Below are 144,179 nucleotides of genomic sequence, written 5' to 3'. Positions count from 1 at the left end.
TCAGCTAGCGAGAAGTTTTTTCTTTAATCGCGTCAGATTTTATCTTAAAATACAAGAACTTTTCGTGGTTCTTGTCAATTTTTGTTGGTTTTCATCCAATGAACTTATTTCAGTCAGCTGGATCTTTCTTCTTCAAAGCAAAAAGATTTTATCTTCAAATACAAGAACTTTTCATGGTTTTGTTGATTTTCAGCAAATGAACATATTTCAGCGAGCTGGAAGTTTTTTCTTCAATAGCGTAAGATTTTATCTTAAAATACAAGAACTTTTCGTGGTTCTTGTCAATTTTTGTTAGTTTTCATCTTATGAACTGATTTCCGTCAGCTAGAACTTTCTTCTTCAAAGCAAAAAGATTTTATCTTCAAATACAAGAACTTTTCGTGGTTCTTGTCAATTTTTGTTGGTTTTCAACCAATGAACTTATTTCAGTCAGCTGGATCTTTCTTCTTCAAAGCAAAAAGATTTTATCTTCAAATGCAAGAACTTTTCGTGATTTTGTTGATTTTCAGCAAATGAACATATTTCAGCGAGGGAGAAGTTTTTTCTTTAATAGCGTCAGATTTTATCTTAAAATACAAGAACTTTTCGTGGTTCTTGTCAATTTTTGTTGGTTTTCATCCAATGAACTTATTTCAGTCAGCTCGATCTTTCTTCTTCAAAGCAAAAAGATTTTATCTTCAAATACAAGAACTTTTCGTGGTTTTGTTGATTTTCAGCAAATGAACATATTTCAGCGAGCTGGAAGTTTTTTCTTTAATAGCGTCAGATTTTATCTTAAAATACAAGAACTTTTCGTGGTTCTTGTCAATTTTTGTTGGTTTTCATCTGATGAACTTATTTCATTCAGCTAGATCTTTCTTCTTCAAAGCAAAAAGATTTTATCTTCAAATGCAAGAACTTTTCGTGATTTTGTTGATTTTCAGCAAATGAACATATTTCAGCGAGGGAGAAGTTTTTTCATTAATAGCGTCAGATTTTATTAAAAATACAATAACTTTTCGTGGTTCTTGTCAATTTTTGTTGGTTTTCATCCAATGAACTTATTTCAGTCAGCTAGATCTTTCTTCTTCAAAGCAAAAAGATTTTATCTTGAAATACAAGAACTTTTCGTGGTTTTGTTGATTTTCAGCAAATGAACATATTTCAGCGAGCGAGAAGTTTTTTCTTTAATAGCGTCAGATTTTATCTTAAAATACAAAAACTTTTCGTGGTTCTTGTCAATTTTTGTTGATTTTCATCAAATGAACTTATTTCAGTCAGCTAGATCTTTCTTGAAAGCAAAAAGATTTTATCTTCAAATACAAGAACTTTTCGTGGTTTTGTTGATTTTCAGCAAATGAACATATTTCAGCGAGCTGGAAGTTTTTTCTTTAATAGCGTCAGATTTTATCTTAAAATACAAGAACTTTTCGTGGTTCTTGTCAATTTTTGTTGGTTTTCATCTGATGAACTTATTTCATTCAGCTGGATCTTTCTTCTTCAAAGCAAAAAGATTTTATCTTCAAATACAAGAACTTTTCGTGGTTTTGTTGATTTTCAGCAAATGAACATGTTTCAGCGAGGGAGAAGTTTTTTCTTTAATAGCGTCAGATTTTATCTTAAAATACAAAAACTTTTCGTGGTTCTTGTCAATTTTTGTTGATTTTCATCTTATGAACTTATTTCAGTCAGCTAGATCTTTCTTCTTTAAAGCAAAAAGATTTTATCTTCACATACAAGAACTTTTCGTGGTTTTGTTGATTTTCAGCAAATGAACATATTTCAGCGAGGGAGAAGTTTTTTCTTTAATCGCGTCAGATTTTATCTTAAAATACAAGAACTTTTCGTGGTTCTTGTCAATTTTTGTTGGTTTTCATCCAATAAACTTATTTCAGTCAGCGAGATCTTTCTTCTTCAAAGCAAAAAGATTTTATCTTCAAATACAAGAACTTTTCGTGGTTTTGTTGATTTTCAGCAAATGAACATATTTCAGCCAGCGAGAAGTCTTTTCTTTCATCGCGTCAGATTTTATCTTAAAATACAAGAACTTTTCGTGGTTCTTGTCAATTTTTGTTGGTTTTCATCCAATGAACTTATTTCAGTCAGCTGGATCTTTCTTCTTCAAAGCAAAAAGATTTTATCTTCAAATACAAGAACTTTTCATGGTTTTGTTGATTTTCAGCAAATGAACATATTTCAGCGAGCTGGAAGTTTTTTCTTCAATAGCGCAAGATTTTATCTTAAAATACAAGAACTTTTCGTGGTTCTTGTCAATTTTTGTTAGTTTTCATCTTATGAACTGATTTCCGTCAGCTAGAACTTTCTTCTTCAAAGCAAAAAGATTTTATCTTCAAATACAAGAACTTTTCGTGGTTCTTGTCAATTTTTGTTGGTTTTCAACCAATGAACTTATTTCAGTCAGCTGGATCTTTCTTCTTCAAAGCAAAAAGATTTTATCTTCAAATGCAAGAACTTTTCGTGATTTTGTTGATTTTCAGCAAATGAACATATTTCAGCGAGGGAGAAGTTTTTTCTTTAATAGCGTCAGATTTTATCTTAAAATACAAGAACTTTTCGTGGTTCTTGTCAATTTTTGTTGGTTTTCATCCAATGAACTTATTTCAGTCAGCTCGATCTTTCTTCTTCAAAGCAAAAAGATTTTATCTTCAAATACAAGAACTTTTCGTGGTTTTGTTGATTTTCAGCAAATGAACATATTTCAGCGAGCTGGAAGTTTTTTCTTTAATAGCGTCAGATTTTATCTTAAAATACAAGAACTTTTCGTGGTTCTTGTCAATTTTTGTTGGTTTTCATCTGATGAACTTATTTCATTCAGCTAGATCTTTCTTCTTCAAAGCAAAAAGATTTTATCTTCAAATGCAAGAACTTTTCGTGATTTTGTTGATTTTCAGCAAATGAACATATTTCAGCGAGGGAGAAGTTTTTTCATTAATAGCGTCAGATTTTATTAAAAATACAATAACTTTTCGTGGTTCTTGTCAATTTTTGTTGGTTTTCATCCAATGAACTTATTTCAGTCAGCTAGATCTTTCTTCTTCAAAGCAAAAAGATTTTATCTTGAAATACAAGAACTTTTCGTGGTTTTGTTGATTTTCAGCAAATGAACATATTTCAGCGAGCGAGAAGTTTTTTCTTTAATAGCGTCAGATTTTATCTTAAAATACAAAAACTTTTCGTGGTTCTTGTCAATTTTTGTTGATTTTCATCAAATGAACTTATTTCAGTCAGCTAGATCTTTCTTGAAAGCAAAAAGATTTTATCTTCAAATACAAGAACTTTTCGTGGTTTTGTTGATTTTCAGCAAATGAACATATTTCAGCGAGCTGGAAGTTTTTTCTTTAATAGCGTCAGATTTTATCTTAAAATACAAGAACTTTTCGTGGTTCTTGTCAATTTTTGTTGGTTTTCATCTGATGAACTTATTTCATTCAGCTGGATCTTTCTTCTTCAAAGCAAAAAGATTTTATCTTCAAATACAAGAACTTTTCGTGGTTTTGTTGATTTTCAGCAAATGAACATGTTTCAGCGAGGGAGAAGTTTTTTCTTTAATAGCGTCAGATTTTATCTTAAAATACAAAAACTTTTCGTGGTTCTTGTCAATTTTTGTTGATTTTCATCTTATGAACTTATTTCAGTCAGCTAGATCTTTCTTCTTTAAAGCAAAAAGATTTTATCTTCACATACAAGAACTTTTCGTGGTTTTGTTGATTTTCAGCAAATGAACATATTTCAGCGAGGGAGAAGTTTTTTCTTTAATCGCGTCAGATTTTATCTTAAAATACAAGAACTTTTCGTGGTTCTTGTCAATTTTTGTTGGTTTTCATCCAATAAACTTATTTCAGTCAGCGAGATCTTTCTTCTTCAAAGCAAAAAGATTTTATCTTCAAATACAAGAACTTTTCGTGGTTTTGTTGATTTTCAGCAAATGAACATATTTCAGCCAGCGAGAAGTCTTTTCTTTCATCGCGTCAGATTTTATCTTAAAATACAAGAACTTTTCGTGGTTCTTGTCAATTTTTGTTGGTTTTCATCCAATGAACTTATTTCAGTCAGCTAGATCTTTCTTCTTTAAAGCAAAAAGATTTTATCTTGAAATACAAGAACTTTTCGTGGTTTTGTTGATTTTCAGCAAATGAACATATTTCAGCGAGCTAGAAGTTTTTTCTTCAATAGCGTAAGATTTTATCTTAAAATACAAGAACTTTTCGTGGTTCTTGTCAATTTTTGTTAGTTTTCATCTTATGAACTGATTTCAGTCAGCTCGATCTTTCTTCTTCAAAGCAAAAAGATTTGATCTTCAAATACAAGAACTTTTCGTGATTTTGTTGATTTTCATCAAATGAACTTATTTCAGTCAGCTAGATCTTTCTTCTTGAAAGCAAAAAGATTTTATCTTCAAATCCAAGAACTTTTCGTGGTTTTGTTGATTTTCAGCAAATGAACATATTTCAGTGAGCTGGAAGTTTTTTCTTTCATAGCGTAAGATTTTATCTTAAAATACAAGAACTTTTCGTGGTTCTTGTCAATTTTTGTTGGTTTTCATCTGATGAACTTATTTCATTCAGCTAGATCTTTCTTCTTCAAAGCAAAAAGATTTTATCTTCAAATACAAGAACTTTTCGTGGTTTTGTTGATTTTCAGCAAATGAACATATTTCAGCGAGGGAGAAGTTTTTTCTTTAATAGCGTCAGATTTTATCTTAAAACACAAAAACTTTTCGTGGTTCTTGTCAATTTTTGTTGGTTTTCATCCAATAAACTTATTTCAGTCAGCGAGATCTTTCTTCTTCAAAGCAAAAAGATTTTATCTTCAAATACAAGAACTTTTCGTGGTTTTGTTGATTTTCAGCAAATGAACATATTTCAGCTGGCGAGAAGTTTTTTCTTCAATCGCGTCAGATTTTATCTTCAAATACAAGAACTTTTAGTGGTTTTGTTGATTTTCAGCAAATGAACATATTTCAGCGAGCGAGAAGTTTTTTCTTCAATAGCGTCAGATTTTATCTTAAAATACAGGAACTTTTCGTGGTTCTTGTCAATTTTTATTAGTTTTCATCTTATGAACTGATTTCAGTCAGCTAGATCTTTCTTCTTCAAAGCAAAAAGATTTTATCTTCAAATACAAGAACTTTTCGTGGTTCTTGTCAATTTTTGTTGGTTTTCAACCAATGAACTTATTTCAGTCAGCTTGATCTTTCTTCTTGAAAGCAAAAAGATTTTATCTTCAAATACAAGAACTTTTCGTGGTTTTGTTGATTTTCAGCAAATGAACATATTTCAGCGAGCTGGAAGTTTTTTCTTTAATAGCGTAAGATTTTATCTTAAAATACAAGAACTTTTCGTGGTTCTTGTCACTTTTTGTTGGTTTTCATCTGATGAACTTATTTCATTCAGCTAGATCTTTCTTCTTCAAAGCAAAAAGATTTTATCTTCAAATACAAGAACTTTTCGTGATTTTGTTGATTTTCAGCAAATGAATATATTTCAGCAAGCGGGAAGTTTTTTCTTTAATAGCGTCAGATTTTATCTTAAAATACAAAAACGTTTCGTGGTTCTAGTCAATTTTTGTTGATTTTCATCAAATGAACTTATTTCAGTCAGCTCGATCTTTCTTCTTCACAGCAAAAAGATTTTATATTCAAATACAAGAACTTTTCGTGGTTTTGTTGATTTTCAGCAAATGAACATATTTCAGCGAGGGAGAAGTTTTTTTCTTTAATAGCGTCAGATTTTATCTTAAAATACAAGAACTTTTCGTGGTTCTTGTCAATTTTTGTTGGTTTTCATCCAAAAAACTTATTTCAGTCAGCTAGATCTTTCTTCTTCAAAGCAAAAAGATTTTATCTTCAAATACAAGAACTTTTCGTGGTTTTGTTGATTTTCAGCAAATTAACATATTTCAGCGAGCGAGAAGTTTTTTCTTTAATCGCGTCAGATTTTATCTTAAAATACAAGTACTTTTCGTGGTTCTTGTCAATTTTTGTTGGTTTTCATCCAATGAACTTATTTCAGTCAGCGAGATCTTTCTTCTTCAAAGCAAAAAGATTTTATCTTCAAATACAGGAACTTTTCGTGGTTTTGTTGATTTTCAGTAAATGAACATATTTCAGCGAGCTAGAAGTTTTTTCTTCAATAGCGTAAGATTTTATCTTAAAATACAAGAACTTTTCGTGGTTCTTGTCAATTTTGTTAGTTTTCATCTTATGAACTTATTTCAGTCAGCTAGATCTTTCTTCTTCAAAGCAAAAAGATTTTATCTTCAAATACAAGAACTTTTCGTGGTTTTGTTGATTTTCAGCAAATGAACATATTTCAGCGAGCTGGAAGTTTTTTCTTTAATAGCGTAAGATTTTATCTTAAAATACAAGAACTTTTCGTGGTTCTTGTCAATTTTTGTTGGTTTTCATCTGATGAACTTATTTCATTCAGCTAGATCTTTCTTCTTCAAAGCAAAAAGATTTTATCTTCAAATACAAGAACTTTTCGTGATTTTGTTGATTTTCAGCAAATGAACATATTTCAGTGAGCGAGAAGTTTTTTCTTTAATAGCGTCAGATTTTATCTTAAAACACAAAAACTTTTCGTGGTTCTTGTCAATTTTTGTTGATTTTCATCAAATGAACTTATTTCAGTCAGCTGGATCTTTCTTCTTTAAAGCAAAAAGATTTTATCTTCAAATACAAGAACTTTTCGTGGTTTTGTTGATTTTCAGCAAATGAACATATTTCAGCGAGCTGGAAGTTTTTTCTGTAATAGCGTAAGATTTTATCTTAAAATACAAGAACTTTTCGTGATTTCGTTGATTTTCAGCAAATGAACATATTTCAGCGAGGGAGAAGTTTTTTCTTTAATAGCGTCAGATTTTATCTTAAAATACAAGAACTTTTCGTGGTTCTTGTCAATTTTTGTTGGTTTTCATCCAATGAACTTATTTCAGTCAGCTAGATCTTTCTTCTTGAAAGCAAAAAGATTTTATCTTCAAATACAAGAACATTTCGTGGTTTTGTTGATTTTCAGTAAATGATCATATTTCAGCGAGGGAGAAGTTTTTTCTTTAATCGCGTCAGATTTTATCTTAAAATACAAGAACCTTTCGTGGTTCTTGTCAATTTTTGTTGGTTTTCATCCAATGAACTTATTTCAGTCAGCTGGATCTTTCTTCTTCAAAGCAAAAAGATTTTATCTTCAAATACAAGAACTTTTCGTGGTTTTGTTGATTTTCAGCAAATGAACATATTTCAGCGACCTGGAAGTTTTTTCTTCAATAGCGTAAGATTTTATCTTAAAATTCAAGAACTTTTCGTGGTTCTTGTCAATTTTTGTTGGTTTTCAACCAATGAACTTATTTCAGTCAGCTCGATCTTTCTTCTTCAAAGCAAAAAGATTTTATCTTCAAATGCAAGAACTTTTCGTGGTTTTGTTGATTTTCAGCAAATGAACATCTATCAGCGAGGGAGAAGTTTTTTCTTTAATAGCGTCAGATTTTATCTTAAAATACAAGAACTTTTCGTGGTTCTTGTCAATTTTTGTTGGTTTTCATCCAATGAACTTATTTCAGTCAGCTGGATCTTTCTTCTTGAAAGCAAAAAGATTTTATCTTCAAATACAAGAACTTTTCGTGGTTTTGTTGATTTTCAGCAAATGAACATATTTCAGCGACCTGGAAGTTTTTTCTTCAATAGCGTAAGATTTTATCTTAAAATTCAAGAACTTTTCGTGGTTCTTGTCAATTTTTGTTGGTTTTCAACCAATGAACTTATTTCAGTCAGCTCGATCTTTCTTCTTCAAAGCAAAAAGATTTTATCTTCAAATGCAAGAACTTTTCGTGGTTTTGTTGATTTTCAGCAAATGAACATCTATCAGCGAGGGAGAAGTTTTTTCTTTAATAGCGTCAGATTTTATCTTAAAATACAAGAACTTTTCGTGGTTCTTGTCAATTTTTGTTGGTTTTCATCCAATGAACTTATTTCAGTCAGCTACATCTTTCTTCTTGAAAGCAAAAAGATTTTATCTTCAAATACAAGAACTTTTCGTGGTTTTGTTGATTTTCAGCAAATGAACATATTTCAGCGAGCTGGAAGTTTTTTCTGTAATAGCGTAAGATTTTATCTTAAAATTCAAGAACTTTTCGTGGTTCTTGTCAATTTTTGTTGGTTTTCAACCAATGAACTTATTTCAGTCAGCTCGATCTTTCTTCTTCAAAGCAAAAAGATTTTATCTTCAAATGCAAGAACTTTTCGTGGTTTTGTTGATTTTCAGCAAATGAATATATTTCAGCGAGCGGGAAGTTTTTTCTTTAATAGCGTCAGATTTTATCTTAAAATACAAAAACATTTCGTGGTTCTTGTCAATTTTTGTTCATTTTCATCAAATGAACTTATTTCAGTCAGCTAGATCTTTCTTCTTCAAAGCAAAAAGATTTTATCTTCAAATACAAGAACTTTTCGTGGTTCTTGTCAATTTTTGTTGGTTTTCATCCAATGAACTTATTTCAGTCAGCTGGATCTTTCTTCTTCAAAGCAAAAAGATTTTATCTTCAAATACAAGAACTTTTCGTGGTTTTGTTGATTTTCAGCAAATGAACATATTTCAGCGAGCTAGAAGTTTTTTCTTCAATAGCGTAAGATTTTATCTTAAAATACAAGAACTTTTCGTGGTTCTTGTCAATTTTTGTTAGTTTTCATCTTATGAACTGATTTCAGTCAGCTCGATCTTTCTTCTTCAAAGCAAAAAGATTTTATCTTCAAATACAAGAACTTTTCGTGGTTCTTGTCAATTTTTGTTGGTTTTCATCCAATGAACTTATTTCAGTGAGCTCGATCTTTCTTCTTCAAAGCAAAATGATTTTATCTTCAAATACAAGAACTTTTCGTGGTTTCGTTGATTTTCAGCAAATGAACATATTTCAGCGAGCGAGAAGTTTTTTCTTTAATAGCGTCAGATTTTATCTTAAAATACAAGAACTTTTCGTGGTTCTTGTCAATTTTTGTTGGTTTTCATCTGATGAACTTATTTCATTCAGCTAGATCTTTCTTCTTCAAAGCAAAAAGATTTTATCTTCAAATACAAGAACTTTTCGTGGTTTTGTTGATTTTCAGCAAATGAACATATTTCAGCGAGCTGGAAGTTTTTTCTTTAATAGCGTAAGATTTTATCTTAAAATACAAGAACTTTTCGTGGTTCTTGTCAATTTTTGTTGGTTTTCATCTGATGAACTTATTTCATTCAGCTAGATCTTTCTTCTTCAAAGCAAAAAGATTTTATCTTCAAATACAAGAACTTTTCGTGATTTTGTTGATTTTCAGCAAATGAATATATTTCAGCAAGCGGGAAGTTTTTTCTTTAATAGCGTCAGATTTTATCTTAAAATACAAAAACGTTTCGTGGTTCTAGTCAATTTTTGTTGATTTTCATCAAATGAACTTATTTCAGTCAGCTAGATCTTTCTTCTTCAAAGCAAAAAGATTTTATCTTCAAATGCAAGAACTTTTCGTGGTTTTGTTGATTTTCAGCAAATGAACATATTTCAGCGAGGGAGAAGTTTTTTTCTTTAATCGCGTCAGATTTTATCTTAAAATACAAGAACTTTTCGTGGTTCTTGTCAATTTTTGTTGGTTTTCATCCAAAAAACTTATTTCAGTCAGCTAAATCTTTCTTCTTCCAAGCAAAAAGATTTTATCTTCAAATACAAGAACTTTTCGTGGTTTTGTTGATTTTCAGCAAATTAACATATTTCAGCGAGCGAGAAGTTTTTTCTTTAATCGCGTCAGATTTTATCTTAAAATACAAGTACTTTTCGTGGTTCTTGTCAATTTTTGTTGGTTTTCATCCAATGAACTTATTTCAGTCAGCGAGATCTTTCTTCTTCAAAGCAAAAAGATTTTATCTTCAAATACAGGAACTTTTCGTGGTTTTGTTGATTTTCAGTAAATGAACATATTTCAGCGAGCAGGAAGTTTTTTCTTCAATAGCGTAAGATTTTATCTTAAAATACAAGAACTTTTCGTGGTTCTTGTCAATTTTGTTAGTTTTCATCTTATGAACTTATTTCAGTCAGCTAGATCTTTCTTCTTCAAAGCAAAAAGATTTTATCTTCAAATACAAGAACTTTTCGTGGTTTTGTTGATTTTCAGCAAATGAACATATTTCAGCGAGCTGGAAGTTTTTTCTTTAATAGCGTAAGATTTTATCTTAAAATACAAGAACTTTTCGTGGTTCTTGTCAATTTTTGTTGGTTTTCATCTGATGAACTTATTTCATTCAGCCAGATCTTTCTTCTTCAAAGCAAAAAGATTTTATCTTCAAATACAAGAACTTTTCGTGATTTTGTTGATTTTCAGCAAATGAACATATTTCAGCGAGCGAGAAGTTTTTTCTTTAATAGCGTCAGATTTTATCTTAAAATACAAAAACTTTTCGTGGTTCTTGTCAATTTTTGTTGATTTTCATCAAATGAACTTATTTCAGTCAGCTAGATCTTTCTTCTTTAAAGCAAAAAGATTTTATCTTCAAATACAAGAACTTTTCGTGGTTTTGTTGATTTTCAGCAAATGAACATATTTCAGCGAGCTGGAAGTTTTTTCTTGAATGGCGTAAGATTTTATCTTAAAATTCAAGAACTTTTCGTGGTTCTTGTCAATTTTTGTTGGTTTTCAACCAATGAACTTATTTCAGTCAGCTCGATCTTTCTTCTTCAAAGCAAAAAGATTTTATCTTCAAATGCAAGAACTTTTCGTGGTTTTGTTGATTTTCAGCAAATGAACATATTTCAGCGAGGGAGAAGTTTTTTTCTTTAATAGCGTCAGATTTTATCTTAAAATACAAGAACTTTTCGTGGTTCTTGTCAATTTTTGTTGGTTTTCATCCAATGAACTTATTTCAGTCAGCTAGATCTTTCTTCTTGAAAGCAAAAAGATTTTATCTTCAAATACAAGAACTTTTCGTGGTTTTGTTGATTTTCAGCAAATGAACATATTTCAGCGAGCTGGAAGTTTTTTCTGTAACAGCGTAAGATTTTATCTTCAAATACAAGAACTTTTCGTGGTTCTTGTCAATTTTTGTTGGTTTTCATCTGATGAACTTATTTCATTCAGCTAGATCTTTCTTCTTCAAAGCAAAAAGATTTTATCTTCAAATACAAGAACTTTTCGTGATTTTGTTGATTTTCAGCAAATGAATATATTTCAGCGAGCGGGAAGTTTTTTCTTTAATAGCGTCAGATTTTATCTTAAAATACAAAAACATTTCGTGGTTCTTGTCAATTTTTGTTGATTTTCATCAAATGAACTTATTTCAGTCAGCTAGATCTTTCTTCTTCAAAGCAAAAAGATTTTATCTTCAAATACAAGAACTTTTCGTGGTTTTGTTGATTTTCAGCAAATGAACATATTTCAGCGAGCTGGAAGTTTTTTCTTCAATAGCGTAAGATTTTATCTTAAAATACAAAAACATTTCGTGGTTCTTGTCAATTTTTGTTGATTTTCATCAAATGAACTTATTTCAGTCAGCTAGATCTTTCTTCTTCAAAGCAAAAAGATTTTATCTTCAAATACAAGAACTTTTCGTGGTTTTGTTGATTTTCAGCAAATGAACATATTTCAGCGAGCTGTAAGTTTTTTCTTTAATCGCGTCAGATTTTATCTTAAAATACAAGAACTTTTCGTGGTTCTTATCAATTTTTGTTAGTTTTCATCTGATGAACTTATTTCATTCAGCTAGATCTTTCTTCTTCAAAGCAAAAAGATTTTAACATCAAATACAAGAACTTTTCGTGATTTAGTTGATTTTCAGCAAATGAACATATTTCAGCGCGCGAGAAGTTTTTTCTTTAATAGCGTCAGATTTTATCTTAAAATACAAGAACTTTTCGTGGTTCTTGTCAATTTTTGTTGGTTTTCATCTGATGAACTTATTTCAGTCAGCTGGATCTTTCTTCTTGAAAGCAAAAAGATTTTATCTTCAAATACAAGAACTTTTCGTGGTTTTGTTGATTTTCAGCAAATGAACATATTTCAGCGAGCGAGAAGTTTTTTCTTTAAAAGCGTAAGATTTTATCTTAAAATACAAGAACTTTTCGTGGTTGTTGTCAATTTTTGTTGGTTTTCATCCAATGAACTTATTTCAGTCAGCCAGATCTTTCTTCTTCAAAGCAAAAAGATTTTATCTTCAAATACAAGAACTTTTCGTGGTTTTGTTGATTTTCAGCAAATGAACATATTTCAGCGAGCGAGAAGTTTTTTCTTTCAAAGCGTCAGATTTTAGCATAAAGGACAAGAACTTTTCGTGGTTCTTGTCAATTTTTGTTGGTTTTCATCTGATGAACTTATTTCAGTCAGCTAGATCTTTCTTCTTCAAAGCAATAAGATTTTATCTTCAAATACAAGAACTTTTCGTGGTTTTGTTGATTTTCAGCAAATGAACATATTTCAGCGAGCGAGAAGTTTTTTCTTTAATAGCGTCAGATTTTATCTTAAAATACAAGAACTTTTCGTGGTTCTTGTCAATTTTTGTTGGTTTTCATCTTATGAACTTATTTCAGTCAGCTAGATCTTTCTTCTTCAAAGCAAAAAGATTTTATCTTCAAATACAAGAACTTTTCGTGGTTTTGTTGATTTTCAGCAAATGAACATATTTCAGCGAGGGAGAAGTTTTTTCTTTAATCGCGTCAGATTTTATCTTAAAATACAAGAACTTTTTGTGGTTCTTGTCAATTTTTGTTGGCTTTCATCCAATGAACTTATTTCAGTCAGCCAGATCTTTCTTCTTCAAAGCAAAAAAATTTGATCTTCAAATACAAGAACTTTTCGTGCTTTTGTTGATTTTCAGCAAATGAACATATTTCGGCGAGGGAGAAGTTTTTTCTTTAATAGCGTCAGATTTTATCTTAAAATACAAGAACTTTTCGTGGTTCTTATCAATTTTTGTTGGTTTTCATCCAATAAACTTATTTCAGTCAGCTAGATCTTTCTTCTTCAAAGCAAAAAGATTTTATCTTCAAATACAAGAACTTTTCGTGGTTTTGTTGATTTTCAGCAAATGAACATATTTCAGCGAGGGAGAAGTTATTTCTTTAATCGCATCAGATTTTATCTTAAAATACAAGACCTTTTCGAGGTTCTTGTCAATTTTTGTTGGTTTTCATCCAATGAACTTATTTCAGTCAGCGAGATCTTTCTTCTTCAAAGCAAAAAGATTTTATCTTCAAATCCAAGAACTTTTCGTGGTTTTGTTGATTTTCAGCAACTGAACATATTTCAGCGAACGAGAAGTTTTTTCTTCAATAGCGTCAGATTTTATCTTAAAATACAAGAACTTTTCGTGGTTCTTGTCAATTTTTGTTCGTTTTCATCTTATGAACTTATTTCAGTCAGCTAGATCTTTCTTCTGCAAAGCAAAAAGATTTTATCTTCAAATACAAGAACTTTTCGTGGTTTTGTTGATTTTCAGCAAATGAACATATTTCAGCGAGCTGGAAGTTTTTTCTTCAATAGCGTAAGATTTTATCTTAAAATACAAGAACTTTTCGTGGTTGTTGTCAATTTTTGTTGGTTTTCATCCAATGAACTTATTTCAGTCAGCTGGATCTTTCTTCTTCAAAGCAAAAAGATTTTATCTTCAAATACAAGAACTTTTCGTGGTTTTGTTGATTTTCAGCAAATGAACATATTTCAGCGAGCTGGAAGTTTTTTCTTTAATAGCGTAAGATTTTATTTTCAAATACAAGAACTTTTCGTGATTTTGTTGATTTTCAGCAAATGAACATATTTCAGCGAGGGAGAAGTTTTTTCTTCAATAGCGTCAGATTTTATCTTAAACTACAAGAACTTTTCGTGGTTCTTGTCAATTTTTGTTGGTTTTCATCTGCTGAACTTATTTCATTCAGCTAGATCTTTCTTCTTCAAAGCAAAAAGATTTTATCTTCAAATACAAGAACTTTTCGTGATTTTGTTGATTTTCAGCAAATGAACATATTTCAGCGAGCGAGAAGTTTTTTCTTTAATAGCGTCAGATTTTATCGTAAAATACAAAAACTTTTCGTGGTTCTTGTCAATTTTTGTTGATTTTCATCAAATGAACTTATTTCAGTCAGCGAGATCTTTCTTCTTTAAAGCAAAAAGATTTTATCTTGAAATACAAGAACTTTTCGTGGTTTTGTTGATTTTCAGCAAATGAACATATTTCAGCGAGGGAGAAGTTTTTTCTTTAATAGCGTCAGATTTTATCTTAAAATACAAGAACTTTTCGTGGTTCTGATCAAGTTTTGTTGGTTTTCATCCAATGAACTTATTTCAGTCAGCGAGATCTTTCTTCTTCAAAGCAAAAATATTTTATCTTCAAATACAAGAACTTTTCGTGGTTTTGTTGATTTTCAGCAAATGAACATATTTCAGCGAGCTAGAAGTTTTTTCTTCAATAGCTTAAGATTTTATCTTAAAATACAAGAACTTTTCGTGGTTCTTGTCAATTTTTGTTGGTTTTCATCCAATAAACTTATTTCAGTCAGCTAGATCTTTCTTCTTGAAAGCAAAAAGATTTTATCTTGAAATACAAGAACTTTTCGTGGTTTTGTTGATTTTCAGCAAATGAACATATTTCAGCGAGGGAGAAGTTTTTTCTTTAATAGCGTCAGATTTTGTCTTAAAATAGAAAAACATTTCGTGGTTCTTGTCAATTTTTGTTAATTTTCATCCAATGAACTTATTTCAGTCAGCGAGATCTTTCTTCTTCAAAGCAAAAAGATTTTATCTTCAAATACAAGAACTTTTCGTGGTTTTGTTGATTTTCAGCAAATGAACATATTTCAGCGAGCTGGAAGTTTTTTCTTTAATAGCGTAAGATTTTATCTTAAAATACAAGAACTTTTCGTGGTTCTTGTCAATTTTTGTTGGTTTTCATCTGATGAACTTATTTCATTCAGCTAGATCTTTCTTCTTCAAAGCAAAAAGATTTTGACTTCAAATACAAGAACTTTTCGTGATTTTGTTGATTTTCAGCAAATGAACATATTTCAGCGAGCGAGAAGTTTTTTCTTTAATAGCGTCAGATTTTATCTTAAAATACAAGAACTTTTCGTGGTTCTTGTCAATTTTTGTTGGTTTTCATCAAATGAACTTATTTCAGTCAGCTAGATCTTTCTTCTTCAAAGCAAAAAGATTTTATCTTCAAATACAAGAACTTTTCGTGGTTTTGTTGATTTTCAGCAAATGAACATATTTCAGCGAGCGAGAAGTTTTTTCTTTAAAAGCGTAAGATTTTATCTTAAAATACAAGAACTTTTCGTGGTTCTTGTCAATTTTTGTTGGTTTTCATCCAATGAACTTATTTCAGTCAGCCAGATCTTTCTTGTTCAAAGCAAAAAGATTTTATCTTCAAATACAAGAACTTTTCGTGGTTTTGTTGATTTTCAGCAAATGAACATATTTCAGCGAGCGAGAAGTTTTTTCTTTAAAAGCGTCAGATTTTCGCATAAAATACAAGAACTTTTCGTGGTTCTTGTCAATTTTTGTTGGTTTTCATCTGATGAACTTATTTCAGTCAGCTAGATCTTTCTTCTTCAAAGCAAAAAGATTTTATCTTCAAATGCAAGAACTTTTCGTGGTTTTGTTGATTTTCAGCAAATGAACATCTATCAGCGAGGGAGAAGTTTTTTCTTTAATAGCGTCAGATTTTATCTTAAAATACAAGAACTTTTCGTGGTTCTTGTCAATTTTTGTTGGTTTTCATCCAATGAACTTATTTCAGTCAGCTACATCTTTCTTCTTGAAAGCAAAAAGATTTTATCTTCAAATACAAGAACTTTTCGTGGTTTTGTTGATTTTCAGCAAATGAACATATTTCAGCGAGCTGGAAGTTTTTTCTGTAATAGCGTAAGATTTTATCTTAAAATTCAAGAACTTTTCGTGGTTCTTGTCAATTTTTGTTGGTTTTCAACCAATGAACTTATTTCAGTCAGCTCGATCTTTCTTCTTCAAAGCAAAAAGATTTTATCTTCAAATGCAAGAACTTTTCGTGGTTTTGTTGATTTTCAGCAAATGAATATATTTCAGCGAGCGGGAAGTTTTTTCTTTAATAGCGTCAGATTTTATCTTAAAATACAAAAACATTTCGTGGTTCTTGTCAATTTTTGTTCATTTTCATCAAATGAACTTATTTCAGTCAGCTAGATCTTTCTTCTTCAAAGCAAAAAGATTTTATCTTCAAATACAAGAACTTTTCGTGGTTCTTGTCAATTTTTGTTGGTTTTCATCCAATGAACTTATTTCAGTCAGCTGGATCTTTCTTCTTCAAAGCAAAAAGATTTTATCTTCAAATACAAGAACTTTTCGTGGTTTTGTTGATTTTCAGCAAATGAACATATTTCAGCGAGCTAGAAGTTTTTTCTTCAATAGCGTAAGATTTTATCTTAAAATACAAGAACTTTTCGTGGTTCTTGTCAATTTTTGTTAGTTTTCATCTTATGAACTGATTTCAGTCAGCTCGATCTTTCTTCTTCAAAGCAAAAAGATTTTATCTTCAAATACAAGAACTTTTCGTGGTTCTTGTCAATTTTTGTTGGTTTTCATCCAATGAACTTATTTCAGTGAGCTCGATCTTTCTTCTTCAAAGCAAAATGATTTTATCTTCAAATACAAGAACTTTTCGTGGTTTCGTTGATTTTCAGCAAATGAACATATTTCAGCGAGCGAGAAGTTTTTTCTTTAATAGCGTCAGATTTTATCTTAAAATACAAGAACTTTTCGTGGTTCTTGTCAATTTTTGTTGGTTTTCATCTGATGAACTTATTTCATTCAGCTAGATCTTTCTTCTTCAAAGCAAAAAGATTTTATCTTCAAATACAAGAACTTTTCGTGGTTTTGTTGATTTTCAGCAAATGAACATATTTCAGCGAGCTGGAAGTTTTTTCTTTAATAGCGTAAGATTTTATCTTAAAATACAAGAACTTTTCGTGGTTCTTGTCAATTTTTGTTGGTTTTCATCTGATGAACTTATTTCATTCAGCTAGATCTTTCTTCTTCAAAGCAAAAAGATTTTATCTTCAAATACAAGAACTTTTCGTGATTTTGTTGATTTTCAGCAAATGAATATATTTCAGCAAGCGGGAAGTTTTTTCTTTAATAGCGTCAGATTTTATCTTAAAATACAAAAACGTTTCGTGGTTCTAGTCAATTTTTGTTGATTTTCATCAAATGAACTTATTTCAGTCAGCTAGATCTTTCTTCTTCAAAGCAAAAAGATTTTATCTTCAAATGCAAGAACTTTTCGTGGTTTTGTTGATTTTCAGCAAATGAACATATTTCAGCGAGGGAGAAGTTTTTTTCTTTAATCGCGTCAGATTTTATCTTAAAATACAAGAACTTTTCGTGGTTCTTGTCAATTTTTGTTGGTTTTCATCCAAAAAACTTATTTCAGTCAGCTAAATCTTTCTTCTTCCAAGCAAAAAGATTTTATCTTCAAATACAAGAACTTTTCGTGATTTTGTTGATTTTCAGCAAATGAACATATTTCAGCGAGCGAGAAGTTTTTTCTTTAATAGCGTCAGATTTTATCTTAAAATACAAAAACTTTTCGTGGTTCTTGTCAATTTTTGTTGATTTTCATCAAATGAACTTATTTCAGTCAGCTAGATCTTTCTTCTTTAAAGCAAAAAGATTTTATCTTCAAATACAAGAACTTTTCGTGGTTTTGTTGATTTTCAGCAAATGAACATATTTCAGCGAGCTGGAAGTTTTTTCTTGAATGGCGTAAGATTTTATCTTAAAATTCAAGAACTTTTCGTGGTTCTTGTCAATTTTTGTTGGTTTTCAACCAATGAACTTATTTCAGTCAGCTCGATCTTTCTTCTTCAAAGCAAAAAGATTTTATCTTCAAATGCAAGAACTTTTCGTGGTTTTGTTGATTTTCAGCAAATGAACATATTTCAGCGAGGGAGAAGTTTTTTTCTTTAATAGCGTCAGATTTTATCTTAAAATACAAGAACTTTTCGTGGTTCTTGTCAATTTTTGTTGGTTTTCATCCAATGAACTTATTTCAGTCAGCTAGATCTTTCTTCTTGAAAGCAAAAAGATTTTATCTTCAAATACAAGAACTTTTCGTGGTTTTGTTGATTTTCAGCAAATGAACATATTTCAGCGAGCTGGAAGTTTTTTCTGTAACAGCGTAAGATTTTATCTTCAAATACAAGAACTTTTCGTGGTTCTTGTCAATTTTTGTTGGTTTTCATCTGATGAACTTATTTCATTCAGCTAGATCTTTCTTCTTCAAAGCAAAAAGATTTTATCTTCAAATACAAGAACTTTTCGTGATTTTGTTGATTTTCAGCAAATGAATATATTTCAGCGAGCGGGAAGTTTTTTCTTTAATAGCGTCAGATTTTATCTTAAAATACAAAAACATTTCGTGGTTCTTGTCAATTTTTGTTGATTTTCATCAAATGAACTTATTTCAGTCAGCTAGATCTTTCTTCTTCAAAGCAAAAAGATTTTATCTTCAAATACAAGAACTTTTCGTGGTTTTGTTGATTTTCAGCAAATGAACATATTTCAGCGAGCTGGAAGTTTTTTCTTCAATAGCGTAAGATTTTATCTTAAAATACAAAAACATTTCGTGGTTCTTGTCAATTTTTGTTGATTTTCATCAAATGAACTTATTTCAGTCAGCTAGATCTTTCTTCTTCAAAGCAAAAAGATTTTATCTTCAAATACAAGAACTTTTCGTGGTTTTGTTGATTTTCAGCAAATGAACATATTTCAGCGAGCTGTAAGTTTTTTCTTTAATCGCGTCAGATTTTATCTTAAAATACAAGAACTTTTCGTGGTTCTTATCAATTTTTGTTAGTTTTCATCTGATGAACTTATTTCATTCAGCTAGATCTTTCTTCTTCAAAGCAAAAAGATTTTAACATCAAATACAAGAACTTTTCGTGATTTAGTTGATTTTCAGCAAATGAACATATTTCAGCGCGCGAGAAGTTTTTTCTTTAATAGCGTCAGATTTTATCTTAAAATACAAGAACTTTTCGTGGTTCTTGTCAATTTTTGTTGGTTTTCATCTGATGAACTTATTTCAGTCAGCTGGATCTTTCTTCTTGAAAGCAAAAAGATTTTATCTTCAAATACAAGAACTTTTCGTGGTTTTGTTGATTTTCAGCAAATGAACATATTTCAGCGAGCGAGAAGTTTTTTCTTTAAAAGCGTAAGATTTTATCTTAAAATACAAGAACTTTTCGTGGTTGTTGTCAATTTTTGTTGGTTTTCATCCAATGAACTTATTTCAGTCAGCCAGATCTTTCTTCTTCAAAGCAAAAAGATTTTATCTTCAAATACAAGAACTTTTCGTGGTTTTGTTGATTTTCAGCAAATGAACATATTTCAGCGAGCGAGAAGTTTTTTCTTTCAAAGCGTCAGATTTTAGCATAAAGGACAAGAACTTTTCGTGGTTCTTGTCAATTTTTGTTGGTTTTCATCTGATGAACATATTTCAGTCAGCTAGATCTTTCTTCTTCAAAGCAATAAGATTTTATCTTCAAATACAAGAACTTTTCGTGGTTTTGTTGATTTTCAGCAAATGAACATATTTCAGCGAGCGAGAAGTTTTTTCTTTAATAGCGTCAGATTTTATCTTAAAATACAAGAACTTTTCGTGGTTCTTGTCAATTTTTGTTGGTTTTCATCTTATGAACTTATTTCAGTCAGCTAGATCTTTCTTCTTCAAAGCAAAAAGATTTTATCTTCAAATACAAGAACTTTTCGTGGTTTTGTTGATTTTCAGCAAATGAACATATTTCAGCGAGGGAGAAGTTTTTTCTTTAATCGCGTCAGATTTTATCTTAAAATACAAGAACTTTTTGTGGTTCTTGTCAATTTTTGTTGGCTTTCATCCAATGAACTTATTTCAGTCAGCCAGATCTTTCTTCTTCAAAGCAAAAAAATTTGATCTTCAAATACAAGAACTTTTCGTGCTTTTGTTGATTTTCAGCAAATGAACATATTTCGGCGAGGGAGAAGTTTTTTCTTTAATAGCGTCAGATTTTATCTTAAAATACAAGAACTTTTCGTGGTTCTTATCAATTTTTGTTGGTTATCATCCAATAAACTTATTTCAGTCAGCTAGATCTTTCTTCTTCAAAGCAAAAAGATTTTATCTTCAAATACAAGAACTTTTCGTGGTTTTGTTGATTTTCAGCAAATGAACATATTTCAGCGAGGGAGAAGTTATTTCTTTAATCGCATCAGATTTTATCTTAAAATACAAGACCTTTTCGAGGTTCTTGTCAATTTTTGTTGGTTTTCATCCAATGAACTTATTTCAGTCAGCGAGATCTTTCTTCTTCAAAGCAAAAAGATTTTATCTTCAAATCCAAGAACTTTTCGTGGTTTTGTTGATTTTCAGCAACTGAACATATTTCAGCGAACGAGAAGTTTTTTCTTCAATAGCGTCAGATTTTATCTTAAAATACAAGAACTTTTCGTGGTTCTTGTCAATTTTTGTTCGTTTTCATCTTATGAACTTATTTCAGTCAGCTAGATCTTTCTTCTGCAAAGCAAAAAGATTTTATCTTCAAATACAAGAACTTTTCGTGGTTTTGTTGATTTTCAGCAAATGAACATATTTCAGCGAGCTGGAAGTTTTTTCTTCAATAGCGTAAGATTTTATCTTAAAATACAAGAACTTTTCGTGGTTGTTGTCAATTTTTGTTGGTTTTCATCCAATGAACTTATTTCAGTCAGCTGGATCTTTCTTCTTCAAAGCAAAAAGATTTTATCTTCAAATACAAGAACTTTTCGTGGTTTTGTTGATTTTCAGCAAATGAACATATTTCAGCGAGCTGGAAGTTTTTTCTTTAATAGCGTAAGATTTTATCTTCAAATACAAGAACTTTTCGTGATTTTGTTGATTTTCAGCAAATGAACATATTTCAGCGAGCGAGAAGTTTTTTCTTTAATAGCGTCAGATTTTATCGTAAAATACAAAAACTTTTCGTGGTTCTTGTCAATTTTTGTTGATTTTCATCAAATGAACTTATTTCAGTCAGCGAGATCTTTCTTCTTTAAAGCAAAAAGATTTTATCTTGAAATACAAGAACTTTTCGTGGTTTTGTTGATTTTCAGCAAATGAACATATTTCAGCGAGGGAGAAGTTTTTTCTTTAATAGCGTCAGATTTTATCTTAAAATACAAGAACTTTTCGTGGTTCTGATCAAGTTTTGTTGGTTTTCATCCAATGAACTTATTTCAGTCAGCGAGATCTTTCTTCTTCAAAGCAAAAAGATTTTATCTTCAAATACAAGAACTTTTCGTGGTTTTGTTGATTTTCAGCAAATGAACATATTTCAGCGAGCTAGAAGTTTTTTCTTCAATAGCTTAAGATTTTATCTTAAAATACAAGAACTTTTCGTGGTTCTTGTCAATTTTTGTTGGTTTTCATCCAATAAACTTATTTCAGTCAGCTAGATCTTTCTTCTTGAAAGCAAAAAGATTTTATCTTGAAATACAAGAACTTTTCGTGGTTTTGTTGATTTTCAGCAAATGAACATATTTCAGCGAGGGAGAAGTTTTTTCTTTAATAGCGTCAGATTTTGTCTTAAAATAGAAAAACATTTCGTGGTTCTTGTCAATTTTTGTTAATTTTCATCCAATGAACTTATTTCAGTCAGCGAGATCTTTCTTCTTCAAAGCAAAAAGATTTTATCTTCAAATACAAGAACTTTTCGTGGTTTTGTTGATTTTCAGCAAATGAACATATTTCAGCGAGCTGGAAGTTTTTTCTTTAATAGCGTAAGATTTTATCTTAAAATACAAGAACTTTTCGTGGTTCTTGTCAATTTTTGTTGGTTTTCATCTGATGAACTTATTTCATTCAGCTAGATCTTTCTTCTTCAAAGCAAAAAGATTTTGACTTCAAATACAAGAACTTTTCGTGATTTTGTTGATTTTCAGCAAATGAACATATTTCAGCGAGCGAGAAGTTTTTTCTTTAATAGCGTCAGATTTTATCTTAAAATACAAGAACTTTTCGTGGTTCTTGTCAATTTTTGTTGGTTTTCATCAAATGAACTTATTTCAGTCAGCTAGATCTTTCTTCTTCAAAGCAAAAAGATTTTATCTTCAAATACAAGAACTTTTCGTGGTTTTGTTGATTTTCAGCAAATGAACATATTTCAGCGAGCGAGAAGTTTTTTCTTTAAAAGCGTAAGATTTTATCTTAAAATACAAGAACTTTTCGTGGTTCTTGTCAATTTTTGTTGGTTTTCATCCAATGAACTTATTTCAGTCAGCCAGATCTTTCTTGTTCAAAGCAAAAAGATTTTATCTTCAAATACAAGAACTTTTCGTGGTTTTGTTGATTTTCAGCAAATGAACATATTTCAGCGAGCGAGAAGTTTTTTCTTTAAAAGCGTCAGATTTTCGCATAAAATACAAGAACTTTTCGTGGTTCTTGTCAATTTTTGTTGGTTTTCATCTGATGAACTTATTTCAGTCAGCTAGATCTTTCTTCTTCAAAGCAATAAAATTTTATCTTCAAATTCAAGAACTTTTCGTGGTTTTGTTGATTTTCAGCAAATGAACATATTTCAGCGAGCGAGAAGTTTTTTCTTCAATAGCGTCAGATTTTATCTTAAAATACAAGATCTTTTCGTGGTTCTTCTCAATTTTTGTTGGTTTTCATCTTATGAACTTATTTCAGTCAGCTGGATCTTTCTTCTTCAAAGCAAAAAGATTTTATCTTCAAATACAAGAACTTTTCGTGGTTTTGTTGATTTTCAGCAAATGAACATATTTCAGCGAGGGAGAAGTTTTTTCTTGAATCGCGTCCGATTTCATCTTAAAATACAAGAACTTTTCGTGGTTCTTGTCAATTTTTGTTGGTTTTCATCCAATGAACTTATTTCAGTCAGCAAGATCTTTCTTCTTCAAAGCAAAAAGATTTTATCTTCAAATGCAAGAACTTTTCGTGGTTTTGTTGATTTTCAGCAAATGAACATATTTCAGCGAGCTGGAAGTTTTTTCTTTAATAGCGTCAGATTTTATCTTAAATTACAAAAACTTTTCATGGTTGTTGTCAATTTTTGTTGGTTTTCATCCAATGAACTTATTTCATTCAGCTAGATCTTTCTTCTTCAAAGCAAAAAGATTTTATCTTCAAATACAAGAACTTTTCGTGATTTTGTTGATTTTCAGCAAATGAACATATTTCAGCGAGCGAGAAGTTTTTTCTTTAATAGCGTCAGATTTTATCTTAAAATACAAGAACTTTTCGTGGTTCTTGTCAATTTTTGTTGGTTTTCATCTTATGAACTTATTTCAGTCAGCTAGATCTTTCTTCTTCAAAGCAAAAAGATTTTATCTTCAAATACAAGAACTTTTCGTGGTTTTGTTGATTTTCAGCAAATGAACATATTTCAGCGAGGGAGAAGTTTTTTCTTTAAAAGCCTAAGATTTTATCTTAAAATACAAGAGCTTTTCGTGGTTCTTGTCAATTTTTGTTGGTTTTCATCTTATGAACTTATTTCAGTCAGCTCGATCTTTCTTCTTCAAAGCAAAAAGATTTTATCTTCAAATACAAGAACTTTTCGTGGTTTTGTTGATTTTCAGCAAATGAACATATTTCAGCGAGGGAGAAGTTTTTTCTTTAATAGCGTCAGATTTTATCTTAAAATACAAGAACTTTTCGTGGTTCTTGTCAATATTTGTTGGTTTTCACCTTATGAACTTATTTCAGTCAGCTAGATCTTTCTTCTTCAAAGCAAAAAGATTTTATCTTCAAATACAAGAACTTTTCGTGGTTTTGTTGATTTTCAGCAAATGAACATATTTCAGCGAGCGAGAAGTTTTTTCTTTAAAAGCGTAAGATTTTATCTTAAAATACAAGAACTTTTCGTGGTTCTTGTCAATTTTTGTTGGTTTTCATCCAATGAACTTATTTCAGTCAGCCAGATCTTTCTTCTTCAAAGCAAAAAGATTTTATCTTCAAATACAAGAACTTTTCGTGGTTTTGTTGATTTTCAGCAAATGAACATATTTCAGCGAGCGAGAAGTTTTTTCTTTAAAAGCGTCAGATTTTAGCATAAAATACAAGAACTTTTCGTGGTTCTTGTCAATTTTTGTTGGTTTTCATCTGATGAACTTATTTCAGTCAGCTGGATCTTTCTTCTTCAAAGCAATAAGATTTTATCTTCAAATACAAGAACTTTTCGTGATTTCGTTGATTTTCAGCAAATGAACATATTTCAGCGAGGGAGAAGTTTTTTCTTTAATAGCGTCAGATTTTATCTTAAAATACAAGAACTTTTCGTGGTTCTTGTCAATTTTTGTTGGTTTTCATCCAATGAACTTATTTCAGTCAGCTAGATCTTTCTTCTTGAAAGCAAAAAGATTTTATCTTCAAATACAAGAACATTTCGTGGTTTTGTTGATTTTCAGTAAATGATCATATTTCAGCGAGGGAGAAGTTTTTTCTTTAATCGCGTCAGATTTTATCTTAAAATACAAGAACCTTTCGTGGTTCTTGTCAATTTTTGTTGGTTTTCATCCAATGAACTTATTTCAGTCAGCTGGATCTTTCTTCTTCAAAGCAAAAAGATTTTATCTTCAAATACAAGAACTTTTCGTGGTTTTGTTGATTTTCAGCAAATGAACATATTTCAGCGACCTGGAAGTTTTTTCTTCAATAGCGTAAGATTTTATCTTAAAATTCAAGAACTTTTCGTGGTTCTTGTCAATTTTTGTTGGTTTTCAACCAATGAACTTATTTCAGTCAGCTCGATCTTTCTTCTTCAAAGCAAAAAGATTTTATCTTCAAATGCAAGAACTTTTCGTGGTTTTGTTGATTTTCAGCAAATGAACATCTATCAGCGAGGGAGAAGTTTTTTCTTTAATAGCGTCAGATTTTATCGTAAAATACAAAAACTTTTCGTGGTTCTTGTCAATTTTTGTTGATTTTCATCAAATGAACTTATTTCAGTCAGCGAGATCTTTCTTCTTTAAAGCAAAAAGATTTTATCTTGAAATACAAGAACTTTTCGTGGTTTTGTTGATTTTCAGCAAATGAACATATTTCAGCGAGGGAGAAGTTTTTTCTTTAATAGCGTCAGATTTTATCTTAAAATACAAGAACTTTTCGTGGTTCTGATCAAGTTTTGTTGGTTTTCATCCAATGAACTTATTTCAGTCAGCGAGATCTTTCTTCTTCAAAGCAAAAAGATTTTATCTTCAAATACAAGAACTTTTCGTGGTTTTGTTGATTTTCAGCAAATGAACATATTTCAGCGAGCTAGAAGTTTTTTCTTCAATAGCTTAAGATTTTATCTTAAAATACAAGAACTTTTCGTGGTTCTTGTCAATTTTTGTTGGTTTTCATCCAATAAACTTATTTCAGTCAGCGAGATCTTTCTTCTTGAAAGCAAAAAGATTTTATCTTGAAATACAAGAACTTTTCGTGGTTTTGTTGATTTTCAGCAAATGAACATATTTCAGCGAGGGAGAAGTTTTTTCTTTAATAGCGTCAGATTTTGTCTTAAAATAGAAAAACATTTCGTGGTTCTTGTCAATTTTTGTTAATTTTCATCCAATGAACTTATTTCAGTCAGCGAGATCTTTCTTCTTCAAAGCAAAAAGATTTTATCTTCAAATACAAGAACTTTTCGTGGTTTTGTTGATTTTCAGCAAATGAACATATTTCAGCGAGCTGGAAGTTTTTTCTTTAATAGCGTAAGATTTTATCTTAAAATACAAGAACTTTTCGTGGTTCTTGTCAATTTTTGTTGGTTTTCATCTGATGAACTTATTTCATTCAGCTAGATCTTTCTTCTTCAAAGCAAAAAGATTTTGACTTCAAATACAAGAACTTTTCGTGATTTTGTTGATTTTCAGCAAATGAACATATTTCAGCGAGCGAGAAGTTTTTTCTTTAATAGCGTCAGATTTTATCTTAAAATACAAGAACTTTTCGTGGTTCTTGTCAATTTTTGTTGGTTTTCATCAAATGAACTTATTTCAGTCAGCTAGATCTTTCTTCTTCAAAGCAAAAAGATTTTATCTTCAAATACAAGAACTTTTCGTGGTTTTGTTGATTTTCAGCAAATGAACATATTTCAGCGAGCGAGAAGTTTTTTCTTTAAAAGCGTAAGATTTTATCTTAAAATACAAGAACTTTTCGTGGTTCTTGTCAATTTTTGTTGGTTTTCATCCAATGAACTTATTTCAGTCAGCCAGATCTTTCTTGTTCAAAGCAAAAAGATTTTATCTTCAAATACAAGAACTTTTCGTGGTTTTGTTGATTTTCAGCAAATGAACATATTTCAGCGAGCGAGAAGTTTTTTCTTTAAAAGCGTCAGATTTTCGCATAAAATACAAGAACTTTTCGTGGTTCTTGTCAATTTTTGTTGGTTTTCATCTGATGAACTTATTTCAGTCAGCTAGATCTTTCTTCTTCAAAGCAATAAAATTTTATCTTCAAATTCAAGAACTTTTCGTGGTTTTGTTGATTTTCAGCAAATGAACATATTTCAGCGAGCGAGAAGTTTTTTCTTCAATAGCGTCAGATTTTATCTTAAAATACAAGATCTTTTCGTGGTTCTTCTCAATTTTTGTTGGTTTTCATCTTATGAACTTATTTCAGTCAGCTGGATCTTTCTTCTTCAAAGCAAAAAGATTTTATCTTCAAATACAAGAACTTTTCGTGGTTTTGTTGATTTTCAGCAAATGAACATATTTCAGCGAGGGAGAAGTTTTTTCTTGAATCGCGTCCGATTTCATCTTAAAATACAAGAACTTTTCGTGGTTCTTGTCAATTTTTGTTGGTTTTCATCCAATGAACTTATTTCAGTCAGCAAGATCTTTCTTCTTCAAAGCAAAAAGATTTTATCTTCAAATGCAAGAACTTTTCGTGGTTTTGTTGATTTTCAGCAAATGAACATATTTCAGCGAGCTGGAAGTTTTTTCTTTAATAGCGTCAGATTTTATCTTAAATTACAAAAACTTTTCATGGTTGTTGTCAATTTTTGTTGGTTTTCATCCAATGAACTTATTTCATTCAGCTAGATCTTTCTTCTTCAAAGCAAAAAGATTTTATCTTCAAATACAAGAACTTTTCGTGATTTTGTTGATTTTCAGCAAATGAACATATTTCAGCGAGCGAGAAGTTTTTTCTTTAATAGCGTCAGATTTTATCTTAAAATACAAGAACTTTTCGTGGTTCTTGTCAATTTTTGTTGGTTTTCATCTTATGAACTTATTTCAGTCAGCTAGATCTTTCTTCTTCAAAGCAAAAAGATTTTATCTTCAAATACAAGAACTTTTCGTGGTTTTGTTGATTTTCAGCAAATGAACATATTTCAGCGAGGGAGAAGTTTTTTCTTTAAAAGCCTAAGATTTTATCTTAAAATACAAGAGCTTTTCGTGGTTCTTGTCAATTTTTGTTGGTTTTCATCTTATGAACTTATTTCAGTCAGCTCGATCTTTCTTCTTCAAAGCAAAAAGATTTTATCTTCAAATACAAGAACTTTTCGTGGTTTTGTTGATTTTCAGCAAATGAACATATTTCAGCGAGGGAGAAGTTTTTTCTTTAATAGCGTCAGATTTTATCTTAAAATACAAGAACTTTTCGTGGTTCTTGTCAATATTTGTTGGTTTTCACCTTATGAACTTATTTCAGTCAGCTAGATCTTTCTTCTTCAAAGCAAAAAGATTTTATCTTCAAATACAAGAACTTTTCGTGGTTTTGTTGATTTTCAGCAAATGAACATATTTCAGCGAGCGAGAAGTTTTTTCTTTAAAAGCGTAAGATTTTATCTTAAAATACAAGAACTTTTCGTGGTTCTTGTCAATTTTTGTTGGTTTTCATCCAATGAACTTATTTCAGTCAGCCAGATCTTTCTTCTTCAAAGCAAAAAGATTTTATCTTCAAATACAAGAACTTTTCGTGGTTTTGTTGATTTTCAGCAAATGAACATATTTCAGCGAGCGAGAAGTTTTTTCTTTAAAAGCGTCAGATTTTAGCATAAAATACAAGAACTTTTCGTGGTTCTTGTCAATTTTTGTTGGTTTTCATCTGATGAACTTATTTCAGTCAGCTGGATCTTTCTTCTTCAAAGCAATAAGATTTTATCTTCAAATACAAGAACTTTTCGTGATTTCGTTGATTTTCAGCAAATGAACATATTTCAGCGAGGGAGAAGTTTTTTCTTTAATAGCGTCAGATTTTATCTTAAAATACAAGAACTTTTCGTGGTTCTTGTCAATTTTTGTTGGTTTTCATCCAATGAACTTATTACAGTCAGCTAGATCTTTCTTCTTGAAAGCAAAAAGATTTTATCTTCAAATACAAGAACATTTCGTGGTTTTGTTGATTTTCAGTAAATGATCATATTTCAGCGAGGGAGAAGTTTTTTCTTTAATCGCGTCAGATTTTATCTTAAAATACAAGAACCTTTCGTGGTTCTTGTCAATTTTTGTTGGTTTTCATCCAATGAACTTATTTCAGTCAGCTGGATCTTTCTTCTTCAAAGCAAAAAGATTTTATCTTCAAATACAAGAACTTTTCGTGGTTTTGTTGATTTTCAGCAAATGAACATATTTCAGCGACCTGGAAGTTTTTTCTTCAATAGCGTAAGATTTTATCTTAAAATTCAAGAACTTTTCGTGGTTCTTGTCAATTTTTGTTGGTTTTCAACCAATGAACTTATTTCAGTCAGCTCGATCTTTCTTCTTCAAAGCAAAAAGATTTTATCTTCAAATGCAAGAACTTTTCGTGGTTTTGTTGATTTTCAGCAAATGAACATCTATCAGCGAGGGAGAAGTTTTTTCTTTAATAGCGTCAGATTTTATCTTAAAATACAAGAACTTTTCGTGGTTCTTGTCAATTTTTGTTGGTTTTCATCCAATGAACTTATTTCAGTCAGCTGGATCTTTCTTCTTGAAAGCAAAAAGATTTTATCTTCAAATACAAGAACTTTTCGTGGTTTTGTTGATTTTCAGCAAATGAACATATTTCAGCGACCTGGAAGTTTTTTCTTCAATAGCGTAAGATTTTATCTTAAAATTCAAGAACTTTTCGTGGTTCTTGTCAATTTTTGTTGGTTTTCAACCAATGAACTTATTTCAGTCAGCTCGATCTTTCTTCTTCAAAGCAAAAAGATTTTATCTTCAAATGCAAGAACTTTTCGTGGTTTTGTTGATTTTCAGCAAATGAACATCTATCAGCGAGGGAGAAGTTTTTTCTTTAATAGCGTCAGATTTTATCTTAAAATACAAGAACTTTTCGTGGTTCTTGTCAATTTTTGTTGGTTTTCATCCAATGAACTTATTTCAGTCAGCTACATCTTTCTTCTTGAAAGCAAAAAGATTTTATCTTCAAATACAAGAACTTTTCGTGGTTTTGTTGATTTTCAGCAAATGAACATATTTCAGCGAGCTGGAAGTTTTTTCTGTAATAGCGTAAGATTTTATCTTAAAATTCAAGAACTTTTCGTGGTTCTTGTCAATTTTTGTTGGTTTTCAACCAATGAACTTATTTCAGTCAGCTCGATCTTTCTTCTTCAAAGCAAAAAGATTTTATCTTCAAATGCAAGAACTTTTCGTGGTTTTGTTGATTTTCAGCAAATGAATATATTTCAGCGAGCGGGAAGTTTTTTCTTTAATAGCGTCAGATTTTATCTTAAAATACAAAAACATTTCGTGGTTCTTGTCAATTTTTGTTCATTTTCATCAAATGAACTTATTTCAGTCAGCTAGATCTTTCTTCTTCAAAGCAAAAAGATTTTATCTTCAAATACAAGAACTTTTCGTGGTTCTTGTCAATTTTTGTTGGTTTTCATCCAATGAACTTATTTCAGTCAGCTGGATCTTTCTTCTTCAAAGCAAAAAGATTTTATCTTCAAATACAAGAACTTTTCGTGGTTTTGTTGATTTTCAGCAAATGAACATATTTCAGCGAGCTAGAAGTTTTTTCTTCAATAGCGTAAGATTTTATCTTAAAATACAAGAACTTTTCGTGGTTCTTGTCAATTTTTGTTAGTTTTCATCTTATGAACTGATTTCAGTCAGCTCGATCTTTCTTCTTCAAAGCAAAAAGATTTTATCTTCAAATACAAGAACTTTTCGTGGTTCTTGTCAATTTTTGTTGGTTTTCATCCAATGAACTTATTTCAGTGAGCTCGATCTTTCTTCTTCAAAGCAAAATGATTTTATCTTCAAATACAAGAACTTTTCGTGGTTTCGTTGATTTTCAGCAAATGAACATATTTCAGCGAGCGAGAAGTTTTTTCTTTAATAGCGTCAGATTTTATCTTAAAATACAAGAACTTTTCGTGGTTCTTGTCAATTTTTGTTGGTTTTCATCTGATGAACTTATTTCATTCAGCTAGATCTTTCTTCTTCAAAGCAAAAAGATTTTATCTTCAAATACAAGAACTTTTCGTGGTTTTGTTGATTTTCAGCAAATGAACATATTTCAGCGAGCTGGAAGTTTTTTCTTTCATCGCGTAAGATTTTATCTTAAAATACAAGAACTTTTCGTGGTTCTTGTCAATTTTTGTTGGTTTTCATCTGATGAACTTATTTCATTCAGCTAGATCTTTCTTCTTCAAAGCAAAAAGATTTTATCTTCAAATACAAGAACTTTTCGTGATTTTGTTGATTTTCAGCAAATGAATATATTTCAGCAAGCGGGAAGTTTTTTCTTTAATAGCGTCAGATTTTATCTTAAAATACAAAAACGTTTCGTGGTTCTAGTCAATTTTTGTTGATTTTCATCAAATGAACTTATTTCAGTCAGCTAGATCTTTCTTCTTCAAAGCAAAAAGATTTTATCTTCAAATGCAAGAACTTTTCGTGGTTTTGTTGATTTTCAGCAAATGAACATATTTCAGCGAGGGAGAAGTTTTTTTCTTTAATCGCGTCAGATTTTATCTTAAAATACAAGTACTTTTCGTGGTTCTTGTCAATTTTTGTTGGTTTTCATCCAATGAACTTATTTCAGTCAGCGAGATCTTTCTTCTTCAAAGCAAAAAGATTTTATCTTCAAATACAGGAACTTTTCGTGGTTTTGTTGATTTTCAGTAAATGAACATATTTCAGCGAGCAGGAAGTTTTTTCTTCAATAGCGTAAGATTTTATCTTAAAATACAAGAACTTTTCGTGGTTCTTGTCAATTTTGTTAGTTTTCATCTTATGAACTTATTTCAGTCAGCTAGATCTTTCTTCTTCAAAGCAAAAAGATTTTATCTTCAAATACAAGAACTTTTCGTGGTTTTGTTGATTTTCAGCAAATGAACATATTTCAGCGAGCTGGAAGTTTTTTCTTTAATAGCGTAAGATTTTATCTTAAAATACAAGAACTTTTCGTGGTTCTTGTCAATTTTTGTTGGTTTTCATCTGATGAACTTATTTCATTCAGCCAGATCTTTCTTCTTTGAAGCAAAAAGATTTCATCTTCAAATACAAGAACTTTTCGTGGTTTTGTTGATTTTCAGCAAATGAACATATTTCAGCGAGCTGGAAGTTTTTTCTTGAATGGCGTAAGATTTTATCTTAAAATTCAAGAACTTTTCGTGGTTCTTGTCAATTTTTGTTGGTTTTCAACCAATGAACTTATTTCAGTCAGCTCGATCTTTCTTCTTCAAAGCAAAAAGATTTTATCTTCAAATGCAAGAACTTTTCGTGGTTTTGTTGATTTTCAGCAAATGAACATATTTCAGCGAGGGAGAAGTTTTTTTCTTTAATAGCGTCAGATTTTATCTTAAAATACAAGAACTTTTCGTGGTTCTTGTCAATTTTTGTTGGTTTTCATCCAATGAGCTTATTTCAGTCAGCTAGATCTTTCTTCTTGAAAGCAAAAAGATTTTATCTTCAAATACAAGAACTTTTCGTGGTTTTGTTGATTTTCAGCAAATGAACATATTTCAGCGAGCTGGAAGTTTTTTCTGTAACAGCGTAAGATTTTATCTTCAAATACAAGAACTTTTCGTGGTTCTTGTCAATTTTTGTTGGTTTTCATCTGATGAACTTATTTCATTCAGCTAGATCTTTCTTCTTCAAAGCAAAAAGATTTTATCTTCAAATACAAGAACTTTTCGTGATTTTGTTGATTTTCAGCAAATGAATATATTTCAGCGAGCGGGAAGTTTTTTCTTTAATAGCGTCAGATTTTATCTTAAAATACAAAAACATTTCGTGGTTCTTGTCAATTTTTGTTGATTTTCATCAAATGAACTTATTTCAGTCAGCTAGATCTTTCTTCTTCAAAGCAAAAAGATTTTATCTTCAAATACAAGAACTTTTCGTGGTTTTGTTGATTTTCAGCAAATGAACATATTTCAGCGAGCTGGAAGTTTTTTCTTCAATAGCGTAAGATTTTATCTTAAAATACAAAAACATTTCGTGGTTCTTGTCAATTTTTGTTGATTTTCATCAAATGAACTTATTTCAGTCAGCTAGATCTTTCTTCTTCAAAGCAAAAAGATTTTATCTTCAAATACAAGAACTTTTCGTGGTTTTGTTGATTTTCAGCAAATGAACATATTTCAGCGAGCTGTAAGTTTTTTCTTTAATCGCGTCAGATTTTATCTTAAAATACAAGAACTTTTCGTGGTTCTTATCAATTTTTGTTAGTTTTCATCTGATGAACTTATTTCATTCAGCTAGATCTTTCTTCTTCAAAGCAAAAAGATTTTAACATCAAATACAAGAACTTTTCGTGATTTAGTTGATTTTCAGCAAATGAACATATTTCAGCGCGCGAGAAGTTTTTTCTTTAATAGCGTCAGATTTTATCTTAAAATACAAGAACTTTTCGTGGTTCTTGTCAATTTTTGTTGGTTTTCATCTGATGAACTTATTTCAGTCAGCTGGATCTTTCTTCTTGAAAGCAAAAAGATTTTATCTTCAAATACAAGAACTTTTCGTGGTTTTGTTGATTTTCAGCAAATGAACATATTTCAGCGAGCGAGAAGTTTTTTCTTTAAAAGCGTAAGATTTTATCTTAAAATACAAGAACTTTTCGTGGTTGTTGTCAATTTTTGTTGGTTTTCATCCAATGAACTTATTTCAGTCAGCCAGATCTTTCTTCTTCAAAGCAAAAAGATTTTATCTTCAAATACAAGAACTTTTCGTGGTTTTGTTGATTTTCAGCAAATGAACATATTTCAGCGAGCGAGAAGTTTTTTCTTTCAAAGCGTCAGAATTTAGCATAAAGGACAAGAACTTTTCGTGGTTCTTGTCAATTTTTGTTGGTTTTCATCTGATGAACTTATTTCAGTCAGCTAGATCTTTCTTCTTCAAAGCAATAAGATTTTATCTTCAAATACAAGAACTTTTCGTGGTTTTGTTGATTTTCAGCAAATGAACATATTTCAGCGAGCGAGAAGTTTTTTCTTTAATAGCGTCAGATTTTATCTTAAAATACAAGAACTTTTCGTGGTTCTTGTCAATTTTTGTTGGTTTTCATCTTATGAACTTATTTCAGTCAGCTAGATCTTTCTTCTTCAAAGCAAAAAGATTTTATCTTCAAATACAAGAACTTTTCGTGGTTTTGTTGATTTTCAGCAAATGAACATATTTCAGCGAGGGAGAAGTTTTTTCTTTAATCGCGTCAGATTTTATCTTAAAATACAAGAACTTTTTGTGGTTCTTGTCAATTTTTGTTGGCTTTCATCCAATGAACTTATTTCAGTCAGCCAGATCTTTCTTCTTCAAAGCAAAAAAATTTGATCTTCAAATACAAGAACTTTTCGTGCTTTTGTTGATTTTCAGCAAATGAACATATTTCGGCGAGGGAGAAGTTTTTTCTTTAATAGCGTCAGATTTTATCTTAAAATACAAGAACTTTTCGTGGTTCTTATCAATTTTTGTTGGTTTTCATCCAATAAACTTATTTCAGTCAGCTAGATCTTTCTTCTTCAAAGCAAAAAGATTTTATCTTCAAATACAAGAACTTTTCGTGGTTTTGTTGATTTTCAGCAAATGAACATATTTCAGCGAGGGAGAAGTTATTTCTTTAATCGCATCAGATTTTATCTTAAAATACAAGACCTTTTCGAGGTTCTTGTCAATTTTTGTTGGTTTTCATCCAATGAACTTATTTCAGTCAGCGAGATCTTTCTTCTTCAAAGCAAAAAGATTTTATCTTCAAATCCAAGAACTTTTCGTGGTTTTGTTGATTTTCAGCAACTGAACATATTTCAGCGAACGAGAAGTTTTTTCTTCAATAGCGTCAGATTTTATCTTAAAATACAAGAAGTTTTCGTGGTTCTTGTCAATTTTTGTTCGTTTTCATCTTATGAACTTATTTCAGTCAGCTAGATCTTTCTTCTGCAAAGCAAAAAGATTTTATCTTCAAATACAAGAACTTTTCGTGGTTTTGTTGATTTTCAGCAAATGAACATATTTCAGCGAGCTGGAAGTTTTTTCTTCAATAGCGTAAGATTTTATCTTAAAATACAAGAACTTTTCGTGGTTGTTGTCAATTTTTGTTGGTTTTCATCCAATGAACTTATTTCAGTCAGCTGGATCTTTCTTCTTCAAAGCAAAAAGATTTTATCTTCAAATACAAGAACTTTTCGTGGTTTTGTTGATTTTCAGCAAATGAACATATTTCAGCGAGCTGGAAGTTTTTTCTTTAATAGCGTAAGATTTTATCTTCAAATACAAGAACTTTTCGTGATTTTGTTGATTTTCAGCAAATGAACATATTTCAGCGAGGGAGAAGTTTTTTCTTCAATAGCGTCAGATTTTATCTTAAACTACAAGAACTTTTCGTGGTTCTTGTCAATTTTTGTTGGTTTTCATCTGCTGAACTTATTTCATTCAGCTAGATCTTTCTTCTTCAAAGCAAAAAGATTTTATCTTCAAATACAAGAACTTTTCGTGATTTTGTTGATTTTCAGCAAATGAACATATTTCAGCGAGCGAGAAGTTTTTTCTTTAATAGCGTCAGATTTTATCGTAAAATACAAGAACTTTTCGTGGTTCTGATCAAGTTTTGTTGGTTTTCATCCAATGAACTTATTTCAGTCAGCGAGATCTTTCTTCTTCAAAGCAAAAAGATTTTATCTTCAAATACAAGAACTTTTCGTGGTTTTGTTGATTTTCAGCAAATGAACATATTTCAGCGAGCTAGAAGTTTTTTCTTCAATAGCTTAAGATTTTATCTTAAAATACAAGAACTTTTCGTGGTTCTTGTCAATTTTTGTTGGTTTTCATCCAATAAACTTATTTCAGTCAGCTAGATCTTTCTTCTTGAAAGCAAAAAGATTTTATCTTGAAATACAAGAACTTTTCGTGGTTTTGTTGATTTTCAGCAAATGAACATATTTCAGCGAGGGAGAAGTTTTTTCTTTAATAGCGTCAGATTTTGTCTTAAAATAGAAAAACATTTCGTGGTTCTTGTCAATTTTTGTTAATTTTCATCCAATGAACTTATTTCAGTCAGCGAGATCTTTCTTCTTCAAAGCAAAAAGATTTTATCTTCAAATACAAGAACTTTTCGTGGTTTTGTTGATTTTCAGCAAATGAACATATTTCAGCGAGGTGGAAGTTTTTTCTTTAATAGCGTAAGATTTTATCTTAAAATACAAGAACTTTTCGTGGTTCTTGTCAATTTTTGTTGGTTTTCATCTGATGAACTTATTTCATTCAGCTAGATCTTTCTTCTTCAAAGCAAAAAGATTTTGACTTCAAATACAAGAACTTTTCGTGATTTTGTTGATTTTCAGCAAATGAACATATTTCAGCGAGCGAGAAGTTTTTTCTTTAATAGCGTCAGATTTTATCTTAAAATACAAGAACTTTTCGTGGTTCTTGTCAATTTTTGTTGGTTTTCATCAAATGAACTTATTTCAGTCAGCTAGATCTTTCTTCTTCAAAGCAAAAAGATTTTATCTTCAAATACAAGAACTTTTCGTGGTTTTGTTGATTTTCAGCAAATGAACATATTTCAGCGAGCGAGAAGTTTTTTCTTTAAAAGCGTAAGATTTTATCTTAAAATACAAGAACTTTTCGTGGTTCTTGTCAATTTTTGTTGGTTTTCATCCAATGAACTTATTTCAGTCAGCCAGATCTTTCTTGTTCAAAGCAAAAAGATTTTATCTTCAAATACAAGAACTTTTCGTGGTTTTGTTGATTTTCAGCAAATGAACATATTTCAGCGAGCGAGAAGTTTTTTCTTTAAAAGCGTCAGATTTTCGCATAAAATACAAGAACTTTTCGTGGTTCTTGTCAATTTTTGTTGGTTTTCATCTGATGAACTTATTTCAGTCAGCTAGATCTTTCTTCTTCAAAGCAATAAAATTTTATCTTCAAATACAAGAACTTTTCGTGGTTTTGTTGATTTTCAGCAAATGAACATATTTCAGCGAGCGAGAAGTTTTTTCTTCAATAGCGTCAGATTTTATCTTAAAATACAAGATCTTTTCGTGGTTCTTCTCAATTTTTGTTGGTTTTCATCTTATGAACTTATTTCAGTCAGCTGGATCTTTCTTCTTCAAAGCAAAAAGATTTTATCTTCAAATACAAGAACTTTTCGTGGTTTTGTTGATTTTCAGCAAATGAACATATTTCAGCGAGGGAGAAGTTTTTTCTTGAATCGCGTCCGATTTCATCTTAAAATACAAGAACTTTTCGTGGTTCTTGTCAATTTTTGTTGGTTTTCATCTTATCAACTTATTTCAGTCAGCAAGATCTTTCTTCTTCAAAGCAAAAAGATTTTATCTTCAAATGCAAGAACTTTTCGTGGTTTTGTTGATTTTCAGCAAATGAACATATTTCAGCGAGCTGGAAGATTTTTCTTTAATAGCGTCAGATTTTATCTTAAAATACAAAAACTTTTCATGGTTGTTGTCAATTTTTGTTGGTTTTCATCCAATGAACTTATTTCATTCAGCTAGATCTTTCTTCTTCAAAGCAAAAAGATTTTATCTTCAAATACAAGAACTTTTCGTGATTTTGTTGATTTTCAGCAAATGAACATATTTCAGCGAGCGAGAAGTTTTTTCTTTAATAGCGTCAGATTTTGTCTTAAAATACAAGAATTTTTCGTGGTTCTTGTCAATTTTTGTTGGTTTTCATCTTATGAACTTATTTCAGTCAGCTAGATCTTTCTTCTTCAAAGCAAAAAGATTTTATCTTCAAATACAAGAACTTTTCGTGGTTTTGTTGATTTTCAGCAAATGAACATATTTCAGCGAGGGAGAAGTTTTTTCTTTAAAAGCCTAAGATTTTATCTTAAAATACAAGAGCTTTTCGTGGTTCTTGTCAATTTTTGTTGGTTTTCATCTTATGAACTTATTTCAGTCAGCTCGATCTTTCTTCTTCAAAGCAAAAAGATTTTATCTTCAAATACAAGAACTTTTCGTGGTTTTGTTGATTTTCAGCAAATGAACATATTTCAGCGAGGGAGAAGTTTTTTCTTTAATAGCGTCAGATTTTATCTTAAAATACAAGAACTTTTCGTGGTTCTTGTCAATATTTGTTGGTTTTCACCTTATGAACTTATTTCAGTCAGCTAGATCTTTCTTCTTCAAAGCAAAAAGATTTTATCTTCAAATACAAGAACTTTTCGTGGTTTTGTTGATTTTCAGCAAATGAACATATTTCAGCGAGCGAGAAGTTTTTTCTTTAAAAGCGTAAGATTTTATCTTAAAATACAAGAACTTTTCGTGGTTCTTGTCAATTTTTGTTGGTTTTCATCCAATGAACTTATTTCAGTCAGCCAGATCTTTCTTCTTCAAAGCAAAAAGATTTTATCTTCAAATACAAGAACTTTTCGTGGTTTTGTTGATTTTCAGCAAATGAACATATTTCAGCGAGCGAGAAGTTTTTTCTTTAATAGCGTCAGATTTTATCTTAAAATACAAGAACTTTTCGTGGTTCTTGTCAATTTTTGTTGGTTTTCATCTTATGAACTTATTTCAGTCAGCTCGATCTTTCTTCTTCAAAGCAAATAGATTTTATCTTCAAATACAAGAACTTTTCGTGGTTTTGTTGATTTTCAGCAAATGAACATATTTCAGCGAGGGAGAAGTTTTTTCTTTGATAGCGTCAGATTTTATCTTAAAATACAAGAACTTTTCGTGGTTCTTGTCAATTTTTGTTGGTTTTCATCTTATGAACTTATTTCAGTCAGCAAGATCTTTCTTCTTCAAAGCAAAAAGATTTTATCTTCAAATACAAGAACTTTTCGTGGTTTTGTTGATTTTCAGCAAATGAACATATTTCAGCGAGGGAGAAGTTTTTTCTTTAAAAGCGTAAGATTTTATCTTAAAATACAAGAGCTTTTCGTGGTTCTTGTCAATTTTTGTTGGTTTTCATCTTATGAACTTATTTCAGTCAGCTCGATCTTTCTTCTTCAAAGCAAATAGATTTTATCTTCAAATACAAGAACTTTTCGTGGTTTTGTTGATTTTCAGCAAATGAACATATTTCAGCGAGGGAGAAGTTTTTTCTTTAATAGCGTCAGATTTTATCTTAAAATACAAGAACTTTTCGTGGTTCTTGTCAATATTTGTTGGTTTTCACCTTATGAACTTATTTCAGTCAGCTAGATCTTTCTTCTTCAAAGCAAAAAGATTTTATCTTCAAATACAAGAACTTTTCGTGGTTTTGTTGATTTTCAGCAAATGAACATATTTCAGCGAGCGAGAAGTTTTTTCTTTAAAAGCGTAAGATTTTATCTTAAAATACAAGAACTTTTCGTGGTTCTTGTCAATTTTTGTTGGTTTTCATCCAATGAACTTATTTCAGTCAGCCAGATCTTTCTTCTTCAAAGCAAAAAGATTTTATCTTCAAATACAAGAACTTTTCGTGGTTTTGTTGATTTTCAGCAAATGAACATATTTCAGCGAGCGAGAAGTTTTTTCTTTAAAAGCGTCAGATTTTAGCATAAAATACAAGAACTTTTCGTGGTTCTTGTCAATTTTTGTTGGTTTTCATCTGATGAACTTATTTCAGTCAGCTCGATCTTTCTTCTTCAAAGCAAATAGATTTTATCTTCAAATACAAGAACTTTTCGTGGTTTTGTTGATTTTCAGCAAATGAACATATTTCAGCGAGGGAGAAGTTTTTTCTTTAATCGCATCCGATTTTATCTTAAAATACAAGAACTTTTCGTGGTTCTTGTCAATTTTTGTTGGCTTTCATCCAATGAACTTATTTCAGTCAGCTCGATCTTTCTTCTTGAAAGCAAAAAGATTTTATCTTCAAATACAAGAACTTTTCGTGGTTTTGTTGATTTTCAGCAAATTAACATATTTCCGCGAGCGAGAAGTTTTTTCTTTAAAAGCGTCAGATTTTAGCTTAAAATACAAGAACTTTTCGTGGTTCTTGTCAATTTTTGTTGGTTTTCATCCAATGAACTTATTTCAGTCAGCAAGATCTTTCTTCTTCAAAGCAAAAAGATTTTATCTTCAAATGCAAGAACTTTTCGTGGTTTTGTTGATTTTCAGCAAATGAACATATTTCAGCGAGCGAGAAGTTTTTTCTTCATTAGCGTCAGATTTTATCTTAAAATACAAGAACTTTTCGTGGTTCTTGTCAATTTTTGTTGGTTTTCATCCAATGAACTTATTTCAGTCAGCAAGATCTTTCTTCTTCAAAGCAAAAAGATTTTATCTTCAAATACAAGAACTTTTCGTGATTTTGTTGATTTTCAGCAAATGAACATATTTCAGCGAGGGAGAAGTTTTTTCTTTAATAGCGTCAGATTTTATCTTAAATACAAGAACTTTTCATGGTTGTTGTCAATTTTTGTTGGTTTTCATCCAATGAACTTATTTCATTCAGCTAGATCTTTCTTCTTCAAAGCAAAAAGATTTTATCTTCAAATACAAGAACTTTTCGTGGTTTTGTTGATTTTCAGCAAATGAACATATTTCAGCGAACGAGAAGTTTTTTCTTTAAAAGCGTAAGATTTTATCTTAAAATACAAGAGCTTTTCGTGGTTCTTGTCAATTTTTGTTGGTTTTCATCTTATGAACTTATTTCAGTCAGCTCGATCTTTCTTCTTCAAAGCAAAAAGATTTTATCTTCAAATACAAGAACTTTTCGTGGTTTTGTTGATTTTCAGCAAATGAACATATTTCAGCGAGGGAGAAGTTTTTTCTTTAATAGCGTCAGATTTTATCTTAAAATACAAGAACTTTTCGTGGTTCTTGTCAATATTTGTTGGTTTTCACCTTATGAACTTATTTCAGTCAGCTGGATCTTTCTTCTTCAAAGCAAAAAGATTTTATCTTCAAATACAAGAACTTTTCGTGGTTTTGTTGATTTTCAGCAAATGAACATATTTCAGCGAGCGAGAAGTTTTTTCTTTAAAAGCGTAAGATTTTATCTTAAAATACAAGAACTTTTCGTGGTTCTTGTCAATTTTTGTTGGTTTTCATCCAATGAACTTATTTCAGTCAGCCAGATCTTTCTTCTTCAAAGCAAAAAGATTTTATCTTCAAATATAAGAACTTTTCGTGGTTTTGTTGATTTTCAGCAAATGAACATATTTCAGCGAGCGAGAAGTTTTTTCTTTAATAGCGTCAGATTTTATCTTAAAATACAAGAACTTTTCGTGGTTCTTGTCAATTTTTGTTGGTTTTCATCTTATGAACTTATTTCAGTCAGCTCGATCTTTCTTCTTCAAAGCAAATAGATTTTATCTTCAAATACAAGAACTTTTCGTGGTTTTGTTGATTTTCAGCAAATGAACATATTTCAGCGAGGGAGAAGTTTTTTCTTTAATCGCGTCCGATTTTATCTTAAACTACAAGAACTTTTCGTGGTTCTTGTCAATTTTTGTTGGTTTTCATCCAATGAACTTATTTCAGTCAGCAAGATCTTTCTTCTTCAAAGCAAAAAGATTTTATCTTCAAATGCAAGAACTTTTCGTGGTTTTGTTGATTTTCAGCAAATGAACATATTTCAGTGAGCTGGAAGTTTTTTCTTTAATAGCGTCAGATTTTATCTTAAAATACAAAAACTTTTCGTGGTTCTTGTCAATTTTTGTTGATTTTCATCAAATGAACTTATTTCATTCAGCTCGATCTTTCTTCTTCAAAGCAAAAAGATTTTAACTTCAAATACAAGAACTTTTCGTGATTTTGTTGATTTTCAGCAAATGAACATATTTCAGCGAGCGAGAAGTTTTTTCTTTAATAGCGTCAGATTTTATCTTAAAATACAAGAACTTTTCGTGGTTCTTGTCAATTTTTGTTGGTTTTCACCTTATGAACTTATTTCAGTCAGCTAGATCTTTCTTCTTCAAAGCAAAAAGATTTTATCTTCAAATACAAGAACTTTTCGTGGTTTTGTTGATTTTCAGCAAATGAACATATTTCAGCGAGCTGGAAGTTTTTTCTTTAATAGCGTCAGATTTTATCTTAAAATACAAGAACTTTTCGTGGTTCTTGTCAATTTTTGTTGGTTTTCATCCAATGAACTTATTTCAGTCAGCTCGATCTTTCTTCTTCAAAGCAAAAAGATTTTATCTTCAAATACAAGAACTTTTCGTGGTTTTGTTGATTTTCAGCAAATGAACATATTTCAGCGAGCGAGAAGTTTTTTCTTTAATAGCGTCAGATTTTATCTTAAAATACAAGAACTTTTCGTGGTTCTTGTCAATTTTTGTTGGTTTTCATCTTATCAACTTATTTCAGTCAGCTCGATCTTTCTTCTTCAAAGCAAAAAGATTTTATCTTCAAATACAAGAACTTTTCGTGGTTTTGTTGATTTTCAGCAAATGAACATCTTTCAGCGAGCGAGAAGTTTTTTCTTTAATAGCGTCAGATTTTATCTTAAAATACAAGAACTTTTCGTGGTTCTTGTCAATTTTTGTTGGTTTTCATCTTATCAACTTATTTCAGTCAGCTCGATCTTTCTTCTTCAAAGCAAAAAGATTTTATCTTCAAATACAAGAACTTTTCGTGGTTTTGTTGATTTTCAGCAAATGAACATCTTTCAGCGAGCGAGAAGTATTTTCTTTAATAGCGTCAGATTTTATCTTAAAATACAAGAACTTTTCGTGGTTCTTGTCAATTTTTGTTGGTTTTCATCCAATGAACTTATTTCAGTGAGCTCGATCTTTCTTCTTGAATGCAAAAAGATTTTATCTTCAAATAAAAGAACTTTTCGTGGTTTTGTTGATTTTCAGCAAATGAACATATTTCAGCGAGGGAGAAGTTTTTTCTTTAATAGCGTCAGATTTTATCTTAAAATACAAGAACTTTTCGTGGTTCTTGTCAATATTTGTTGGTTTTCACCTTATGAACTTATTTCAGTCAGCTAGATCTTTCTTCTTCAAAGCAAAAAGATTTTATCTTCAAATACAAGAACTTTTCGTGGTTTTGTTGATTTTCAGCAAATGAACATATTTCAGCGAGCGAGAAGTTTTTTCTTTAAAAGCGTAAGATTTTATCTTAAAATACAAGAACTTTTCGTGGTTCTTGTCAATTTTTGTTGGTTTTCATCCAATGAACTTATTTCAGTCAGCCAGATCTTTCTTCTTCAAAGCAAAAAGATTTTATCTTCAAATACAAGAACTTTTCGTGGTTTTGTTGATTTTCAGCAAATGAACATATTTCAGCGAGCGAGAAGTTTTTTCTTTAAAAGCGTCAGATTTTAGCATAAAATACAAGAACTTTTCGTGGTTCTTGTCAATTTTTGTTGGTTTTCATCTGATGAACTTATTTCAGTCAGCTCGATCTTTCTTCTTCAAAGCAAATAGATTTTATCTTCAAATACAAGAACTTTTCGTGGTTTTGTTGATTTTCAGCAAATGAACATATTTCAGCGAGGGAGAAGTTTTTTCTTTAATCGCATCCGATTTTATCTTAAAATACAAGAACTTTTCGTGGTTCTTGTCAATTTTTGTTGGCTTTCATCCAATGAACTTATTTCAGTCAGCTCGATCTTTCTTCTTGAAAGCAAAAAGATTTTATCTTCAAATACAAGAACTTTTCGTGGTTTTGTTGATTTTCAGCAAATTAACATATTTCCGCGAGCGAGAAGTTTTTTCTTTAAAAGCGTCAGATTTTAGCTTAAAATACAAGAACTTTTCGTGGTTCTTGTCAATTTTTGTTGGTTTTCATCCAATGAACTTATTTCAGTCAGCAAGATCTTTCTTCTTCAAAGCAAAAAGATTTTATCTTCAAATGCAAGAACTTTTCGTGGTTTTGTTGATTTTCAGCAAATGAACATATTTCAGCGAGCGAGAAGTTTTTTCTTCATTAGCGTCAGATTTTATCTTAAAATACAAGAACTTTTCGTGGTTCTTGTCAATTTTTGTTGGTTTTCATCCAATGAACTTATTTCAGTCAGCAAGATCTTTCTTCTTCAAAGCAAAAAGATTTTATCTTCAAATACAAGAACTTTTCGTGATTTTGTTGATTTTCAGCAAATGAACATATTTCAGCGAGGGAGAAGTTTTTTCTTTAATAGCGTCAGATTTTATCTTAAATACAAGAACTTTTCATGGTTGTTGTCAATTTTTGTTGGTTTTCATCCAATGAACTTATTTCATTCAGCTAGATCTTTCTTCTTCAAAGCAAAAAGATTTTATCTTCAAATACAAGAACTTTTCGTGGTTTTGTTGATTTTCAGCAAATGAACATATTTCAGCGAACGAGAAGTTTTTTCTTTAAAAGCGTAAGATTTTATCTTAAAATACAAGAGCTTTTCGTGGTTCTTGTCAATTTTTGTTGGTTTTCATCTTATGAACTTATTTCAGTCAGCTCGATCTTTCTTCTTCAAAGCAAAAAGATTTTATCTTCAAATACAAGAACTTTTCGTGGTTTTGTTGATTTTCAGCAAATGAACATATTTCAGCGAGGGAGAAGTTTTTTCTTTAATAGCGTCAGATTTTATCTTAAAATACAAGAACTTTTCGTGGTTCTTGTCAATATTTGTTGGTTTTCACCTTATGAACTTATTTCAGTCAGCTAGATCTTTCTTCTTCAAAGCAAAAAGATTTTATCTTCAAATACAAGAACTTTTCGTGGTTTTGTTGATTTTCAGCAAATGAACATATTTCAGCGAGCGAGAAGTTTTTTCTTTAAAAGCGTAAGATTTTATCTTAAAATACAAGAACTTTTCGTGGTTCTTGTCAATTTTTGTTGGTTTTCATCCAATGAACTTATTTCAGTCAGCCAGATCTTTCTTCTTCAAAGCAAAAAGATTTTATCTTCAAATATAAGAACTTTTCGTGGTTTTGTTGATTTTCAGCAAATGAACATATTTCAGCGAGCGAGAAGTTTTTTCTTTAATAGCGTCAGATTTTATCTTAAAATACAAGAACTTTTCGTGGTTCTTGTCAATTTTTGTTGGTTTTCATCTTATGAACTTATTTCAGTCAGCTCGATCTTTCTTCTTCAAAGCAAATAGATTTTATCTTCAAATACAAGAACTTTTCGTGGTTTTGTTGATTTTCAGCAAATGAACATATTTCAGCGAGGGAGAAGTTTTTTCTTTAATCGCGTCCGATTTTATCTTAAACTACAAGAACTTTTCGTGGTTCTTGGCAATTTTTGTTGGTTTTCATCCAATGAACTTATTTCAGTCAGCAAGATCTTTCTTCTTCAAAGCAAAAAGATTTTATCTTCAAATGCAAGAACTTTTCGTGGTTTTGTTGATTTTCAGCAAATGAACATATTTCAGTGAGCTGGAAGTTTTTTCTTTAATAGCGTCAGATTTTATCTTAAAATACAAAAACTTTTCGTGGTTCTTGTCAATTTTTGTTGATTTTCATCAAATGAACTTATTTCATTCAGCTCGATCTTTCTTCTTCAAAGCAAAAAGATTTTAACTTCAAATACAAGAACTTTTCGTGATTTTGTTGATTTTCAGCAAATGAACATATTTCAGCGAGCGAGAAGTTTTTTCTTTAATAGCGTCAGATTTTATCTTAAAATACAAGAACTTTTCGTGGTTCTTGTCAATTTTTGTTGGTTTTCACCTTATGAACTTATTTCAGTCAGCTAGATCTTTCTTCTTCAAAGCAAAAAGATTTTATCTTCAAATACAAGAACTTTTCGTGGTTTTGTTGATTTTCAGCAAATGAACATATTTCAGCGAGCTGGAAGTTTTTTCTTTAATAGCGTCAGATTTTATCTTAAAATACAAGAACTTTTCGTGGTTCTTGTCAATTTTTGTTGGTTTTCATCCAATGAACTTATTTCAGTCAGCTCGATCTTTCTTCTTCAAAGCAAAAAGATTTTATCTTCAAATACAAGAACTTTTCGTGGTTTTGTTGATTTTCAGCAAATGAACATATTTCAGCGAGCGAGAAGTTTTTTCTTTAATAGCGTCAGATTTTATCTTAAAATACAAGAACTTTTCGTGGTTCTTGTCAATTTTTGTTGGTTTTCATCTTATCAACTTATTTCAGTCAGCTCGATCTTTCTTCTTCAAAGCAAAAAGATTTTATCTTCAAATACAAGAACTTTTCGTGGTTTTGTTGATTTTCAGCAAATGAACATCTTTCAGCGAGCGAGAAGTATTTTCTTTAAAAGCGTAAGATTTTATCTTAAAATACAAGAACTTTTCGTGGTTCTTGTCAATTTTTGTTGATTTTCATCAAATGAACTTATTTCAGTCAGCTCGATCTTTCTTCTTCAAAGCAAAAAGATTTTATCTTCAAATACAAGAACTTCTCGTGGTTTTGTTGATTTTCAGCAAATGAACATATTTCAGCGAGGGAGAAGTTTTTTCTTTAATAGCGTCAGATTTTATCGTAAAATACAAAAACTTTTCGTGGTTCTTGTCAATTTTTGTTGATTTTCATCAAATGAACTTATTTCAGTCAGCTCGATCTTTCTTCTTGAAAGCAAAAAGATTTTATCTTCAAATACAAGAAATTTTCGTGGTTTTGTTGATTTTCAGCAAATGAACATATTTCAGCGAGGGAGAAGTTTTTTCTTTAATAGCGTCAGATTTTATCTTAAAATACAAGAACTTTTCGTGGTTCTTGTCAATTTTTGTTGGTTTTCATCCAATGAACTTATTTCAGTCAGCTCGATCTTTCTTCTTGAAAGCAAAAAGATTTTATCTTCAAATACAAGAACTTTTCGTGAGTTTGTTGATTTTCAGCAAATGAACATATTTCAGCGAGCGAGAAGTTTTTTCTTTAATAGCGTCAGATTTTATCTTAAAATACAAGAACTTTTCGTGGTTCTTGTCAATTTTTGTTGGTTTTCATCCAATGAACTTATTTCAGTGAGCTCGATCTTTCTTCTTGAATGCAAAAAGATTTTATCTTCAAATAAAAGAACTTTTCGTGGTTTTGTTGATTTTCAGCAAATGAACATATTTCAGCGAGCGAGAAGTTTTTTCTTTAATAGCGTAAGATTTTATCTTAAAATACAAGAACTTTTCGTGGTTCTTGTCAATTTTTGTTGGTTTTCTCCTGATGAACTTATTTCATTCAGCTAGATCTTTCTTCTTCAAAGCAAAAAGATTTTATCTTCAAACACAAGAACTTTTCGTGGGTTTGTTGATTTTCAGCAAATGAACATATTTCAGCGAGCGAGAAGTTTTTTCTTTAATAGCGTCAGATTTTATCCTAAAATACAAAAACATTTCGTGGTTCTTGTCAATTTTTGTTGATTTTCATCAAATGAACTTATTTCAGTCAGCTAGATCTTTCTTCTTCAAAGGAAAAAGATTTTATCTTCAAATACAAGAACTTTTCGTGGTTTTGTTGATTTTCAGCAAATGAACATATTTCAGCGAGGGAGAAGATTTTTGTTTAATAGCGTCAGATTTTATCTTAAAATACAAGAGCTTTTCGTGGTTCTTGTCAATTTTTGTGGGTTTTAATCCAATGAACTTATTTCAGTCAGCCAGATCTTTCTTCTTCAAAGCAAAAAGATTTTATCTTCAAATACAAGAACTTTTCGTGGTTTTGTTGATTTTCAGCAAATGAACATATTTCAGTGAGCGAGAAGTTTTTTCTTTAAAAGCGTCAGATTTTAGCTTAAAATACAAGAACTTTTCGTTGTTCTTGTCAATTTTTGTTGGTTTTCATCCAATGAACTTATTTCAGTCAGCAAGATCTTTCTTCTTCAAAGCAAAAAGATTTTATCTTCAAATGCAAGAACTTTTCGTGGTTTTGTTGATTTTCAGCAAATGAACATATTTCAGCGAGCGAGAAGTTTTTTCTTCATTAGCGTCAGATTTTATCTTAAAATACAAGAACTTTTCGTGGTTCTTGTCAATTTTTGTTGGTTTTCATCAAATGAACTTATTTCAGTCAGCTCGATCTTTCTTCTTTAAAGCAAAAAGATTTTATCTTCAAATACAAGAACTTTTCGTGGTTTTGTTGATTTTCAGCAAATCAACATATTTCAGCGAGGGAGAAGTTTTTTCTTTAATAGCGTCAGATTTTATCTTAAAATACAAGAACTTTTCATGGTTCTTGTCGATTTTTGTTGGTTTTCATCCAATGAACTTATTTCATTCAGCTAGATCTTTCTTCTTCAAAGCAAAAAGATTTTATCTTCAAATGCAAGAACTTTTCGTGATTTTGTTGATTTTCAGCAAATGAACATATTTCAGCGAGCGAGAAGTTTTTTCTTTAATAGCGTCAGATTTTATCTTAAAATACAAGAACTTTTCGTGGTTCTTGTCAATTTTTGTTGGTTTTCATCTTATGAACTTATTTCAGTCAGCTCGATCTTTCTTCTTCAAAGCAAAAAGATTTTATCTTCAAATACAAGAACTTTTCGTGGTTTTGTTGATTTTCAGCAAATGAACATATTTCAGCGAGCGAGACGTTTTTTCTTTAATAGCGTCAGATTTTATCTTAAAATACAAGAACTTTTCGTGGTTCTTGTCAATTTTTGTTGGTTTTCATCTTATGAACTTATTTCAGTCAGCAAGATCTTTCTTCTTCAAAGCAAAAAGATTTTATCTTCAAATACAAGAACTTTACGTGGTTTTGTTGATTTTCAGCAAATGAACATCTTTCAGCGAGCGAGAAGTATTTTCTTTAAAAGCGTAAGATTTTATCTTAAAATACAAGAACTTTTCGTGGTTCTTGTCAATTTTTGTTGATTTTCATCAAATGAACTTATTTCAGTCAGCTCGATCTTTCTTCTTCAAAGCAAAAAGATTTTATCTTCAAATACAAGAACTTTTCGTGGTTTTGTTGATTTTCAGCAAATGAACATATTTCAGCGAGGGAGAAGTTTTTTCTTTAATAGCGTCAGATTTTATCGTAAAATACAAAAACTTTTCGTGGTTCTTGTCAATTTTTGTTGATTTTCATCAAATGAACTTATTTCAGTCAGCTAGATCTTTCTTCTTGAAAGCAAAAAGATTTTATCTTCAAATACAAGAAATTTTCGTGGTTTTGTTGATTTTCAGCAAATGAACATATTTCAGCGAGGGAGAAGTTTTTTCTTTAATAGCGTCAGATTTTATCTTAAAATACAAGAACTTTTCGTGGTTCTTGTCAATTTTTGTTGGTTTTCATCCAATGAACTTATTTCAGTCAGCTCGATCTTTCTTCTTGAAAGCAAAAAGATTTTATCTTCAAATACAAGAACTTTTCGTGAGTTTGTTGATTTTCAGCAAATGAACATATTTCAGCGAGCGAGAAGTTTTTTCTTTAATAGCGTAAGATTTTATCTTAAAATACAAGAACTTTTCGTGGTTCTTGTCAATTTTTGTTGGTTTTCTTCTGATGAACTTATTTCATTCAGCTAGATCTTTCTTCTTCAAAGCAAAAAGATTTTATCTTCAAATACAAGAACTTTTCGTGAGTTTGTTGATTTTCAGCAAATGAACATATTTCAGCGAGCGAGAAGTTTTTTCTTTAATAGCGTCAGATTTTATCCTAAAATACAAAAACATTTCGTGGTTCTTGTCAATTTTTGTTGATTTTCATCAAATGAACTTATTTCAGTCAGCTAGATCTTTCTTCTTCAAAGGAAAAAGATTTTATCTTCAAATACAAGAACTTTTCGTGGTTTTGTTGATTTTCAGCAAATGAACATATTTCAGCGAGGGAGAAGATTTTTGTTTAATAGCGTCAGATTTTATCTTAAAATACAAGAGCTTTTCGTGGTTCTTGTCAATTTTTGTGGGTTTTAATCCAATGAACTTATTTCAGTCAGCCAGATCTTTCTTCTTCAAAGCAAAAAGATTTTATCTTCAAATACAAGAACTTTTCGTGGTTTTGTTGATTTTCAGCAAATGAACATATTTCAGTGAGCGAGAAGTTTTTTCTTTAAAAGCGTCAGATTTTAGCTTAAAATACAAGAACTTTTCGTTGTTCTTGTCAATTTTTGTTGGTTTTCATCCAATGAACTTATTTCAGTCAGCAAGATCTTTCTTCTTCAAAGCAAAAAGATTTTATCTTCAAATACAAGAACTTTTCGTGATTTTGTTGATTTTCAGCAAATGAACATATTTCAGCGAGCGAGAAGTTTTTTCTTCATTAGCGTCAGATTTTATCTTAAAATACAAGAACTTTTCGTGGTTCTTGTCAATTTTTGTTGGTTTTCATCAAATGAACTTATTTCAGTCAGCTCGATCTTTCTTCTTTAAAGCAAAAAGATTTTATCTTCAAATACAAGAACTTTTCGTGGTTTTGTTGATTTTCAGCAAATCAACATATTTCAGCGAGGGAGAAGTTTTTTCTTTAATAGCGTCAGATTTTATCTTAAAATACAAGAACTTTTCATGGTTCTTGTCGATTTTTGTTGGTTTTCATCCAATGAACTTATTTCATTCAGCTAGATCTTTCTTCTTCAAAGCAAAAAGATTTTATCTTCAAATACAAGAACTTTTCGTGATTTTGTTGATTTTCAGCAAATGAACATATTTCAGCGAGCGAGAAGTTTTTTCTTTAATAGCGTCAGATTTTATCTTAAAATACAAGAACTTTTCGTGGTTCTTGTCAATTTTTGTTGGTTTTCATCTTATGAACTTATTTCAGTCAGCTCGATCTTTCTTCTTCAAAGCAAAAAGATTTTATCTTCAAATACAAGAACTTTTCGTGGTTTTGTTGATTTTCAGCAAATGAACATATTTCAGCGAGCGAGACGTTTTTTCTTTAATAGCGTCAGATTTTATCTTAAAATACAAGAACTTTTCGTGGTTCTTGTCAATTTTTGTTGGTTTTCATCTTATGAACTTATTTCAGTCAGCTAGATCTTTCTTCTTCAAAGCAAAAAGATTTTATCTTCAAATACAAGAACTTTACGTGGTTTTGTTGATTTTCAGCAAATGAACATCTTTCAGCGAGCGAGAAGTATTTTCTTTAAAAGCGTAAGATTTTATCTTAAAATACAAGAACTTTTCGTGGTTCTTGTCAATTTTTGTTGATTTTCATCAAATGAACTTATTTCAGTCAGCTCGATCTTTCTTCTTCAAAGCAAAAAGATTTTATCTTCAAATACAAGAACTTTTCGTGGTTTTGTTGATTTTCAGCAAATGAACATATTTCAGCGAGGGAGAAGTTTTTTCTTTAATAGCGTCAGATTTTATCGTAAAATACAAAAACTTTTCGTGGTTCTTGTCAATTTTTGTTGATTTTCATCAAATGAACTTATTTCAGTCAGCTAGATCTTTCTTCTTGAAAGCAAAAAGATTTTATCTTCAAATACAAGAAATTTTCGTGGTTTTGTTGATTTTCAGCAAATGAACATATTTCAGCGAGGGAGAAGTTTTTTCTTTAATAGCGTCAGATTTTATCTTAAAATACAAGAACTTTTCGTGGTTCTTGTCAATTTTTGTTGGTTTTCATCCAATGAACTTATTTCAGTCAGCTCGATCTTTCTTCTTGAAAGCAAAAAGATTTTATCTTCAAATACAAGAACTTTTCGTGAGTTTGTTGATTTTCAGCAAATGAACATATTTCAGCGAGCGAGAAGTTTTTTCTTGAATAGCGTCAGATTTTATCTTAAAATACAAGAACTTTTCGTGGTTCTTGTCAATTTTTGTTGGTTTTCATCCAATGAACTTATTTCAGTCAGCTCGATCTTTCTTCTTGAAAGCAAAAAGATTTTATCTTCAAATACAAGAACTTTTCGTGGTTTTGTTGATTTTCAGCAAATGAACATATTTCAGCGAGCGAGAAGTTTTTTCTTTAATAGCGTAAGATTTTATCTTAAAATACAAGAACTTTTCGTGGTTCTTGTCAATTTTTGTTGGTTTTCTTCTGATGAACTTATTTCATTCAGCTAGATCTTTCTTCTTCAAAGCAAAAAGATTTTATCTTCAAATACAAGAACTTTTCGTGAGTTTGTTGATTTTCAGCAAATGAACATATTTCAGCGAGCGAGAAGTTTTTTCTTTAATAGCGTCAGATTTTATCTTAAAATACAAAAACTTTTCGTGGTTCTTGTCAATTTTTGTTGGTTTTCATCCAATGAACTTATTTCAGTCAGCAAGATCTTTCTTCTTCAAAGCAAAAAGATTTTATCTTCAAATGCAAGAACTTTTCGTGGTTTTGTTGATTTTCAGCAAATGAACATATTTCAGTGAGCTGGAAGTTTTTTCTTTAATAGCGTCAGATTTTATCTTAAAATACAAAAACTTTTCGTGGTTCTTGTCAATTTTTGTTGATTTTCATCAAATGAACTTATTTCATTCAGCTCGATCTTTCTTCTTCAAAGCAAAAAGATTTTAACTTCAAATACAAGAACTTTTCGTGATTTTGTTGATTTTCAGCAAATGAACATATTTCAGCGAGCGAGAAGTTTTTTCTTTAATAGCGTCAGATTTTATCTTAAAATACAAGAACTTTTCGTGGTTCTTGTCAATTTTTGTTGGTTTTCATCTTATGAACTTATTTCAGTCAGCTGGATCTTTCTTCTTCAAAGCAAAAAGATTTTATCTTCAAATACAAGAACTTTTCGTGGTTTTGTTGATTTTCAGCAAATGAACATATTTCAGCGAACGAGAAGTTTTTTCTTCAAAAGCGTAAGATTTTATCTTAAAATACAAGAGCTTTTCGTGGTTCTTGTCAATTTTTGTTGGTTTTCATCTTATGAACTTATTTCAGTCAGCTCGATCTTTCTTCTTCAAAGCAAAAAGATTTTATCTTCAAATACAAGAACTTTTCGTGGTTTTGTTGATTTTCAGCAAATGAACATATTTCAGCGAGGGAGAAGTTTTTTCCTTAATAGCGTCAGATTTTATCTTAAAATACAAGAACTTTTCGTGGTTCTTGTCAATATTTGTTGGTTTTCACCTTATGAACTTATTTCAGTCAGCTAGATCTTTCTTCTTCAAAGCAAAAAGATTTTATCTTCAAATACAAGAACTTTTCGTGGTTTTGTTGATTTTCAGCAAATGAACATATTTCAGCGAGCTGGAAGTTTTTTCTTTAATAGCGTCAGATTTTATCTTAAAATACAAGAACTTTTCGTGGTTCTTGTCAATTTTTGTTGGTTTTCATCCAATGAACTTATTTCAGTCAGCTCGATCTTTCTTCTTCAAAGCAAAAAGATTTTATCTTCAAATACAAGAACTTTTCGTGGTTTTGTTGATTTTCAGCAAATGAACATATTTCAGCGAGCGAGAAGTTTTTTCTTTAATAGCGTCAGATTTTATCTTAAAATACAAGAACTTTTCGTGGTTCTTGTCAATTTTTGTTGGTTTTCATCTTATCAACTTATTTCAGTCAGCTCGATCTTTCTTCTTCAAAGCAAAAAGATTTTATCTTCAAATACAAGAACTTCTCGTGGTTTTGTTGATTTTCAGCAAATGAACATATTTCAGCGAGGGAGAAGTTTTTTCTTTAATAGCGTCAGATTTTATCGTAAAATACAAAAACTTTTCGTGGTTCTTGTCAATTTTTGTTGATTTTCATCAAATGAACTTATTTCAGTCAGCTAGATCTTTCTTCTTGAAAGCAAAAAGATTTTATCTTCAAATACAAGAAATTTTCGTGGTTTTGTTGATTTTCAGCAAATGAACATATTTCAGCGAGGGAGAAGTTTTTTCTTTAATAGCGTCAGATTTTATCTTAAAATACAAGAACTTTTCGTGGTTCTTGTCAATTTTTGTTGGTTTTCATCCAATGAACTTATTTCAGTCAGCTCGATCTTTCTTCTTGAATGCAAAAAGATTTTATCTTCAAATAAAAGAACTTTTCGTGGTTTTGTTGATTTTCAGCAAATGAACATATTTCAGCGAGCGAGAAGTTTTTTCTTTAATAGCGTAAGATTTTATCTTAAAATACAAGAACTTTTCGTGGTTCTTGTCAATTTTTGTTGGTTTTCTTCTGATGAACTTATTTCATTCAGCTAGATCTTTCTTCTTCAAAGCAAAAAGATTTTATCTTCAAACACAAGAACTTTTCGTGGGTTTGTTGATTTTCAGCAAATGAACATATTTCAGCGAGCGAGAAGTTTTTTCTTTAATAGCGTCAGATTTTATCCTAAAATACAAAAACATTTCGTGGTTCTTGTCAATTTTTGTTGATTTTCATCAAATGAACTTATTTCAGTCAGCTAGATCTTTCTTCTTCAAAGGAAAAAGATTTTATCTTCAAATACAAGAACTTTTCGTGGTTTTGTTGATTTTCAGCAAATGAATATATTTCAGCGAGGGAGAAGATTTTTGTTTAATAGCGTCAGATTTTATCTTAAAATACAAGAGCTTTTCGTGGTTCTTGTCAATTTTTGTGGGTTTTAATCCAATGAACTTATTTCAGTCAGCCAGATCTTTCTTCTTCAAAGCAAAAAGATTTTATCTTCAAATACAAGAACTTTTCGTGGTTTTGTTGATTTTCAGCAAATGAACATATTTCAGTGAGCGAGAAGTTTTTTCTTTAAAAGCGTCAGATTTTAGCTTAAAATACAAGAACTTTTCGTTGTTCTTGTCAATTTTTGTTGGTTTTCATCCAATGAACTTATTTCAGTCAGCAAGATCTTTCTTCTTCAAAGCAAAAAGATTTTATCTTCAAATGCAAGAACTTTTCGTGGTTTTGTTGATTTTCAGCAAATGAACATATTTCAGCGAGCGAGAAGTTTTTTCTTCATTAGCGTCAGATTTTATCTTAAAATACAAGAACTTTTCGTGGTTCTTGTCAATTTTTGTTGGTTTTCATCAAATGAACTTATTTCAGTCAGCTCGATCTTTCTTCTTTAAAGCAAAAAGATTTTATCTTCAAATACAAGAACTTTTCGTGGTTTTGTTGATTTTCAGCAAATCAACATATTTCAGCGAGGGAGAAGTTTTTTCTTTAATAGCGTCAGATTTTATCTTAAAATACAAGAACTTTTCATGGTTCTTGTCGATTTTTGTTGGTTTTCATCCAATGAACTTATTTCATTCAGCTAGATCTTTCTTCTTCAAAGCAAAAAGATTTTATCTTCAAATACAAGAACTTTTCGTGATTTTGTTGATTTTCAGCAAATGAACATATTTCAGCGAGCGAGAAGTTTTTTCTTTAATAGCGTCAGATTTTATCTTAAAATACAAGAACTTTTCGTGGTTCTTGTCAATTTTTGTTGGTTTTCATCTTATGAACTTATTTCAGTCAGCTCGATCTTTCTTCTTCAAAGCAAAAAGATTTTATCTTCAAATACAAGAACTTTTCGTGGTTTTGTTGATTTTCAGCAAATGAACATATTTCAGCGAGCGAGACGTTTTTTCTTTAATAGCGTCAGATTTTATCTTAAAATACAAGAACTTTTCGTGGTTCTTGTCAATTTTTGTTGGTTTTCATCTTATGAACTTATTTCAGTCAGCTCGATCTTTCTTCTTCAAAGCAAAAAGATTTTATCTTCAAATACAAGAACTTTACGTGGTTTTGTTGATTTTCAGCAAATGAACATCTTTCAGCGAGCGAGAAGTATTTTCTTTAAAAGCGTAAGATTTTATCTTAAAATACAAGAACTTTTCGTGGTTCTTGTCAATTTTTGTTGATTTTCATCAAATGAACTTATTTCAGTCAGCTCGATCTTTCTTCTTCAAAGCAAAAAGATTTTATCTTCAAATACAAGAACTTTTCGTGGTTTTGTTGATTTTCAGCAAATGAACACATTTCAGCGAGGGAGAAGTTTTTTCTTTAATAGCGTCAGATTTTATCGTAAAATACAAAAACTTTTCGTGGTTCTTGTCAATTTTTGTTGATTTTCATCAAATGAACTTATTTCAGTCAGCTAGATCTTTCTTCTTGAAAGCAAAAAGATTTTATCTTTAAATACAAGAAATTTTCGTGGTTTTGTTGATTTTCAGCAAATGAACATATTTCAGCGAGGGAGAAGTTTTTTCTTTAATAGCGTCAGATTTTATCTTAAAATACAAGAACTTTTCGTGGTTCTTGTCAATTTTTGTTGGTTTTCATCCAATGAACTTATTTCAGTCAGCTCGATCTTTCTTCTTGAAAGCAAAAAGATTTTATCTTCAAATACAAGAACTTTTCGTGAGTTTGTTGATTTTCAGCAAATGAACATATTTCAGCGAGCGAGAAGTTTTTTCTTTAATAGCGTCACATTTTATCTTAAAATACAAGAACTTTTCGTGGTTCTTGTCAATTTTTGTTGGTTTTCATCCAATGAACTTATTTCAGTCAGCTAGATCTTTCTTCTTGAAAGCAAAAAGATTTTATCTTCAAATACAAGAACTTTTCGTGGTTTTGTTGATTTTCAGCAAATGAACATATTTCAGCGAGCGAGAAGTTTTTTCTTTAATAGCGTAAGATTTTATCTTAAAATACAAGAACTTTTCGTGGTTCTTGTCAATTTTTGTTGGTTTTCTTCTGATGAACTTATTTCATTCAGCTAGATCTTTCTTCTTCAAAGCAAAAAGATTTTATCTTCAAATACAAGAACTTTTCGTGAGTTTGTTGATTTTCAGCAAATGAACATATTTCAGCGAGCGAGAAGTTTTTTCTTTAATAGCGTCAGATTTTATCTTAAAATACAAAAACATTTCGTGGTTCCTGTCAATTTTTGTTGATTTTCATCAAATGAACTTATTTCAGTCAGCCAGATCTTTCTTCTTCAAAGCAAAAAGATTTTATCTTCAAATACAAGAACTTTTCGTGGTTTTGTTGATTTTCAGCAAATCAACATATTTCAGCGAGGGAGAAGATTTTTGTTTAATAGCGTCAGATTTTATCTTAAAATACAAGAGCTTTTCGTGGTTCTTGTCAATTTTTGTGGGTTTTCATCCAATGAACTTATTTCAGTCAGCCCGATCTTTCTTCTTCAAAGCAAAAAGATTTTATCTTCAAATACAAGAACTTTTCGTGGTTTTGTTGATTTTCAGCAAATGAACATATTTCAGCGAGCGAGAAGTTTTTTCTTTAAAAGCGTCAGATTTTAGCTTAAAATACAAGAACTTTTCGTTGTTCTTGTCAATTTTTGTTGGTTTTCATCCAATGAACTTATTTCAGTCAGCAAGATCTTTCTTCTTCAAAGCAAAAAGATTTTATCTTCAAATGCAAGAACTTTTCGTGCTTTTGTTGATTTTCAGCAAATGAACATATTTCAGCGAGCGAGAAGTTTTTTCTTCATTAGCGTCAGATTTTATCTTAAAATACAAGAACTTTTCGTGGTTCTTGTCAATTTTTGTTGGTTTTCATCAAATGAACTTATTTCAGTCAGCTAGATCTTTCTTCTTTAAAGCAAAAAGATTTTATCTTCAAATACAAGAACTTTTCGTGGTTTTGTTGATTTTCAGCAAATCAACATATTTCAGCGAGGGAGAAGTTTTTTCTTTAATAGCGTCAGATTTTATCTTAAAATACAAGAACTTTTCATGGTTCTTGTCGATTTTTGTTGGTTTTCATCCAATGAACTTATTTCATTCAGCTAGATCTTTCTTCTTCAAAGCAAAAAGATTTTATCTTCAAATACAAGAACTTTTCGTGATTTTGTTGATTTTCAGCAAATGAACATATTTCAGCGAGCGAGAAGTTTTTTCTTTAATAGCGTCAGATTTTATCTTAAAATACAAGAACTTTTCGTGGTTCTTGTCAATTTTTGTTGGTTTTCATCTTATGAACATATTTCAGTCAGCTCGATCTTTCTTCTTCAAAGCAAAAAGATTTTATCTTCAAATACAAGAACTTTTCGTGGTTTTGTTGATTTTCAGCAAATGAACATCTTTCAGCGAGCGAGAAGTATTTTCTTTAAAAGCGTAAGATTTTATCTTAAAATACAAGAACTTTTCGTGGTTCTTGTCAATTTTTGTTGATTTTCATCAAATGAACTTATTTCAGTCAGCTCGATCTTTCTTCTTCAAAGCAAAAAGATTTTATCTTCAAATACAAGAAATTTTCGTGGTTTTGTTGATTTTCAGCAAATGAACATATTTCAGCGAGGGAGAAGTATTTTCTTTAATAGCGTCAGATTTTATCTTAAAATACAAGAACTTTTCGTGGTTCTTGTCAATTTTTGTTGGTTTTCATCCAATGAACTTATTTCAGTCAGCTCGATCTTTCTTCTTGAAAGCAAAAAGATTTTATCTTCAAATACAAGAACTTTTCGTGAGTTTGTTGATTTTCAGCAAATGAACATATTTCAGCGAGCGAGAAGTTTTTTCTTTAATAGCGTCAGATTTTATCTTAAAATACAAGAACTTTTCGTGGTTCTTGTCAATTTTTGTTGGTTTTCATCCAATGAACTTATTTCAGTCAGCTCGATCTTTCTTCTTTAAAGCAAAAAGATTTTATCTTCAAATACAAGAACTTTTCGTGGTTTTGTTGATTTTCAGCAAATGAACATATTTCAGCGAGCGAGAAGTTTTTTCTTTAATAGCGTAAGATTTTATCTTAAAATACAAGAACTTTTCGTGGTTCTTGTCAATTTTTGTTGGTTTTCTTCTGATGAACTTATTTCATTCAGCTAGATCTTTCTTCTTCAAAGCAAAAAGATTTTATCTTCAAATACAAGAACTTTTCGTGAGTTTGTTGATTTTCAGCAAATGAACATATTTCAGCGAGCGAGAAGTTTTTTCTTTAATAGCGTCAGATTTTATCTTAAAATACAAAAACATGTCGTGGTTCTTGTCAATTTTTGTTGATTTTCATCAAATGAACTTATTTCAGTCAGCTGGATCTTTCTTCTTCAAAGCAAAAAGATTTTATCTTCAAATACAAGAACTTTTCGTGGTTTTGTTGATTTTCAGCAAATGAACATATTTCAGCGAGGGAGAAGATTTTTGTTTCATAGCGTCAGATTTTTATCTTAAAATACAAGAGCTTTTCGTGGTTCTTGTCAATTTTTGTGGGTTTTCATCCAATGAACTTATTTCAGTCAGCCATATCTTTCTTCTTCAAAGCAAAAAGATTTTATCTTCAAATACAAGAACTTTTCGTGGTTTTGTTGATTTTCAGCAAATGAACATATTTCAGCGAGCGAGAAGTTTTTTCTTTAAAAGCGTCAGATTTTAGCTTAAAATACAAGAACTTTTCGTTGTTCTTGTCAATTTTTGTTGGTTTTCATCCAATGAACTTATTTCAGTCAGCAAGATCTTTCTTCTTCAAAGCAAAAAGATTTTATCTTCAAATGCAAGAACTTTTCGTGGTTTTGTTGATTTTCAGCAAATGAACATATTTCAGCGAGGGAGAAGTTTTTTCTTTAATAGCGTCAGATTTTATCTTAAAATACAAGAACTTTTCATGGTTCTTGTCGATTTTTGTTGGTTTTCATCCAATGAACTTATTTCATTCAGCTAGATCTTTCTTCTTCAAAGCAAAAAGATTTTATCTTCAAATACAAGAACTTTTCGTGATTTTGTTGATTTTCAGCAAATGAACATATTTCAGCGAGCGAGAAGTTTTTTCTTTAATAGCGTCAGATTTTATCTTAAAATACAAGAACTTTTCGTGGTTCTTGTCAATTTTTGTTGGTTTTCATCTTATGAACATATTTCAGTCAGCTCGATCTTTCTTCTTCAAAGCAAAAAGATTTTATCTTCAAATACAAGAACTTTTCGTGGTTTTGTTGATTTTCAGCAAATAAACATATTTCAGCGAGCGAGACGTTTTTTCTTTAATAGCGTCAGATTTTATCTTAAAATACAAGAACTTTTCGTGGTTCTTGTCAATTTTTGTTGGTTTTCATCTTATCAACTTATTTCAGTCAGCTAGATCTTTCTTCTTCAAAGCAAAAAGATTTTATCTTCAAATACAAGAACTTTTCGTGGTTTTGTTGATTTTCAGCAAATGAACATCTTTCAGCGAGCGAGAAGTATTTTCTTTAAAAGCGTAAGATTTTATCTTAAAATACAAGAACTTTTCGTGGTTCTTGTCAATTTTTGTTGATTTTCATCAAATGAACTTATTTCAGTCAGCTCGATCTTTCTTCTTCAAAGCAAAAAGATTTTATCTTCAAATACAAGAAATTTTCGTGGTTTTGTTGATTTTCAGCAAATGAACATATTTCAGCGAGGGAGAAGTTTTTTCTTTAATAGCGTCAGATTTTATCTTAAAATACAAGAACTTTTCGTGGTTCTTGTCAATTTTTGTTGGTTTTCATCCAATGAACTTATTTCAGTCAGCTCGATCTTTCTTCTTTGAAGCAAAAAGATTTTATCTTCAAATACAAGAACTTTTCGTGGTTTTGTTGATTTTCAGCAAATGAACATATTTCAGCGAGCGAGAAGTTTTTTCTTTAATAGCGTAAGATTTTATCTTAAAATACAAGAACTTTTCGTGGTTCTTGTCAATTTTTGTTGGTTTTCTTCTGATGAACTTATTTCATTCAGCTAGATCTTTCTTCTTCAAAGCAAAAAGATTTTATCTTCAAATACAAGAACTTTTCGTGAGTTTGTTGATTTTCAGCAAATGAACATATTTCAGCGAGCGAGAAGTTTTTTCTTTAATAGCGTCAGATTTTATCTTAAAATACAAAAACATGTCGTGGTTCTTGTCAATTTTTGTTGATTTTCATCAAATGAACTTATTTCAGTCAGCTGGATCTTTCTTCTTCAAAGCAAAAAGATTTTATCTTCAAATACAAGAACTTTTCGTGGTTTTGTTGATTTTCAGCAAATGAACATATTTCAGCGAGGGAGAAGATTTTTGTTTCATAGCGTCAGATTTTTATCTTAAAATACAAGAGCTTTTCGTGGTTCTTGTCAATTTTTGTGGGTTTTCATCCAATGAACTTATTTCAGTCAGCCATATCTTTCTTCTTCAAAGCAAAAAGATTTTATCTTCAAATACAAGAACTTTTCGTGGTTTTGTTGATTTTCAGCAAATGAACATATTTCAGCGAGCGAGAAGTTTTTTCTTTAAAAGCGTCAGATTTTAGCTTAAAATACAAGAACTTTTCGTTGTTCTTGTCAATTTTTGTTGGTTTTCATCCAATGAACTTATTTCAGTCAGCAAGATCTTTCTTCTTCAAAGCAAAAAGATTTTATCTTCAAATGCAAGAACTTTTCGTGGTTTTGTTGATTTTCAGCAAATGAACATATTTCAGCGAGCGAGAAGTTTTTTCTTCATTAGCGTCAGATTTTATCTTAAAATACAAGAACTTTTCGTGGTTCTTGTCAATTTTTGTTGATTTTCATCAAATGAACTTATTTCAGTCAGCTCGATCTTTCTTCTTCAAAGCAAAAAGATTTTATCTTCAAATACAAGAAATTTTCGTGGTTTTGTTGATTTTCAGCAAATGAACATATTTCAGCGAGGGAGAAGTTTTTTCTTTAATAGCGTCAGATTTTATCTTAAAATATAAGAACTTTTCGTGGTTCTTGTCAATTTTTGTTGGTTTTCATCCAATGAACTTATTTCAGTCAGCTCGATCTTTCTTCTTCAAAGCAAAAAGATTTTATCTTCAAATACAAGAACTTTTCGTGAGTTTGTTGATTTTCAGCAAATGAACATATTTCAGCGAGCGAGAAGTTTTTTCTTTAATAGCGTCAGATTTTATCTTAAAATACAAGAACTTTTCGTGGTTCTTGTCAATTTTTGTTGGTTTTCATCCAATGAACTTATTTCAGTCAGCTCGATCTTTCTTCTTTAAAGCAAAAAGATTTTATCTTCAAATACAAGAACTTTTCGTGGTTTTGTTGATTTTCAGCAAATGAACATATTTCAGCGAGCGAGAAGTTTTTTCTTTAATAGCGTAAGATTTTATCTTAAAATACAAGAACTTTTCGTGGTTCTTGTCAATTTTTGTTGGTTTTCTTCTGATGAACTTATTTCATTCAGCTAGATCTTTCTTCTTCAAAGCAAAAAGATTTTATCTTCAAATACAAGAACTTTTCGTGAGTTTGTTGATTTTCAGCAAATGAACATATTTCAGCGAGCGAGAAGTTTTTTCTTTAATAGCGTCAGATTTTATCTTAAAATACAAAAACATGTCGTGGTTCTTGTCAATTTTTGTTGATTTTCATCAAATGAACTTATTTCAGTCAGCTGGATCTTTCTTCTTCAAAGCAAAAAGATTTTATCTTCAAATACAAGAACTTTTCGTGGTTTTGTTGATTTTCAGCAAATGAACATATTTCAGCGAGGGAGAAGATTTTTGTTTCATAGCGTCAGATTTTTATCTTAAAATACAAGAGCTTTTCGTGGTTCTTGTCAATTTTTGTGGGTTTTCATCCAATGAACTTATTTCAGTCAGCCATATCTTTCTTCTTCAAAGCAAAAAGATTTTATCTTCAAATACAAGAACTTTTCGTGGTTTTGTTGATTTTCAGCAAATGAACATATTTCAGCGAGCGAGAAGTTTTTTCTTTAAAAGCGTCAGATTTTAGCTTAAAATACAAGAACTTTTCGTTGTTCTTGTCAATTTTTGTTGGTTTTCATCCAATGAACTTATTTCAGTCAGCAAGATCTTTCTTCTTCAAAGCAAAAAGATTTTATCTTCAAATGCAAGAACTTTTCGTGGTTTTGTTGATTTTCAGCAAATGAACATATTTCAGCGAACGAGAAGTTTTTTCTTCATTAGCGTCAGATTTTATCTTAAAATACAAGAACTTTTCGTGGTTATTGTCAATTTTTGTTGGTTTTCATCAAATGAACTTATTTCAGTCAGCGAGATCTTTCTTCTTCAAAGCAAAAAGATTTTATCTTCAAATACAAGAACTTTTCGTGGTTTTGTTGATTTTCAGCAAATCAACATATTTCAGCGAGGGAGAAGTTTTTTCTTTAATAGCGTCAGATTTTATCTTAAAATACAAGAACTTTTCGTGATTTTGTTGATTTTCAGCAAATGAACATATTTCAGCGAGCGAGAAGTTTTTTCTTTAATAGCGTCAGATTTTATCTTAAAATACAAGAACTTTTCGTGGTTCTTGTCAATTTTTGTTGGTTTTCATCTTATGAACTTATTTCAGTCAACTAGATCTTTCTTCTTCAAAGCAAAAAGATTTTATCTTCAAATACAAGAACTTTTCGTGGTTTTGTTGATTTTCAGCAAATGAACATATTTCAGCGAGCGAGAAGTTTTTTCTTTGAAAGCATCAGATTTTAGCATAAAATACAAGAACTTTTCGTGGTTCTTGTCAATTTTTGTTGGTTTTCATCTTATGAACTTATTTCAGTCAGCTCGATCTTTCTTCTTCAAAGCAAATAGATTTTATCTTCAAATACAAGAACTTTTCGTGGTTTTGTTGATTTTCAGCAAATGAACATATTTCAGCGAGGGAGAAGTTTTTACTTGAATCGCATCAGATTTTATCTTAAAATACAAGAACTTTTCGTGGTTCTTGTCAATTTTTGTTGGCTTTCATCCAATGAACTTATTTCAGTCAGCCAGATCTTTCTTCTTCAAAGCAAAAAGATTTTATCTTCAAATACAAGAACTTTTCGTGGTTTTGTTGATTTTCAGCAAATGAACATATTTCAGCGAGCGAGAAGTTTTTTCTTTAAAAGCGTCAGATTTTAGCTTAAAATACAAGAACTTTTCGTGGTTCTTGTCAATTTTTGTTGGTTTTCATCCAATGAACTTATTTCAGTCAGCAAGATCTTTCTTCTTCAAAGCAAAAAGATTTTATCTTCAAATGCAAGAACTTTTCGTGGTTTTGTTGATTTTCAGCAAATGAACATATTTCAGCGAGCGAGAAGTTTTTTCTTCATTTGCGTCAGATTTTATCTTAAAATACAAGAACTTTTCGTGGTTATTGTCAATTTTTGTTGGTTTTCATCAAATGAACTTATTTCAGTCAGCGAGATCTTTCTTCTTCAAAGCAAAAAGATTTTATCTTCAAATACAAGAACTTTTCGTGGTTTTGTTGATTTTCAGCAAATCAACATATTTCAGCGAGGGAGAAGTTTTTTCTTCAATGGCGTCAGATTTTATCTTAAAATACAAGAACTTTTCGTGATTTTGTTGATTTTCAGCAAATGAACATATTTCAGCGAGCGAGAAGTTTTTTCTTTAATAGCGTCAGATTTTATCTTAAAATACAAGAACTTTTCGTGGTTCTTGTCAATTTTTGTTGGTTTTCATCTTATGAACTTATTTCAGTCAACTAGATCTTTCTTCTTCAAAGCAAAAAGATTTTATCTTCAAATACAAGAACTTTTCGTGGTTTTGTTGATTTTCAGCAAATGAACATATTTCAGCGAGCGAGAAGTTTTTTCTTTAAAAGCATCAGATTTTAGCATAAAATACAAGAACTTTTCGTGGTTCTTGTCAATTTTTGTTGGTTTTCATCTTATGAACTTATTTCAGTCAGCTCAATCTTTCTTCTTCAAAGCAAATAGATTTTATCTTCAAATACAAGAACTTTTCGTGGTTTTGTTGATTTTCAGCAAATGAACATATTTCAGCGAGGGAGAAGTTTTTACTTGAATCGCATCAGATTTTATCTTAAAATACAAGAACTTTTCGTGGTTCTTGTCAATTTTTGTTGGCTTTCATCCAATGAACTTATTTCAGTCAGCCAGATCTTTCTTCTTCAAAGCAAAAAGATTTTATCTTCAAATACAAGAACTTTTCGTGGTTTTGTTGATTTTCAGCAAATGAACATATTTCAGCGAGCGAGAAGTTTTTTCTTTAAAAGCGTCAGATTTTAGCTTAAAATACAAGAACTTTTCGTGGTTCTTGTCAATTTTTGTTGGTTTTCATCCAATGAACTTATTTCAGTCAGCAAGATCTTTCTTCTTCAAAGCAAAAAGATTTTATCTTCAAATACAAGAACTTTTCGTGGTTTTGTTGATTTTCAGCAAATGAACATATTTCAGCGAGCGAGAAGTTTTTTCTTTAAAAGCGTCAGATTTTAGCTTAAAATACAAGAACTTTTCGTTGTTCTTGTCAATTTTTGTTGGTTTTCATCCAATGAACTTATTTCAGTCAGCAAGATCTTTCTTCTTGAAAGCAAAAAGATTTTATCTTCAAATACAAGAACTTTTCGTGAGTTTGTTGATTTTCAGCAAATGAACATATTTCAGCGAGCGAGAAGTTTTTTCTTTAATAGCGTCAGATTTTATCTTAAAATACAAGAACTTTTCGTGGTTCTTGTCAATTTTTGTTGGTTTTCATCCAATGAACTTATTTCAGTCAGCTCGATCTTTCTTCTTTAAAGCAAAAAGATTTTATCTTCAAATACAAGAACTTTTCGTGGTTTTGTTGATTTTCAGCAAATGAACATATTTCAGCGAGCGAGAAGTTTTTTCTTTAATAGCGTAAGATTTTATCTTAAAATACAAGAACTTTTCGTGGTTCTTGTCAATTTTTGTTGGTTTTCTTCTGATGAACTTATTTCATTCAGCTAGATCTTTCTTCTTCAAAGCAAAAAGATTTTATCTTCAAATACAAGAACTTTTCGTGAGTTTGTTGATTTTCAGCAAATGAACATATTTCAGCGAGCGAGAAGTTTTTTCTTTAATAGCGTCAGATTTTATCTTAAAATACAAAAACATGTCGTGGTTCTTGTCAATTTTTGTTGATTTTCATCAAATGAACTTATTTCAGTCAGCTGGATCTTTCTTCTTCAAAGCAAAAAGATTTTATCTTCAAATACAAGAACTTTTCGTGGTTTTGTTGATTTTCAGCAAATGAACATATTTCAGCGAGGGAGAAGATTTTTGTTTCATAGCGTCAGATTTTTATCTTAAAATACAAGAGCTTTTCGTGGTTCTTGTCAATTTTTGTGGGTTTTCATCCAATGAACTTATTTCAGTCAGCCATATCTTTCTTCTTCAAAGCAAAAAGATTTTATCTTCAAATACAAGAACTTTTCGTGGTTTTGTTGATTTTCAGCAAATGAACATATTTCAGCGAGCGAGAAGTTTTTTCTTTAAAAGCGTCAGATTTTAGCTTAAAATACAAGAACTTTTCGTTGTTCTTGTCAATTTTTGTTGGTTTTCATCCAATGAACTTATTTCAGTCAGCAAGATCTTTCTTCTTCAAAGCAAAAAGATTTTATCTTCAAATGCAAGAACTTTTCGTGGTTTTGTTGATTTTCAGCAAATGAACATATTTCAGCGAACGAGAAGTTTTTTCTTCATTAGCGTCAGATTTTATCTTAAAATACAAGAACTTTTCGTGGTTATTGTCAATTTTTGTTGGTTTTCATCAAATGAACTTATTTCAGTCAGCGAGATCTTTCTTCTTCAAAGCAAAAAGATTTTATCTTCAAATACAAGAACTTTTCGTGGTTTTGTTGATTTTCAGCAAATCAACATATTTCAGCGAGGGAGAAGTTTTTTCTTTAATAGCGTCAGATTTTATCTTAAAATACAAGAACTTTTCGTGATTTTGTTGATTTTCAGCAAATGAACATATTTCAGCGAGCGAGAAGTTTTTTCTTTAATAGCGTCAGATTTTATCTTAAAATACAAGAACTTTTCGTGGTTCTTGTCAATTTTTGTTGGTTTTCATCAAATGAACTTATTTCAGTCAACTAGATCTTTCTTCTTCAAAAAAAAAGATTTTATCTTCAAATACAAGAACTTTTCGTGGTTTTGTTGATTTTCAGCAAATGAACATATTTCAGCGAGCGAGAAGTTTTTTCTTTAAAAGCATCAGATTTTAGCATAAAATACAAGAACTTTTCGTGGTTCTTGTCAATTTTTGTTGGTTTTCATCTTATGAACTTATTTCAGTCAGCTCGATCTTTCTTCTTCAAAGCAAATAGATTTTATCTTCAAATACAAGAACTTTTCGTGGTTTTGTTGATTTTCAGCAAATGAACATATTTCAGCGAGGGAGAAGTTTTTACTTGAATCGCATCAGATTTTATCTTAAAATACAAGAACTTTTCGTGGTTCTTGTCAATTTTTGTTGGCTTTCATCCAATGAACTTATTTCAGTCAGCCAGATCTTTCTTCTTCAAAGCAAAAAGATTTTATCTTCAAATACAAGAACTTTTCGTGGTTTTGTTGATTTTCAGCAAATGAACATATTTCAGCGAGCGAGAAGTTTTTTCTTTAAAAGCGTCAGATTTTAGCTTAAAATACAAGAACTTTTCGTGGTTCTTGTCAATTTTTGTTGGTTTTCATCCAATGAACTTATTTCAGTCAGCAAGATCTTTCTTCTTCAAAGCAAAAAGATTTTATCTTCAAATGCAAGAACTTTTCGTGGTTTTGTTGATTTTCAGCAAATGAACATATTTCAGTGAGCGAGAAGTTTTTTCTTCATTTGCGTCAGATTTTATCTTAAAATACAAGAACTTTTCGTGGTTATTGTCAATTTTTGTTGGTTTTCATCAAATGAACTTATTTCAGTCAGCGAGATCTTTCTTCTTCAAAGCAAAAAGATTTTATCTTCAAATACAAGAACTTTTCGTGGTTTTGTTGATTTTCAGCAAATCAACATATTTCAGCGAGGGAGAAGTTTTTTCTTCAATGGCGTCAGATTTTATCTTAAAATACAAGAACTTTTCGTGATTTTGTTGATTTTCAGCAAATGAACATATTTCAGCGAGCGAGAAGTTTTTTCTTTAATAGCGTCAGATTTTATCTTAAAATACAAGAACTTTTCGTGGTTCTTGTCAATTTTTGTTGGTTTTCATCTTATGAACTTATTTCAGTCAACTAGATCTTTCTTCTTCAAAGCAAAAAGATTTTATCTTCAAATACAAGAACTTTTCGTGGTTTTGTTGATTTTCAGCAAATGAACATATTTCAGCGAGCGAGAAGTTTTTTCTTTAAAAGCATCAGATTTTAGCATAAAATACAAGAACTTTTCGTGGTTCTTGTCAATTTTTGTTGGTTTTCATCTTATGAACTTATTTCAGTCAGCTCGATCTTTCTTCTTCAAAGCAAATAGATTTTATCTTCAAATACAAGAACTTTTCGTGGTTTTGTTGATTTTCAGCAAATGAACATATTTCAGCGAGGGAGAAGTTTTTACTTGAATCGCATCAGATTTTATCTTAAAATACAAGAACTTTTCGTGGTTCTTGTCAATTTTTGTTGGCTTTCATCCAATGAACTTATTTCAGTCAGCCAGATCTTTCTTCTTCAAAGCAAAAAGATTTTATCTTCAAATACAAGAACTTTTCGTGGTTTTGTTGATTTTCAGCAAATGAACATATTTCAGCGAGCGAGAAGTTTTTTCTTTAATAGCGTAAGATTTTATCTTAAAATACAAGAACTTTTCGTGGTTCTTGTCAATTTTTGTTGGTTTTCTTCTGATGAACTTATTTCATTCAGCGAGATCTTTCTTCTTCAAAGCAAAAAGATTTTATCTTCAAATACAAGAACTTTTCGTGAGTTTGTTGATTTTCAGCAAATGAACATATTTCAGCGAGCGAGAAGTTTTTTCTTTAATAGCGTCAGATTTTATCTTAAAATACAAAAACATTTCGTGGTTCTTGTCAATTTTTGTTGATTTTCATCAAATGAACTTATTTCAGTCAGCTCGATCTTTCTTCTTGAAAGCAAAAAGATTTTATCTTCAAATACAAGAACTTTTCGTGGTTTTGTTGATTTTCAGCAAATGAACATATTTCCGCGAGCGAGAAGTTTTTTCTTTAAAAGCGTCAGATTTTACCTTAAAATACAAGAACTTTTCGTGGTTCTTGTCAATTTTTGTTGGTTTTCATCCAATGAACTTATTTCAGTCAGCAAGATCTTTCTTCTTCAAAGCAAAAAGATTTTATCTTCAAATACAAGAACTTTTCGTGATTTTGTTGATTTTCAGCAAATGAACATATTTCAGCGAGCGAGAAGTTTTTTCTTTAATAGCGTCAGATTTTATCTTAAAATACAAGAACTTTTCGTGGTTCTTGTCAATTTTTGTTGGTTTTCATCTTATGAACTTATTTCAGTCAGCTAGATCTTTCTTCTTCAAAGCAAAAAGATTTTATCTTCAAATACAAGAACTTTTCGTGGTTTTGTTGATTTTCAGCAAATGAACATATTTCAGCGAGGGAGAAGTTTTTTCTTTAATAGCGTCAGATTTTATCTTAAAATACAAGAACTTTTCGTGGTTCTTGTCAATATTTGTTGGTTTTCACCTTATGAACTTATTTCAGTCAGCTAGATCTTTCTTCTTCAAAGCAAAAAGATTTTATCTTCAAATACAAGAACTTTTCGTGGTTTTGTTGATTTTCAGCAAATGAACATATTTCAGCGAGCTGGAAGTTTTTTCTTCAACAGCGTCAGATTTTATCTTAAAATACAAGAACTTTTCGTGGTTCTTGTCAATTTTTGTTGGTTTTCATCCAATGAACTTATTTCAGTCAGCTCGATCTTTCTTCTTCAACGCAAATAGATTTTATCTTCAAATACAAGAACTTTTCGTGGTTTTGTTGATTTTCAGCAAATGAACATATTTCAGCGAGCGAGAAGTTTTTTCTTTAATAGCGTCAGATTTTATCTTAAAATACAAGAACTTTTCGTGGTTCTTGTCAATTTTTGTTGGCTTTCATCCAATGAACTTATTTCAGTCAGCCAGATCTTTCTTCTTGAAAGCAAAAAGATTTTATCTTCAAATACAAGAACTTTTCGTGGTTTTGTTGATTTTCAGCAAATGAACATATTTCCGCGAGCGAGAAGTTTTTTCTTTAAAAGCGTCAGATTTTAGCTTAAAATACAAGAACTTTTCGTGGTTCTTGTCAATTTTTGTTGGTTTTCATCCAATGAACTTATTTCAGTCAGCAAGATCTTTCTTCTTCAAAGCAAAAAGATTTTATCTTCAAATACAAGAACTTTTCGTGGTTTTGTTGATTTTCAGCAAATGAACATATTTCAGCGAGCGAGAAGTTTTTTCTTCATTAGCGTCAGATTTTATCTTAAAATACAAGAACTTTTCGTGGTTCTTGTCAATTTTTGTTGGTTTTCATCCAATGAACTTATTTCAGTCAGCTCGATCTTTCTTCTTGAAAGCGAAAAGATTTTATCTTCAAATACAAGAACTTTTCGAGATTTTGTTGATTTTCAGCAAATGAACATATTTCAGCGAGCTGGAAGTTTTTTCTTTAATAGCGTCAGATTTTATCTTAAAATACAAAAACTTTTCGTGGTTCTTGTCAATTTTTGTTGATTTTCATCAAATGAACTTATTTCAGTCAGCGAGATCTCTCTTCTTTAAAGCAAAAAGATTTTATCTTCAAATACAAGAACTTTTCGTGGTTTTGTTGATTTTCAGCAAATCAACATATTTCAGCGAGGGAGAAGTTTTTTCTTTAATTGCGTCAGATTTTATCTTAAAATACAAGAACTTTTCATGGTTGTTGTCAATTTTTGTTGGTTTTCATCCAATGAACTTATTTCATTCAGCTAGATCTTTCTTCTTCAAAGCAAAAAGATTTTATCTTCAAATACAAGAACTTTTCGTGATTTTGTTGATTTTCAGCAAATGAACATATTTCTGCGAGCGAGAATTATTTTCTTTAATAGCGTCAGATTTTATCTTAAAATACAAGAACTTTTCGTGGTTCTTGTCAATTTTTGTTGGTTTTCATCTTATGAACTTATTTCAGTCAGCTAGATCTTTCTTCTTCAAAGCAAAAAGATTTTATCTTCAAATACAAGAACTTTTCGTGGTTTTGTTGATTTTCAGCAAATGAACATATTTCAGCGAACGAGAAGTTTTTTCTTTAAAAGCGTGAGATTTTATCTTAAAATACAAGAACTTTTCGTGGTTCTTGTCAATTTTTGTTGGTTTTCATCCAATGAACTTATTTCAGTCAGCTAGATCTTTCTTCTTCAAAGCAAAAAGATTTTATCTTCAAATACAAGAACTTTTCGTGGTTTTGTTGATTTTCAGCAAATGAACATATTTCAGCGAGGGAGAAGTTTTTTCTTTAATAGCGTCAGATTTTATCTTAAAATACAAGAACTTTTCGTGGTTCTTGTCAATATTTGTTGGTTTTCACCTTATGAACTTATTTCAGTCAGCTAGATCTTTCTTCTTCAAAGCAAAAAGATTTTATCTTCAAATACAAGAACTTTTCGTGGTTTTGTTGATTTTCAGCAAATGAACATATTTCAGCGAGCTGGAAGTTTTTTCTTCAACAGCGTCAGATTTTATCTTAAAATACAAGAACTTTTCGTGGTTCTTGTCAATTTTTGTTGGTTTTCATCCAATGAACTTATTTCAGTCAGCTCGATCTTTCTTCTTCAACGCAAATAGATTTTATCTTCAAATACAAGAACTTTTCGTGGTTTTGTTGATTTTCAGCAAATGAACATATTTCAGCGAGCGAGAAGTTTTTTCTTTAATAGCGTCAGATTTTATCTTAAAATACAAGAACTTTTCGTGGTTCTTGTCAATTTTTGTTGGCTTTCATCCAATGAACTTATTTCAGTCAGCCAGATCTTTCTTCTTGAAAGCAAAAAGATTTTATCTTCAAATACAAGAACTTTTCGTGGTTTTGTTGATTTTCAGCAAATGAACATATTTCCGCGAGCGAGAAGTTTTTTCTTTAAAAGCGTCAGATTTTAGCTTAAAATACAAGAACTTTTCGTGGTTCTTGTCAATTTTTGTTGGTTTTCATCCAATGAACTTATTTCAGTCAGCAAGATCTTTCTTCTTCAAAGCAAAAAGATTTTATCTTCAAATACAAGAACTTTTCGTGGTTTTGTTGATTTTCAGCAAATGAACATATTTCAGCGAGCGAGAAGTTTTTTCTTCATTAGCGTCAGATTTTATCTTAAAATACAAGAACTTTTCGTGGTTCTTGTCAATTTTTGTTGGTTTTCATCCAATGAACTTATTTCAGTCAGCTCGATCTTTCTTCTTGAAAGCGAAAAGATTTTATCTTCAAATACAAGAACTTTTCGAGATTTTGTTGATTTTCAGCAAATGAACATATTTCAGCGAGCTGGAAGTTTTTTCTTTAATAGCGTCAGATTTTATCTTAAAATACAAAAACTTTTCGTGGTTCTTGTCAATTTTTGTTGATTTTCATCAAATGAACTTATTTCAGTCAGCGAGATCTCTCTTCTTTAAAGCAAAAAGATTTTATCTTCAAATACAAGAACTTTTCGTGGTTTTGTTGATTTTCAGCAAATCAACATATTTCAGCGAGGGAGAAGTTTTTTCTTTAATTGCGTCAGATTTTATCTTAAAATACAAGAACTTTTCATGGTTGTTGTCAATTTTTGTTGGTTTTCATCCAATGAACTTATTTCATTCAGCTAGATCTTTCTTCTTCAAAGCAAAAAGATTTTATCTTCAAATACAAGAACTTTTCGTGATTTTGTTGATTTTCAGCAAATGAACATATTTCTGCGAGCGAGAATTATTTTCTTTAATAGCGTCAGATTTTATCTTAAAATACAAGAACTTTTCGTGGTTCTTGTCAATTTTTGTTGGTTTTCATCTTATGAACTTATTTCAGTCAGCTAGATCTTTCTTCTTCAAAGCAAAAAGATTTTATCTTCAAATACAAGAACTTTTCGTGGTTTTGTTGATTTTCAGCAAATGAACATATTTCAGCGAACGAGAAGTTTTTTCTTTAAAAGCGTGAGATTTTATCTTAAAATACAAGAACTTTTCGTGGTTCTTGTCAATTTTTGTTGGTTTTCATCCAATGAACTTATTTCAGTCAGCTAGATCTTTCTTCTTCAAAGCAAAAAGATTTTATCTTCAAATACAAGAACTTTTCGTGGTTTTGTTGATTTTCAGCAAATGAACATATTTCAGCGAGCGAGACGTTTTTTCTTTAATAGCGTCAGATTTTATCTTAAAATACAAGAACTTTTCGTGGTTCTTGTCAATTTTTGTTGGTTTTCATCTTATGAACTTATTTCAGTCAGCTCGATCTTTCTTCTTCAAAGCAAAAAGATTTTATCTTCAAATACAAGAACTTTTCGTGGTTTTGTTGATTTTCAGCAAATGAACATCTTTCAGCGAGCGAGAAGTATTTTCTTTAAAAGCGTAAGATTTTATCTTAAAATACAAGAACTTTTCGTGGTTCTTGTCAATTTTTGTTGATTTTCATCAAATGAACTTATTTCAGTCAGCTCGATCTTTCTTCTTCAAAGCAAAAAGATTTTATCTTCAAATAAAAGAACTTTTCGTGGTTTTGTTGATTTTCAGCAAATGAACATATTTCAGCGAGGGAGAAGTTTTTTCTTTAATAGCGTCAGATTTTATCGTAAAATACAAAAACTTTTCGTGGTTCTTGTCAATTTTTGTTGATTTTCATCAAATGAACTTATTTCAGTCAGCTGGATCTTTCTTCTTGAAAGCAAAAAGATTTTATCTTCAAATACAAGAAATTTTCGTGGATTTGTTGATTTTCAGCAAATGAACATATTTCAGCGAGGGAGAAGTTTTTTCTTTAATAGCGTCAGATTTTATCTTAAAATACAAGAACTTTTCGTGGTTCTTGTCAATTTTTGTTGGTTTTCATCCAATGAACTTATTTCAGTCAGCTAGATCTTTCTTCTTGAAAGCAAAAAGATTTTATCTTCAAATACAAGAACTTTTCGTGAGTTTGTTGATTTTCAGCAAATGAACATATTTCAGCGAGCGAGAAGTTTTTTCTTTAATAGCGTCAGATTTTATCTTAAAATACAAAAACTTTTCGTGGTTCTTGTCAATTTTTGTTGATTTTCATCAAATGAACTTATTTCAGTCAGAGAGATCTCTCTTCTTTAAAGCAAAAAGATTTTATCTTCAAATACAAGAACTTTTCGTGGTTTTGTTGATTTTCAGCAAATCAACATATTTCAGCGAGGGAGAAGTTTTTTCTTTAATTGCGTCAGATTTTATCTTAAAATACAAGAACTTTTCATGGTTGTTGTCAATTTTTGTTGGTTTTCATCCAATGAACTTATTTCATTCAGCTAGATCTTTCTTCTTCAAAGCAAAAAGATTTTATCTTCAAATACAAGAACTTTTCGTGATTTTGTTGATTTTCAGCAAATGAACATATTTCTGCGAGCGAGAATTATTTTCTTTAATAGCGTCAGATTTTATCTTAAAATACAAGAACTTTTCGTGGTTCTTGTCAATTTTTGTTGGTTTTCATCTTATGAACTTATTTCAGTCAGCTAGATCTTTCTTCTTCAAAGCAAAAAGATTTTATCTTCAAATACAAGAACTTTTCGTGGTTTTGTTGATTTTCAGCAAATGAACATATTTCAGCGAACGAGAAGTTTTTTCTTTAAAAGCGTAAGATTTTATCTTAAAATACAAGAGCTTTTCGTGGTTCTTGTCAATTTTTGTTGGTTTTCATCTTATGAACTTATTTCAGTCAGCTCGATCTTTCTTCTTCAAAGCAAAAAGATTTTATCTTCAAATACAAGAACTTTTCGTGGTTTTGTTGATTTTCAGCAAATGAACATCTTTCAGCGAGCGAGAAGTTTTTTCTTTAATAGCGTCAGATTTTATCTTAAAATACAAGAACTTTTCGTGGTTCTTGTCAATATTTGTTGGTTTTCACCTTATGAACTTATTTCAGTCAGCGAGATCTTTCTTCTTCAAAGCAAAAAGATTTTATCTTCAAATACAAGAACTTTTCGTGGTTTTGTTGATTTTCAGCAAATGAACATCTTTCAGCGAGCGAGAAGTATTTTCTTTAAAAGCGTAAGATTTTATCTTAAAATACAAGAACTTTTCGTGGTTCTTGTCAATTTTTGTTGATTTTCATCAAATGAACTTATTTCAGTCAGCTCGATCTTTCTTCTTCAAAGCAAAAAGATTTTATCTTCAAATACAAGAACTTTTCGTGGTTTTGTTGATTTTCAGCAAATGAACATATTTCAGCGAGGGAGAAGTTTTTTCTTTAATAGCGTCAGATTTTATCGTAAAATACAAAAACTTTTCGTGGTTCTTGTCAATTTTTGTTGATTTTCATCAAATGAACTTATTTCAGTCAGCTGGATCTTTCTTCTTGAAAGCAAAAAGATTTTATCTTCAAATACAAGAAATTTTCGTGGTTTTGTTGATTTTCAGCAAATGAACATATTTCAGCGAGGGAGAAGTTTTTTCTTTAATAGCGTCAGATTTTATCTTAAAATACAAGAACTTTTCGTGGTTCTTGTCAATTTTTGTTGGTTTTCATCCAATGAACTTATTTCAGTCAGCTAGATCTTTCTTCTTGAAAGCAAAAAGATTTTATCTTCAAATACAAGAACTTTTCGTGAGTTTGTTGATTTTCAGCAAATGAACATATTTCAGCGAGCGAGAAGTTTTTTCTTTAATAGCGTCAGATTTTATCTTAAAATACAAGAACTTTTCGTGGTTCTTGTCAATTTTTGTTGGTTTTCATCCAATGAACTTATTTCAGTCAGCCAGATCTTTCTTCTTGAAAGCAAAAAGATTTTATCTTCAAATACAAGAACTTTTCATGGTTTTGTTGATTTTCAGCAAATCAACATATTTCAGCGAGGGAGAAGTTTTTTCTTTAATAGCGTCAGATTTTATCTTAAAATACAAGAACTTTTCATGGTTGTTGTCAATTTTTGTTGGTTTTCATCCAATGAACTTATTTCATGCAGCTAGATCTTTCTTCTTCAAAGCAAAAAGATTTTATCTTCAAATACAAGAACTTTTCGTGATTTTGTTGATTTTCAGCAAATGAACATATTTCAGCGAGCGAGAAGTTTTTTCTTTAATAGCGTCAGATTTTATCTTAAAATACAAGAACTTTTCGTGGTTCTTGTCAATTTTTGTTGGTTTTCATCTTATGAACTTATTTCAGTCAGCTAGATCTTTCTTCTTCAAAGCAAAAAGATTTTATCTTCAAATACAAGAACTTTTCGTGGTTTTGTTGATTTTCAGCAAATGAACATATTTCAGCGAGGGAGAAGTTTTTTCTTTAATAGCGTCAGATTTTATCTTCAAATACAAGAACTTTTCGTGGTTCTTGTCAATATTTGTTGGTTTTCACCTTATGAACTTATTTCAGTCAGCTAGATCTTTCTTCTTCAAAGCAAAAAGATTTTATCTTCAAATACAAGAACTTTTCGTGGTTTTGTTGATTTTCAGCAAATGAACATATTTCAGCGAGCTGGAAGTTTTTTCTTCAACAGCGTCAGATTTTATCTTAAAATACAAGAACTTTTCGTGGTTCTTGTCAATTTTTGTTGGTTTTCATCCAATGAACTTATTTCAGTCAGCTCGATCTTTCTTCTTCAACGCAAATAGATTTTATCTTCAAATACAAGAACTTTTCGTGGTTTTGTTGATTTTCAGCAAATGAACATATTTCAGCGAGCGAGAAGTTTTTTCTTTAATAGCGTCAGATTTTATCTTAAAATACAAGAACTTTTCGTGGTTCTTGTCAATTTTTGTTGGCTTTCATCCAATGAACTTATTTCAGTCAGCCAGATCTTTCTTCTTGAAAGCAAAAAGATTTTATCTTCAAATACAAGAACTTTTCGTGGTTTTGTTGATTTTCAGCAAATGAACATATTTCCGCGAGCGAGAAGTTTTTTCTTTAAAAGCGTCAGATTTTAGCTTAAAATACAAGAACTTTTCGTCGTTCTTGTCAATTTTTGTTGGTTTTCATCCAATGAACTTATTTCAGTCAGCAAGATCTTTCTTCTTCAAAGCAAAAAGATTTTATCTTCAAATACAAGAACTTTTCGTGGTTTTGTTGATTTTCAGCAAATGAACATATTTCAGCGAGCGAGAAGTTTTTTCTTCATTAGCGTCAGGTTTTATCTTAAAATACAAGAACTTTTCGTGGTTCTTGTCAATTTTTGTTGGTTTTCATCCAATGAACTTATTTCCGTCAGCTCGATCTTTCTTCTTGAAAGCGAAAAGATTTTATCTTCAAATACAAGAACTTTTCGAGATTTTGTTGATTTTCAGCAAATGAACATATTTCAGCGAGCTGGAAGTTTTTTCTTTAATAGCGTCAGATTTTATCTTAAAATACAAAAACTTTTCGTGGTTCTTGTCAATTTTTGTTGATTTTCATCAAATGAACTTATTTCAGTCAGCGAGATCTCTCTTCTTTAAAGCAAAAAGATTTTATCTTCAAATACAAGAACTTTTCGTGGTTTTGTTGATTTTCAGCAAATCAACATATTTCAGCGAGGGAGAAGTTTTTTCTTTAATTGCGTCAGATTTTATCTTAAAATACAAGAACTTTTCATGGTTGTTGTCAATTTTTGTTGGTTTTCATCCAATGAACTTATTTCATTCAGCTAGATCTTTCTTCTTCAAAGCAAAAAGATTTTATCTTCAAATACAAGAACTTTTCGTGATTTTGTTGATTTTCAGCAAATGAACATATTTCTGCGAGCGAGAATTATTTTCTTTAATAGCGTCAGATTTTATCTTAAAATACAAGAACTTTTCGTGGTTCTTGTCAATTTTTGTTGGTTTTCATCCAATGAACTTATTTCAGTCAGCCAGATCTTTCTTCTTGAAAGCAAAAAGATTTTATCTTCAAATACAAGAACTTTTCATGGTTTTGTTGATTTTCAGCAAATCAACATATTTCAGCGAGGGAGAAGTTTTTTCTTTAATAGCGTCAGATTTTATCTTAAAATACAAGAACTTTTCATGGTTGTTGTCAATTTTTGTTGGTTTTCATCCAATGAACTTATTTCATGCAGCTAGATCTTTCTTCTTCAAAGCAAAAAGATTTTATCTTCAAATACAAGAACTTTTCGTGATTTTGTTGATTTTCAGCAAATGAACATATTTCAGCGAGCGAGAAGTTTTTTCTTTAATAGCGTCAGATTTTATCTTAAAATACAAGAACTTTTCGTGGTTCTTGTCAATTTTTGTTGGTTTTCATCTTATGAACTTATTTCAGTCAGCTAGATCTTTCTTCTTCAAAGCAAAAAGATTTTATCTTCAAATACAAGAACTTTTCGTGGTTTTGTTGATTTTCAGCAAATGAACATATTTCAGCGAGGGAGAAGTTTTTTCTTTAATAGCGTCAGATTTTATCTTAAAATACAAGAACTTTTCGTGGTTCTTGTCAATATTTGTTGGTTTTCACCTTATGAACTTATTTCAGTAGGCTAGATCTTTCTTCTTCAAAGCAAAAAGATTTTATCTTCAAATACAAGAACTTTTCGTGGTTTTGTTGATTTTCAGCAAATGAACATATTTCAGCGAGCTGGAAGTTTTTTCTTCAACAGCGTCAGATTTTATCTTAAAATACAAGAACTTTTCGTGGTTCTTGTCAATTTTTGTTGGTTTTCATCCAATGAACTTATTTCAGTCAGCTCGATCTTTCTTCTTCAACGCAAATAGATTTTATCTTCAAATACAAGAACTTTTCGTGGTTTTGTTGATTTTCAGCAAATGAACATATTTCAGCGAGCGAGAAGTTTTTTCTTTAATAGCGTCAGATTTTATCTTAAAATACAAGAACTTTTCGTGGTTCTTGTCAATTTTTGTTGGCTTTCATCCAATGAACTTATTTCAGTCAGCCAGATCTTTCTTCTTGAAAGCAAAAAGATTTTATCTTCAAATACAAGAACTTTTCGTGGTTTTGTTGATTTTCAGCAAATGAACATATTTCCGCGAGCGAGAAGTTTTTTCTTTAAAAGCGTCAGATTTTAGCTTAAAATACAAGAACTTTTCGTGGTTCTTGTCAATTTTTGTTGGTTTTCATCCAATGAACTTATTTCAGTCAGCAAGATCTTTCTTCTTCAAAGCAAAAAGATTTTATCTTCAAATACAAGAACTTTTCGTGGTTTTGTTGATTTTCAGCAAATGAACATATTTCAGCGAGCGAGAAGTTTTTTCTTCATTAGCGTCAGGTTTTATCTTAAAATACAAGAACTTTTCGTGGTTCTTGTCAATTTTTGTTGGTTTTCATCCAATGAACTTATTTCAGTCAGCTCGATCTTTCTTCTTGAAAGCGAAAAGATTTTATCTTCAAATACAAGAACTTTTCGAGATTTTGTTGATTTTCAGCAAATGAACATATTTCAGCGAGCTGGAAGTTTTTTCTTTAATAGCGTCAGATTTTATCTTAAAATACAAAAACTTTTCGTGGTTCTTGTCAATTTTTGTTGATTTTCATCAAATGAACTTATTTCAGTCAGCGAGATCTCTCTTCTTTAAAGCAAAAAGATTTTATCTTCAAATACAAGAACTTTTCGTGGTTTTGTTGATTTTCAGCAAATCAACATATTTCAGCGAGGGAGAAGTTTTTTCTTTAATTGCGTCAGATTTTATCTTAAAATACAAGAACTTTTCATGGTTGTTGTCAATTTTTGTTGGTTTTCATCCAATGAACTTATTTCATTCAGCTAGATCTTTCTTCTTCAAAGCAAAAAGATTTTATCTTCAAATACAAGAACTTTTGGTGATTTTGTTGATTTTCAGCAAATGAACATATTTCTGCGAGCGAGAATTATTTTCTTTAATAGCGTCAGATTTTATCTTAAAATACAAGAACTTTTCGTGGTTCTTGTCAATTTTTGTTGGTTTTCATCTTATGAACTTATTTCAGTCAGCTAGATCTTTCTTCTTCAAAGCAAAAAGATTTTATCTTCAAATACAAGAACTTTTCGTGGTTTTGTTGATTTTCAGCAAATGAACATATTTCAGCGAACGAGAAGTTTTTTCTTTAAAAGCGTGAGATTTTATCTTAAAATACAAGAACTTTTCGTGGTTCTTGTCAATTTTTGTTGGTTTTCATCCAATGAACTTATTTCAGTCAGCTAGATCTTTCTTCTTCAAAGCAAAAAGATTTTATCTTCAAATACAAGAACTTTTCGTGGTTTTGTTGATTTTCAGCAAATGAACATATTTCAGCGAGCGAGACGTTTTTTCTTTAATAGCGTCAGATTTTATCTTAAAATACAAGAACTTTTCGTGGTTCTTGTCAATTTTTGTTGGTTTTCATCTTATGAACTTATTTCAGTCAGCTCGATCTTTCTTCTTCAAAGCAAAAAGATTTTATCTTCAAATACAAGAACTTTTCGTGGTTTTGTTGATTTTCAGCAAATGAACATCTTTCAGCGAGCGAGAAGTATTTTCTTTAAAAGCGTAAGATTTTATCTTAAAATACAAGAACTTTTCGTGGTTCTTGTCAATTTTTGTTGATTTTCATCAAATGAACTTATTTCAGTCAGCTCGATCTTTCTTCTTCAAAGCAAAAAGATTTTATCTTCAAATACAAGAACTTTTCGTGGTTTTGTTGATTTTCAGCAAATGAACATATTTCAGCGAGGGAGAAGTTTTTTCTTTAATAGCGTCAGATTTTATCGTAAAATACAAAAACTTTTCGTGGTTCTTGTCAATTTTTGTTGATTTTCATCAAATGAACTTATTTCAGTCAGCTGGATCTTTCTTCTTGAAAGCAAAAAGATTTTATCTTCAAATACAAGAAATTTTCGTGGTTTTGTTGATTTTCAGCAAATGAACATATTTCAGCGAGGGAGAAGTTTTTTCTTTAATAGCGTCAGATTTTATCTTAAAATACAAGAACTTTTCGTGGTTCTTGTCAATTTTTGTTGGTTTTCATCCAATGAACTTATTTCAGTCAGCTAGATCTTTCTTCTTGAAAGCAAAAAGATTTTATCTTCAAATACAAGAACTTTTCGTGAGTTTGTTGATTTTCAGCAAATGAACATATTTCAGCGAGCGAGAAGTTTTTTCTTTAATAGCGTCAGATTTTATCTTAAAATACAAAAACTTTTCGTGGTTCTTGTCAATTTTTGTTGATTTTCATCAAATGAACTTATTTCAGTCAGAGAGATCTCTCTTCTTTAAAGCAAAAAGATTTTATCTTCAAATACAAGAACTTTTCGTGGTTTTGTTGATTTTCAGCAAATCAACATATTTCAGCGAGGGAGAAGTTTTTTCTTTAATTGCGTCAGATTTTATCTTAAAATACAAGAACTTTTCATGGTTGTTGTCAATTTTTGTTGGTTTTCATCCAATGAACTTATTTCATTCAGCTAGATCTTTCTTCTTCAAAGCAAAAAGATTTTATCTTCAAATACAAGAACTTTTCGTGATTTTGTTGATTTTCAGCAAATGAACATATTTCTGCGAGCGAGAATTATTTTCTTTAATAGCGTCAGATTTTATCTTAAAATACAAGAACTTTTCGTGGTTCTTGTCAATTTTTGTTGGTTTTCATCTTATGAACTTATTTCAGTCAGCTAGATCTTTCTTCTTCAAAGCAAAAAGATTTTATCTTCAAATACAAGAACTTTTCGTGGTTTTGTTGATTTTCAGCAAATGAACATATTTCAGCGAACGAGAAGTTTTTTCTTTAAAAGCGTAAGATTTTATCTTAAAATACAAGAGCTTTTCGTGGTTCTTGTCAATTTTTGTTGGTTTTCATCTTATGAACTTATTTCAGTCAGCTCGATCTTTCTTCTTCAAAGCAAAAAGATTTTATCTTCAAATACAAGAACTTTTCGTGGTTTTGTTGATTTTCAGCAAATGAACATATTTCAGCGAGCGAGAAGTTTTTTCTTTAATAGCGTCAGATTTTATCTTAAAATACAAGAACTTTTCGTGGTTCTTGTCAATATTTGTTGGTTTTCACCTTATGAACTTATTTCAGTCAGCGAGATCTTTCTTCTTCAAAGCAAAAAGATTTTATCTTCAAATACAAGAACTTTTCGTGGTTTTGTTGATTTTCAGCAAATGAACATCTTTCAGCGAGCGAGAAGTATTTTCTTTAAAAGCGTAAGATTTTATCTTAAAATACAAGAACTTTTCGTGGTTCTTGTCAATTTTTGTTGATTTTCATCAAATGAACTTATTTCAGTCAGCTCGATCTTTCTTCTTCAAAGCAAAAAGATTTTATCTTCAAATACAAGAACTTTTCGTGGTTTTGTTGATTTTCAGCAAATGAACATATTTCAGCGAGGGAGAAGTTTTTTCTTTAATAGCGTCAGATTTTATCGTAAAATACAAAAACTTTTCGTGGTTCTTGTCAATTTTTGTTGATTTTCATCAAATGAACTTATTTCAGTCAGCTGGATCTTTCTTCTTGAAAGCAAAAAGATTTTATCTTCAAATACAAGAAATTTTCGTGGTTTTGTTGATTTTCAGCAAATGAACATATTTCAGCGAGGGAGAAGTTTTTTCTTTAATAGCGTCAGATTTTATCTTAAAATACAAGAACTTTTCGTGGTTCTTGTCAATTTTTGTTGGTTTTCATCCAATGAACTTATTTCAGTCAGCTAGATCTTTCTTCTTGAAAGCAAAAAGATTTTATCTTCAAATACAAGAACTTTTCGTGAGTTTGTTGATTTTCAGCAAATGAACATATTTCAGCGAGCGAGAAGTTTTTTCTTTAATAGCGTCAGATTTTATCTTAAAATACAAGAACTTTTCGTGGTTCTTGTCAATTTTTGTTGGTTTTCATCCAATGAACTTATTTCAGTCAGCCAGATCTTTCTTCTTGAAAGCAAAAAGATTTTATCTTCAAATACAAGAACTTTTCGTGGTTTTGTTGATTTTCAGCAAATGAACATATTTCAGCGAGCGAGAAGTTTTTTCTTTAATAGCGTAAGATTTTATCTTAAAATACAAGAACTTTTCGTGGTTCTTGTCAATTTTTGTTGGTTTTCTTCTGATGAACTTATTTCATTCAGCTAGATCTTTCTTCTTGAAAGCAAAAAGAGTTTATCTTCAAATACAAGAACTTTTCGTGGTTTTGTTGATTTTCAGCAAATGAACATATTTCAGCGAGCGAGAAGTTTTTTCTTTAAAAGCGTCAGATTTTAGCATAAAATACAAGAACTTTTCGTGGTTCTTGTCAATTTTTGTTGGTTTTCATCTGATGAACTTATTTCAGTCAGCTAGATCTTTCTTCTTCAAAGCAATAAGATTTTATCTTCAAATACAAGAACTTTTCGTGGTTTTGTTGATTTTCAGCAAATGAACATATTTCAGCGAGCGAGAAGTTTTTTCTTTAATAGCGTCAGATTTTATCTTAAAATACAAGAACTTTTCGTGGTTCTTGTCAATTTTTGTTGGTTTTCATCTTATGAACTTATTTCAGTCAGCTCGATCTTTCTTCTTCAAAGCAAAAAGATTTTATCTTCAAATACAAGAACTTTTCGTGGTTTTGTTGATTTTCAGCAAATGAACATCTTTCAGCGAGCGAGAAGTATTTTCTTTAAAAGCGTAAGATTTTATCTTAAAATACAAGAACTTTTCGTGGTTCTTGTCAATTTTTGTTGATTTTCATCAAATGAACTTATTTCAGTCAGCTCGATCTTTCTCCTTCAAAGCAAAAAGATTTTATCTTCAAATACAAGAACTTTTCGTGGTTTTGTTGATTTTCAGCAAATGAACATATTTCAGCGAGGGAGAAGTTTTTTCTATAATAGCGTCAGATTTTATCGTAAAATACAAAAACTTTTCGTGGTTCTTGTCAATTTTTGTTGATTTTCATCAAATGAACTTATTTCAGTCAGCAAGATCTTTCTTCTTGAAAGCAAAAAGATTTTATCTTCAAATACAAGAACTTTTCGTGAGTTTGTTGATTTTCAGCAAATGAACATATTTCAGCGAGCGAGAAGTTTTTTCTTCATTCGCGTCAGATTTTATCTTAAAATACAAGAACTTTTCGTGGTTCTTGTCAATTTTTGTTGGTTTTCATCCAATGAACTTATTTCAGTCAGCTAGATCTTTCTTCTTGAAAGCAAAAAGATTTTATCTTCAAATACAAGAACTTTTCGTGGTTTTGTTGATTTTCAGCAAATGAACATATTTCAGCGAGCGATAAGTTTTTTCTTTAATAGCGTAAGATTTTATCTTAAAATACAAGAACTTTTCGTGGTTCTTGTCAATTTTTGTTGGTTTTCTTCTGATGAACTTATTTCATTCAGCTGGATCTTTCTTCTTCAAAGCAAAAAGATTTTATCTTCAAATACAAGAACTTTTCGTGGTTTTGTTGATTTTCAGCAAATGAACATATTTCAGCGAGCGAGAAGTTTTTTCTTTAAAAGCGTCAGATTTTAGCATAAAATACAAGAACTTTTCGTGGTTCTTGTCAATTTTTGTTGGTTTTCATCTGATGAACTTATTTCAGTCAGCTAGATCTTTCTTCTTCAAAGCAATAAGATTTTATCTTCAAATACAAGAACTTTTCGTGGTTTTGTTGATTTTCAGCAAATGAACATATTTCAGCGAGCGAGAAGTTTTTTCTTTAATAGCGTCAGATTTTATCTTAAAATACAAGAACTTTTCGTGGTTCTTGTCAATTTTTGTTGGTTTTCATCTTATGAACTTATTTCAGTCAACTCGATCTTTCTTCTTCAAAGCAAATAGATTTTATCTTCAAATACAAGAACTTTTCGTGGTTTTGTTGATTTTCAGCAAATGAACATATTTCAGCGAGGGAGAAGTTTTTTCTTTAATCGCGTCAGATTTTATCTTAAAATACAAGAACTTTTCGTGGTTCTTGTCAATTTTTGTTGGCTTTCATCCAATGAACTTATTTCAGTCAGCCAGATCTTTCTTCTTGAAAGCAAAAAGATTTTATCTTCAAATACAAGAACTTTTCGTGGTTTTGTTGATTTTCAGCAAATGAACATATTTCCGCGAGCGAGAAGTTTTTTCTTTAAAAGCGTCAGATTTTAGCTTAAAATACAAGAACTTTTCGTGGTTCTTGTCAATTTTTGTTGGTTTTCATCCAATGAACTTATTTCAGTCAGCAAGATCTTTCTTCTTCAAAGCAAAAAGATTTTATCTTCAAATGCAAGAACTTTTCGTGGTTTTGTTGATTTTCAGCAAATGAACATATTTCAGCGAGCGAGAAGTTTTTTCTTCATTAGCGTCAGATTTTATCTTAAAATACAAGACCTTTTCGTGGTTCTTGTCAATTTTTGTTGGTTTTCATCCAATGAACTTATTTCAGTCAGCTGGATCTTTCTTCTTGAAAGCGAAAAGATTTTATCTTCAAATACAAGAACTTTTCGTGGTTTTGTTGATTTTCAGCAAATGAACATATTTCAGCGAGCTGGAAGTTTTTTCTTTAATAGCGTCAGATTTTATCTTAAAATACAAAAACTTTTCGTGGTTCTTGTCAATTTTTGTTAATTTTCATCAAATGAACTTATTTCAGTCAGCGAGATCTTTCTTCTTCAAAGCAAAAAGATTTTATCTTCAAATGCAAGAACTTTTCGTGGTTTTGTTGATTTTCAGCAAATGAACATATTTCAGCGAGCGAGAAGTTTTTTCTTCATTAGCGTCAGATTTTGTCTTAAAATACAAGAACTTTTCGTGGTTCTTGTCAATTTTTGTTGGTTTTCATCCAATGAACTTATTTCAGTCAGCTAGATCTTTCTTCTTGAAAGCGAAAAGATTTTATCTTCAAATACAAGAACTTTTCGTGGTTTTGTTGATTTTCAGCAAATGAACATATTTCAGCGAGCTGGAAGTTTTTTCTTTAATAGCGTCAGATTTTATCTTAAAATACAAAAACTTTTCGTGGTTCTTGTCAATTTTTGTTAATTTTCATCAAATGAACTTATTTCAGTCAGCGAGATCTTTCTTCTTCAAAGCAAAAAGATTTTATCTTCAAATGCAAGAACTTTTCGTGGTTTTGTTGATTTTCAGCAAATGAACATATTTCAGCGAGCGAGAAGTTTTTTCTTTAATAGCGTCAGATTTTATCTTAAAATACAAGAACTTTCGTGGTTCTTGTCAATTTTTGTTGGTTTTCATCTTATGAACTTATTTCAGTCAGCTAGATCTTTCTTCTTCAAAGCAAAAAGATTTTATCTTCAAATACAAGAACTTTTCGTGGTTTTGTTGATTTTCAGCAAATGAACATATTTCAGCGAACGAGAAGTTTTTTCTTTAAAAGCGTAAGATTTTATCTTAAAATACAAGAGCTTTTCGTGGTTCTTGTCAATTTTTGTTGGTTTTCATCTTATGAACTTATTTCAGTCAGCTCGATCTTTCTTCTTCAAAGCAAAAAGATTTTATCTTCAAATACAAGAACTTTTCGTGGTTTTGTTGATTTTCAGCAAATGAACATATTTCAGCGAGGGAGAAGTTTTTTCTTTAATAGCGTCAGATTTTATCTTAAAATATAAGAACTTTTCGTGTTTCTTGTCAATTTTTGTTGGTTTTCATCTGATGAACTTATTTCAGTCAGCTTGATCTTTCTTCTTCAAAGCAAAAAGATTTTATCTTCAAATACAAGTACTTTTCGTGGACTTGTTGGTTTTCAGCAAATGAACATATTTCAGCGAGCTGGAAGTTTCTTCTTTAATAGCGTCAGATTTTATCTTAAAATACAAGAACTTTTCGTGGTTCTTGTCAATTTTTGTTGGTTTTCATCTGATGAACTTATTTCAGTCAGCTTGATCTTTCTTCTTCAAAGCAAAAAGATTTTATCTTCAAATACAAGAACTTTTCGTGGTTTTGTTGATTTTCAGCAAATAAACATCTTTCAGCGAGCGAGAAGTATTTTCTTTAAAAGCGTAAGATTTTATCTTAAAACACAAGAACTTTTCGTGGTTCTTGTCAATTTTTGTTGATTTTCATCAAATGAACTTATTTCAGTCAGCTCGATCTTTCTTCTTCAAAGCAAAAAGATTTTATCTTCAAATACAAGAACTTTTCGTGGTTTTGTTGATTTTCAGCAAATGAACATATTTCAGCGAGGGAGAAGTTTTTTCTTTAATAGCGTCAGATTTTATCGTAAAATACAAAAACTTTTCGTGGTTCTTGTCAATTTTTGTTGATTTTCATCAAATGAACTTATTTCAGTCAGCCAGATCTTTCTTCTTGAAAGCAAAAAGATTTTATCTTCAAATACAAGAAATTTTCGTGGTTTTGTTGATTTTCAGCAAATGAACATATTTCAGCGAGGGAGAAGTTTTTTCTTTAATAGCGTCAGATTTTATCTTAAAATACAAGAACTTTTCGTGGTTCTTGTCAATTTTTGTTGGTTTTCATCCAATGAACTTATTTCAGTCAGCTGGATCTTTCTTCTTGAAAGCAAAAAGATTTTATCTTCAAATACAAGAACTTTTCGTGGATTTGTTGATTTTCAGCAAATCAACATATTTCAGCGAGCGAGAATTTTTTTCTTTAATAGCGTAAGATTTTATCTTAAAATACAAGAACTCTTCGTGGTTCTTGTCAATTTTTGTTGGTTTTCTTCTGATGAACTTATTTCATTCAGCTAGATCTTTCTTCTTCAAAGCAAAAAGATTTTATCTTCAAATACAAGAACTTTTCGTGGTTTTGTTGATTTTCAGCAAATGAACATATTTCAGCGAGCGAGAAGTTTTTTCTTGAAAAGCGTCAGATTTTAGCATAAAATACAAGAACTTTTCGTGGCTCTTGTCAATTTTTGTTGGTTTTCATCTGATGAACTTATTTCAGTCAGCTCGATCTTTCTTCTTCAAAGCAAAAAGATTTTATCTTCAAATACAAGAACTTTTCGTGGTTTTGTTGATTTTCAGCAAATGAACATCTTTCAGCGAGCGAGAAGTATTTTCTTTAAAAGCGTAAGATTTTATCTTAAAATACAAGAACTTTTCGTGGTTCTTGTCAATTTTTGTTGATTTTCATCAAATGAACTTATTTCAGTCAGCTCGATCTTTCTCCTTCAAAGCAAAAAGATTTTATCTTCAAATACAAGAACTTTTCGTGGTTTTGTTGATTTTCAGCAAATGAACATATTTCAGCGAGGGAGAAGTTTTTTCTTTAATAGCGTCAGATTTTATCGTAAAATACAAAAACTTTTCGTGGTTCTTGTCAATTTTTGTTGATTTTCATCAAATGAACTTATTTCAGTCAGCTGGATCTTTCTTCTTGAAAGCAAAACGATTTTATCTTCAAATACAAGAAATTTTCGTGGTTTTGTTGATTTTCAGCAAATGAACATATTTAAGCGAGGGAGAAGTTTTTTCTTTAATAGCGTCAGATTTTATCTGAAAATACAAGAACTTTTCGTGGTTCTTGTCAATTTTTGTTGGTTTTCATCCAATGAACTTATTTCAGTCAGCTCGATCTTTCTTCTTGAAAGCAAAAAGATTTTATCTTCAAATACAAGAACTTTTCGTGAGTTTGTTGATTTTCAGCAAATGAACATATTTCAGCGAGGGAGAAGTTTTTTCTTTAATAGCGTCAGATTTTATCTTAAAATACAAGAACTTTTCGTGGTTCTTGTCAATTTTTGTTGGTTTTCTTCTGATGAACTTATTTCATTCAGCTAGATCTTTCTTCTTCAAAGCAAAAAGATTTTATCTTCAAATACAAGAACTTTTCGTGGTTTTGTTGATTTTCAGCAAATGAACATATTTCAGCGAGCGAGAAGTTTTTTCTTTAATATCGTCAGATTTTATCTTAAAATACAAGAACTTTTCGTGGTTCTTGTCAATTTTTGTTGGTTTTCATCTTATGAACTTATTTCAGTCAGCTCGATCTTTCTTCTTCAAAGCAAATAGATTTTATCTTCAAATACAAGAACTTTTCGTGGTTTTGTTGATTTTCAGCAAATGAACATATTTCAGCGAGGGAGAAGTTTTTTCTTTAATCGCGTCAGATTTTATCTTAAAATACAAGAACTTTTCGTGGTTCTTGTCAATTTTTGTTGGTTTTCATCCAATGAACTTATTTCAGTCAGCAAGATCTTTCTTCTTCAAAGCAAAAAGATTTTATCTTCAAATGCAAGAACTTTTCGTGGTTTTGTTGATTTTCAGCAAATGAACATATTTCAGCGAGCGAGAAGTTTTTTCTTCATTAGCGTCAGATTTTATCTTAAATTACAAGAACTTTTCGTGGTTCTTGTCAATTTTTGTTGGTTTTCATCCAATGAACTTATTTCAGTCAGCTAGATCTTTCTTCTTGAAAGTGAAAAGATTTTATCTTCAAATACAAGAACTTTTCGTGGTTTTGTTGATTTTCAGCAAATGAACATATTTCAGCGAGCTGGAAGTTTTTTCTTTAATAGCGTCAGATTTTATCTTAAAATACAAAAACTTTTCGTGGTTCTTGTCAATTTTTGTTAATTTTCATCAAATGAACTTATTTCAGTCAGCTGGATCTTTCTTCTTGAAAGCAAAAAGATTTTATCTTCAAATACAATAACTTTTCGTGGTTTTGTTGATTTTCAGCAAATCAACATATTTCAGCGAGGGAGAAGTTTTTTCTTTAAAAGCGTCAGATTTTATCTTAAAATACAAGAACTTTTCGTGGTTCTTGTCAATTTTTGTTGGTTTTCATCTGATGAACTTATTTCAGTCAGCTAGATCTTTCTTCTTCAAAGCAATAAGATTTTATCTTCAAATACAAGAACTTTTCGTGGTTTTGTTGATTTTCAGCAAATGAACATATTTCAGCGAGCGAGAAGTTTTTTCTTTAAAAGCGTCAGATTTTATCTTAAAATACAAGAACTTTTCGTGGTTCTTGTCAATTTTTGTTGGTTTTCATCTTATGAACTTATTTCAGTCAGCTCGATCTTTCTTCTTCAAAGCAAATAGATTTTATCTTCAAATACAAGAACTTTTCGTGGTTTTGTTGATTTTCAGCAAATGAACATATTTCAGCGAGGGAGAAGTTTTTTCTTTAATCGCGTCAGATTTTATCTTAAAATACAAGAACTTTTCGTGGTTCTTGTCAATTTTTGTTGGCTTTCATCCAATGAACTTATTTCAGTCAGCCAGATCTTTCTTCTTGAAAGCAAAAAGATTTTGTCTTCAAATACAAGAACTTTTCGTGGTTTTGTTGATTTTCAGCAAATGAACATATTTCCGCGAGCGAGAAGTTTTTTCTTTAAAAGCGACAGATTTTAGCTTAAAATACAAGAACTTTTCGTGGTTCTTGTCAATTTTTGTTGGTTTTCATCCAATGAACTTATTTCAGTCAGCAAGATCTTTCTTCTTCAAAGCAAAAAGATTTTATCTTCAAATGCAAGAACTTTTCGTGGTTTTGTTGATTTTCAGCAAATGAACATATTTCAGCGAGCGAGAAGTTTTTTCTTCATTAGCGTCAGATTTTATCTTAAAATACAAGAACTTTTCGTGGTTCTTGTCAATTTTTGTTGGTTTTCATCCAATGAACTTATTTCAGTCAGCTAGATCTTTCTTCTTGAAAGCGAAAAGATTTTATCTTCAAATACAAGAACTTTTCGTGGTTTTGTTGATTTTCAGCAAATGAACATATTTCAGCGAGCTGGAAGTTTTTTCTTTAATAGCGTCAGATTTTATCTTAAAATACAAAAACTTTTCGTGGTTCTTGTCAATTTTTGTTGGTTTTCATCTGATGAACTTATTTCAGTCAGCGAGATCTTTCTTCTTCAAAGCAATAAGATTTTATCTTCAAATACAAGAACTTTTCGTGGTTTTGTTGATTTTCAGCAAATGAACATATTTCAGCGAGCGAGAAGTTTTTTCTTCAATAGCGTCAGATTTTATCTTAAAATACAAGAACTTTTCGTGGTTCTTGTCAATTTTTGTTTGTTTTCATCTTATGAACTTATTTCAGTCAGCTCGATCTTTCTTCTTCAAAGCAAATAGATTTTATCTTCAAATACAAGAACTTTTCGTGGTTTTGTTGATTTTCAGCAAATGAACATATTTCAGCGAGGGAGAAGTTTTTTCTTTCATCGCGTCAGATTTTATCTTAAAATACAAGAACTTTTCGTGGTTCTTGTCAATTTTTGTTGGCATTCATCCAATGAACTTATTTCAGTCAGCCAGATCTTTCTTCTTGAAAGCAAAAAGATTTTATCTTCAAATACAAGAACTTTTCGTGGTTTTGTTGATTTTCAGCAAATGAACATATTTCCGCGAGCGAGAAGTTTTTTCTTTAAAAGCGTCAGATTTTAGCTTAAAATACAAGAACTTTTCGTGGTTCTTGTCAATTTTTGTTGGTTTTCATCCAATGAACTTATTTCAGTCAGCAAGATCTTTCTTCTTCAAAGCAAAAAGATTTTATCTTCAAATGCAAGAACTTTTCGTGGTTTTGTTGATTTTCAGCAAATGAACATATTTCAGCGAGCGAGAAGTTTTTTCTTCATTAGCGTCAGATTTTATCTTAAAATACAAGAACTTTTCGTGGTTCTTGTCAATTTTTGTTGGTTTTCATCCAATGAACTTATTTCAGTCAGCCAGATCTTTCTTCTTGAAAGCGAAAAGATTTTATCTTCAAATACAAGAACTTTTCGTGGTTTTGTTGATTTTCAGCAAATGAACATATTTCAGCGAGCTGGAAGTTTTTTCTTTAATAGCGTCAGATTTTATCTTAAAATACAAAACCTTTTCGTGGTTCTTGTCAATTTTTGTTAATTTTCATCAAATGAACTTATTTCAGTCAGCTAGATCTTTCTTCTGGAAAGCAAAAAGATTTTATCTTCAAATACAATAACTTTTCGTGGTTTTGTTGATTTTCAGCAAATCAACATATTTCAGCGAGGGAGAAGTTTTTTCTTTAATAGCGTCAGATTTTATCTTAAAATACAAGAACTTTTCGTGGTTCTTGTCAATTTTTGTTGGTTTTCATCCAATGAACTTATTTCAGTCAGCAAGATCTTTCTTCTTCAAAGCAAAAAGATTTTATCTTCAAATGCAAGAACTTTTCGTGGTTTTGTTGATTTTCAGCAAATGAACATATTTCAGCGAGCGACAAGTTTTTTCTTCATTAGCGTCAGATTTTATCTTAAAATACAAGAACTTTTCGTGGTTCTTGTCAATTTTTGTTGGTTTTCATCTGATGAACTTATTTCAGTCAGCTAGATCTTTCTTCTTCAAAGCAATAAGATTTTATCTTCAAATACAAGAACTTTTCGTGGTTTTGTTGATTTTCAGCAAATGAACATATTTCAGCGAGCGAGAAGTTTTTTCTTTAATAGCGTCAGATTTTATCTTAAAATACAAGAACTTTTCGTGGTTCTTGTCAATTTTTGTTGGTTTTCATCTTATGAACTTATTTCAGTCAGCTCGATCTTTCTTCTTCAAAGCAAATAGATTTTATCTTCAAATACAAGAACTTTTCGTGGTTTTGTTGATTTTCAGCAAATGAACATATTTCAGCGAGGGAGAAGTTTTTTCTTTAATCGCGTCAGATTTTATCTTAAAATACAAGAACTTTTCGTGGTTCTTGTCAATTTTTGTTGGTTTTCATCTGATGAACTTATTTCAGTCAGCTCGATCTTTCTTCTTCAAAGCAATAAGATTTTATCTTCAAATACAAGAACTTTTCGTGGTTTTGTTGATTTTCAGCAAATGAACATATTTCAGTGAGGGAGAAGTTTTTTCTTTAATAGCTTCAGATTTTATCTTAAAATACAAGAACTTTTCGTGGTTCTTGTCAATTTTTGTTGGTTTTCGTCCAATGAACTTATTTCAGTCAGCTAGATCTTTCTTCTTGAAAGCAAAAAGATTTTATCTTCAAATACAAGAACTTTTCGTGGTTTTGTTGATTTTCAGCAAATGAACATATTTCAGCGAGCGAGAAGTTTTTTCTTGAAAAGCGTCAGATTTTAGCATAAAATACAAGAACTTTTCGTGGTTCTTGTCAATTTTTGTTGGTTTTCATCTGATGAACTTATTTCAGTCAGCTAGATCTTTCTTCTTCAAAGCAATAAGATTTTATCTTCAAATACAAGAACTTTTCGTGGTTTTGTTGATTTTCAGCAAATGAACATATTTCAGCGAGCGAGAAGTTTTTTCTTTAATAGCGTCAGATTTTATCTTAAAATACAAGAACTTTTCGTGGTTCTTGTCAATTTTTGTCGGTTTTCATCTTATGAACTTATTTCAGTCAGCTCGATCTTTCATCTTCAAAGCAAATAGATTTTATCTTCAAATACAAGAACTTTTCGTGGTTTTGTTGATTTTCAGCAAATGAACATATTTCAGCGAGGGAGAAGTTTTTTCTTTAATCGCGTCAGATTTTATCTTAAAATACAAGAACTTTTCGTGGTTCTTGTCAATTTTTGTTGGCTTTCATCCAATGAACTTATTTCAGTCAGCCAGATCTTTCTTCTTCAAAGCAAAAAGATTTTATCTTCAAATGCAAGAACTTGTCGTGGTTTTGTTGATTTTCAGCAAATGAACATATTTCAGCGAGCGAGAAGTTTTTTCTTCATTAGCGTCAGATTTTATCTTAAAATACAAGAACTTTTCGTGGTTCTTGTCAATTTTTGTTGGTTTTCATCCAATGAACTTATTTCAGTCAGCTAGATCTTTCTTCTTGAAAGCGAAAAGATTTTATCTTCAAATACAAGAACTTTTCGTGGTTTTGTTGATTTTCAGCAAATGAACATATTTCAGCGAGCTGGAAGTTTTTTCTTTAATAGCGTCAGATGTTATCTTAAAATACAAAAACTTTTCGTGGTTCTTGTCAATTTTTGTTGATTTTCATCAAATGAACTTATTTCAGTCAGCTCGATCTTTCTTCTTCAAAGCAAAAAGATTTCATCTTCAAATACAAGAACTTTTCGTGGTTTTGTTGATTTTCAGCAAATGAACATATTTCAGCGAGCGAGAAGTTTTTTCTTCATTCGTCAGATTTTATCTTAAAATACAAGAACTTTTCGTGGTTCTTGTCAATTTTTGTTGGTTTTCATCCAATGAACTTATTTCAGTCAGCTCGATCTTTCTTGAAAGCGAAAAGATTTTATCTTCAAATACAAGAACTTTTCGTGGTTTTGTTGATTTTCAGCAAATGAACATATTTCCGCGAGCGAGAAGTTTTTTCTTTAAAAGCGACAGATTTTAGCTTAAAATACAAGAACTTTTCGTGGTTCTTGTCAATTTTTGTTGGTTTTCATCCAATGAACTTATTTCAGTCAGCAAGATCTTTCTTCTTCAAAGCAAAAAGATTTTATCTTCAAATGCAAGAACTTTTCGTGGTTTTGTTGATTTTCAGCAAATGAACATATTTCAGCGAGCGAGAAGTTTTTTCTTCATTAGCGTCAGATTTTATCTTAAAATACAAGAACTTTTCGTGGTTCTTGTCAATTTTTGTTGGTTTTCATCCAATGAACTTATTTCAGTCAGCTCGATCTTTCTTCTTGAAAGCGAAAAGATTTTATCTTCAAATACAAGAACTTTTCGTGGTTTTGTTGATTTTCAGCAAATGAACATATTTCAGCGAGCTGGAAGTTTTTTCTTTAATAGCGTCAGATTTTATCTTAAAATACAAAAACTTTTCGTGGTTCTTGTCAATTTTTGTTGATTTTCAGCAAATGAACATATTTCAGCGAACGAGAAGTTTTTTCTTTAAAAGCGTAAGATTTTATCTTAAAATACAAGAGCTTTTCGTGGTTCTTGTCAATTTTTGTTGGTTTTCATCTTATGAACTTATTTCAGTCAGCTCGATCTTTCTTCTTCAAAGCAAAAAGATTTTATCTTCAAATACAAGAACTTTTCGTGGTTTTGTTGATTTTCAGCAAATGAACATCTTTCAGCGAGCGAGAAGTATTTTCTTTAAAAGCGTAAGATTTTATCTTAAAATACAAGAACTTTTCGTGGTTCTTGTCAATTTTTGTTGATTTTCATCAAATGAACTTATTTCAGTCAGCTCGATCTTTCTTCTTCAAAGCAAAAAGATTTTATCTTCAAATACAAGAACTTTTCGTGGTTTTGTTGATTTTCAGCAAATGAACATATTTCAGCGAGGGAGAAGTTTTTTCTTTAATAGCGTCAGATTTTATCGTAAAATACAAAAACTTTTCGTGGTTCTTGTCAATTTTTGTTGATTTTCATCAAATGAACTTATTTCAGTCAGCTGGATCTTTCTTCTTGAAAGCAAAAAGATTTTATCTTCAAATACAAGAAATTTTCGTGGTTTTGTTGATTTTCAGCAAATGAACATATTTCAGCGAGGGAGAAGTTTTTTCTTTAATAGCGTCAGATTTTATCTTAAAATACAAGAACTTTTCGTGGTTCTTGTCAATTTTTGTTGGTTTTCATCCAATGAACTTATTTCATTCAGCTAGATCTTTCTTCTTCAAAGCAAAAAGATTTTATCTTCAAATACAAGAACTTTTCGTGGTTTTGTTGATTTTCAGCAAATGAACATATTTCAGCAAGCGAGAAGTTTTTTCTTTAAAAGCGTCAGATTTCAGCATAAAATACAAGAACTTTTCGTGGTTCTTGTCAATTTTTGTTGGTTTTCATCTGATGAACTTATTTCAGTCAGCTCGATCTTTCTTCTTCAAAGCAATAAGATTTTATCTTCAAATACAAGAACTTTTCGTGGTTTTGTTGATTTTCAGCAAATGAACATATTTCAGCGAGCGAGAAGTTTTTTCTTTAATAGCGTCAGATTTTATCTTAAAATACAAGAACTTTTCGTGGTTCTTGTCAATTTTTGTTGGTTTTCATCTTATGAACTTATTTCAGTCAGCTCGATCTTTCTTCTTCAAAGCAAATAGATTTTATCTTCAAATACAAGAACTTTTCGTGGTTTTGTTGATTTTCAGCAAATGAACATATTTCAGCGAGGGAGAAGTTTTTTCTTTAATCGCGTCAGATTTTATCTTAAAATACAAGAACTTTTCGTGGTTCTTGTCAATTTTTGTTGGTTTTCATCTGATGAACTTATTTCAGTCAGCTCGATCTTTCTTCTTCAAAGCAATAAGATTTTATCTTCAAATACAAGAACTTTTCGTGGTTTTGTTGATTTTCAGCAAATGAACATATTTCAGCGAGGGAGAAGTTTTTTCTTTAATAGCTTCAGATTTTATCTTAAAATACAAGAACTTTTCGTGGTTCTTGTCAATTTTTGTTGGTTTTCGTCCAATGAACTTATTTCAGTCAGCTGGATCTTTCTTCTTGAAAGCAAAAAGATTTTATCTTCAAATACAAGAACTTTTCGTGGTTTTGTTGATTTTCAGCAAATGAACATATTTCAGCGAGCGAGAAGTTTTTTCTTGAAAAGCGTCAGATTTTAGCATAAAATACAAGAACTTTTCGTGGTTCTTGTCAATTTTTGTTGGTTTTCATCTTATGAACTTATTTCAGTCAGCTCGATCTTTCTTCTTCAAAGCAAATAGATTTTATCTTCAAATACAAGAACTTTTCGTGGTTTTGTTGATTTTCAGCAAATGAACATATTTCAGCGAGGGAGAAGTTTTTTCTTTAATCGCGTCAGATTTTATCTTAAAATACAAGAACTTTTCGTGGTTCTTGTCAATTTTTGTTGGTTTTCATCTGATGAACTTATTTCAGTCAGCTCGATCTTTCTTCTTCAAAGCAATAAGATTTTATCTTCAAATACAAGAACTTTTCGTGGTTTTGTTGATTTTCAGCAAATGAACATATTTCAGCGAGGGAGAAGTTTTTTCTTTAATAGCTTCAGATTTTATCTTAAAATACAAGAACTTTTCGTGGTTCTTGTCAATTTTTGTTGGTTTTCGTCCAATGAACTTATTTCAGTCAGCTGGATCTTTCTTCTTGAAAGCAAAAAGATTTTATCTTCAAATACAAGAACTTTTCGTGGTTTTGTTGATTTTCAGCAAATGAACATATTTCAGCGAGCGAGAAGTTTTTTCTTAAAAAGCGTCAGATTTTAGCATAAAATACAAGAACTTTTCGTGGTTCTTGTCAATTTTTGTTGGTTTTCATCTGATGAACTTATTTCAGTCAGCTAGATCTTTCTTCTTCAAAGCAATAAGATTTTATCTTCAAATACAAGAACTTTTCGTGGTTTTGTTGATTTTCAGCAAATGAACATATTTCAGCGAGCGAGAAGTTTTTTCTTTAATAGCGTCAGATTTTATCTTAAAATACAAGAACTTTTCGTGGTTCTTGTCAATTTTTGTCGGTTTTCATCTTATGAACTTATTTCAGTCAGCTCGATCTTTCATCTTCAAAGCAAATAGATTTTATCTTCAAATACAAGAACTTTTCGTGGTTTTGTTGATTTTCAGCAAATGAACATATTTCAGCGAGGGAGAAGTTTTTTCTTTAATCGCGTCAGATTTTATCTTAAAATACAAGAACTTTTCGTGGTTCTTGTCAATTTTTGTTGGCTTTCATCCAATGAACTTATTTCAGTCAGCCAGATCTTTCTTCTTCAAAGCAAAAAGATTTTATCTTCAAATGCAAGAACTTGTCGTGGTTTTGTTGATTTTCAGCAAATGAACATATTTCAGCGAGCGAGAAGTTTTTTCTTCATTAGCGTCAGATTTTATCTTAAAATACAAGAACTTTTCGTGGTTCTTGTCAATTTTTGTTGGTTTTCATCCAATGAACTTATTTCAGTCAGCTGGATCTTTCTTCTTGAAAGCGAAAAGATTTTATCTTCAAATACAAGAACTTTTCGTGGTTTTGTTGATTTTCAGCAAATGAACATATTTCAGCGAGCTGGAAGTTTTTTCTTTAATAGCGTCAGATGTTATCTTAAAATACAAAAACTTTTCGTGGTTCTTGTCAATTTTTGTTGATTTTCATCAAATGAACTTATTTCAGTCAGCTCGATCTTTCTTCTTCAAAGCAAAAAGATTTTATCTTCAAATACAAGAACTTTTCGTGGTTTTGTTGATTTTCAGCAAATGAACATATTTCAGCGAGCGAGAAGTTTTTTCTTCATTCGCGTCAGATTTTATCTTAAAATACAAGAACTTTTCGTGGTTCTTGTCAATTTTTGTTGGTTTTCATCCAATGAACTTATTTCAGTCAGCGAGATCTTTCTTGAAAGCGAAAAGATTTTATCTTCAAATACAAGAACTTTTCGTGGTTTTGTTGATTTTCAGCAAATGAACATATTTCCGCGAGCGAGAAGTTTTTTCTTTAAAAGCGACAGATTTTAGCTTAAAATACAAGAACTTTTCGTGGTTCTTGTCAATTTTTGTTGGTTTTCATCCAATGAACTTATTTCAGTCAGCAAGATCTTTCTTCTTCAAAGCAAAAAGATTTTATCTTCAAATGCAAGAACTTTTCGTGGTTTTGTTGATTTTCAGCAAATGAACATATTTCAGCGAGCGAGAAGTTTTTTCTTCATTAGCGTCAGATTTTATCTTAAAATACAAGAACTTTTCGTGGTTCTTGTCAATTTTTGTTGGTTTTCATCCAATGAACTTATTTCAGTCAGCTCGATCTTTCTTCTTGAAAGCGAAAATATTTTATCTTCAAATACAAGAACTTTTCGTGGTTTTGTTGATTTTCAGCAAATGAACATATTTCAGCGAGCTGGAAGTTTTTTCTTTAATAGCGTCAGATTTTATCTTAAAATACAAAAACTTTTCGTGGTTCTTGTCAATTTTTGTTGATTTTCAGCAAATGAACATATTTCAGCGAACGAGAAGTTTTTTCTTTAAAAGCGTAAGATTTTATCTTAAAATACAAGAGCTTTTCGTGGTTCTTGTCAATTTTTGTTGGTTTTCATCTTATGAACTTATTTCAGTCAGCTCGATCTTTCTTCTTCAAAGCAAAAAGATTTTATCTTCAAATACAAGAACTTTTCGTGGTTTTGTTGATTTTCAGCAAATGAACATCTTTCAGCGAGCGAGAAGTATTTTCTTTAAAAGCGTAAGATTTTATCTTAAAATACAAGAACTTTTCGTGGTTCTTGTCAATTTTTGTTGATTTTCATCAAATGAACTTATTTCAGTCAGCTCGATCTTTCTTCTTCAAAGCAAAAAGATTTTATCTTCAAATACAAGAACTTTTCGTGGTTTTGTTGATTTTCAGCAAATGAACATATTTCAGCGAGGGAGAAGTTTTTTCTTTAAAAGCGTCAGATTTCAGCATAAAATACAAGAACTTTTCGTGGTTCTTGTCAATTTTTGTTGGTTTTCATCTGATGAACTTATTTCAGTCAGCTCGATCTTTCTTCTTCAAAGCAATAAGATTTTATCTTCAAATACAAGAACTTTTCGTGGTTTTGTTGATTTTCAGCAAATGAACATATTTCAGCGAGCGAGAAGTTTTTTCTTTAATAGCGTCAGATTTTATCTTAAAATACAAGAACTTTTCGTGGTTCTTGTCAATTTTTGTTGGTTTTCATCTTATGAACTTATTTCAGTCAGCTCGATCTTTCTCCTTCAAAGCAAAAAGATTTTATCTTCAAATACAAGAACTTTTCGTGGTTTTGTTGATTTTCAGCAAATGAACATATTTCAGCGAGGGAGAAGTTTTTTCTTTAATAGCGTCAGATTTCATCGTAAAATACAAAAACTTTTCGTGGTTCTTGTCAATTTTTGTTGATTTTCATCAAATGAACTTATTTCAGTCAGCTAGATCTTTCTTCTTGAAAGCAAAAAGATTTTATCTTCAAATACAAGAAATTTTCGTGGTTTTGTTGATTTTCAGCAAATGAACATATTTCAGCGAGGGAGAAGTTTTTTCTTTAATAGCGTAAGATTTTATCGTAAAATACAAAAACTTTTCGTGGTTCTTGTCAATTTTTGTTGATTTTCATCAAATGAACTTATTTCAGTCAGCTGGATCTTTCTTCTTGAAAGCAAAAAGATTTTATCTTCAAATACAAGAAATTTTCGTGGTTTTGTTGATTTTCAGCAAATGAACATATTTCAGCGAGGGAGAAGTTTTTTCTTTAATAGCGTCAGATTTTATCTTAAAATACAAGAACTTTTCGTGGTTCTTGTCAATTTTTGTTGGTTTTCATCCAATGAACTTATTTCATTCAGCTAGATCTTTCTTCTTCAAAGCAAAAAGATTTTATCTTCAAATACAAGAACTTTTCGTGGTTTTGTTGATTTTCAGCAAATGAACATATTTCAGCGAGCGAGAAGTTTTTTCTTTAAAAGCGTCAGATTTCAGCATAAAATACAAGAACTTTTCGTGGTTCTTGTCAATTTTTGTTGGTTTTCATCTGATGAACTTATTTCAGTCAGCTCGATCTTTCTTCTTCAAAGCAATAAGATTTTATCTTCAAATACAAGAACTTTTCGTGGTTTTGTTGATTTTCAGCAAATGAACATATTTCAGCGAGCGAGAAGTTTTTTCTTTAATAGCGTCAGATTTTATCTTAAAATACAAGAACTTTTCGTGCTTCTTGTCAATTTTTGTTGGTTTTCATCTTATGAACTTATTTCAGTCAGCTCGATCTTTCTCCTTCAAAGCAAAAAGATTTTATCTTCAAATACAAGAACTTTTCGTGGTTTTGTTGATTTTCAGCAAATGAACATATTTCAGCGAGGGAGAAGTTATTTCTTTAATAGCGTCGGATTTCATCGTAAAATACAAAAACTTTTCGTGGTTCTTGTCAATTTTTGTTGATTTTCATCAAATGAACTTATTTCAGTCAGCTAGATCTTTCTTCTTGAAAGCAAAAAGATTTTATCTTCAAATACAAGAAATTTTCGTGGTTTTGTTGATTTTCAGCAAATGAACATATTTCAGCGAGGGAGAAGTTTTTTCTTTAATAGCGTCAGATTTTATCTTAAAATACAAGAACTTTTCGTGGTTCTTGTCAATTTTTGTCGGTTTTCATCTTATGAACTTATTTCAGTCAGCTCGATCTTTCTTCTTCAAAGCAAATAGATTTTATCTTCAAATACAAGAACTTTACGTGGTCTTGTTGATTTTCAGCAAATGAACATATTTCAGCGAGGGAGAAGTTTTTTCTTTAATCGCGTCAGATTTTATCTTAAAATACAAGAACTTTTCGTGGTTCTTGTCAATTTTTGTTGGCTTTCATCCAATGAACTTATTTCAGTCAGCCAGATCTTTCTTCTTCAAAGCAAAAAGATTTTATCTTCAAATGCAAGAACTTTTCGTGGTTTTGTTGATTTTCAGCAAATGAACATATTTCAGCGAGCGAGAAGTTTTTTCTTCATTAGCGTCAGATTTTATCTTAAAATACAAGAACTTTTCGTGGTTCTTGTCAATTTTTGTTGGTTTTCATCCAATGAACTTATTTCAGTCAGCTAGATCTTTCTTCTTGAAAGCGAAAAGATTTTATCTTCAAATACAAGAACTTTTCGTGGTTTTGTTGATTTTCAGCAAATCAACATATTTCAGCGAGGGAGAAGTTTTTTCTTTCATAGCGTCAGATTTTATCTGAAAATACAAGAACTTTTCATGGTTGTTGTCAATTTTTGTTGGTTTTCATCCAATGAACTTATTTCATTCAGCTAGATCTTTCTTCTTCAAAGCAAAAAGATTTTATCTTCAAATACAAGAACTTTTCGTGATTTTGTTGATTTTCAGCAAATGAACATATTTCAGCGAGCGAGAAGTTTTTTCTTTCATAGCGTCAGATTTTAGCATAAAATACAAGAACTTTTCGTGGTTCTTGTCAATTTTTGTTGGTTTTCATCTGATGAACTTATTTCAGTCAGCTAGATCTTTCTTCTTCAAAGCAATAAGATTTTATCTTCAAATACAAGAACTTTTCGTGGTTTTGTTGATTTTCAGCAAATGAACATATTTCAGCGAGCGAGAAGTTTTTTCTTTAATAGCGTCAGATTTTATCTTAAAATACAAGAACTTTTCGTGGTTCTTGTCAATTTTTGTTGGTTTTCATCTTATGAACTTATTTCAGTCAGCTCGATCTTTCTTCTTCAAAGCAAAAAGATTTTATCTTCAAATACAAGAACTTTTCGTGGTTTTGTTGATTTTCAGCAAATGAACATCTTTCAGCGAGCGAGAAGTATTTTCTTTAAAAGCGTAAGATTTTATCGTAAAATACAAGAACTTTTCGTGGTTCTTGTCAATTTTTGTTGATTTTCATCAAATGAACTTATTTCAGTCAGCTCGATCTTTCTTCTTCAAAGCAAAAAGATTTTATCTTCAAATACAAGAACTTTTCGTGGTTTTGTTGATTTTCAGCAAATGAACATATTTCAGCGAGGGAGAAGTTTTTTCTTTAATAGCGTCAGATTTTATCGTAAAATACAAAAACTTTTCGTGGTTCTTGTCAATTTTTGTTGATTTTCATCAAATGAACTTATTTCAGTCAGCTGGATCTTTCTTCTTGAAAGCAAAAAGATTTTATCTTCAAATACAAGAAATTTTCGTGGTTCTTGTCAATTTTTGTTGGTTTTCATCCAATGAACTTATTTCATTCAGCTAGATCTTTCTTCTTCAAAGCAAAAAGATTTTATCTTCAAATACAAGAACTTTTCGTGGTTTTGTTGATTTTCAGCAAATGAACATATTTCAGCGAGCGAGAAGTTTTTTCTTTAAAAGCGTCAGATTTCAGCATAAAATACAAGAACTTTTCGTGGTTCTTGTCAATTTTTGTTGGTTTTCATCTGATGAACTTATTTCAGTCAGCTCGATCTTTCTTCTTCAAAGCAATAAGATTTTATCTTCAAATACAAGAACTTTTCGTGGTTTTGTTGATTTTCAGCAAATGAACATATTTCAGCGAGCGAGAAGTTTTTTCTTTAATAGCGTCAGATTTTATCTTAAAATACAAGAACTTTTCGTGGTTCTTGTCAATTTTTGTTGGTTTTCATCTTATGAACTTATTTCAGTCAGCTCGATCTTTCTCCTTCAAAGCAAAAAGATTTTATCTTCAAATACAAGAACTTTTCGTGGTTTTGTTGATTTTCAGCAAATGAACATATTTCAGCGAGGGAGAAGTTTTTTCTTTAATAGCGTCAGATTTCATCGTAAAATACAAAAACTTTTCGTGGTTCTTGTCAATTTTTGTTGATTTTCATCAAATGAACTTATTTCAGTCAGCTAGATCTTTCTTCTTGAAAGCAAAAAGATTTTATCTTCAAATACAAGAAATTTTCGTGGTTTTGTTGATTTTCAGCAAATGAACATATTTCAGCGAGGGAGAAGTTTTTTCTTTAATAGCGTAAGATTTTATCTTAAAATACAAGAACTCTTCGTGGTTCTTGTCAATTTTTGTTGGTTTTCTTCTGATGAACTTATTTCATTCAGCTCGATCTTTCTTCTTCAAAGCAAAAAGATTTTATCTTCAAATACAAGAACTTTTCGTGGTTTTGTTGATTTTCAGCAAATGAACATATTTCAGCGAGCGAGAAGTTTTTTCTTGAAAAGCGTCAGATTTTAGCATAAAATACAAGAACTTTTCGTGGTTCTTGTCAATTTTTGTTGGTTTTCATCTGATGAACTTATTTCAGTCAGCTAGATCTTTCTTCTTCAAAGCAATAAGATTTTATCTTCAAATACAAGAACTTTTCGTGGTTTTGTTGATTTTCAGCAAATGAACATATTTCAGCGAGCGAGAAGTTTTTTCTTTAATAGCGTCAGATTTTATCTTAAAATACAAGAACTTTTCGTGGTTCTTGTCAATTTTTGTCGGTTTTCATCTTATGAACTTATTTCAGTCAGCTCGATCTTTCTTCTTCAAAGCAAATAGATTTTATCTTCAAATACAAGAACTTTACATGGTCTTGTTGATTTTCAGCAAATGAACATATTTCAGCGAGGGAGAAGTTTTTTCTTTAATCGCGTCAGATTTTATCTTAAAATACAAGAACTTTTCGTGGTTCTTGTCAATTTTTGTTGGTTTTCATCCAATGAACTTATTTCAGTCAGCTAGATCTTTCTTCTTGAAAGCGAAAAGATTTCATCTTCAAATACAAGAACTTTTCGTGGTTTTGTTGATTTTCAGCAAATCAACATATTTCAGCGACGGAGAAGTTTTTTCTTTCACAGCGTCAGATTTTATCTGAAAATACAAGAACTTTTCATGGTTGTTGTCAATTTTTGTTGGTTTTCATCCAATGAACTTATTTCATTCAGCTAGATCTTTCTTCTTCAAAGCAAAAAGATTTTATCTTCAAATACAAGAACTTTTCGTGATTTTGTTGATTTTCAGCAAATGAACATATTTCAGCGAGCGAGAAGTTTTTTCTTTCATAGCGTCAGATTTTAGCATAAAATACAAGAACTTTTCGTGGTTGTTGTCAATTTTTGTTGGTTTTCATCTTATGAACTTATTTCAGTCAGCTAGATCTTTCTTCTTCAAAGCAATAAGATTTTATCTTCAAATACAAGAACTTTTCGTGGTTTTGTTGATTTTCAGCAAATGAACATATTTCAGCGAGCTGGAAGTTTTTTCTTTAATAGCGTCAGATGTTATCTTAAAATACAAAAACTTTTCGTGGTTCTTGTCAATTTTTGTTGATTTTCATCAAATGAACTTATTTCAGTCAGCTAGATCTTTCTTCTTTAAAGCAAAAAGATTTTATCTTCAAATACAAGAACTTTTCGTGGTTTTGTTGATTTTCAGCAAATCAACATATTTCAGCGAGGCAGAAGTTTTTTCTTTAATAGCGTCAGATTTTATCTTAAAATACAAGAACTTTTCGTGGTTCTTGTCAATATTTGTTGGTTTTCACCTTATGAACTTATTTCATTCAGCTAGATCTTTCTTCTTCAAAGCAAAAAGATTTTATCTTCAAATACAAGAACTTTTTGTGGTTTTGTTGATTTTCAGCAAATGAACATATTTCAGCGAGCTGGAAGTTTTTTCTTTAATAGCGTCAGATTTTATCTTAAAATACAAGAACTTTTCGTGGTTCTTGTCAATTTTTGTTGGTTTTCATCCAATGAACTTATTTCAGTCAGCTAGATCTTTCTTCTTCAAAGCAAAAAGATTTTATCTTCAAATACAAGAACTTTTCGTGGTTTTGTTGATTTTCAGCAAATGAACATATTTCAGCGAGGGAGAAGTTTTTTCTTTAATAGCGTAAGATTTTATCTTAAAATACAAGAACTTTTCGTGGTTCTTGTCAATTTTTGTTGGTTTTCATCTGATCAACTTATTTCAGTCAGCTCGATCTTTCTTCTTCAAAGCAAAAAGATTTTATCTTCAAATACAAGAACTTTTCGTGAGTTTGTTGATTTTCAGCAAATGAACATATTTCAGCGAGGGAGAAGTTTTTTCTTTAATAGCGTCAGATTTTATCTTAAAATACAAAAACATTTCGTGGTTCTTGTCAATTTTTGTTGATTTTCATCAAATGAACTTATTTCAGTCAGCTGGATCTTTCTTCTTCAAAGCAAAAAGATTTTATCTTCAAATACAAGAACTTTTTGTGGTTTTGTTGATTTTCAGCAAATGAACATATTTCAGCAAGGGAGAAGATTTTTGTTTCATTGCCTCAGATTTTATCTTAAAATACAAGAGCTTTTCGTGGTTCTTGTCAATTTTTGTGGGTTTTCATCCAATGAACTTATTTCAGTCAGCGAGATCTTTCTTCTTCAAAGCAAAAAGATTTTATCTTCAAATACAAGAACTTTTCGTGGTTTTGTTGATTTTCAGCTAATGAACATATTTCAGCGAGGTGGAAGTTTTTTCTTTAATAGCGTAAGATTTTATCTTAAAATACAAGAACTTTTCGTGGTTCTTGTCAATTTTTGTTGGTTTTCATCTGATGAACTTATTTCATTCAGCCAGATCTTTCTTCTTCAAAGCAAAAAGATTTTAACTTCAAATACAAGAACTTTTCGTGATTTTGTTGATTTTCAGCAAATCAACATATTTCAGCGAGCGAGAAGTTTTTTCTTTAATAGCGTCAGATTTTATCTTAAAATACAAGAACTTTTCGTGGTTCTTGTCAATTTTTGTTGGTTTTCATCTGATGAACTTATTTCATTCAGCCAGATCTTTCTTCTTCAAAGCAAAAAGATTTTAACTTCAAATACAAGAACTTTTCGTGATTTTGTTGATTTTCAGCAAATCAACATATTTCAGCGAGCGAGAAGTTTTTTCTTTAATAGCGTCAGATTTTATCTTAAAATACAAGAACTTTTCGTGGTTCTTGTCAATTTTTGTTGGTTTTCATCCAATGAACTTATTTCAGTCAGCTGGATCTTTCTTCTTGAAAGCAAAAAGATTTTATCTTCAAATACAAGAACTTTTCGTGGTTTGGTTGATTTTGAGCAAATGAACATATTTCAGCGAGCGAGAAGTTTTTTCTTTAAAAGCGTCAGATTTTAGCAGAAAATACAAGAGCTTTTCGTGGTTCTTGTCAATTTTTGTGGGTTTTCATCTTGTGAACTTATTTCAGTCAGCTCGATCTTTCTTCTTCAAAGCAAAAAGATTTTATCTTCAAATACAAGAACTTTTCGTGGTTTTGTTGATTTTCAGCAAATGAACATATTTCAGCGAGGGAGAAGTTTTTTCTTTAACAGCGTCAGATTTTATCTTAAAATACAAGAACTTTTCGTGGTTCTTGTCAATTTTTGTTGGTTTTCATCCAATGAACTTATTTCAGTCAGCTAGATCTTTCTTCTTCAAAGCAAAAAGATTTTATCTTCAAATACAAGAACTTTTCGTGGTTTTGTTGATTTTCAGCAAATGACCATCTTTCAGCGAGCGAGAAGTTTTTTCTTTAAAAGCGTAAGATTTTATCTTGAAATACAAGAACTTTTCGTGGTTCTTGTCAATTTTTGTTGGTTTTCATCTTATGAACTTATTTCAGTCAGCTCGATCTTTCTTCTTCTAAGCAAAAAGATTTTATCTTCAAATACAAGAACTTTTTGTTATTTTGTTGATTTTCAGCAAATGAACATATTTCAGCGAGGGAGAAGTTTTTTCTTTAATCGCGTCAGATTTTATCTTAAAATACAAGAACTTTTCGTGGTTCTTGTCAATTTTTGTTGGTTTTCATCCAATGAACTTATTTCAGTCAGCTAGATCTTTCTTCTTCAAAGCAAAAAGATTTTATCTTCAAATACAAGAACTTTTCGTGGTTTTGTTGATTTTCAGCAAATGACCATCTTTCAGCGAGCGAGAAGTTTTTTCTTTAAAAGCGTAAGATTTTATCTTGAAATACAAGAACTTTTCGTGGTTCTTGTCAATTTTTGTTGGTTTTCATCCAATGAACTTATTTCAGTCAGCAAGATCTTTCTTCTTGAAAGCAAAAAGATTTTATCTTCAAATGCAAGAACTTTTCGTGGTTCTTGTCAATTTTTGTTGGTTTTCATCCAATGAACTTATTTCAGTCAGCAAGATCTTTCTTCTTGAAAGCAAAAAGATTTTATCTTCAAATGCAAGAACTTTTCGTGGTTTTGTTGCTTTTCAGCAAATGAACATATTTCAGCGAGCGAGAAGTTTTTTCTTTATTAGCGTAAGATTCTATCTTAAAATACAAGAACTTTTCGTGGTTCTTGTCAATTTTTGTTGATTTTCATCAAATGAACTTATTTCAGTCAGCTCGATCTTTCTTCTTCAAAGCAAAAAGATTTTATCTTCAAATACAAGAACTTTTCGTGGTTTTGTTGATTTTCAGCAAATGAACATATTTCAGCGAGGGAGAAGTTTTTTCTTTAATCGCGTCAGATTTTATCTTAAAATACAAGAACTTTTTGTGGTTCTTGTCAATTTTTGTTGGTTTTCATCCCATGAACTTATTTCAGTCAGCTAGATCTTTCTTCTTGAAAGCAAAAAGATTTTATCTTCAAATACAAGAACTTTTCGTGAGTTTGTTGATTTTCAGCAAATGAACATATTTCAGCGAGGGAGAAGTTTTTTCTTTAATAGCGTAAGATTTTATCTTAAAATACAAGAACTTTTCGTGATTCTTGTCAATTTTTGTTGGTTTTCATCTGATCAACTTATTTCAGTCAGCTGGATCTTTCTTCTTCAAAGCAAAAAGATTTTATCTTCAAATACAAGAACTTTTTGTGAGTTTGTTGATTTTCAGCAAATGAACATATTTCAGCGAGGGAGAAGTTTTTTCTTTAATAGCGTCAGATTTTATCTTAAAATACAAAAACATTTCGTGGTTCTTGTCAATTTTTGTTGATTTTCATCCAATGAACTTATTTCAGTCAGCGAGATCTTTCTTCTTCAAAGCAAAAAGATTTTATCTTCAAATACAAGAACTTTTCGTGGTTTTGTTGATTTTCAGCAAATGAACATATTTCAGCGAGGTGGAAGTTTTTTCTTTAATAGCGTAAGATTTTATCTTAAAATACAAGAACTTTTCGTGGTTCTTGTCAATTTTTGTTGGTTTTCATCTGATGAACTTATTTCATTCAGCCAGATCTTTCTTCTTCAAAGCAAAAAGATTTTAACTTCAAATACAAGAACTTTTCGTGATTTTGTTGATTTTCAGCAAATCAACATATTTCAGCGAGCGAGAAGTTTTTTCTTTAATAGCGTCAGATTTTATCTTAAAATACAAGAACTTTTCGTGGTTCTTGTCAATTTTTGTTGGTTTTCATCCAATGAACTTATTTCAGTCAGCTGGATCTTTCTTCTTGAAAGCAAAAAGATTTTATCTTCAAATACAAGAACTTTTCGTGGTTTGGTTGATTTTGAGCAAATGAACATATTTCAGCGAGCGAGAAGTTTTTTCTTTAAAAGCGTCAGATTTTAGCAGAAAATACAAGAACTTTTCGTGTTTCTTGTCAATTTTTGTTGGTTTTCATCTGATGAACTTATTTCAGTCAGCTAGATCTTTCTTCTTCAAAGCAATAAGATTTTATCTTCAAATACAAGAACTTTTCGTGGTTTTGTTGATTTTCAGCAAATCAACATATTTCAGCGAGCGAGAAGTTTTTTCTTTAATAGCGTCAGATTTTATCTTAAAATACAAGAACTTTTCGTGGTTCTTGTCAATTTTTGTTGGTTTTCATCTCATGAACTTATTTCAGTCATTTCGATCTTTCTTCTTCAAAGCAAATAGATTTTATCTTCAAATACAAGAACTTTTCGTGGTTTTGTTGATTTTCAGCAAATGAACATATTTCAGCGAGGGAGAAGTTTTTTCTTTAATCGCGTCAGATTTTATCTTAAAATACAAGAACTTTTCGTGGTTCTTGTCAATTTTTGTTGGCTTTCATCCAATGAACTTATTTCAGTCAGCCAGATCTTTCTTCTTCAAAGCAAAAAGATTTTATCTTCAAATACAAGAACTTTTCGTGGTTTTGTTGATTTTCAGCAAATGAACATATTTCAGCGAGCGAGAAGTTTTTTCTTTAAAAGCGTCAGATTTTAGCTTAAAATACAAGAACTTTTCGTGGTTCTTGTCAATTTTTGTTGGTTTTCATCCAATGAACTTATTTCAGTCAGCAAGATCTTTCTTCTTCAAAGCAAAAAGATTTTATCTTCAAATACAAGAACTTTTCGTGGTTTTGTTGATTTTCAGCAAATGAACATATTTCAGCGAGGGAGAAGTTTTTTCTTTAATAGCGTAAGATTTTATCTTAAAATACAAGAACTTTTCGTGGTTCTTGTCAATTTTTGTTGGTTTTCATCTGATCAACTTATTTCAGTCAGCTGGATCTTTCTTCTTCAAAGCAAAAAGATTTTATCTTCAAATTCAAGAACTTTTCGTGAGTTTGTTGATTTTCAGCAAATCAACATATTTCAGCGAGGGAGAAGTTTTTTCTTTAATCGCGTCAGATTTTATCTTAAAATACAAAAACATTTCGTGGTTCTTGTCAATTTTTGTTGATTTTCATCAAATGAACTTATTTCAGTCAGCTAGATCTTTCTTCTTCAAAGCAAAAAGATTTTATCTTCAAATACAATAACTTTTTGTGGTTTTGTTGATTTTCAGCAAATGAACATATTTCAGCAAGGGAGAAGATTTTTGTTTCATAGCCTCAGATTTTATCTTAAAATACAAGAGCTTTTCGTGGTTCTTGTCAATTTTTGTGGGTTTTCATCCAATGAACTTATTTCAGTCAGCGAGATCTTTCTTCTTCAAAGCAAAAAGATTTTATCTTCAAATACAAGAACTTTTCGTGGTTTTGTTGATTTTCAGCAAATGAACATATTTCAGCGAGGTGGAAGTTTTTTCTTTAATAGCGTAAGATTTTATCTTAAAATACAAGAACTTTTCGTGGTTCTTGTCAATTTTTGTTGGTTTTCATCTGATGAACTTATTTCATTCAGCCAGATCTTTCTTCTTCAAAGCAAAAAGATTTTATCTTCAAATACAAGAACTTTTCGTGATTTTGTTGATTTTCAGCAAATCAACATATTTCAGCGAGCGAGAAGTTTTTTCTTTAATAGCGTCAGATTTTATCTTAAAATACAAGAACTTTTCGTGGTTCTTGTCAATTTTTGTTGGTTTTCATCCAATGAACTTATTTCAGTCAGCTGGATCTTTCTTCTTGAAAGCAAAAAGATTTTATCTTCAAATACAAGAACTTTTCGTGGTTTGGTTGATTTTGAGCAAATGAACATATTTCAGCGAGCGAGAAGTTTTTTCTTTAAAAGCGTCAGATTTTAGCAGAAAATACAAGAACTTTTCGTGGTTCTTGTCAATTTTTGTTGGTTTTCATCTGATGAACTTATTTCAGTCAGCTAGATCTTTCTTCTTCAAAGCAATAAGATTTTATCTTCAAATACAAGAACTTTTCGTGGTTTTGTTGATTTTCAGCAAATCAACATATTTCAGCGAGCGAGAAGTTTTTTCTTTAATAGCGTCAGATTTTATCTTAAAATACAAGAACTTTTCGTGGTTCTTGTCAATTTTTGTTGGTTTTCATCTTATGAACTTATTTCAGTCATTTCGATCTTTCTTCTTCAAAGCAAATAGATTTTATCTTCAAATACAAGAACTTTTCGTGGTTTTGTTGAATTTCAGCAAATGAACATATTTCAGCGAGGGAGAAGTTTTTTCTTCAATCGCGTCAGATTTTATCTTAAAATACAAGAACTTTTCGTGGTTCTTGTCAATTTTTGTTGGCTTTCATCCAATGAACTTATTTCAGTCAGCCAGATCTTTCTTCTTCAAAGCAAAAAGATTTTATCTTCAAATACAAGAACTTTTCGTGGTTTTGTTGATTTTCAGCAAATGAACATATTTCAGCGAGCGAGAAGTTTTTTCTTTAATAGCGTCAGATTTTATCTTAAAATACAAGAACTTTTCGTGGTTCTTGTCAATTTTTGTTGGTTTTCATCTTATGAACTTATTTAAGTCAGCTAGATCTTTCTTCTTCAAAGCAAAAAGATTTTATCTTCAAATACAAGAACTTTTTGTGGTTTTGTTGATTTTCAGCAAATGAACATATTTCAGCGAACGAGAAGTTTTTTCTTTAAAGCGTAAGATTTTATCTTAAAATACAAGAACTTTTCGTGGTTCTTGTCAATTTTTGTTGGTTTTCATCTTATGAACTTATTTCAGTCAGCTCGATCTTTCTTCTTCAAAGCAAAAAGATTTTATCTTCAAATACAAGAACTTTTCGTGGTTTTGTTGATTTTCAGCAAATGAACATATTTCAGCGAGGGAGAAGTTTTTTCTTTAATAGCGTCAGATTTTATCTTAAAATACAAGAACTTTTCGTGGTTCTTGTCAATTTTTGTTGGTTTTCATCTTATGAACTTATTTCAGTCAGCTAGATCTTTCTTCTTCAAAGCAAAAAGATTTTATCTTCAAATACAAGAACTTTTCGTGGTTTTGTTGATTTTCAGCAAATGAACATATTTCAGCGAGGGAGAAGTTTTTTCTTTAATAGCGTCAGATTTTATCTTAAAATACAAGAACTTTTCGTGGTTCTTGTCAATTTTTGTTGGTTTTCATCCAATGAACTTATTTCAGTCAGCTAGATCTTTCTTCTTCAAAGCAAAAAGATTTTATCTTCAAATACAAGAACTTTTCGTGGTTTTGTTGATTTTCAGCAAATGAACATATTTCAGCGAGCGAGAAGTTTTTTCTTTAAAAGCGTCAGATTTTAGCTTAAAATACAAGAACTTTTCGTGGTTCTTGTCAATTTTTGTTGGTTTTCATCCAATGAACTTATTTCAGTCAGCAAGATCTTTCTTCTTCAAAGCAAAAAGATTTTATCTTCAAATGCAAGAACTTTTCGTGGTTTTGTTGATTTTCAGCAAATGAACATATTTCAGCGAGCGAGAAGTTTTTTCTTCATTAGCGTCAGATTTTATCTTAAAATACAAGAACTTTTCGTGGTTCTTGTCAATTTTTGTTGGTTTTCATCCAATGAACTTATTTCAGTCAGCCAGATCTTTATTCTTCAAAGCAAAAAGGTTTTATCTTCAAATACAAGAACTTTTCGTGGTTTTGTTGATTTTAAGCAAATGAACATATTTCAGCGAGCGAGAAGTTTTTTCTTTAATCGCGTCAGATTTTATCTTGAAATACAAGAACTTTTCGTGGTTCTTGTCAATTTTTGTTGGCTTTCATCCAATGAACTTATTTCAGTCAGCCAGATCTTTCTTCTTCAAAGCAAAAAGATTTTATCTTCAAATACAAGAACTTTTCGTGGTTTTGTTGATTTTCAGCAAATGAACATATTTCAGCGAGCGAGAAGTTTTTTCTTTAAAAGCGTCAGATTTTCGCTTGAAATACAAGAACTTTTCGTGGTTTTGTTGATTTTCAGCAAATGAACATATTTCAGCGAGCGAGAAGTTTTTTCTTCATTAGCGTCAGATTTTATCTTCAAATACAAGAACTTTTCGTGGTTCTTGTCAATTTTTGTTGGTTTTCATCCAATGAACTTATTTCAGTCAGCCAGATCTTTCTTCTTCAAAGCAAAAAGATTTTATCTTCAAATACAAGAACTTTTCGTGGTTTTGTTGATTTTCAGCAAATGAACATATTTCAGTGAGGGAGAAGTTTTTTCTTTAATAGCGTCAGATTTTATCTTAAAATACAAAAACTTTTCGTGGTTCTTGTCAATTTTTGTTGATTTTCATCAAATGAACTTATTTCAGTCAGCTAGATCTTTCTTCTTTAAAGCAAAAAGATTTTATCTTCAAATACAAGAACTTTTCGTGGTTTTGTTGATTTTCAGCAAATGAACATATTTCAGCGAGGGAGAAGTTTTTTCTTTAATAGCGTCAGATTTTATCTTAAAATACAAGAACTTTTCGTGGTTCTTGTCAATTTTTGTTGGTTTTCATCCAATGAACTTATTTCAGTCAGCTAGATCTTTCTTCTTCAAAGCAAAAAGATTTTATCTTCAAATACAAGAACTTTTCGTGGTTTTGTTGATTTTCAGCAAATGACCATCTTTCAGCGAGCGAGAAGTTTTTTCTTTAAAAGCGTAAGATTTTATCTTGAAATACAAGAACTTTTCGTGGTTCTTGTCAATTTTTGTTGGTTTTCATCTTATGAACTTATTTCAGTCAGCTCGATCTTTCTTCTTCAAAGCAAAAAGATTTTATCTTCAAATACAAGAACTTTTTGTTATTTTGTTGATTTTCAGCAAATGAACATATTTCAGCGAGGGAGAAGTTTTTTCTGTCATCGCGTCAGATTTTATCTTAAAATACAAGACCTTTTCGTGGTTCTTGTCAATTTTTGTTGGTTTTCATCCAATGAACTTATTTCAGTCAGCTGGATCTTTCTTATTGAAAGCAAAAAGATTTTATCTTCAAATACAAGAACTTTTCGTGGTTTTGTTGATTTTCAGCAAATGAACATATTTCAGCGAGCTGGAAGTTTTTTCTTTAATAGCGTAAGATTTTATCTTAAAATACAAGAACTTTTCGTGGTTCTTGTCAATTTTTGTTGGTTTTCATCTGATGAACTTATTTCATTCAGCTCGATCTTTCTTCTTCAAAGCAAAAAGATTTTATCTTCAAATACAAGAACTTTTCGTGATTTTGTTGATTTTCTGCAAATGAACATATTTCAGCGAGCGAGAAGTTTTTTCTTTAATAGCGTCAGATTTTATCTTAAAATACAAGAACTTTTCGTGGTTCTTGTCAATTTTTGTTAGTTTTCATCCAATGAACTTATTTCAGTCAGCTCGATCTTTCTTCTTCAAAGCAAAAAGATTTTATCTTCAAATACAAGAACTTTTCGTGGTTTTGTTGATTTTCAGCAAATGAACATATTTCAGCGAGCTGGAAGTTTTTTCTTTAATAGCGTCAGATTTTATCTTAAAATACAAAAACTTTTCGTGGTTCTTGTCAATTTTTGTTGATTTTCATCAAATGAACTTATTTCAGTCAGCTAGATCTTTCTTCTTTAAAGCAAAAAGATTTTATCTTCAAATACAAGAACTTTTCGTGGTTTTGTTGATTTTCAGCAAATCAACATATTTCAGCGAGGGAGAAGTTTTTTCTTTAATAGCGTCAGATTTTATCTTAAAATACAAGAACTTTTCATGGTTCTTGTCAATTTTTGTTGGTTTTCATCTTATGAACTTATTTCAGTCAGCAAGATCTTTCTTCTTGAAAGCAAAAAGATTTTATCTTCAAATACAAGAACTTTTCGTGGTTTTGTTGATTTTCAGCAAATGAACATATTTCAGCGAGCTGGAAGTTTTTTCTTTAATAGCGTCAGATTTTATCTTAAAATACAAAACTTTTCATGGTTCTTGTCAATTTTTGTTAGTCTTCATCCAATGAACTTATTTCAGTCAGCTAGATCTTTCTTCTTCAAAGCAAAAAGATTTTATCTTCAAATACAAGAACTTTTCGTGATTTTGTTGATTTTCAGCCAATCAACATATTTCAGCGAGCGAGAAGTTTTTTCTTGAATAGCGTCAGATTTTATCTTAAAATACAAGAACTTTTCGTGGTTCTTGTCAATTTTTGTTGGTTTTCATCCCATCAACTTATTTCAGACAGCTAGATCTTTCTTCTTCAAAGCAAAAAGATTTTATCTTCAAATACAAGAACTTTTCGTGGTTTTGTTGATTTTCAGCAAATGAACATATTTCAGCGAGCGACAAGTTTTTTCTTTGATCGCGTCAGATTTTATCTTAAAATACAAGAACTTTTCGTGGTTCTTGTCAATTTTTGTTGGTTTTCATCCAATGAACGTATTTCAGTCAGCTTGATCTTTCTTCTTAAAAGCAAAAAGATTTTATCTTCAAATACAAGAACTTTTCGCGGTTTTGTTGATTTTCAGCAAATGAACATATTTCAGCGAGGGAGAAGTTTTTTCTTTAATAGCGTCAGATTTTATCTTAAAATACAAGAACTTTTCGTGGTTCTTGTCAATTTTTGTTGGTTTTCATCCAATGAACTTATTTCAGTCAGCTAGATCTTTCTTCTTCAAAGCAAAAAGATTTTATCTTCAAATACAAGAACTTTTCGTGGTTTTGTTGATTTTAAGCAAATGAACATATTTCAGCGAGCGAGGAGTTTTTTCTTTCAAAGCGTCAGATTTTAGCTTAAAATACAAGAACTTTTCGTGGTTCTTGTCAATTTTTGTTGGTTTTCATCCAATGAACTTATTTCAGTCAGCAAGATCTTTATTCTTGAAAGCAAAAAGATTTTATCTTCAAATGCAAGAACTTTTCGTGGTTTTGTTGATTTTCAGGAAATGAACATATTTCAGCGAGCGAGAAGTTTTTTCTTTATTAGCGTCAGATTTTATCTTAAAATACAAGAACTTTTCGTGGTTCTTTTCAATTTTTGTTGGTTTTCATCCAATGAACTTATTTCAGTCAGCTGGATCTTTCTTCTTGAAAGCAAAAAGATTTTATCTTCAAATACAAGAACTTTTCGTGGTTTTGTTGATTTTCAGCAAATGAACATATTTCAGTGAGGGAGAAGTTTTTTCTTTAATAGCGTCAGATTTTATCTTAAAATACAAAAACTTTTCGTGGTTCTTGTCAATTTTTGTTGATTTTCATCAAATGAACTTATTTCAGTCAGCTAGATCTTTCTTCTTTAAAGCAAAAAGATTTTATCTTCAAATACAAGAACTTTTCGTGGTTTTGTTGATTTTCAGCAAATGAACATATTTCAGCGAGGGAGAAGTTTTTTCTTTAATAGCGTCAGATTTTATCTTAAAATACAAGAACTTTTCGTGGTTCTTGTCAATTTTTGTTGGTTTTCATCCAATGAACTTATTTCAGTCAGCTAGATCTTTCTTCTTCAAAGCAAAAAGATTTTATCTTCAAATACAAGAACTTTTCGTGGTTTTGTTGATTTTCAGCAAATGACCATCTTTCAGCGAGCGAGAAGTTTTTTCTTTAAAAGCGTAAGATTTTATCTTGAAATACAAGAACTTTTCGTGGTTCTTGTCAATTTTTGTTGGTTTTCATCTTATGAACTTATTTCAGTCAGCTCGATCTTTCTTCTTCAAAGCAAAAAGATTTTATCTTCAAATACAAGAACTTTTTGTTATTTTGTTGATTTTCAGCAAATGAACATATTTCAGCGAGGGAGAAGTTTTTTCTGTCATCGCGTCAGATTTTATCTTAAAATACAAGACCTTTTCGTGGTTCTTGTCAATTTTTGTTGGTTTTCATCCAATGAACTTATTTCAGTCAGCTGGATCTTTCTTATTGAAAGCAAAAAGATTTTATCTTCAAATACAAGAACTTTTCGTGGTTTTGTTGATTTTCAGCAAATGAACATATTTCAGCGAGCTGGAAGTTTTTTCTTTAATAGCGTAAGATTTTATCTTAAAATACAAGAACTTTTCGTGGTTCTTGTCAATTTTTGTTGGTTTTCATCTGATGAACTTATTTCATTCAGCTCGATCTTTCTTCTTCAAAGCAAAAAGATTTTATCTTCAAATACAAGAACTTTTCGTGATTTTGTTGATTTTCTGCAAATGAACATATTTCAGCGAGCGAGAAGTTTTTTCTTTAATAGCGTCAGATTTTATCTTAAAATACAAGAACTTTTCGTGGTTCTTGTCAATTTTTGTTAGTTTTCATCCAATGAACTTATTTCAGTCAGCTCGATCTTTCTTCTTCAAAGCAAAAAGATTTTATCTTCAAATACAAGAACTTTTCGTGGTTTTGTTGATTTTCAGCAAATGAACATATTTCAGCGAGCTGGAAGTTTTTTCTTTAATAGCGTCAGATTTTATCTTAAAATACAAAAACTTTTCGTGGTTCTTGTCAATTTTTGTTGATTTTCATCAAATGAACTTATTTCAGTCAGCTAGATCTTTCTTCTTTAAAGCAAAAAGATTTTATCTTCAAATACAAGAACTTTTCGTGGTTTTGTTGATTTTCAGCAAATCAACATATTTCAGCGAGGGAGAAGTTTTTTCTTTAATAGCGTCAGATTTTATCTTAAAATACAAGAACTTTTCATGGTTCTTGTCAATTTTTGTTGGTTTTCATCTTATGAACTTATTTCAGTCAGCAAGATCTTTCTTCTTGAAAGCAAAAAGATTTTATCTTCAAATACAAGAACTTTTCGTGGTTTTGTTGATTTTCAGCAAATGAACATATTTCAGCGAGCTGGAAGTTTTTTCTTTAATAGCGTCAGATTTTATCTTAAAATACAAAACTTTTCATGGTTCTTGTCAATTTTTGTTAGTCTTCATCCAATGAACTTATTTCAGTCAGCTAGATCTTTCTTCTTCAAAGCAAAAAGATTTTATCTTCAAATACAAGAACTTTTCGTGATTTTGTTGATTTTCAGCCAATCAACATATTTCAGCGAGCGAGAAGTTTTTTCTTGAATAGCGTCAGATTTTATCTTAAAATACAAGAACTTTTCGTGGTTCTTGTCAATTTTTGTTGGTTTTCATCCCATCAACTTATTTCAGACAGCTAGATCTTTCTTCTTCAAAGCAAAAAGATTTTATCTTCAAATACAAGAACTTTTCGTGGTTTTGTTGATTTTCAGCAAATGAACATATTTCAGCGAGCGACAAGTTTTTTCTTTGATCGCGTCAGATTTTATCTTAAAATACAAGAACTTTTCGTGGTTCTTGTCAATTTTTGTTGGTTTTCATCCAATGAACGTATTTCAGTCAGCTTGATCTTTCTTCTTAAAAGCAAAAAGATTTTATCTTCAAATACAAGAACTTTTCGCGGTTTTGTTGATTTTCAGCAAATGAACATATTTCAGCGAGGGAGAAGTTTTTTCTTTAATAGCGCCAGATTTTATCTTAAAATACAAGAACTTTTCGTGGTTCTTGTCAATTTTTGTTGGTTTACATCCAATGAACTTATTTCAGTCAGCTCGATCTTACTTCTTCAAAGCAAAAAGATTTTATCTTCAAATACAAGAACTTTTCGTGGTTTTGTTGATTTTCAGCAAATGAACATATTTCAGCGAGGGAGAAGTTTTTCCTTTCAAAGCGTCAGATTTTAGCTTAAAATACAAGAACTTTTCGTGGTTATTGTCAATTTTTGTTGGTTTTCATCCAATGAACTTATTTCAGTCAGCAAGATCTTTCTTCTTGAAAGCAAAAAGATTTTATCTTCAAATGCAAGAACGTTTCGTGGTTTTGTTGATTTTCAGCAAATGAACATATTTCAGCGAGCGAGAAGTTTTTTCTTGATTGGCGTCAGATTTTATCTGAAAATACAAGAACTTTTCGTGGTTCTTGTCAATTTCTGTTGGTTTTCATCCAATGAACTTATTTCAGTCAGCTGGATCTTTCTTCTTGAAAGCAAAAAGATTTTATCTTCAAATACAAGAACTTTTCGTGGTTTTGTTGATTTTCAGCAAATGAACATATTTCAGCGAGCGAGAAGTTTTTTCTTCAATAGCGTAAGATTTTATCTTAAAATACAAGAACTTTTCGTGGTTCTTTTCAATTTTTGTTAGTTTTCATCTTATGAACTTATTTCAGTCAGCTAGATCTTTCTTCTTCAAAGCAAAAAGATTTTATCTTCAAATACAAGAACTTTTCGTGGTTTTGTTGATTTTCAGCAAATGAACATATTTCAGCGAGCGAGAAGTTTTTTCTTTAAAAGCGTCAGATTTTCGCTTGAAATACAAGAACTTTTCGTGGTTTTGTTGATTTTCAGCAAATGAACATATTTCAGCGAGCGAGAAGTTTTTTCTTCATTAGCGTCAGATTTTATCTTCAAATACAAGAACTTTTCGTGGTTCTTGTCAATTTTTGTTGGTTTTCATCCAATGAACTTATTTCAGTCAGCCAGATCTTTCTTCTTCAAAGCAAAAAGATTTTATCTTCAAATACAAGAACTTTTTGTGGTTTTGTTGATTTTCAGCAAATGAACATATTTCAGCGAGGGAGAAGTTTTTTCTTTAATAGCGTCAGATTTTATCTTAAAATACAAAAACTTTTCGTGGTTCTTGTCAATTTTTGTTGATTTTCATCAAATGAACTTATTTCAGTCAGCTAGATCTTTCTTCTTTAAAGCAAAAAGATTTTATCTTCAAATACAAGAACTTTTCGTGGTTTTGTTGATTTTCAGCAAATCAACATATTTCAGCGAGGGAGAAGTTTTTTCTTTAATAGCGTCAGATTTTATCTTAAAATACAAGAACTTTTCATGGTTCTTGTCAATTTTTGTTGGTTTTCATCCAATGAACTTATTTCATTCAGCAAGATCTTTCTTCTTCAAAGCAAAAAGATTTTATCTTCAAATACAAGAACTTTTCGTGATTTTGTTGATTTTCAGCAAATGAACATATTTTAGCGAGCGAGAAGTTTTTTCTTCAATAGCGTCAGATTGTATCTTAAAATACAAGAACTTTTCGTGGTTCTTGTCAATTTTTGTTGGTTTTCATCTTATGAACTTATTTCAGTCAGCTCGATCTTTCTTCTTCAAAGCAAAAAGATTTTATCTTCAAATACAAGAACTTTTCGTGGTTTTGTTGATTTTCAGCAAATGAACATATTTCAGCGAGGGAGAAGTTTTTTCTTTAATAGCGTCAGATTTTATCTTAAAATACAAGAACTTTTCGTGGTTCTTGTCAATTTTTGTTGGTTTTCATCCAATGAACTTATTTCAGTCAGCTAGATCTTTCTTCTTCAAAGCAAAAAGATTTTATCTTCAAATACAAGAACTTTTCGTGGTTTTGTTGATTTTCAGCAAATGACCATCTTTCAGCGAGCGAGAAGTTTTTTCTTTATTAGCGTCAGATTTTATCTTAAAATACAAGACCTTTTCGTGGTTCTTGTCAATTTTTGTTGGTTTTCATCCAATGAACTTATTTCAGTCAGCTGGATCTTTCTTATTGAAAGCAAAAAGATTTTATCTTCAAATACAAGAACTTTTCGTGGTTTTGTTGATTTTCAGCAAATCAACATATTTCAGCGAGCTGGAAGTTTTTTCTTTAATAGCGTAAGATTTTATCTTAAAATACAAGAACTTTTCGTGGTTCTTGTCAATTTTTGTTGGTTTTCATCTGATGAACTTATTTCATTCAGCTCGATCTTTCTTCTTCAAAGCAAAAAGATTTTATCTTCAAATACAAGAACTTTTCGTGATTTTGTTGATTTTCTGCAAATGAACATATTTCAGCGAGCGAGAAGTTTTTTCTTTAATAGCGTCAGATTTTATCTTAAAATACAAGAACTTTTCGTGGTTCTTGTCAATTTTTGTTGGTTTTCTTCTGATGAACTTATTTCATTCAGCTAGATCTTTCTTCTTCAAAGCAAAAAGATTTTATCTTCAAATACAAGAACTTTTCGTGGTTTTGTTGATTTTCAGCAAATGAACATATTTCAGCGAGCTGGAAGTTTTTTCTTTAATAGCGTCAGATTTTATCTTAAAATACAAAAACTTTTCGTGGTTCTTGTCAATTTTTGTTGATTTTCATCAAATGAACTTATTTCAGTCAGCTAGATCTTTCTTCTTTAAAGCAAAAAGATTTTATCTTCAAATACAAGAACTTTTCGTGGTTTTGTTGATTTTCAGCAAATCAACATATTTCAGCGAGGGAGAAGTTTTTTCTTTAATAGCGTCAGATTTTATCTTAAAATACAAGAACTTTTCATGGTTCTTGTCAATTTTTGTTGGTTTTCATCTTATGAACTTATTTCAGTCAGCAAGATCTTTCTTCTTGAAAGCAAAAAGATTTTATCTTCAAATACAAGAACTTTTCGTGGTTTTGTTGATTTTCAGCAAATGAACATATTTCAGCGAGCTGGAAGTTTTTTCTTTGATCGCGTCAGATTTTATCTTAAAATACAAGAACTTTTCGTGGTTCTTGTCAATTTTTGTTGGTTTTCATCTTATGAACTTATTTCAGTCAGCAAGATCTTTCTTCTTGAAAGCAAAAAGATTTTATCTTCAAATACAAGAACTTTTTGTGGTTTTGTTGATTTTCAGCAAATGAACATATTTCAGCGAGGGAGAAGTTTTTTCTTTAATAGCGTCAGATTTTATCTTAAAATACAAAAACTTTTCGTGGTTCTTGTCAATTTTTGTTGATTTTCATCAAATGAACTTATTTCAGTCAGCTAGATCTTTCTTCTTTAAAGCAAAAAGATTTTATCTTCAAATACAAGAACTTTTCGTGGTTTTGTTGATTTTCAGCAAATCAACATATTTCAGCGAGGGAGAAGTTTTTTCTTTAATAGCGTCAGATTTTATCTTAAAATACAAGAACTTTTCATGGTTCTTGTCAATTTTTGTTGGTTTTCATCCAATGAACTTATTTCATTCAGCAAGATCTTTCTTCTTCAAAGCAAAAAGATTTTATCTTCAAATACAAGAACTTTTCGTGATTTTGTTGATTTTCAGCAAATGAACATATTTTAGCGAGCGAGAAGTTTTTTCTTCAATAGCGTCAGATTGTATCTTAAAATACAAGAACTTTTCGTGGTTCTTGTCAATTTTTGTTGGTTTTCATCTTATGAACTTATTTCAGTCAGCTCGATCTTTCTTCTTCAAAGCAAAAAGATTTTATCTTCAAATACAAGAACTTTTCGTGGTTTTGTTGATTTTCAGCAAATGAACATATTTCAGCGAGGGAGAAGTTTTTTCTTTAATAGCGTCAGATTTTATCTTAAAATACAAGAACTTTTCGTGGTTCTTGTCAATTTTTGTTGGTTTTCATCCAATGAACTTATTTCAGTCAGCTAGATCTTTCTTCTTCAAAGCAAAAAGATTTTATCTTCAAATACAAGAACTTTTCGTGGTTTTGTTGATTTTCAGCAAATGACCATCTTTCAGCGAGCGAGAAGTTTTTTCTTTATTAGCGTCAGATTTTATCTTAAAATACAAGACCTTTTCGTGGTTCTTGTCAATTTTTGTTGGTTTTCATCCAATGAACTTATTTCAGTCAGCTGGATCTTTCTTATTGAAAGCAAAAAGATTTTATCTTCAAATACAAGAACTTTTCGTGGTTTTGTTGATTTTCAGCAAATCAACATATTTCAGCGAGCTGGAAGTTTTTTCTTTAATAGCGTAAGATTTTATCTTAAAATACAAGAACTTTTCGTGGTTCTTGTCAATTTTTGTTGGTTTTCATCTGATGAACTTATTTCATTCAGCTCGATCTTTCTTCTTCAAAGCAAAAAGATTTTATCTTCAAATACAAGAACTTTTCGTGATTTTGTTGATTTTCTGCAAATGAACATATTTCAGCGAGCGAGAAGTTTTTTCTTTAATAGCGTCAGATTTTATCTTAAAATACAAGAACTTTTCGTGGTTCTTGTCAATTTTTGTTGGTTTTCTTCTGATGAACTTATTTCATTCAGCTAGATCTTTCTTCTTCAAAGCAAAAAGATTTTATCTTCAAATACAAGAACTTTTCGTGGTTTTGTTGATTTTCAGCAAATGAACATATTTCAGCGAGCTGGAAGTTTTTTCTTTAATAGCGTCAGATTTTATCTTAAAATACAAAAACTTTTCGTGGTTCTTGTCAATTTTTGTTGATTTTCATCAAATGAACTTATTTCAGTCAGCTAGATCTTTCTTCTTTAAAGCAAAAAGATTTTATCTTCAAATACAAGAACTTTTCGTGGTTTTGTTGATTTTCAGCAAATCAACATATTTCAGCGAGGGAGAAGTTTTTTCTTTAATAGCGTCAGATTTTATCTTAAAATACAAGAACTTTTCATGGTTCTTGTCAATTTTTGTTGGTTTTCATCTTATGAACTTATTTCAGTCAGCAAGATCTTTCTTCTTGAAAGCAAAAAGATTTTATCTTCAAATACAAGAACTTTTCGTGGTTTTGTTGATTTTCAGCAAATGAACATATTTCAGCGAGCTGGAAGTTTTTTCTTTGATCGCGTCAGATTTTATCTTAAAATACAAGAACTTTTCGTGGTTCTTGTCAATTTTTGTTGGTTTTCATCCAATGAACGTATTTCAGTCAGCTTGATCTTTCTTCTTGAAAGCAAAAAGATTTTATCTTCAAATACAAGAACTTTTCGCGGTTTTGTTGATTTTCAGCAAATGAACATATTTCAGCGAGGGAGAAGTTTTTTCTTTAATAGCGTCAGATTTTATCTTAAAATACAAGAACTTTTCGTGGTTCTTGTCAATTTTTGTTGGTTTACATCCAATGAACTTATTTCAGTCAGCTGGATCTTACTTCTTCAAAGCAAAAAGATTTTATCTTCAAATACAAGAACTTTTCGTGGTTTTGTTGATTTTCAGCAAATGAACATATTTCAGCGAGGGAGAAGTTTTTCCTTTCAAAGCGTCAGATTTTAGCTTAAAATACAAGAACTTTTCGTGGTTATTGTCAATTTTTGTTGGTTTTCATCCAATGAACTTATTTCAGTCAGCAAGATCTTTCTTCTTGAAAGCAAAAAGATTTTATCTTCAAATGCAAGAACGTTTCGTGGTTTTGTTGATTTTCAGCAAATGAACATATTTCAGCGAGCGAGAATTTTTTTCTTGATTGGCGTCAGATTTTATCTGAAAATACAAGAACTTTTCGTGGTTCTTGTCAATTTTTGTTGGTTTTCATCCAATGAACTTATTTCAGTCAGCTGGATCTTTCTTCTTGAAAGCAAAAAGATTTTATCTTCAAATACAAGAACTTTTCGTGGTTTTGTTGATTTTCAGCAAATGAACATATTTCAGCGAGCGAGAAGTTTTTTCTTTTAATAGCGTCAGATTTTATCTTAAAATACAAAAACTTTTCGTGGTTCTTGTCAATTTTTGTTGATTTTCATCAAATGAACTTATTTCAGTCAGCTCGATCTTTCTTCTTTAAAGCAAAAAGATTTTATCTTCAAATACAAGAACTTTTCGTGGTTTTGTTGATTTTCAGCAAATGAACATATTTCAGCGAGCTAGAAGTTTTTTCTTCAATAGCGTCAGATTTTATCTTAAAATACAAGAACTTTTCGTGGTTCTTGTCAATTTTTGTTAGTTTTCATCTTATGAACTTATTTCAGTCAGCTAGATCTTTCTTCTTCAAAGCAAAAAGATTTTATCTTCAAATACAAGAACTTTTCGTGATTTTGTTGATTTTCAGCAAATGAACATATTTTAGCGAGCGAGAAGTTTTTTCTTCAATAGCGTCAGATTTTATCTTAAAATACAAGAACTTTTCGTGGTTCTTGTCAATTTTTGTTGGTTTTCATCTTATGAACTTATTTCAGTCAGCTCGATCTTTCTTCTTCAAAGCAAAAAGATTTTATCTTCAAATACAAGAACTTTTCGTGGTTTTGTTGATTTTCAGCAAATGAACATATTTCAGCGAGGGAGAAGTTTTTTCTTTAATAGCGTCAGATTTTATCTTAAAATACAAAAACTTTTCGTGGTTCTTGTCAATTTTTGTTGATTTTCATCAAATGAACTTATTTCAGTCAGCTAGATCTTTCTTCTTTAAAGCAAAAAGATTTTATCTTCAAATACAAGAACTTTTCGTGGTTTTGTTGATTTTCAGCAAATCAACATATTTCAGCGAGGGAGAAGTTTTTTCTTTAATAGCGTCAGATTTTATCTTAAAATACAAGAACTTTTCATGGTTCTTGTCAATTTTTGTTGGTTTTCATCCAATGAACTTATTTCATTCAGCAAGATCTTTCTTCTTCAAAGCAAAAAGATTTTATCTTCAAATACAAGAACTTTTCGTGATTTTGTTGATTTTCAGCAAATGAACATATTTTAGCGAGCGAGAAGTTTTTTCTTCAATAGCGTCAGATTTTATCTTAAAATACAAGAACTTTTCGTGGTTCTTGTCAATTTTTGTTGGTTTTCATCTTATGAACTTATTTCAGTCAGCTCGATCTTTCTTCTTCAAAGCAAAAAGATTTTATCTTCAAATACAAGAACTTTTCGTGGTTTTGTTGATTTTCAGCAAATGAACATATTTCAGCGAGGGAGAAGTTTTTTCTTTAATAGCGTCAGATTTTATCTTAAAATACAAGAACTTTTCGTGGTTCTTGTCAATTTTTGTTGGTTTTCATCCAATGAACTTATTTCAGTCAGCTGGATCTTTCTTCTTCAAAGCAAAAAGATTTTATCTTCAAATACAAGAACTTTTCGTGGTTTTGTTGATTTTCAGCAAATGACCATCTTTCAGCGAGCGAGAAGTTTTTTCTTTATTAGCGTCAGATTTTATCTTAAAATACAAGACCTTTTCGTGGTTCTTGTCAATTTTTGTTGGTTTTCATCCAATGAACTTATTTCAGTCAGCTGGATCTTTCTTATTGAAAGCAAAAAGATTTTATCTTCAAATACAAGAACTTTTCGTGGTTTTGTTGATTTTCAGCAAATGAACATATTTCAGCGAGCTGGAAGTTTTTTCTTTAATAGCGTAAGATTTTATCTTAAAATACAAGAACTTTTCGTGGTTCTTGTCAATTTTTGTTGGTTTTCATCTGATGAACTTATTTCATTCAGCTCGATCTTTCTTCTTCAAAGCAAAAAGATTTTATCTTCAAATACAAGAACTTTTCGTGATTTTGTTGATTTTCTGCAAATGAACATATTTCAGCGAGCGAGAAGTTTTTTCTTTAATAGCGTCAGATTTTATCTTAAAATACAAGAACTTTTCGTGGTTCTTGTCAATTTTTGTTGGTTTTCATCCAATGAACTTATTTCAGTCAGCTCGATCTTTCTTCTTCAAAGCAAAACGATTTTATCTTCAAATACAAGAACTTTTCGTGGTTTTGTTGATTTTCAGCAAATGAACATATTTCAGCGAGCTGGAAGTTTTTTCTTTAATAGCGTCAGATTTTATCTTAAAATACAAAAACTTTTCGTGGTTCTTGTCAATTTTTGTTGATTTTCATCAAATGAACTTATTTCAGTCAGCTAGATCTTTCTTCTTTAAAGCAAAAAGATTTTATCTTCAAATACAAGAACTTTTTGTGGTTTTGTTGATTTTCAGCAAATGAACATATTTCAGCGAGGGAGAAGTTTTTTCTTTAATAGCGTCAGATTTTATCTTAAAATACAAGAACTTTTCATGGTTCTTGTCAATTTTTGTTGGTTTTCATCTTATGAACTTATTTCAGTCAGCAAGATCTTTCTTCTTGAAAGCAAAAAGATTTTATCTTCAAATACAAGAACTTTTCGTGGTTTTGTTGATTTTCAGCAAATGAACATATTTCAGCGAGCTGGAAGTTTTTTCTTTGATCGCGTCAGATTTTATCTTAAAATACAAGAACTTTTCGTGGTTCTTGTCAATTTTTGTTGGTTTTCATCCAATGAACGTATTTCAGTCAGCTTGATCTTTCTTCTTGAAAGCAAAAAGATTTTATCTTCAAATGCAAGAACGTTTCGTGGTTTTGTTGATTTTCAGCAAATGAACATATTTCAGCGAGCGAGAATTTTTTTCTTGATTGGCGTCAGATTTTATCTTAAAATACAAGAACTTTTCGTGGTTCTTGTCAATTTTTGTTAGTTTTCATCTTATGAACTTATTTCAGTCAGCTAGATCTTTCTTCTTCAAAGCAAAAAGATTTTATCTTCAAATACAAGAACTTTTCGTGGTTCTTGTCAATTTTTGTTGGTTTTCATCCAATGAACTTATTTCAGTCAGCTAGATCTTTCTTCTTCAAAGCAAAAAGATTTTATCTTCAAATACAAGAACTTTTCGTGGTTTTTTTGATTTTCAGCAAATGAACATATTTCAGCGAGCGAGACGTTTTTTCTTTAATAGCGTCAGATTTTATCTTAAAATACAAGAACTTTTCGTGGTTCTTGTCAATTTTTGTTGGTTTGCATCTTATGAACTTATTTCAGTCAGCTAGATCTTTCTTCTTCAAAGCAAAAAGATTTTATCTTCAAATACAAGAACTTTTCGTGGTTTTGTTGATTTTCAGCAAATGAACATCTTTCAGCGAGCGAGAAGTTTTTTCTTCATTAGCGTCAGATTTTATCTTAAAATACAAGAACTTTTCGTGGTTGTTGTCAATTTTTGTTGGTTTTCATCCAAAGAACTTATTTCAGTGAGCGAGATCTTTCTTCTTGAAAGCAAAAAGATTTTATCTTCAAATACAAGAACTTTTCGTGGTTTTGTTGATTTTCAGCAAATGAACATATTTCAGCGAGCTGGAAGTTTTTTCTTTAATAGCGTCAGATTTTATCTTAAAATACAAAACTTTTCATGGTTCTTGTCAATTTTTGTTAGTCTTCATCCAATGAACTTATTTAACTCAGCTAGATCTTTCTTCTTCAAAGCAAAAAGATTTTATCTTCAAATACAAGAACTTTTCGTCATTTTGTTGATTTTCAGCAAATCAACATATTTCAGCGAGCGAGAAGTTTTTTCTTTAATAGCGTCAGATTTTATCTTAAAATACAAGAACTTTTCGTGGTTCTTGTCAATTTTTGTTGGTTTTCATCCCATCAACTTATTTCAGACAGCTAGATCTTTCTTCTTCAAAGCAAAAAGATTTTATCTTCAAATACAAGAACTTTTCGTGGTTTTGTTGATTTTCAGCAATTGAACATATTTCAGCGAGCAACAAGTTTTTTCTTTAATCGCGTCAGATTTTATCTTAAAATACAAGAACTTTTCGTGGTTCTTGTCAATTTTTGTTGGTTTTCATCCAATGAACGTATTTCAGTCAGCTTGATCTTTCTTCTTGAAAGCAAAAAGATTTTATCTTCAAATACAAGAACTTTTCGCGGTTTTGTTGATTTTCAGCAAATGAACATATTTCAGCGAGGGAGAAGGTTTTTCTTTAATAGCGTCAGATTTTATCTTAAAATACAAGAACTTTTCGTGGTTCTTGTCAATTTTTGTTGGTTTACATCCAATGAACTTATTTCAGTCAGCTGGATCTTCCTTCTTCAAAGCAAAAAGATTTTATCTTCAAATACAAGAACTTTTCGTGGTTTTGTTGATTTTCAGCAAATGAACATATTTCAGCGAGCGAGAAGTTTTTCCTTTCAAAGCGTCAGATTTTCGCTTAAAATACAAGAACTTTTCGTGGTTTTGTTGATTTTCAGCAAATGAACATATTTCAGCGAGCGACAAGTTTTTTCTTTAATCGCGTCAGATTTTATCTTAAAATACAAGAACTTTTCGTGGTTCTTGTCAATTTTTGTTGGTTTTCATCCAATGAACTTATTTCAGTCAGCTCGATCTTTCTTCTTGAAAGCAAAAAGATTTTATCTTCAAATACAAGAACTTTTCGTGGTTTTGTTGATTTTCAGCAAATGAACATATTTCAGCGAGCGAGAAGTTTTTTCTTTAATAGCGTCAGATTTTATCTTAAAATACAAAAACTTTTCGTGGTTCTTGTCAATTTTTGTTGATTTTCATCAAATGAACTTATTTCAGTCAGCAAGATCTTTCTTCTTGAAAGCAAGAAGATTTTATCTTCAAATGCAAGAACTTTTCGTGGTTTTGTTGATTTTCAGCAAATGAACATATTTCAGCGAGGGAGAAGTTTTTTCGTTAATAGCGTCAGATTTTATCTTAAAATACAAGAACTTTTCGTGGTTCTTGTCAATTTTTGTTGGTTTTCATCCAATGAACTTATTTCAGTCAGCTAGATCTTTCTTCTTCAAAGCAAAAAGATTTTATCTTCAAATACAAGAACTTTTCGTGGTTTTGTTGATTTTAAGCAAATGAACATATTTCAGCGAGCGAGGAGTTTTTTCTTTCAAAGCGTCAGATTTTAGCTTAAAATACAAGAACTTTTCGTGGTTCTTGTCAATTTTTGTTGGTTTTCATCCAATGAACTTATTTCAGTCAGCAAGATCTTTATTCTTGAAAGCAAAAAGATTTTATCTTCAAATGCAAGAACTTTTCGTGGTTTTGTTGATTTTCAGGAAATGAACATATTTCAGCGAGCGAGAAGTTTTTTCTTTATTAGCGTCAGATTTTATCTTAAAATACAAGAACTTTTCGTGGTTCTTTTCAATTTTTGTTGGTTTTCATCCAATGAACTTATTTCAGTCAGCTGGATCTTTCTTCTTGAAAGCAAAAAGATTTTATCTTCAAATACAAGAACTTTTCGTGGTTTTGTTGATTTTCAGCAAATGAACATATTTCAGCGAGCTGGAAGTTTTTTCTTTAATTGCGTAAGATTTTATCTTCAAATACAAGAACTTTTCGTGATTTTGTTGATTTTCAGCAAATGAACATATTTCAGCGAGCGAGAAGTTTTTTCTTTAATAGCGTCAGATTTTATCTTAAAATACAAAAACTTTTCGTGGTTCTTGTCAATTTTTGTTGATTTTCATCAAATGAACTTATTTCAGTCAGCTAGATCTTTCTTCTTTAAAGCAAAAAGATTTTATCTTCAAATACAAGAACTTTTCGTGGTTTTGTTGATTTTCAGCAAATGAACATATTTCAGCGAGCTAGAAGTTTTTTCTTCAATAGCGTAAGATTTTATCTTAAAATACAAGAACTTTTCGTGGTTCTTGTCAATTTTTGTTAGTTTTCATCTTATGAACTTATTTCAGTCAGCTAGATCTTTCTTCTTCAAAGCAAAAAGATTTTATCTTCAAATACAAGAACTTTTCGTGGTTTTGTTGATTTTCAGCAAATGAACATATTTCAGCGAGCGAGAAGTTTTTTCGTTAATAGCGTCAGATTTTATCTTAAAATACAAGAACTTTTCGTGGTTCTTGTCAATTTTTGTTGGTTTTCATCCAATGAACTTATTTCAGTCAGCAAGATCTTTCTTCTTGAAAGCAAAAAGATTTTATCTTCAAATGCAAGAACTTTTCGTGGTTTTGTTGATTTTCAGCAAATGAACATATTTCAGCGAGCTGGAAGTTTTTTCTTCAATCGCGTCAGATTTTATCTTAAAATACAAGAACTTTTCGTGGTTCTTGTCAATTTTTGTTGGTTTTCATCCAATGAACGTATTTCATTCAGCTTGATCTTACTTCTTCAAAGCAAAAAGATTTTATCTTCAAATACAAGAACTTTTCGTGGTTTTGTTGATTTTCAGCAAATGAACATATTTCAGCGAGCGAGGAGTTTTTTCTTTCAAAGCGTCAGATTTTAGCTTAAAATACAAGAACTTTTCGTGGTTCTTGTCAATTTTTGTTGGTTTTCATCCAATGAACTTATTTCAGTCAGCAAGATCTTTATTCTTGAAAGCAAAAAGATTTTATCTTCAAATGCAAGAACTTTTCGTGGTTTTGTTGATTTTCAGGAAATGAACATATTTCAGCGAGCGAGAAGTTTTTTCTTTATTCGCGTCAGATTTTATCTTAAAATACAAGAACTTTTCGTGGTTCTTGTCAATTTTTGTTGGTTTTCATCCAATGAACTTATTTCAGTCAGCTGGATCTTTCTTCTTGAAAGCAAAAAGATTTTATCTTCAAATACAAGAACTTTTCGTGGTTTTGTTGATTTTCAGCAAATGAACATATTTCAGCGAGCTGGAAGTTTTTTCTTTAATTGCGTAAGATTTTATCTTCAAATACAAGAACTTTTCGTGATTTTGTTGATTTTCAGCAAATGAAGATATTTCAGCGAGCGAGAAGTTTTTTCTTGAAAAGCGTCAGATTTTATCTTAAAATACAAAAACTTTTCGTGGTTCTTGTCAATTTTTGTTGATTTTCATCAAATGAACTTATTTCAGTCAGCTAGATCTTTCTTCTTTAAAGCAAAAAGATTTTATCTTCAAATACAAGAACTTTTCGTGGTTTTGTTGATTTTCAGCAAATGAACATATTTCAGCGAGCTAGAAGTTTTTTCTTCAATAGCGTAAGATTTTATCTTAAAATACAAGAACTTTTCGTGGTTCTTGTCAATTTTTGTTAGTTTTCATCTTATGAACTTATTTCAGTCAGCTAGATCTTTCTTCTTCAAAGCAAAAATATTTTATCTTCAAATACAAGAACTTTTCGTGGTTTTGTTGATTTTCAGCAAATGAACATATTTCAGCGAGCGAGAAGTTTTTTCGTTAATAGCGTCAGATTTTATCTTAAAATACAAGAACTTTTCGTGGTTCTTGTCAATTTTTGTTGGTTTTCATCCAATGAACTTATTTCAGTCAGCAAGATCTTTCTTCTTGAAAGCAAAAAGATTTTATCTTCAAATGCAAGAACTTTTCGTGGTTTTGTTGATTTTCAGCAAATGAACATATTTCAGCGAGCGAGAAGTTTTTTCTTTATTAGCGTCAGATTTTATCTTAAAATACAAGAACTTTTCGTGGTTCTTGTCAATTTTTGTTGGTTTTCATCCAATGAACTTATTTCAGTCAGCTGGATCTTTCTTCTTGAAAGCAAAAAGATTTTATCTTCAAATACAAGAACTTTTCGTGGTTTTGTTGATTTTCAGCAAATGAACATATTTCAGCGAGCTGGAAGTTTTTTCTTCAATCGCGTCAGATTTTATCTTAAAATACAAGAACTTTTCGTGGTTCTTGTCAATTTTTGTTGGTTTTCATCCAATGAACGTATTTCATTCAGCTTGATCTTACTTCTTCAAAGCAAAAAGATTTTATCTTCAAATACAAGAACTTTTCGTGGTTTTGTTGATTTTCAGCAAATCAACATATTTCAGCGAGCGAGAAGTTTTTCCTTTCAAAGCGTCAGATTTTAGCTTAAAATACAAGAACTTTTCGTGGTTCTTGTCAATTTTTGTTGGTTTTCATCCAATGAACTTATTTCAGTCAGCAAGATCTTTCTTCTTGAAAGCAAAAAGATTTTATCTTCAAATGCAAGAACTTTTCGTGGTTTTGTTGATTTTCAGCAAATGAACATATTTCAGCGAGGGAGAAGTTTTTTCTTTAATAGCGTCAGATTTTATCTTAAAATACAAGAACTTTTCGTGGTTCTTGTCAATTTTTGTTGGTTTTCATCCAATGAACTTATTTCAGTCAGCTAGATCTTTCTTCTTCAAAGCAAAAAGATTTTATCTTCAAATACAAGAACTTTTCGTGGTTTTGTTGATTTTCAGCAAATGAACATATTTCAGCGAGCGAGAAGTTTTTTCTTTCAAAGCGTCAGATTTTAGCTTAAAATACAAGAACTTTTCGTGGTTCTTGTCAATTTTTGTTGGTTTTCATCCAATGAACTTATTTCAGTCAGCAAGATCTTTATTCTTGAAAGCAAAAAGATTTTATCTTCAAATGCAAGAACTTTTCGTGGTTTTGTTGATTTTCAGGAAATGAACATATTTCAGCGAGCGAGAAGTTTTTTCTTTATTCGCGTCAGATTTTATCTTAAAATACAAGAACTTTTCGTGGTTCTTGTCAATTTTTGTTGGTTTTCATCCAATGAACTTATTTCAGTCAGCTGGATCTTTCTTCTTGAAAGCAAAAAGATTTTATCTTCAAATACAAGAACTTTTCGTGGTTTTGTTGATTTTCAGCAAATGAACATATTTCAGCGAGCTGGAAGTTTTTTCTTTAATTGCGTAAGATTTTATCTTCAAATACAAGAACTTTTCGTGATTTTGTTGATTTTCAGCAAATGAACATATTTCAGCGAGCGAGAAGTTTTTTCTTGAAAAGCGTCAGATTTTATCTTAAAATACAAAAACTTTTCGTGGTTCTTGTCAATTTTTGTTGATTTTCATCAAATGAACTTATTTCAGTCAGCTAGATCTTTCTTCTTTAAAGCAAAAAGATTTTATCTTCAAATACAAGAACTTTTCGTGGTTTTGTTGATTTTCAGCAAATGAACATATTTCAGCGAGCTAGAAGTTTTTTCTTCAATAGCGTAAGATTTTATCTTAAAATACAAGAACTTTTCGTGGTTCTTGTCAATTTTTGTTAGTTTTCATCTTATGAACTTATTTCAGTCAGCTAGATCTTTCTTCTTCAAAGCAAAAATATTTTATCTTCAAATACAAGAACTTTTCGTGGTTTTGTTGATTTTCAGCAAATGAACATATTTCAGCGAGCGAGAAGTTTTTTCGTTAATAGCGTCAGATTTTATCTTAAAATACAAGAACTTTTCGTGGTTCTTGTCAATTTTTGTTGGTTTTCATCCAATGAACTTATTTCAGTCAGCAAGATCTTTCTTCTTGAAAGCAAAAAGATTTTATCTTCAAATGCAAGAACTTTTCGTGGTTTTGTTGATTTTCAGCAAATGAACATATTTCAGCGAGCGAGAAGTTTTTTCTTTATTAGCGTCAGATTTTATCTTAAAATACAAGAACTTTTCGTGGTTCTTGTCAATTTTTGTTGGTTTTCATCCAATGAACTTATTTCAGTCAGCTGGATCTTTCTTCTTGAAAGCAAAAAGATTTTATCTTCAAATACAAGAACTTTTCGTGGTTTTGTTGATTTTCAGCAAATGAACATATTTCAGCGAGCTGGAAGTTTTTTCTTCAATCGCGTCAGATTTTATCTTAAAATACAAGAACTTTTCGTGGTTCTTGTCAATTTTTGTTGGTTTTCATCCAATGAACGTATTTCATTCAGCTTGATCTTACTTCTTCAAAGCAAAAAGATTTTATCTTCAAATACAAGAACTTTTCGTGGTTTTGTTGATTTTCAGCAAATCAACATATTTCAGCGAGCGAGAAGTTTTTCCTTTCAAAGCGTCAGATTTTAGCTTAAAATACAAGAACTTTTCGTGGTTCTTGTCAATTTTTGTTGGTTTTCATCCAATGAACTTATTTCAGTCAGCAAGATCTTTCTTCTTGAAAGCAAAAAGATTTTATCTTCAAATGCAAGAACTTTTCGTGGTTTTGTTGATTTTCAGCAAATGAACATATTTCAGCGAGGGAGAAGTTTTTTCTTTAATAGCGTCAGATTTTATCTTAAAATACAAGAACTTTTCGTGGTTCTTGTCAATTTTTGTTGGTTTTCATCCAATGAACTTATTTCAGTCAGCTAGATCTTTCTTCTTCAAAGCAAAAAGATTTTATCTTCAAATACAAGAACTTTTCGTGGTTTTGTTGATTTTCAGCAAATGAACATATTTCAGCGAGCGAGAAGTTTTTTCTTTCAAAGCGTCAGATTTTAGCTTAAAATACAAGAACTTTTCGTGGTTCTTATCAATTTTTGTTGATTTTCATCCAATGAACTTATTTCAGTCAGCAAGATCTTTATTCTTGAAAGCAAAAAGATTTTATCTTCAAATGCAAGAAATCTTCGTGGTTTTGTTGATTTTCAGGAAATGAACATATTTCAGCGAGCGAGAAGTTTTTTCTTTATTAGCGTCAGATTTTATCTTAAAATACAAGAACTTTTCGTGGTTCTTGTCAATTTTTGTTGGTTTTCATCCAATGAACTTATTTCAGTCAGCTGGATGTTTCTTCTTGAAAGCAAAAAGATTTTATCTTCAAATACAAGAACTTTTCGTGGTTTTGTTGATTTTCAGCAAATGAACATATTTCAGCGAGCTGGAAGTTTTTTCTTTAATTGCGTAAGATTTTATCTTCAAATACAAGAACTTTTCGTGATTTTGTTGATTTTCAGCAAATGAACATATTTCAGCGAGCGAGAAGTTTTTTCTTTAATAGCGTCAGATTTTATCTTAAAATACAAAAACTTTTCGTGGTTCTTGTCAATTTTTGTTGATTTTCATCAAATGAACTTATTTCAGTGAACTAGATCTTTCTTCTTTAAAGCAAAAAGATTTTATCTTCAAATACAAGAACTTTTCGTGGTTTTGTTGATTTTCAGCAAATGAACATATTTCAGCGAGCTAGAAGTTTTTTCTTCAATAGCGTAAGATTTTATCTTAAAATACAAGAACTTTTCGTGGTTCTTGTCAATTTTTGTTAGTTTTCATCTTATGAACTTATTTCAGTCAGCTGGATCTTTCTTCTTCAAAGCAAAAAGATTTTATCTTCAAATACAAGAACTTTTCGTGGTTTTGTTGATTTTCAGCAAATGAACATATTTCAGCGAGCGAGAAGTTTTTTCGTTAATAGCGTCAGATTTTATCTTAAAATACAAGAACTTTTCGTGGTTCTTGTCAATTTTTGTTGGTTTTCATCCAATGAACTTATTTCAGTCAGCAAGATCTTTCTTCTTGAAAGCAAAAAGATTTTATCTTCAAATGCAAGAACTTTTCGTGGTTTTGTTGATTTTCAGCAAATGAACATATTTCAGCGAGCGAGAAGTTTTTTCTTTATTAGCGTCAGATTTTATCTTAAAATACAAGAACTTTTCGTGGTTCTTGTCAATTTTTGTTGGTTTTCATCCAATGAACTTATTTCAGTCAGTTGGATCTTTCTTCTTGAAAGCAAAAAGATTTTATCTTCAAATACAAGAACTTTTCGTGGTTTTGTTGATTTTCAGCAAATGAACATATTTCAGCGAGCTGGAAGTTTTTTCTTCAATAGCGTAAGATTTTATCTTAAAATACAAGAACTTTTCGTGGTTCTTGTCAATTTTTGTTGGTTTTCATCTGATGAACTTATTTCATTCAGCTAGATCTTTCTTCTTCAAAGCAAAAAGATTTTATCTTCAAATACAAGAACTTTTCGTGGTTTTGTTGATTTTCAGCAAATGAACATATTTCAGCGAGCTAGAAGTTTTTTCTTCAATAGCGTAAGATTTTATCTTAAAATACAAGAACTTTTCGTGGTTCTTGTCAATTTTTGCTGGTTTTCATCCAATGAACTTATTTCAGTCAGCAAGATCTTTCTTCTTGAAAGCAAAAAGATTTTATCTTCAAATGCAAGAACTTTTCGTGGTTTTGTTGATTTTCAGCAAATGAACATATTTCAGCGAGGGAGAAGTTTTTTCTTTAATAGCGTCAGATTTTATCTTAAAATACAAGAACTTTTCGTGGTTCTTGTCAATTTTTGTTGGTTTTCATCCAATGAACTTATTTCAGTCAGCTAGATCTTTCTTCTTCAAAGCAAAAAGATTTTATCTTCAAATACAAGAACTTTTCGTGGTTTTGTTGATTTTCAGCAAATGAACATATTTCAGCGAGCGAGGAGTTTTTTCTTTCAAAGCGTCAGATTTTAGCTTAAAATACAAGAACTTTTCGTGGTTCTTGTCAATTTTTGTTGGTTTTCATCCAATGAACTTATTTCAGTCAGCAAGATCTTTATTCTTGAAAGCAAAAAGATTTTATCTTCAAATGCAAGAACTTTTCGTGGTTTTGTTGATTTTCAGGAAATGAACATATTTCAGCGAGCGAGAAGTTTTTTCTTTATTAGCGTCAGATTTTATCTTAAAATACAAGAACTTTTCGTGGTTCTTGTCAATTTTTGTTGGTTTTCATCCAATGAACTTATTTCAGTCAGCTGGATCTTTCTTCTTGAAAGCAAAAAGATTTTATCTTCAAATACAAGAACTTTTCGTGGTTTTGTTGATTTTCAGCAAATGAACATATTTCAGCGAGCTGGAAGTTTTTTCTTCAATTGCGTAAGATTTTATCTTCAAATACAAGAACTTTTCGTGATTTTGTTGATTTTCAGCAAATGAACATATTTCAGCTAGCGAGAAGTTTTTTCTTTAATAGCGTCAGATTTTATCTTAAAATACAAAAACTTTTCGTGGTTCTTGTCAATTTTTGTTGATTTTCATCAAATGAACTTATTTCAGTCAGCTAGATCTTTCTTCTTTAAAGCAAAAAGATTTTATCTTCAAATACAAGAACTTTTCGTGGTTTTGTTGATTTTCAGCAAATGAACATATTTCAGCGAGCTAGAAGTTTTTTCTTCAATAGCGTAAGATTTTATCTTAAAATACAAGAACTTTTCGTGGTTCTTGTCAATTTTTGTTAGTTTTCATCTTATGAACTTATTTCAGTCAGCTAGATCTTTCTTCTTCAAAGCAAAAAGATTTTATCTTCAAATACAAGAACTTTTCGTGGTTTTGTTGATTTTCAGCAAATGAACATATTTCAGCGAGCGAGAAGTTTTTTCGTTAATAGCGTCAGAATTTATCTTAAAATACAAGAACTTTTCGTGGTTCTTGTCAATTTTTGTTGGTTTTCATCCAATGAACTTATTTCAGTCAGCTGGATCTTTCTTCTTGAAAGCAAAAAGATTTTATCTTCAAATACAAGAACTTTTCGTGGTTTTGTTGATTTTCAGCAAATGAACATATTTCAGCAAGCTGGAAGTTTTTTCTTCAATCGCGTCAGATTTTATCTTAAAATACAAGAACTTTTCGTGGTTCTTGTCAATTTTTGTTGGTTTTCATCCAATGAACGTATTTCATTCAGCTTGATCTTACTTCTTCAAAGCAAAAAGATTTTATCTTCAAATACAAGAACTTTTCGTGGTTTTGTTGATTTTCAGCAAATCAACATATTTCAGCGAGCGAGAAGTTTTTCCCTTCAAAGCGTCAGATTTTAGCTTAAAATACAAAAACTTTTCATGGTTCTTGTCAATTTTTGTTGGTTTTCATCCAATGAACTTATTTCAGTCAGCAAGATCTTTCTTCTTGAAAGCAAAAAGATTTTATCTTCAAATGCAAGAACTTTTCGTGGTTTTGTTGATTTTCAGCAAATGAACATATTTCAGCGAGGGAGAAGTTTTTTCTTTAATAGCGTCAGATTTTATCTTAAAATACAAGAACTTTTCGTGGTTCTTGTCAATTTTTGTTGGTTTTCATCCAATGAACTTATTTCAGTCAGCTAGATCTTTCTTCTTCAAAGCAAAAAGATTTTATCTTCAAATACAAGAACTTTTCGTGGTTTTGTTGATTTTCAGCAAATGAACATATTTCAGCGAGGGAGAAGTTTTTTCTTTAATAGCGTCAGATTTTATCTTAAAATACAAGAACTTTTCGTGGTTCTTGTCAATTTTTGTTGGTTTTCATCCAATGAACTTATTTCAGTCAGCTAGATCTTTCTTCTTCAAAGCAAAAAGATTTTATCTTCAAATACAAGAACTTTTCGTGGTTTTGTTGATTTTCAGCAAATGAACATATTTCAGCGAGCGAGGAGTTTTTTCTTTCAAAGCGTCAGATTTTAGCTTAAAATACAAGAACTTTTCGTGGTTCTTGTCAATTTTTGTTGGTTTTCATCCAATGAACTTATTTCAGTCAGCAAGATCTTTATTCTTGAAAGCAAAAAGATTTTATCTTCAAATGCAAGAACTTTTCGTGGTTTTGTTGATTTTCAGGAAATGAACATATTTCAGCGAGCGAGAAGTTTTTTCTTTATTAGCGTCAGATTTTATCTTAAAATACAAGAACTTTTCGTGGTTCTTGTCAATTTTTGTTGGTTTTCATCCAATGAACTTATTTCAGTCAGCTGGATCTTTCTTCTTGAAAGCAAAAAGATTTTATCTTCAAATACAAGAACTTTTCGTGGTTTTGTTGATTTTCAGCAAATGAACATATTTCAGCGAGCTGGAAGTTTTTTCTTCAATTGCGTAAGATTTTATCTTCAAATACAAGAACTTTTCGTGATTTTGTTGATTTTCAGCAAATGAACATATTTCAGCTAGCGAGAAGTTTTTTCTTTAATAGCGTCAGATTTTATCTTAAAATACAAAAACTTTTCGTGGTTCTTGTCAATTTTTGTTGATTTTCATCAAATGAACTTATTTCAGTCAGCTAGATCTTTCTTCTTTAAAGCAAAAAGATTTTATCTTCAAATACAAGAACTTTTCGTGGTTTTGTTGATTTTCAGCAAATGAACATATTTCAGCGAGCTAGAAGTTTTTTCTTCAATAGCGTAAGATTTTATCTTAAAATACAAGAACTTTTCGTGGTTCTTGTCAATTTTTGTTAGTTTTCATCTTATGAACTTATTTCAGTCAGCTAGATCTTTCTTCTTCAAAGCAAAAAGATTTTATCTTCAAATACAAGAACTTTTCGTGGTTTTGTTGATTTTCAGCAAATGAACATATTTCAGCGAGCGAGAAGTTTTTTCGTTAATAGCGTCAGATTTTATCTTAAAATACAAGAACTTTTCGTGGTTCTTGTCAATTTTTGTTGGTTTTCATCCAATGAACTTATTTCAGTCAGCTGGATCTTTCTTCTTGAAAGCAAAAAGATTTTATCTTCAAATACAAGAACTTTTCGTGGTTTTGTTGATTTTCAGCAAATGAACATATTTCAGCAAGCTGGAAGTTTTTTCTTCAATCGCGTCAGATTTTATCTTAAAATACAAGAACTTTTCGTGGTTCTTGTCAATTTTTGTTGGTTTTCATCCAATGAACGTATTTCATTCAGCTTGATCTTACTTCTTCAAAGCAAAAAGATTTTATCTTCAAATACAAGAACTTTTCGTGGTTTTGTTGATTTTCAGCAAATCAACATATTTCAGCGAGCGAGAAGTTTTTCCTTTCAAAGCGTCAGATTTTAGCTTAAAATACAAAAACTTTTCATGGTTCTTGTCAATTTTTGTTGGTTTTCATCCAATGAACTTATTTCAGTCAGCAAGATCTTTCTTCTTGAAAGCAAAAAGATTTTATCTTCAAATGCAAGAACTTTTCGTGGTTTTGTTGATTTTCAGCAAATGAACATATTTCAGCGAGGGAGAAGTTTTTTCTTTAATAGCGTCAGATTTTATCTTAAAATACAAGAACTTTTCGTGGTTCTTGTCAATTTTTGTTGGTTTTCATCCAATGAACTTATTTCAGTCAGCTAGATCTTTCTTCTTCAAAGCAAAAAGATTTTATCTTCAAATACAAGAACTTTTCGTGGTTTTGTTGATTTTCAGCAAATGAACATATTTCAGCGAGCGAGAAGTTTTTTCTTTCAAAGCGTCAGATTTTAGCTTAAAATACAAGAACTTTTCGTGGTTCTTATCAATTTTTGTTGGTTTTCATCCAATGAACTTATTTCAGTCAGCAAGATCTTTATTCTTGAAAGCAAAAAGATTTTATCTTCAAATGCAAGAAATCTTCGTGGTTTTGTTGATTTTCAGGAAATGAACATATTTCAGCGAGCGAGAAGTTTTTTCTTTCTTAGCGTCAGATTTTATCTTAAAATACAAGAACTTTTCGTGGTTCTTGTCAATTTTTGTTGGTTTTCATCCAATGAACTTATTTCAGTCAGCTGGATGTTTCTTCTTGAAATCAAAAAGATTTTATCTTCAAATCCAAGAACTTTTCGTGGTTTTGTTGATTTTCAGCAAATGAACATATTTCAGCGAGCTGGAAGTTTTTTCTTTAATTGCGTAAGATTTTATCTTCAAATACAAGAACTTTTCGTGATTTTGTTGATTTTCAGCAAATGAACATATTTCAGCGAGCGAGAAGTTTTTTCTTTAATAGCGTCAGATTTTATCTTAAAATACAAAAACCTTTCGTGGTTCTTGTCAATTTTTGTTGATTTTCATCAAATGAACTTATTTCAGTCAACTAGATCTTTCTTCTTTAAAGCAAAAAGATTTTATCTTCAAATACAAGAACTTTTCGTGGTTTTGTTGATTTTCAGCAAATGAACATATTTCAGCGAGCTAGAAGTTTTTTCTTCAATAGCGTAAGATTTTATCTTAAAATACAAGAACTTTTCGTGGTTCTTGTCAATTTTTGTTAGTTTTCATCTTATGAACTTATTTCAGTCAGCTGGATCTTTCTTCTTCAAAGCAAAAAGATTTTATCTTCAAATACAAGAACTTTTCGTGGTTTTGTTGATTTTCAGCAAATGAATATATTTCAGCGAGCGAGAAGTTTTTTCGTTAATAGCGTCAGATTTTATCTTAAAATACAAGAACTTTTCGTGGTTCTTGTCAATTTTTGTTGGTTTTCATCCAATGAACTTATTTCAGTCAGCAAGATCTTTCTTCTTGAAAGCAAAAAGATTTTATCTTCAAATGCAAGAACTTTTCGTGGTTTTGTTGATTTTCAGCAAATGAACATATTTCAGCGAGCGAGAAGTTTTTTCTTTATTAGCGTCAGATTTTATCTTAAAATACAAGAACTTTTCGTGGTTCTTGTCAATTTTTGTTGGTTTTCATCCAATGAACTTATTTCAGTCAGTTGGATCTTTCTTCTTGAAAGCAAAAAGATTTTATCTTCAAATACAAGAACTTTTCGTGGTTTTGTTGATTTTCAGCAAATGAACATATTTCAGCGAGCTGGAAGTTTTTTCTTCAATAGCGTAAGATTTTATCTTAAAATACAAGAACTTTTCGTGGTTCTTGTCAATTTTTGTTGGTTTTCATCTGATGAACTTATTTCATTCAGCTCGATCTTTCTTCTTCAAAGCAAAAAGATTTTATCTTCAAATACAAGAACTTTTCGTGGTTTTGTTGATTTTCAGCAAATGAACATATTTCAGCGAGCGACAAGTTTTTTCTTTAATCGCGTCAGATTTTATCTTAAAATACAAGAACTTTTCGTGGTTCTCGTCAATTTTTGTTGGTTTTCATCCAATGAACGTATTTCAGTCAGCTTGATCTTTCATCTTGAAAGCAAAAAGATTTTATCTTCAAATACAAGAACTTTTCGTGGTTCTTGTCAATTTTTGTTGGTTTTCATCCAATGAACTTATTTCAGTCAGTTGGATCTTTCTTCTTGAAAGCAAAAAGATTTTATCTTCAAATGCAAGAACTTTTCGTGGTTTTGTTGATTTTCAGCAAATGAACATATTTCAGCGAGGGAGAAGTTTTTTCTTTAATAGCGTCAGATTTTATCTTAAAATACAAGAACTTTTCGTGGTTCTTGTCAATTTTTGTTGGTTTTCATCCAATGAACTTATTTCAGTCAGCTAGATCTTTCTTCTTCAAAGCAAAAAGATTTTATCTTCAAATACAAGAACTTTTCGTGGTTTTGTTGATTTTCAGCAAATGAACATATTTCAGCGAGCGAGAAGTTTTTTCTTTCAAAGCGTCAGATTTTAGCTTAAAATACAAGAACTTTTCGTGGTTCTTATCAATTTTTGTTGGTTTTCATCCAATGAACTTATTTCAGTCAGCAAGATCTTTATTCTTGAAAGCAAAAAGATTTTATCTTCAAATGCAAGAAATCTTCGTGGTTTTGTTGATTTTCAGGAAATGAACATATTTCAGCGAGCGAGAAGTTTTTTCTTTATTAGCGTCAGATTTTATCTTAAAATACAAGAACTTTTCGTGGTTCTTGTCAATTTTTGTTGGTTTTCATCCAATGAACTTATTTCAGTCAGCTGGATGTTTCTTCTTGAAAGCAAAAAGATTTTATCTTCAAATCCAAGAACTTTTCGTGGTTTTGTTGATTTTCAGCAAATGAACATATTTCAGCGAGCTGGAAGTTTTTTCTTTAATTGCGTAAGATTTTATCTTCAAATACAAGAACTTTTCGTGATTTTGTTGATTTTCAGCAAATGAACATATTTCAGCGAGCGAGAAGTTTTTTCTTTAATAGCGTCAGATTTTATCTTAAAATACAAAAACTTTTCGTGGTTCTTGTCAATTTTTGTTGATTTTCATCAAATGAACTTATTTCAGTCAACGAGATCTTTCTTCTTTAAAGCAAAAAGATTTTATCTTCAAATACAAGAACTTTTCGTGGTTTTGTTGATTTTCAGCAAATGAACATATTTCAGCGAGCTAGAAGTTTTTTCTTCAATAGCGTAAGATTTTATCTTAAAATACAAGAACTTTTCGTGGTTCTTGTCAATTTTTGTTAGTTTTCATCTTATGAACTTATTTCAGTCAGCTGGATCTTTCTTCTTCAAAGCAAAAAGATTTTATCTTCAAATACAAGAACTTTTCGTGGTTTTGTTGATTTTCAGCAAATGAACATATTTCAGCGAGCGAGAAGTTTTTTCGTTAATAGCGTCAGATTTTATCTTAAAATACAAGAACTTTTCGTGGTTCTTGTCAATTTTTGTTGGTTTTCATCCAATGAACTTATTTCAGTCAGCAAGATCTTTCTTCTTGAAAGCAAAAAGATTTTATCTTCAAATGCAAGAACTTTTCGTGGTTTTGTTGATTTTCAGCAAATGAACATATTTCAGCGAGCGAGAAGTTTTTTCTTTATTAGCGTCAGATTTTATCTTAAAATACAAGAACTTTTCGTGGTTCTTGTCAATTTTTGTTGGTTTTCATCCAATGAACTTATTTCAGTCAGTTGGATCTTTCTTCTTGAAAGCAAAAAGATTTTATCTTCAAATACAAGAACTTTTCGTGGTTTTGTTGATTTTCAGCAAATGAACATATTTCAGCGAGCTGGAAGTTTTTTCTTCAATAGCGTAAGATTTTATCTTAAAATACAAGAACTTTTCGTGGTTCTTGTCAATTTTTGTTGGTTTTCATCTGATGAACTTATTTCATTCAGCTCGATCTTTCTTCTTCAAAGCAAAAAGATTTTATCTTCAAATACAAGAACTTTTTGTGGTTTTGTTGATTTTCAGCAAATGAACATATTTCAGCGAGCGACAAGTTTTTTCTTTAATCGCGTCAGATTTTATCTTAAAATACAAGAACTTTTCGTGGTTCTCGTCAATTTTTGTTGGTTTTCATCCAATGAACGTATTTCAGTCAGCAAGATCTTTCTTCTTGAAAGCAAAAAGATTTTATCTTCAAATACAAGAACTTTTCGCGGTTTTGCTGATTTTCAGCAAATGAACATATTTCAGCGAGGGAGAAGTTTTTTCTTTAATAGCGTCAGATTTTATCTTAAAATACAAGAACTTTTCGTGGTTCTTGTCAATTTTTGTTGGTTTACATCCAATGAACTTATTTCAGTCAGCTAGATCTTACTTCTTCAAAGCAAAAAGATTTTATCTTCAAATACAAGAACTTTTCGTGGTTTTGTTGATTTTCAGCAAATGAACATATTTCAGCGAGCGAGAAGTTTTTCCTTTCAAAGCGTCAGATTTTAGCTTAAAATACAAGAACTTTTCGTGGTTCTTGTCAATTTTTGTTGGTTTTCATCCAATGAACTTATTTCAGTCAGCAAGATCTTTCTTCTTGAAAGCAAATAGATTTTATCTTCAAATGCAAGAACTTTTCGTGGTTTTGTTGATTTTCAGCAAATGAACATATTTCAGCGAGCGAGAAGTTTTTTCTTGATTAGCGTCAGATTTTATCTTAAAATATAAGAACTTTTCGTGGTTCTTGTCAATTTTTGTTGGTTTTCATCCAATGAACTTATTTCAGTCAGCTCGATCTTTCTTCTTGAAAGCAAAAAGATTTTATCTTCAAATACAAGAACTTTTCGTGGTTTTGTTGATTTTCAGCAAATGAACATATTTCAGCGAGCGAGAAGTTTTTTCTTTAATAGCGTCAGATTTTATCTTAAAATACAAAAACTTTTCGTGGTTCTTGTCAATTTTTGTTGATTTTCATCAAATGAACTTATTTCAGTCAGCTAGATCTTTCTTCTTTAAAGCAAAAAGATTTTATCTTCAAATACAAGAACTTTTCGTGGTTTTGTTGATTTTCAGCAAATGAACATATTTCAGCGAGCTAGAAGTTTTTTCTTCAATAGCGTAAGATTTTATCTTAAAATACAAGAACTTTTCGTGGTTCTTGTCAATTTTTGTTGGTTTTCATCCAATGAACTTATTTCAGTCAGCAAGATCTTTCTTCTTGAAAGCAAAAAGATTTTATCTTCAAATGCAAGAACTTTTCGTGGTTTTGTTGATTTTCAGCAAATGAACATATTTCAGCGAGGGAGAAGTTTTTTCTTTAATAGCGTCAGATTTTATCTTAAAATACAAGAACTTTTCGTGGTTCTTGTCAATTTTTGTTGGTTTTCATCCAATGAACTTATTTCAGTCAGCTAGATCTTTCTTCTTCAAAGCAAAAAGATTTTATCTTCAAATACAAGAACTTTTCATGGTTTTGTTGATTTTCAGCAAATGAACATATTTCAGCGAGCGAGAAGTTTTTTCTTTCAAAGCGTCAGATTTTAGCTTAAAATACAAGAACTTTTCGTGGTTCTTGTCAATTTTTGTTGGTTTTCATCCAATGAACTTATTTCAGTCAGCAAGATCTTTATTCTTGAAAGCAAAAAGATTTTATCTTCAAATGCAAGAACTTTTCGTGGTTTTGTTGATTTTCAGGAAATGAACATATTTCAGCGAGCGAGAAGTTTTTTCTTTATTAGCGTCAGATTTTATCTTAAAATACAAGAACTTTTCGTGGTTCTTGTCAATTTTTGTTGGTTTTCATCCAATGAACTTATTTCAGTCAGCTGGATCTTTCTTCTTGAAAGCAAAAAGATTTTATCTTCAAATACAAGAACTTTTCGTGGTTTTGTTGATTTTCAGCAAATGAACATATTTCAGCGAGCTGGAAGTTTTTTCTTTCATTGCGTAAGATTTTATCTTCAAATACAAGAACTTGTCGTGATTTTGTTGATTTTCAGCAAATGAACATATTTCAGCGAGCGAGAAGTTTTTTCTTTAATAGCGTCAGATTTTATCTTAAAATACAAAA

The sequence above is a fragment of the Heptranchias perlo genome, chromosome 29, assembly GCF_035084215.1.
Source record: "Heptranchias perlo isolate sHepPer1 chromosome 29, sHepPer1.hap1, whole genome shotgun sequence".
Lineage (NCBI taxonomy): Eukaryota > Metazoa > Chordata > Chondrichthyes > Hexanchiformes > Hexanchidae > Heptranchias > Heptranchias perlo.
The sequence above is the reverse complement of the archived record's forward strand: the minus strand, read 5'-3'. Positions refer to the sequence as shown.